We start from the raw sequence: 144,179 nt of genomic DNA, 5'->3' as shown, positions 1-144,179 counted from the left end.
AACATCACTTATGAGCATATACTAACACAATGAAGCACATGAAGCATTAAAAACATGAGAAATGTCTTAGTTCTTTATAGATAATTAAATTCAAAGCATGAAGTTGACCAATGATATGATTATGAAGTACCTTAGTTCATGGGCCACATAGATTGTGCAAGAATCCTTTAATACTAGCGAACGATTCCTATTTTTTATTTGACACAATAAATTCCATAAACAAGTGGTTGCAATATTTTTTCCACGCAAGCTTTTATCTTGAAAATTCCTAGTGCGTGCAACTTTCCCAAAGTGATGATAAAGTATTGAAGTTATCAAGAGAAATTACATGAGCTAACTTATGAAACATTCTAACTTCCCATACATGACATTCTCCAAACAAACTTATAAATGCAAAGATCTTTCATGGGTTAAAAAATTTGAATGAATTAAAAGATTTGAATGAATGCAAGCTTATCCTACACAAGTGTATCCTAAGATTGTGAATCATTTGTTACAATCAATTTATTGTCACTGAGAAATTACACGAGTTAACTTAGGAAACATTTTCACTTCCCATACATGACATTCTCCAAACAAGCTTACAAATGCAAGGATCTTTCATGGGTTAAAAGAGTTGAATGAAGGCAAGGTTATCCCACACAAGTGTACCATAAGATTGTGAATCATTTATTACAATCAATTTATTATGCCTCATTAGTAGTGGCATCAATCATTGCATTGTTCACCAAGGAGAAAGTTTCTTCCAACTAACACTAAGATAAAAGAGTTGAATGAAGGCAAGGTTATCCCACACAAGTGTACCCTAAGATTGTGAATCATTTGTTACAATAAATTTATTGTGCCTCATTAGTAGTGGCTTCAATCATTGCATTGTTCACCAAGGAGAAATTTTCTTCCAACTAACACTAAGATAAAAGACAAAGTCTCGCAGAAAATTAAACATTGTTCATATTTGTAATCTTCTTTTTCATTTTCATTTATTCAAAGTAATAGGCTATTTTTCCCTACCAAATGTACATTTGACTAGTTTTTGTGTGTTCTAATTGAATTGAAGAGTTATACTACCTTATTTGATAGTTTTGAGAAATATATAATGTTAATAATTTGGTTTCTTTGTGTGCAAATTATCAATGGTGTTACTTTCACTTGGATACACTTTCTCTTACTCCACATGAGCAACCAATTCTTGGAAGGGCTTTTTCAAATGCTTGTTTCTCTAAATTTCTCTAATTTACTTCTTAAGGAAAGCAATTTACTTAGCATTGCTCATTTATACCTTTGCACTTATATATATATATGGAATTGATAAAAAAATATGGAATTTGATGCCTCGCACATATAAAAGTAAGAAATGAGGGCTTGGAATATGCCCTAAAACTGTTTTTTCATGGCTAAGAGTTTGTATCCATAGGACGTAAAGAAACATGTTAATGGCCTAAGACCCAGAGGCATCTAACAGGGGTGAAAATCTACCCCTTATGGACCATAAGCAGTGTATTCTAGGTGGCGTGGTTTTCCTTGAATAACGGTGATGAATCAGCCTGCATTCGTGGATAACAACCAGAGATGGTTGTCCTCACTAGCAATTTGACAACTGAGTTAAGATAAGTTTTCCCACCAGTGAAAAAAAAAATCAAGAAATAACTGAGAAGATGTCCCACAGCTGGTAGTCTATTCGACATAGTGTTTGATTGTGCATGGTCGGCCGAGAATTCGCCATTTGTAGAAGATAGGGGCTACAATCGATGCAATGACTCTGATATCACATCTCTTTGGATTTTACAAAGTTGCATTTTCAGAACTCAATCGGATTTGAAGAAAAAAATAGCTCATTCCTTGCATCTGCATCTTGAATCAAATGGTGGTAGTTCGAACTCACAAGAAGCACACTTAATGAACGTAACTACCAGAACTCGCACCTTCTCAGTGGACGACCCATTATCGCAATCAATCTTGAATGGAGAAAACTTATCCTCCGCAGTCGAGGAAATCAAGGGTGCATAATTGGGGGTCGATCCAGTGCCCATTGGAGAGGAGCTTGAATTTATGGCTAGTACTAAACCAACAACAAAGATGTGTGATTCGAGTGCGCTGAGTCTTGATTTTCCTTACGTGGGGCAGGATTATGGACTCCTACTGGAGGATAGCCCATCGAATCTCAATACTCTTGATTCTAATCAACAATTGACGAATGTTCAAAGTCCAACCTTGACAGCAGAGGCTAAGGCCGCTCCCTTGCGGTTAATGATAAGACTGGTAAAGAGAAGGTGCCTCAATTCAACCCAAAAGGGGATTTAAATCTTTGGATGAACAACAAAAAAGAAGACAAAGATTTTTCAATGAATTTTTTCTAGAGAGATACACTTTCAGCCATTCATGTCTAGAGAGGGTAATTTTTGTTCTCGTTGTGACTGATCATGGACCATCATGGACCATTTCCCCAGAGTTTTGTGACTGATCATGGACCATACCCCAATAATAGATGTGTATGGATTACTTATGCTGAAGGACAAGCTTGTAGGTTTGTGTTATGTTTATGCTCCTAAATTCAGTGTCAATAAGTCTCTCTTATAAGATCAAAGGAGGGTTTGTTAATTGCTAGACGTGGAATGGATTTTGCAAAGAAACTTCAATGGTTCTATGAGGTGAAGACAAGGAGGGTAGTGTAGGTGCCATCATTTCTACTTTTGAAAAGAAAGCTTGGTATAGGCCTAGGGCCTAAATTAAATTGGGAAATGAAGAGTCGATTATGGTGGTTGATTTATATGGGGCAATCTGCAACATGGTAAAGATAAAATGCAAGGGAGGTTAGATTAGCTTTATGATTCCTAAGATGGTTTTTTATTTACTAGGAAGTTGAGTGTTATAGATGTAGTTATGAATGCAACAGGGTTTGGCCACCTTCCCATCTATACCTTCATAATTATTGAGCAAGTTTCAAAGGACGCATAGCTTTATTTTTCAAGCTAAATTATTCTCACCATGATTTCATTGATTTCAAGAACTTGGTGCTAGAGTTTTGAACCTTCGCAAGGCCACAGGGGGAAAGGGGTTGGCTCATCTAGTTGCTACATGGTGTTGATATTTGCATAATATTGAAGTTTATGAAACATTGGGGTACATTGATGGCACTAGCGTGAACAAGAGAGCTGAAATCCTCAAAGAATAAACTTGAGGAGGTTAAAATTTACTTAGAGGAAGATTTTCTTGTGAAAATTCCTAGACTCAAAGAACCCCTATCGCAGCAAATCTGAATCTACTTCACTTACTTGATTTTTAATATACATTAACCAAGTTATTCTTCTGAATACTGAAGCAAATTACTTCTGCAACCTACACTAATTAAATATTTGATCTCACGAAACAAAAAACAAAGCAAAGAACAAGATACATATGACACACTTATTTTTGGACACAATGGTCCCCGGAAAAACTCAATTCAGGAAAACTGGTGCAGCAACTTTGAGGGTTTATTATTATGCTGGAGAAATATCTGAATACCAATCTAGGATGTTCATCTAGTAATCCTTTAAAGAGAAAATACATGCGGAAAATCTGAGTGAATTTTACCTCACTTCACCCGACAGAATTCTGGCTGATTCGCCATAAGACTAGCTAACCCCGGTTATTTCTTTGTTGGCTTTGCATCAGCCCTACAACACCTTCTCTACCCTCTGTGTCATCTCTCCTAGTTGTTCTGACAGTTCCCTACAGTTTCGGTTGTTCCGACAGTTCTGGATTCTGCATGGCAGGAAGCTTTTCTGCGTCGGCTCTCCCAGTCGTTCCAATAATTCTCGGAAGTTCCGGCATTTCATGCAGTTCCCAACAGTTCTGTATTTTGCATGACATGCAACTTTTCTACTCTGTGTTGGCCCTTCTGGCTCTGCGTCAGCTCTCCTAACTATTCCAGCAATTCCTGGCAGTTCCGGTAGTTCCCATCAGTTCAGGCAGTTCCTGACAGTTCCGGTTGTTCTGATAGTTCTGTATTTTGCATGACAAACAACTTTTATGTTCTACACTCGCCCTTTTGCCTCTACATCAGGACTGCGTGAGACTAGACTGGCCCGACGTCAGCTCTCCCTGCTACTGTGCTACCTCTCTACAAGCTCTCTCCACCTCTCTGTCTATATTCTACGTAAAGTCCTTCTTCCATATTCTCACTGCCCCTCAACTGCAAGATCTCCCCAATCGATTTTCCTCCTGAGAACTTCTCACCTCAGAAAATCGAGGAAATGTGTGTGTTTTCAAATGAACCCCAAGCCTCCATTTTATACTTTTCCTGTTGAGTCTTCAACGGTCGAGATTAAGTATTTAATCAACAACTAAGATTAAAACATGACTTGATCCACCTTCTAGATCAATCTCACCCATATTTTGATTAATACCCGTTAATATTTTAATTTTCCTAAGTTTAGACTTAAGAACTGCATTAAAAATATTAATTATTTTAATAAAATACAATCCGGGTGGAATTTCACCAAACGATTTATGGGTTCTTTAGAACTCATGTGCCTTAGCCTCTCCACCAATTTTCAAGGCTAGAGGACTTCTGATGCTACCAAAAACTAGAATTTCTTAGCCTTACCCTACAAGAGGAAGCAATGAAGCTTAAGGCTTGTATTAGGCAAGAGGGGATCTATGTGGCTAGAGACAAATATGTTTGGGTGATTTCATAGTGGATTCAAGAAGGAGATGAAACTTCAAATTTTACTTTCACTTCCTCCTAAGAAAGAATTCCACTGCTAAGCTTATTGGTTTACATAAGCCAAGTGGTTCATTGGAAACTCCTCATATCAAAAACTTGTTCAAGTTACATTTTCAAAATATCTGTTCTCTTTATGTATGCCTTGATCATTAATGTATTGGAAGCTAGGTATTGTATGATTTCCTCTTTGGATAGGGACAAATTAGATAGTGACTTCTCTAAGGATGAACATTTTACAACTCTCAAGTACATGAGTCTCTCAAACTAGATAGCCTATCGTGTGAATTTTTAAAATCAAGACACAATTGGTGACCATGACCTCTTTCACATGGCCAAGGAAACATTTTCCTCAAATCACCTAATCAATTTCTTAATTCAAGATCTAATTAAACTTACTCTAAATAATTCAACTAGATATATAAGCAGAGGTTGTAGACCTATAACTTTACTCAATGTTTCATACAAAATTTTCATCAAAGTTGGTTAAAAAAAAATCACCAAAATTGTTTCTTTACATATTTGAAAATTGCTCTATGAGTTGTCAACACATGAATCTAGAGAGTTTGTGCAAGAAATATTATCTTGAATATAATGATCTCATTTTTGGGAAGCAATGGGTGTGCAAGGAAATCAAACCAAACCAAAAAATCTCTCTTCCTCAAAATTGATTTTGAGGAATTTATGATAAAATTGGTTAGTCCCTTGTTATAGTGTTGTTGGTATGCCTCAAGTAACACTATTTTTGCATGCCTCTATCATAGTTTCAATGAAAGATCTACTAGGGAATGCTTAGATTATCTATGCTTTATCACAGATGTAACTATTAGTGATACAACATTGATTTTTGGCTTTTGGGTCTTGATGACCTATCAAATTAGATTCCTTTTTCATGGAATTTTATAAACCTAATGTTAATGCCCATTATTTAGGGATTATTTTTGGCACTAGCCAATAATCGACTATGTGTAATGGTGTCTGCAAAAGATCTAAAGTAAAGCTTCAGTTTTCAAAATGCAAGGATAATTTTAGAGTTATTTGCAAGCTTCCAATGGTTTGGGACATTTACATTCTTCAAGAAAGTGGTCTTGGCGTGATTGACATTGTTTCTTACGGAAATGTTCTTACAATTAATAGGTTGCAAAGTGTTTGGAGGGTTTAGTTCCTTGGTAGGTGCTTTCGAGACACATTTATGATGAATCAACATGTCCCTCAGATCCATGGCCCCTTTGGTCGTCAAATATTAACAACAAGTCACTAAGCCAATGATTGGCTTAGTGCTTGCCATAGTTATAGATGGGCATAGATGGTAGTACAAGCACGCTGACACACCTGGAATATTTCTCGACAAGCGCTTTCCAGTTAAAGGTTTTACGAGTGACTTTCATCATCCATGGCATGGCTGATGGTACATGGATCCACGATGGTTCGGATATGGTTCATACATATGGTGATAAGATAGTGACCAGTTGTATACATTCAATGTTTCTCGTTTGAAACTGAGCCGCGAATCCAGATTTTGCACACTATTGGATTCATGTGATGATGTGGTCGAAATTTGAAATAATGCAGGCTTCCCGGATGGAAATTTAAATGGGATAAATTTTAAGGTCACATTATAATGAACGAGACTCTGAGACTATGTTTAGGATTAGCAGGCAAGCGTTCACAGGAAAACAAATGAAAACATGTGGCTGCCTTCGATATGAATTCCATGGCGCGCTAAAGATCATGTAGATGGCGCAAATTATTACTGGTTTTTACGAGTAATTATTAATGTTACATTGTTTTTATCTGCTTATGAATTATCATTTTAGACACTCTGAGTGGTTCTTAAATTGGTGATGACAATTTTGTGCCAATTGAAAATGCACAACATCCTTGGCATGGCTTAAAAATCATTGCAGAAACTGAGAACAAGCGTAACAAAATTAAGACAGAGGCGATGTGATATGGTTGAGCTAGAGTGGTACAAGGAGGTTTGTGAAAATGGACAACACACATCATAATTCAAGAGCCAAAATGACATGAAATATAAGTCTACCATAGGTGTACCATTACCATTAATGACAGAGAATCCAAAAATGATATTTCATTTTCTTGTGATACGGAACACTCAAAGACACGAGTGAAGTTGCAAGCCATTTGCAGGCATGGTTCGTAATATCTTATCAAAATTCAAACTACCAATCGTAGAAAAATGCCCTCTAGCTCTTCAATTCATTGAAGCGTTTGCGTGGGAGTATCCCGGAACGGTACCCACCTACTGCCTTTAATTAGGAAGAATCCAGAATCAAGATCAGTGAGGATCTGTGGGACCTCACCTTGATACACAAGATCTCATCAGCGGTTCTATCTCAGATCCGTTCTTGGGAGACATACTAGGTCCTCCAACATTCAGCAGCGTGTGAACCCCCCAGGACACGATTTAGTGGACAGTCTGCACTTTCCATTGGCTCTTCATCAGGCCAATAGATATTATTGAGTTTCTTCGGTGTTATTCATTCAGCCTCAGATGTTAGGAGAGATGGGTCTGATCCTAAAACCTATTAGGTCCTGGATCTTCTCCGCTAGAGCTAGATGTTGATTTACTTCATGCATTGCATCTTTGATTTACTTCATGCATTGTATCTTTTATAGGAGACCGTTTGGTTCTCCCGCTTTGTATATACATCAGTGTACTCAACAGTCCCTTTGACCTAATTTGTGGTCATTAGTTGGACATAAATACAATTATCTTATCTTATCTTATTTATTCAATAATTTTGTGGAAGAGGGCTTTTCTCATGTGAGCTGACTTTGAATTAAAATAAACCACCATATTCTTTAAGAGTATTGAATCTTTGAAATATGTATTCATATTCTTCCCCGAGTATTAAGAGTATTGAATATTTCAAATATGTATTCATATTCTTCTCTTCCTATAACATTTCAGGGTCTCTCTCTGACTCACAGGACTTCTTTCATGTTTTAATACTTTGCCATGGAATAGTCGCAGTGACTTTTTTTTATAACAAGGTGTTTATCTTCAACTTATGTTTGACAACATTTTAGAAACAAATTATAGATAATGGCTTGCACTTGGTTGATTCCTTATTTTATATTTCTCACATCGCCCCATCCTCACCAACAACTTGGTTTAGAGGATAGGTGTGTGAGTTCTTGATTTCAAGTCATTAAATAATTTCTTTATCTTGAATATTAAGATTATTTTATTTTTACTAAATTATTTTTCATAATTTTGAATGTTATTAGTGTATTTTTAAATTTCATCATAATTTAAGTTTAATTTATAAGTTTGTGAGGTCTTGATTTCAAGTCATTAAATAATTTCTTTATCTTTAATATTAAGATTATTTTATTTTTACAATATTATTTTTCACAACTTTAAATATTATTAGTGTTATTTTAAATTTCATCATAATCTAAGTTTAATTCATAGGTTTGTGAGGTCTTGATTTCAAGTCATTAAATAATTTCTTTATCTTGAATATTAAGATTATTTTATTTTTACAAAATTATTTTTCACAACTTCAAATATTATTAGTGTTATTTTAAATTTCATCATAATCTAAGTTTAATTCATGGTAAAATGATGTATTTATAAGTTTTTGTAATTTTTAAATATATTTAAATTTTGAAAATTTTATGAATTGAGATTTTGTTGATCATTGACAAGGTATAGAATTATGTTTGGACTCCTTGAATGATTTATTATATTGTATTTTAATGATTTGTTTATATAGTTAAAGGGTGGGTGCATAAAGTTGCTTTAGGATATAATTGCAATGGGATTTGAAAATTTTAAGAATGCATATGCATTCTTGTTTGAAATGCTTCATCCCTTGCATAATATCCATGCATGTTTCCACACTTCCCTCTAGGTACTATGTTGTAAATTGCACATTTATTCCTAAAAGTTCACACTCATTCCCAAAATCATGCATGAGTTGTTCTACATAAAAGAAAATAAATCTTAAGGCCTAAACAAGGTGGTGCGCAGGGGGTGGGGCTAGTGGGGTGGTGAGGGGAGGGAATTGAGTCATAATTAGACCTTGTTAAGTTCAACCACCATGGCTAAGGGAGGATAACATGTTGGTATTTGTCCCTAAATGTAGCTTACTAGGCTCGATCACCATGCACAACACTTACAAATTGTAATGTAGGCCCTCTGTAAAGCATTTTTATCATCATACTTGGATACAAATGCTTTTATGACGATATGTGCACCGAGGATCGTTCACAAGGCCTTAACTATGCTTGAGGAAGGAAAAACATTCCTTGGGATATTGCTGAATCTTCTTAACCTAAAGAACTTTGAATGAGTCCTTGAAACAACACACAAGTTTTTTGTATGGGTTCTTTACAGGCTTTTGAGTGAAATACATGTATAATGAATAGTTCTTGTGCACAAGAAATGGATGTTGATGTATAAACATGGTTGGGGGGAAATAACCACATCAATACCTAATTGAACTCTTTTAAGCTCTGAGAACCATGAATAACACCTAAAAACCACAACATGAGCTCTCTCTAAATACTTAACATCTAAGTTGAATATAGGTTCCATTATGAAGCTTATAAGCCTTGGGTCCTTGAACATAGTTTAGAGAGGGAAACAAAAGCCTTTAGTTCTAGGACTTGTGTTTCAATATCAAACACCATGGATGAGTAATAATACCAACACATATCACCTCTTTACAGTATCAGTCACCTCTAAGTGGGATATTGTAACCATGGCTCAATTAGTTGTGCACCAAGGACTACATGGTCTAACAATTCTTATGGGAGGAAAACAAAAATTGTGTGCCCTAAATTGAGCTTCCTGGGTTAAAGCACCATGAACAACATCTATATACCACATGGCTTCTGAGGCCATATAATTTGATGAGTAAATCCTCGAACCAACACATAAAACCTTTGTAGGGTATCTCTAGCTTAATAGGTGGATATGGGTGCATTGACTAAACCATAACAAAATACATAAATGGGAATGTTTATTAGGCCCGCATCAAGAATGGTACTCAAGTCCATGGTAAAGGTTCATTAACATCCAACAGGGATATGAGTGCCATGAGTAATTTCTATGTAATGGAAATGGATCTTGAGACCAAAACACCTACAAACCATAACGCATGCACTCTTTATGGGGTATTTGGCATTAGAATTTGATATTGACGCCATTAGGAGACTTTGCGCACCAAGAATGGCTCATGAGGCCTAGACCATGGTCATTGAATCTTCTTAGGTTTAAGAGATTTGAATAAGTCCTTGAACCAAGACATGGGTTATTTACAAAGGTTCTTTACAAGCCTTCGAGTGGGATACACATGCCATCCATCCACTCAAACAGTCTATCATATCATCCATTCATGGCAGTGGAAATCTATATCTAATCGTGATCTTGTTAATTACTCTGGAATTTGTACACATCCTCTACTCTCCATCCAATTTTGGACTTAGTACGGTAGGCACAACACATGGACTCAAGCTCTCCCTTATCAACCATTTGTCTAACATCTCTTGAACTTGCTTCCTTATTTCTTCATTTTCCTTGCGTGTCATTCGATACACAACCTTATTTGGAAGGCTTGCTCATGGTATCAAATCTATATGATGGTTGATGCTTCTTTTGGGTGGTAACTCGCTTTGCAAATCATCTTCTACAATATAATTAAATTCATGCAACATCTCCTGAATTTCAAAAGGTAAATCTGCAATTTCAGTGTGCAGAAGTATTACCTTTGGTTTGTAGATTATCACATAGATCACCTCCTCTTTCTCCATTTGTTGCAGAAATTCTTTACCACTTAACAACATTTCTTTTGGGATACTTTTTTTAGCTACACTCTCTTCCTTCAATGGTACAAGAGTATGTTTGATGCCATCCTTTTCAAACTTGTAGCAATTTCTCTCTCCGTCATGTATCACTTTCCTATCAAGTTGCCACGGTCGACCCAAAAGGATGTGGCAGACATTCATTGGAATTATATCACATATTACCTTGTTATTATATCTGCCTATCTAGAACTCAACTTCAGTTTGTTCATTCACTAACAATTGCTGTCCATTTTCCAACCATGATACATCGTATGGTGTTGGATGTTTAATCCTCTCCAGCCCTAGTTTTTCCACCATTTCTAATGAAACGAGATTGTCATTGCTTGCGTTGTCAATCACTACCTTGCAGCACTTCCCTTTCACTTTTCACATAGTCTTAAAAAAGGACCTTCTTTGGGATGGTTCAACAGTTTCTTTGGCTAGCTTCAATAAGAATTTATTCATCATCAATGTCTCTCTAGTTTTTGACATATTTTATGCTTCAGGTACTTGTGCTTATGGATGAACTAAGTGTGCACAACATTTTCCTGTATTCTCATTCTCTAGAAACTCAAAAGATTTGTGACCCATTTTTCCACATTTGTAGCATTGGTAAAAAGTCTCTCTGCCTCTTCCTCTACCTCTCTGGTAAGGTCTTCCTCCTCTATTGCCACCTTCTTTCTCTGGCTTCCCTTTCTATCTTTTGTTGCATGCATCATTCTTTTGAGCTGGAATCTTTCCTCTTCTAGTTGACTGTCCTTTTCCTTTGGAAAAACCATGCCCTCTACTTGAGTTCTGCTTTCTTGTTATATTTTATTATTCCTTCTAGGCATACTGGTATGTGTCTTCCATGGTCCTTGGAGAAAGCATGTTGATCTCATCCTGAATATCCATTCTTAAGCAATTAATATACCTTGTTGTCTTTTCTAGGGTATCTTCCACATAACCTCCTCTCAAGTTAACTTTGTAAAATTCTTCGGTATATTCTTTTACTATTAATGACCTTTGTTTGAGGTTTTTCCTCTGCCTATAAAGAGTTAACTGGTAATATTTTGGTAATAATTTACTCTTAATCTTTTCCACCATCTTGTCCCAACTTTTGATCAATGGCTTATTCTTCTTCCTCCTTTCAGCCTACACATTTTCACACCATAGTGCAATGTGGCCCTTCAACCTTATTACTACAAAATTCACCCTTTTTCATCGCCCATCTCTTCATATTCAAAATACTTCTATAACTCACTGATCCAATCAAACAAATGTTCAGCTGCCAGGCTGCCATCACAGGGAGATAGTTTAGGCTTTGGTCTTGAACTTGAGCCTAACAATGATCTCAATAACTTGATTTCTGGAGGTTCCTTAGCAGGTGATTCTTCTTCTTCCTCAACTTCTTCTTTAGTTTCAATGATATCTCTAGCCTTAGGATCTCATTATCTTCCTACCTCCATGGCCTCTAAGCAAGCTTGCAACCTACTCATCTCTTCTCTAAGCTTTGCATTACCCATGGGCCGACCTCATGCTATTCTTTCTCTCATAGCCATATTCTTGATCTGATACCATAAATTGGTGCAACAGATAAGCTAAAAGGATATTTTAGACTGAACCCATAGTCCTCCAAAAAAAAATATTAGTCACTACGAAATGATTTGGTAGCGCTTGTTTCTAATTCACTGTCTAGTAGGTACATAATAAATTTGTAGCATCGTTCACTACAGGATAATTTCATAGTGCTCATTCAAAATTTTGTGCAATGATTTCTAGGAAGAAGAAACAACTCAAATATTTTCCAAACTGACTCTCCACGACCCTTGGCTTGCTCCTCAACACAATATATGATTTTCTTTGCCTTCCTTCACCTAAGTTTGCAACAATATTACAAAATTTCCAATCAAACAACCAGTCTAAGAGTTTTTGCATAATTTCGAACATGGTACTCTGTTTCTATTATTGGCACTCAAATCACAGGAAAACCATGCATTCACTACTCCAAAACATAGTGTCACATTCCTTCATGGGGTTTTAAAATCGATACACAATAATACAAAAGATAAATAGCTTTTCACACAACAACAAGAGCTCAATTTCGTAATATAAATCGGTTCACAAGCTATAGGTTTTCAAAATGATTAAATGCACAAGAATAAAATTGCAAGTAATGACAGTTCATAAGAATAAATAAATTTTCTTCAACCACAAGGTTTCAATTCAATCTAAATCCACACCAACTTACAGTCCCATTTTGTTTTTCATTCATGCCATTCACACATAAATACCTTCATGTTCTCCCTGATCGGGGTGTGTGCGAGACCCTCGGCGCAATCAAGGAAACTAATGGGGGGTGCCTCGAAAGAGCAACCCACCACCCTCCACATGCGTGACATGGCTGGCAGGGTCACCTCAAGCAGATGGGAGAGTAATATGTACGCAGGTGGCGACAGGGGAAATCAGTCGCAGTGTAAGTTATCGGGTGATTGCATGCATGGGTTGGAGACACTGGACCTGACTCAAAGGAAGGTGGTGGACAAAGGTACGAGCTGTGGAGAAAGGCAAGAACTGGTGCGCACTCGTTTGCCAATATCTCTATGTATTTGGTATGTATTTTGTTCCCTTCCCCTTTTCTCCATGACGAGAGTCTATTGGACACGCGGTTTGGGTTGGTATGAGACTGTGGGGTTTTGAGGGTCCAGGTCCTGCTTTGTTAGTGCTTGCGACGGGTCGAGGGTTAAATTATAGGTATTGGCCTGGAATCATCAATGTTTCAGTGTAGTTTGGTATTTGGCTGTCCCAACGGGGGATAATCATAGTTCATCAACTTTACTCTTCCAGTAGGAATAAAGGCAACGGGATGCATGAAGTGCGTAGGGTGGATCTGTAGGGTTGGGGATTAGAAGGCATGCATCCCACCTGGCTATTGTATGAATGGATTAATGAATTTATACATGATAATGGGTGAAATATTCTATGTTCATAATGCTTGGCATGCTCATAAAAATTGAGCTTGTGGCTCCACATCTGAGAGGGGTTGACCCGACTGGGAATTGGGAAAGTTTAGCAAAGTATTGGACTGTTGGTCACTGGAATCCTGAGTGGAATTGGGATGAGGGGGTGCAGGGAAATTGGGGGCAAGGGGATTATTCTTTGGTTGTGACTTCTTGGAATTTTTGGGAGGACAATCCTTTGAGTCACACCCACACGAAATGGTTTGTGTGGTGTCAAACCCATAATTTTGAATATTGGTTAGAACCCATGTTTGTTTCTGGAAATCATGTTAAACTTTGTTATGAAACTAGGGAGGCCGACATGAACCATTTTTAGTTTTAAGCATGTCTGTTGGTCTTTGGATAGGTGAACAGGAAGGCAACATAATTCGCCATTCGAGTGGCTGGGGACTTATACTACCTGTGAGCACCCAGTGTTACATCTCATCAAGCAGTGAGATGGGCACCATGGTTCGTGCGACGACTTGAACTCGAAGCCCTACCCCCCGTGGCCGTAGCCAAAAAAAAAGGAAGATAGGAAGAAGGGAAATCTGGAAACCTTGGGGGAAAGCCAAGGGGCCACAAATTGACTATCATCATCATCAATGAGGCTGCATAAGCTTATCACGAGGGCATAGACAAAGAAATTAATAAATTGATAGAGGAGTGGGAGGCGGACCTGAACCGTTAGGCATGATTCATGGAGATGGAAGGAGACAATTGAAGGGTCTTGGTGCCTGAACCAGGGCATACCTGAGGCCGAGTGACCGAATTCAAACATACGTTGTTCCTCTACTCATCAATGAAAGGAATTATGGGCAAGACCCTGGAACAAATTACTCTGAATATGGTCACCAAAGTGCGGGCATTCCCAGACTATAAGCAAGACTTCCAGAAGCTCATGTTTCATATGCAGAAGCAGGATGGGCACCTCCAGTGCATTGAAAATCACTTGCCTTGCATTCTGTCATCGACAAAACTCCCGAGGTCGAATGCAAAAGACACGGCTCCAGTGGAATATGCTTCAGCTGAGGAAGCAGAAGAGTGAAAATGATGTATTTTTTTGTAGTTTTGATGCGGATAAATTTTACTTTTACTTGTAATTATAGAGGATTTCATAGAGAAAAATACAATGTATTGCAATGAAACATTCACTCCTACAATGAAATGGAAATTGGTGTATTTTTCATTCTTATTGAAAATCTTACCAAATGATGTAAGAAGCACTCTTCTACATGGTGATTTGGAGGATTTGCACATATATCAACATGGATTCCAATAAACAGATATGGAAGAATATTTTCACAAATATCAACATGGATATGATGGATGAAAATTTGAAGAATGTCTTAGGCTTTCATTTCTAGGGCTAGGGTTGAACATTATGCATGTGTGATTTCCGTATATGCACACTTCCATACCTATGTGCATATACAGAAACCATCATTAATATATGTACACTCCATGTCTATGTGCATATATTGAAAATGTGCATACACAGAAGTTATGCATAGACGGAAGTCATCTTCCATATATGCACACTTCCATATATATGTGCATATACAAAAGTTCCACATATACAAAAGCCATCTTTTGTGCATGTGCAACTTTTGTATATTATCATATATATGGAAGTGATGACTTTTGTATATGCTTAGCTTTTGTATGTGCACGTATATATGGAATATGGCTTCTATATATTTGTCACTTTTTTATATACACAACTTCTATACATGCACATAGATATGGAAGTGTGCATATACAAACGAGGGCTGCCATATATATGTGCATATATAGAATTTGCGCATATACAAAATATGACTTCCATATATATGTGCTTATACAAAAGCTGCACAGATACGAAATTCATCTTCCATATATGAACACTTCCAAATATATATGTATGTGTGTGTGTGTATAAAATATGCACATATACGAAAGCCATCTTATGTATATGCGCAACTTCTGCATCTGAACATAGATATGGAAGTGTGCATCTACAAAATGTGGCTTTCATATCTATATAGAAACTATATTCCATGTGTGGACCTATGTATATGGATATAGATATGCAAGTAAATATATAGAAGTCAAATTTAATAAATGCACTTGTATTTCTGCATATGTGTGATTTTCATATATGAACACTTCCATATCTATGTGCATATACAGAAGTTGCACATATATGGAAGCCATCTTCCATATATGTACACTTCCATATCTATGTGCATATATGGAAAATGTGCATATACATAAGTTACACATATACGGAAGTCATATACATAATATGCGCATATATGGAATCCATCTTATGTATATGTGCAACTTCTTTATATGAACACAGATATGGGAGTGTACATATATGAAAGATGACTTCCATATCTATATAGAAACCATATTCCATGTGTGGACCTCTGTATATGTATATAAATATGTAATTACAAATACAAAAGTCAACTTTCATAAATTCACTTGCATTTATGCATATGTGTGATTTTTGTATATGCATGCTTCTATATCTATGTGCATATACAAAAGTTACACATATACGAAAACCATCTTCCGTATATGTACACTTCCATATCTATGTGCATATACAAAAAGTTACAAACATATGGAAGCAATCTTTTGTCCATGCACACTTCCATATATATGTGCATATATAGAAACCATCTTTTGTATATGCACAACTTCTATATATTCTCAAATATATATATATATATATACATATGCAAGCGATGACTTTTGTATATTCCCATATATATGGAAGCGACGACTTCTGTATATGCACATAGATATGGAAGCGTACATATATGGAAGATGAATTCTGTATACATGTGCATATACCGAAGTTGTGTATATACAGAAGATGACTTCAATATATATGTGAATATACATAAATTTTAGATATATGGAAGCTATCTTCCATATATATATATACACACTGAATATGCACATATACGGAAGCCATCTTCTATATATGCACAACTTATGTATATGCACATAGATATGGAAGCATGCATATAGGAAATATGTCTTCCATTTCTCTATAGAAACCATATTCCATGCGTGGACCTCTTTGTATTCATATGGATAGGTAAGTACATATATGGAAGTCAACTTTCATAAATTTCATAAGTTATGCAACATCAGATCATGACTATTGCTTTATAATTGAATGTTTTTAGTCATTATCTTTTAGTTGATAATAATTTTTAGTCATTACCTTTTCCAGATATGTGGGAAAAATATTATTGGAAGTTTCCACATTCTAATAAAGACACCAACAATGCAATTGAGTCCTACCATATGTATCTAAAATATAGGTACTTATATAAGGAAAATAATGTTTTCCACAAATGTGTGGACTTCCTAGTATTTCTGTTGTTGACAAAAGTTGAACTATATTATATTCTCAATCAACATTTAAAAGATGCAGGAATTATAAGGCCTGAAAAATGTAAGAAAAAAGAGACTTTCTCAAATTCTAGAGCAATTCATATATGAGATGAAGATTGTGTGCATGACCCTAAGAGTATAAATGAATTTACGGTTCATAGCCAAAATAAAGATACTCGTTAAACCTGGTATAATGTCCTATACACAAGGTCTGAGTTTAATTTCTCTAAGAAACCCTAGAATAGAATCCTTCTTTCCCATTATTACTTCATTTAATATATTTTATTTTTCTTTAGATAAAAGTGAATTCCCACCTTGACCCTATTCCTTTCCATCATTACCATAATTCATATATAGTCCCCCCTTCAATTTCTCCTCTAGCAAACCCAAAAAGTTCCTTTATGTTCCGAATATTATTATAACGTATCAAAATAATCACTCCAAAATTTCTCTTTTTTGAGAAGAAACCTCCCCCAATAAATATCTTTCCACTAAATTAAAATCCCTACTATTAAAACCATCCCTTTCCCATGCTTTGAGTGGAGGGAGAGTAGAGTTGTTAGTGGGTTCCTAAGTATTATGTACACATTTTTAGAACACCGCAATAAGGTTACATTAGAATTGAAATCGTTGGGAAAAATCATAAAAATAGTTTCAAACTTTTTGTCCTTTATAGTCCCAATTATTTATGAAATGAAATGGAGGATTAAGTCTTAACTCCTATAAAATGGAAAACTACTAAGTACCTACAAAGGAATTTAAGAACCTAGTTGTGAACTAGGAAATAGTCATGATCATATCAAGGTGGAAAATAATCTTAAAAAAGTAATATGCCATTTTCCTATTTTAGTGTGCTTTTAGTTATGAAAGAATCACAAAGAATGATGTAATGGAAATGTACTAGCCATCCTTGGTGTTTTGAAAGGGCGTTAAATAATAAAATAAGTTAGAATAGTTTGATATAAAATTTACAAAATGTCATATGGATTGAATCTATAATTTTCATCATTAAACTAATTAAATTGTTAAATGTAATGCTTTTATGAAATGAAAAATAATAGAAATATATAATAAGAATTATAGAGAATAATTCCATACAATTGACTTTATAAACAATAATTTATAATATAGAAAAATAGAAAAATATAAGGATTGCATTCCCACTATAGAGTATAAGCTTTGGGTACCATCAATCAATGATGATTATCCATTATGACTCTTAACCGAGGTTACGTATTAATGCCAATGAATTTGTTATAAATAAAATTTGAAGGAGAATATAATTAACCATAAGAAATTCATGTTGGAGATGAGCATCTAATGATTAATAACCATACTCCACTAATATAGAACATATAAATAGGAGACCAATTGATATAGTAGAATGGGAGAAAATTCAAGATAAAGAAATTCTCTACTAGTCACATTGATAGAGTCATGATAGGTTCCAAGCACATTGTGATACTCAACACAATACATGTAGTAAAACAATGTAAATGATAGATACATAGCCACTTCTCATTTAAATGTATGGTACTCTACCACAGTCAACAATACATTAATATTTTCTTCAAATTTCAAAGAGTGAATAGGCTAAGATTACATTATACAAACTATAAAAGAGTGAATATCAAATTAATACAAGAGTGAATATTAAGAGTCCCACATTATACAAACTATAGGCTAAGGTCACATAAATAACATAAAAGAGTGAATATTAAATTAATTGGAAGGTGGATAGGAGTCATAGGTAACTAGGCTTATAACATTACCTCATACCCCCTTAACTTTTTCCTTTTGTGGTAGCATAATATTTGTAGGTGCTCCTGTCTTAGTTATCCCTAGTCATTTTAATATTGAAAAATAACACTATTAGGAACCCCTTCTCCAATTTCCCCCTTATTATTAGAGAAGTAAAAACATGTTTTGGTAATCATCACTAAAATCTACTAACAAAAATATAATTTCAATGGGTTCAATACCCTCAAAACCCCCTATTTCACCTAGATTGTGTATTTCTTGCAATTCTTCAAAAACTTTAGCCAAATTTTGGGAAAAAATATGAGAAAATATGATCAAGAAAGGGTTCAAATTGTAGCATGTTTAGACTATAGACTTATTATCTATTGGGATTGAATAAGTATTGATGTCCCTTCACTTATTCTCACACCATCTAAAATTAAAACTAAGGCTTTCCCCTCTAGAATATAATGAATGCAAGGTAAAACATTTTATTTTGAATTTTTAACTCCATTGAAAAGAACTCATAAACTCAACATAATCCAAACATTTAAAATCCATCCTAGATATACTTCTTGTATCCTTTATACTTCAATTTAAAAGTATTCCTTTGATCTTTGAGTTGGGCCATAATATAGAGTCTTAAAAAAATTCCCATCGAGCTAGTCTTTGCAGAAATTAATAAAGAACCCCACTCAAAGCCTTAAAACAAAGATAATCCACTAGATAATGTGAAAGCCTTACTAACCTCACTTGGTGATTTATTATAGGATTCCTATAAGGAATTCCCTTTACCTAGATCCTCTATACCTAATATGATGCCCCCACATGAAATAATTTCCAAAACATAGTCCATCTCAGCCCCATTTTTGGACATTTTCATTAAAAGTATGGACCATTTTTGACACATTGAAATTTTCTTCTAAACTAATCATTTTTTCTTGGAAAACATTTCATTGTTTTGTAGTGAAGTTCACCCTGAACAAATCATAAACCTTCCCCCAAGGGATTTAGAAGGGATTTGGTCCCCTTCCACATCCATGGTGTGAGTCCTTCCCACCAATGAGGAGATGAATATGTCATCTTCCTTAAAAAAATATACAATAATATAGTCTGAATTCTCCTTAAACCTATCCATAATGTTCAACCTTAGCCCTAGAAATGAAACCCTAAGACATTCTTCTAAGCTTCATCCACCATATCTAGGTTGATATTTGTGAAAATATTCTTCCATATTTGTTTATTGGAATCCATGTTGATATATGTGAAAATCCTTCAAATCACCATGTAGAAGAGTGCTTCTTACATCATTTGGTAAGCTTTTCAATAATAATGAAAAATACACCATTTTCCATTATATTGTAGGAGTGAATGTTTCATTACAATGCATTGTCTTTTTCTATATGAAATCCTCTATAACCAATATTGCCTTATGTTTTCCTAATGAACCATCTACATTATGTTTTGTTTTGCACCAAGATAAGTGAGGGGTATTCTACATTAAGATCCATATAGTATGTCTATAATGTAGACTTGGTTTATGTCAACCCAATATAATATGCTATTCAAAAATAACAATACAGTAATAATAATATAATGTGGGTTAAATAATAATTATTTCACAAGGTAATATATCTTAGGGGAAACCACCTAGGCATGACACTTAGGTAAACCCTATATTTTCAGGGAACAAGGCTAAGTCAACAACTTATTAATAGATTATATATATCTCATCAAAAATTGGCCCACTAAGAGAAAACATGTCACAAAGTGACATTTGAACTTGGGTGGGGAGGGTAACAACCTTTTTCTCACGACCACTTGAACTACCTCCAACTGATAGTGGTATTATCTACTTAAAATAGAAGTCAAGTAGATCATTTCCCCTTGATATGGGTAGGTAAGTTGGTCCGTAAATGGAATTTCATTTATCCTACATCAAACCAAATCTTTGAAAGCAGGGCCTTATGTGTATGTTGCATAAATTTAACCCAAATAAGTAGTTCACAAATGAGTTAAGGAATTAACTGTGTAATCATTGATAGAAAAACATAAATATCATATTTTTTTTAATAATGAATAATTTAAAATCAGATCAAGAACTAGAATACACAAATGTTGCTCTACTATATGTCCATTTCTATATAAAAATAAAATGACATTATAAAAAATAATTGTGTTTTAAGTTGTAAGAGCATTGTGTAGAGTTGAATATTATGAAAAGAACAATGACAACTCAAAAACTATATATATATATATATATATATATATATATATATATATATATATATATATATATATATATGCTAAAATGATCAAATGTAATTAATGAGTTCATTTCAAAGTTAACCTTATTCACAACAAATGAGGAAACTAAATCCCATTATTCCTATAAATCAACCAATTAAGTGTATTGATGATGATGTTGACTTCATTAGCTTTTATTCCCTGGAATGAATGATGAGCATGTCAATTTTGACAACAAGAATATTATTCCCACATGGATGTAAAAATTGAAACTAAAATGTTATGGGTAGTTGAATGTTAATTTATCAGAAACACAATGTGGATTAGATGTTTATGAAAGAATGAAGGCACATTGTAAATCAAGTGCAAGTTGTAGTCCCGTAGGAAGGTGCAATAGTGACAATATGTAAATTAATTACATGTGAGGAGTATATGAAAAGTGAATTTGGAGTTCGTGATAGCAATAGTGACAATATGTAAATTAATTACATGTGAGGAGTATATGAAAAGTGAATTTGGAGTTCGTGATACTTAAAAATTCATTTATTTATTTAATATAAAAACATCTTAGTTATTTATTATATATAAAAACATATTTTTAATCAAGATTACAGAAAAACATGAACTTTCTTGATAGATCTCTTACTTTTACATATCACAACTGTTTTACATTTTCATATAAATATTAATGTAAATCAAAACATCTTTTTAATCAAAGTTAAAAAAAAACATGAACTTTCTTGATAGATCTCTTACTTTTTCATATCCATAATAATAATAATAGTATCCATTTTTAAGGTCACAACGAAGCTAGACACCAAATTGGTGTATGAGACCCCCTTGTTTGTGGGACAAGGGACCCACCTCCACGCAGCGATTTGACTGCTAAGTCTACGAAGGCATACATACTCTACCCCCCTCTCGTTTTGAACCTATGACCTCTTAGGAGGAAACACATGCTCTTAACAATTAGGAATCACAACTGTTTTACATTTTCATATATAAATATTAATGTAAAGATTTACATATAATTTATTTTTAGTATATCTTCAAAATAAATTTAATTTATTTAAATTTAAATTTAATAAAAATAAAATTAATTTATAAAATTGAATATATATATATATATAAAATTAAAGAAGACAAAGGTTTTTCAATTTAAACTTATTGTTTTGGAAAAACATGCTAATATTTAAAGTTATAAAGAAATGTGTGATAAAGCTAAGCTTAATGTACCTAATATATTATTTGGAAAATTATTAAAAAAAAATAATTATTTAGAGAATTAATATTTAATAAAAAAAACTGAAAGTAAATGGTAATCAATCTCATACATGTTGATTTGTAAAATTAACTTTACTTTTACTAAATTATTAAAAAAAAATCTTATAAATTATAAATGTTTCATAAACTATAAATATTTTAAGAAAATTAAGTAAATAGAAAACCCCTACCCAACAAAGAGAACGTGAAAAAATAAAATGATCTTTCACACTAAAGCTCCATAGGCTGTTCTATCAAAAAAATTAAGTGTAAATAAATGATGAAGATGTATTATAAAAAGATTGTAAAGAGGTTGGGTCATTGAACTCAAAGTGTTTGTATAGATCTTTTTTTTATTTATTGAATTATATGATTTTTTTTTTAAAACATGATTATGATTATATTTATGATGATTTTTTTTAATTTGAAAATTAAAAATATATTTTTATTTTAATTGAAATAGATAAAAATTAATATAGTTAAAATAAAATAAAATTTAATATTGAATTTCTAAAACAATATGAAATGAAAACATCTATTGTTCAAGGGGTTTTGGATTGACATGAGTGTTGGGCAACTTAATTGTTTAAATTGATTTCATTAAATTATCAACCAGGGATACTCGTAAACTTGTGATGATGCCAACAAAATATATGCAGGAGTAGGCAACTAACTCTATGTCTAACTAAATGATTTATGATTCAATATAATATGCAAGGGAAGAGGCTCCTAGTTGAGGAGGTCCTGGTTGTCCTTCCCTACAGTATTATAGATTGAAAAGAAATCATTGATTACATAAAACCAGAAACTTGAAATAAAGGCAAGAGAATGAATTTTGATTGTAGTTTAGATTCAAATAGAGAGAGAGACTAACTTAGTCCCTTGATTGTCCCCTCGTATACTGATCCAAACTAAACTAAGATTCATTCATAAGCATAAGAAATGAAATAACTTGAATCTTAAAAGCAAAAGAATGAATTTCAATTATCATGCAAATCAAATAGAGAGAGCCTAACTTAGACCCTTGGTTGTCCCCTCATATGATGATAAGATTTTAATTTAAAACTCATTCATCAATCACAAACAAATCCTCAAACATCTAAGAAATTAAATGAAATAAGATCTATTATGAAATAAAATGTTTCTTTGATCCTTTTAGAGTGAGCTCAATTCTCTTAAGAACAAAGTGACAAATTATTCCATATACTACATTAAGACAACTTATATCTAAAACTATAGAATGGAAATTTATGTAAAATGAAGCTTTATTCTATTCCATCATAAGTTGGATACATGCTCCAAGAGTCCCTCCCTTTGGAATGGAGGAGGTACTCCTATTTATACAATGGGATGAGATAGCAAACTCATAATGGTGATCCACTAATCTCTCTTTAGTTCCATACATCTCTCAACCATTTAGACACATAACCCTCTTTTGTCCTTGATCTTCTCCATAAGATCATGATCTTTTCCATGAGGCTTATCCTATCAAATTCGAATTTGATCATTAAAGGCCACATAAAGATGCCTTGGAAGCTTCCTTTTTACCTACACATGTCAACAAACTTATTCTAATTGTTAGGTTTAAGTATAAGCATATTATTTTCTAAAGTTTAACCATAAAACCACTTTAAAATGTTAAGAATTAATAAACTTTGGAAAATCATAGTTATAACCCAATGATGAGGTAAATGTAATGATGTGGAGGTGGAATGGAGGTGACATGAAGGTAATATGGAAGTAATGTGAAGGTATTGGTGAATAATGGGGTGAGAATAAGGACTATTTTGAGGCCCAACATACCCCCAAACTGAAGGTATTGCACGTCCTCATGCAATCTATTACATTACTTTTTGATACTTGAGCTTTGGCTTAAACTTTGCATGATATCATTTACTTAACTTTTGCAAAGTGTTTTTGATGAACTGCAACTTGGTTGGTTCTTGTGTTTCAACCATATTTTGTTTGTTGCTTTCAATTTTAATGTATGATCTTTGCATATTGATAATGTGATTTCTATTGCAGAGTATTTTTGTTGGAATGCATCATGGTTGGTTCTTGTATAACAACCATGATTGTGTTGGCATCCAATTAACTTTTAAATACTTTTGACAAAGCCATTTGTATGCTCATGTAATAGTGAATATATTTTGAAGGTAAGTGGGTTTTAGAATGTGATATATGAATATGGATGTTATATGAATGTAATAAAGTATGTATGTAAATGTATTCCTCCCCTTAAACAGATGGTTTTGGCAGTTATGTGAAATGAGGAAAGGAAGTGAAGTTTTTCCAAAAATTATTATTCTAGTTTTTGAAAGAATTAAATGGTTAAAAGTTAGAAAATATCATACCTTAACTTACCCTTCCAAAAATGGATGAGAGTTGTGCACGTGTGGCTGCAAAAATGTTGTTCATAATCCTCTTTACTTGGTTGTGAAAATTTTGGATGAAATCGAAAAAGTGAATCTTTTATTGTTGTTGCATTTGCTGCTAAATCTGCTATTGGCTCTTTTGCTGAATGTTCGGAATCTGCTGCTAAATGCGGCTGAAAATGTATAAGGCTTGGAAGTATACAAAATATAGTAGTTACATTCCCCCCCCAGCCTTATTTATTGACTTGTCCTCAAGTCATGACAAATTGAAAAACAATGAAAGGAAATCGGCTTCATCTGCTACAAACTATGGGTCTTCAAGTCTTCAACGCTCAATGGCACAAATCTTACTATGTGATTAAATGTGTCGATGTCGAACATAGCAAGAAGTTGTCGACTTAGTGGCCGTTAATGAATGCCCCTAGCCAACACAAGAGCTCCCACCATTGATTCCAATGGGAGTCAGGATGCCTAACACATCTTTGTAGGTACGAATAAATTTGTCGTGGTCGAGTCACCTACAAGATCCAACGAACAAGGGATATTAATGTACTCCCATTGTTCATTGGCAAGAGTACTTGCCATCAAGGCATGCAAGCCTCTAGGTGTTTTTTTACAAAGATAATTAGACTCTAGGACTTTGACTCTAGGAACCAGAAGCAGGGTTTTATTGCAGAAATGAAGGGGAATGATAATGACAAGGAAAATGGCAATAAGCTTGTAAGGAATGGATGTAAGGAAATGCTTGGTGAAGGAATAAGAACTCTTGCTGTGAAAAATGGATATGGAAATGTCATGCTTACAATTAGTGGAATTCAAAATCTTTTTCAAAAAGGGAGGTGCAAGGTAGTGGTTGTGGACATGGATTTGTCTTCAGAATTTAGTCTTTGGAAGACTAATTGTCGTCACAATGCAATCTCCTTAATGATCACTTTATTATCCTGTAACCTGTAAAAAACTTGGCAGAAAAAAAACATAAGTGTGTTCAAGAAGAATTGCGCATTTCCTTCATGATTACGCAAAAATTTCATACCAAATAAAACAGATTTAAGAAAAATCAGAGTGTTGAAATTAACTCAATTCATGATATTAGTATCACTCCATTCTTAAAAATAACCATGAAAAGTAATACTCCCTATTTGTGTCAGATAACTCATGAAATGTGCTCGACAAAAAGATTGAAATTAGAAAGATCTGTTGTGTTCTGCATATTAGTGTGTCACATAAAAACATTCAAGAGAAAGATGTTATGAGTTTAATGCCAACTTGAAGCTATCGAAACATGATAATGATCATCTATAGAATCCTCCAAATGTTTGATAAATCGATTTTCGAAATTTGTTTCCAAGTATTCCATTTTATTATTTTCAAATCTACCTGAGTTGTGTGAATTTTTTTTTAAATAACAAAAATAAAAACAATTTTTTTTTTAATAAAGAAATACATAAACTCAACAAACTTATTTTCTAAGAAAAAAAAAACTAACACTAAAATGAAATTTTTTATTTTCTTGCAAACTAATCAGCGTTTAAAAAAAAAATGAATTTGGATTGAGCAGTGTCAACCACTGATTTATGCAATTTGAGCAATTCTCATTTATGCAGTCTCAATTTGGTGGATGAAGCAGAATTTCTGAATTGAACAGCGATAAGTTGTGAGAGATGGAAGTTTATTGAGAGTCCCAGTAACTCTGGACTCCATCCACACATTTAATGCATCAACTACTTTGACCAGCCTTTCCAATTCCGTGAGAAATATCCTATCTACCTAAATTTAGAAACATCTCTAATATACAAGTTGTGCCGTTTGAGAATTTCTAAATTTAGAAGGTAAAATAACGCCAATAATAAATTGCTTAAAAAGGAAAAAATACTCTTTGGTTTTAGTAGACCCTGTTTTCAATCACCATCCTTATCTGTGAGTAGTCACCAGGGTTTCGATAAAGCGTAGCCCATCGAACCTTGGTACGAAAGCCTCCTTGACGCTTTTAGAAGTCGAATTCTGAGAAACAAACATGTCATCATTCTTTGATTTGGCCGTCGTAGAGGATGCCATGACTCTGATCTCGTGGTCGCTGAGAGCAGTGAGTGCAGCAGAAGTTGTAAATGAACTCTGATTCCCTCCATACACTGATATAGAATCTATAGGTGTGCTGGAAGAGCTAGGGCCTGCGCTCGACACAAATCCTGGACAATCTAAGTCAAAGCAATCGGTGTCTTCATTGCTATCCCTCGTCCCACTTGTTATCGGTGCAGGGCTTGAGCCATGTTGGGGGCGAGGCCGGCACTGAGGCGAACATAAATCGCGGTGCCTTCGATCAACCCCACCCACGCAACACCTTGGTCATTCCACTGCCACACGTGCATTTCCTTGTGGTAGAAAAGGCCAATGATCTCACTCTTCACATCGCCGACGACGTATTTGGCAACGTAGTTACTGTTCAAGTAGATATCGTTGGCGAATTCATAGGCAATCTCGTTCAAGTTTTGCACGTACAGAGAAAAAAAAATTCCAACAATGGATATTATTTGCATTAGCACATAAAACCCCTTGTTTGCATGGTATCTTGATTTCACAATCAACTGGTTGTTTTGCATTGAATTGATGTGGAGCAAAAATGGCAAAGAGGGTAGCGAACGGCCCTCAAACTCCACCAACTTCACCGATATGTTTGGAAATATATGGCAAGGAGGAAGAATCTAATCTTCATCATTGATTGAGCCAGCAACAAAATTCTAATCTCTCAAAATCCGCTTTACTTCCAGCAAAACCCATAATTCTCTGCACATTAATTGTAAAAACCGTTTACCGTTTTTATTCACGTAGTTACCAAAATAGGGTCCCGAAGAACCACGATTTCCTCTTAGACCGTTAGGAATTTAAGCAAACGATTTCAGGGTTGTATAATTCATTCTATTATGGAAAAAACCCATGTCTTCATTTTTCCAAATTTGTCTTGGTTCGACCACAAACCGCTTTTGAAAACTGACGTTTTTAAGGGGTTGCGTTCTGAGGATGTTGGCATCCACTATGAGGCTTCTTAACAAAGACTTGCACAAAAGAATGATAGCTGCACAGGCCCTTACACATCCATGGCTTCGAGGTCAGCATGCAATCCCGTTGGATATTTTGATTTTCAGATTAGTCAAAGGCAGCTTTGAAGGCACTGTCAAAATCATTGACAGAAAATGAATTATTTTACCTCAGATCACAGTTTAAACTTCTTGAACCCAACAAAGATGGAAGGATTTAATGAAGAATGCGATTGATGCGATGAAGGAATCTAAGGTTCCTGATATTCTCAATTCGATGGAACATCTTGCTTCAAGAAGAACGGACTTCGAAGAGTTCTGCGCTTCTGCAATAAGTATATATCAGCTGGAAGCCCTAGAGTGGTGGGAGTAATTGGGAATTTGGTTCATTCATAGTCATCCAAATTTAATTTTCCCAGTCTTCATGTTGGTGAGATGAATATTGTAGGCTTTTTGTGATAGGCGTGGCAAAGATCCAACAAATTGGTTTTTTTGTTTAAAAACAGTTTTGAATTACAGAAAATGGCGGGCTTTTGTCCCGAAAATGGCATCCTTTTTTGTGCATTTCAACAGTTCATCTTTCATTTATACATATACAAAATTTTTGGATATCATATATTCATATCATCATAGCTATTTTAAAAAACTATCCGGTATATGTAGAATACCTGTAGATCTGAGATATTTCCAGAAAATATGGCTCTTATAGCATACCTGATATTGTTGACTTTATATGTCAGGCATAGAGAAGGGTTGTATGACATATGTATAGGGGTCAATAGTGATGCACATGTGCCACTTACCGAATGGAGTATGCATTCCTTTCTTTGACAGTACATCTGCTTGCTCATTTTGATTGCGCTTTATATGTGAGATAGGGAAAGTCGTAGGCTTCCATAGAGATGCAATCCTGTCTAGCCAACCTGTAAGGCTGTCATTTTGTATTTCATGTTTTCCTTTCACATGTTCTATGATTATTTTCGAGTCACCATATACATTTATAGGTCTAATATCCATGAAAGTACAGAATAAAAGCAAACCATGCAGGGCTATGGCCTCTACCTTGTTATTTGACCCTTTGCCACCATTCTAGTATATGAAGTATTGGAGATCATTTGAAATACCAATGAAAACACCACAAGCGCAAATGCCATCTTTTGTCGCACCATCAAAGTGAGCCCTTGGGAAGAAGAGTTGCTGGTCGTCAGAGGCAGCCATCTGATGATTTTTCTGTTGGGGCATGATTTGTAGAATGGAGAAGTAATAAGGAATAACCTTATCCATAATACGACCAAAAGACTCCTTGTTGTTTTGGAAGATTCTTTTGTTTCTCCACTTCCATATGAACCAGATAACGATTAATGGAATGGGACGCCAGATAGATTTTTGTGAACCCCACCATTCATATGCTTCTGTTATGGAAGGATGTGAAATTGCAGGAAAGCCAAAATATGAAGCTAATTGCATCCACAAACACTGAGATTGAGGGCAATTTAAAAAAATGTGCAAGTTATCTTCAGAGTTGGCAAGACAGATCATGCATATGGCTGGTCCCTGCCAGCACCTTTTCTGTAAATTTGTCCAAGTGAGATTTTTATTATGAAATACTAGCCACGAAAACATAATGATTTTTAGCGGGCAGCTTACCTTCCATAGAGAGAGTGGAAAGATTTTCCGGGAGGTTCCTCTTTGCAGTTCTATCAATGAGAGATATATGTCTCTTACTAATATAAGGGACCTGCCTTTCTTAGCCTGCCATTCAATGCAGTCTCTGTCCTCAGTTTTGTAAAAACCTGCATTCCTCATATTGCAAATAATTCTATTCCATTGAGCAGCCATTTCTCCTTCTAGGCCCAGTTCTCTGAATGTTTTCCATTGTGGAATGGCATTCTTCCATCCTTCTATTACCTGTGCCCAGTAGAAAAGACCTTTCCGGTGGAGGAGCGAAAGAAGATGTGGGGTGATTATTGGTTCCATTTCAACTCCCTTGATGGCATCAACACCTATAAGGATGTTGTTACCAGTTTGAAATTTCCATATGAAGTTCCTGCAGAAAAAAAAGGAAGAATCCTTTGAAAACTTCTCCAGATCACCGAACCTTGAGAGGGCCATTTAAAACTGTTCCTGTACCAATAGTAAATATCATTATTCCCAAGGTATTTCATTTTAATAGCTTAACTCCATAAGCTTTTTCCAAAAACCGCCCGCCACAATGATTTGCACAGTAGAGCCCTGCCAAAGAGGTGCAGATTCATGATGCCTCAGCCTCCCTTCTTTTTTGAGAGGGAGATGTTTTCCAATTTAGTAAGATGGAATTTTCTCTTTTCCTTGTTTCCACCCCAGATGAAGGTTGCCATTAAGCTGTTCAATTTATTAACTATAGCCGATGGAATGTAAAACAGATGCGCCAATATACACTGATTTGAGCAAGAACCGACTGTGTTAATATCATTTTGCCAGAAAGCGATAATCATTTAAATTCCCACCCTGATATTCTCTTATAAAATCTGTCAGTTATCCATGACCAGTGCAAAATATTATATCCCAAGGGTTTAAGATGATACCCCAAATATTTTAGCCCCTCTTTTATGGAAACAGCCTGAATGTTAAATAGTTGTGTGATATATTCCATCTCCTCTTCTTTAACCTTACCAAAATGGAAAGTGGATTTACCTTCATTGACGTATAGGCCAGTCGCCTTTTGAAATAAATTTATTATCTCATGCATTATCTGCCAAGTATGTTTGCAAAGCCTAGCAAATAGAAGAACGTCATCCACAAAGAAGTTGTGCGTAAGAAAGTTACCTCTCGAGATGGAAAGGGGGCCAGTTTTTCCGGCCGCAACCGTTCTTTTGATGTGAAGACTGAGGGTATCCATGGCCAAGATGAATAAAATTGGAGATAATGAGCACCCTTGACGGAGACCCTTTTCAGCCCGAAAAAAAGTTGTAGGAAATCCATTAATGAGGATCGCGTAATTGACTCCTTCCACGCACACCATGATCCATTTTGTGCACAAGTCATTCAGCGCGATTTTGATAGGTAAACATCTGAGGTAGCTCCAGTCTAGGCTGTCGAAGGCTTTTTTAAATCAATTTTGAGAATAGCAGCCCCAATATTTTTTGTTTGCATAGAATGCAAAGCTTCCTGAGCTATGGCCACAACATCTAGAATGTTTCTGCCACTTAGGAACCCATGCTATTCTTTTGTGATATGTACTGATAAATTGCCTCGGATTCTCTCAGCTATAATTTTAGAAATGATTTTATAGATGACATTGCATAAAGAAATCGGCCTGTAGTCTGCAAAAGAAAAGGAGTCCTTTCTTTTTGGAATCAGTGCTATATAGGTGGAAGAAATATTTTGATTTATTCTCCCTTGGATTCTGGTCTCTTCCACCATCCCCAAGATGTCTTTTTTCATAATATCAAAGAAATGGATGAAGATGTCTATGGTCCAGCCATCTGGGCCAGGACATTTGTCCTTCTTGAATGATCTCATTACAGAGAGTAATTCCTCCTCCGTTACAGCAACAAATATTCTTTCATTATCTTCATCATTGAACATTCTTGGAAAATGATCTATGCCCCATAAGATATCATTTATCTCCCTGTTAGTCTCTCGTTTATAAGCTTTTTTAAAATGATTGACAACTTCTTTGGATATGTCTTCTTGGGAGAATAACATATCTCCTTCTTCATTTTTGATTTGCCAAATAGAATTTGAAGCTCTTCTTTTGCTTGCAAATCAGTGAAAGAACTTTGTGTTTTTATCACCCTCCATCAGCCAAGTTGCTCGGCTTTTGAGCCGCCATGAGATCTCTTCAATCTTTAGAATACTCTGTTTCTTATTTCTAAGTTCCCATATCCGTGCCGGAGTGCTCCATGGAATGGAATGGGAAGTCATAGCATCTGCTATATCAGCTAGTTCTTTTTCTATCTTCTTCAGTTCAGCACAATTTGATCGTTTCTCCTGAATTTGCCATTCCTTCACTTTGGTTTTAAGAAAGCCCATTTTTCCAATCAAATACTCCAATGGACAGGCTTCTGTTGTAAAACTGTTTGCCATCCAAAATTCCCGAACCATGTTGTTAAATGCTTCGTCTTCTAGCCAATACCTGTTGCACTTGAATGGGTAACTTTTCCGTGCTTTTGAGCTCATCCATTGTAGGGAGACTGGCCTATGGTCCGAAATAAAAACAGGGAGAGTGTGAGAGGTCGGGATACCATGTTTCTCCATCAGCTATTCATGCATGATAAATCTGTCCAGCGTTTTAGCAATATAGGCTTCACCTAAGTGACCATTATCCCAAGTGGGGGACAAAGATTTCGGATAGATGTCTACATAGTTGTATTGCAACATTGCTTCCTTACTTTTTTCCCCAATAGAGTCAGTTTTTCCCCTTCCCCCAAACTTCATCTGGGCCCATTGTGCAATTAATATCTCCCGCGATGAGGAGAGCTTCATTCTCCAAGATACCAGAGGCAATGAAATATTCCCAATAGGAAGCACGGTCCTTGCAAGGTGCATAGACATTTAATATATGAATCCTGTCAGCACATCCTCTAAATTTAGCAGCAATCAAGATTCCCCCAAGGCATCTGTATGTTCTAGCAGAGATCCATCTCGGATCCCAAATCACCGCTAGTCCTCCAGAGAGTCTCGACGCCTCCGTTGCCGCTATATACCAGGAAGGAAACATTCTCTTGAAGAATGAGATAGTGTCCTGACTGTTATGCATTGTCTCCTGAATTAATATCAACCTTCTAACAGAGTGAGAGCCGAGGGAGATATAGCGCCGCGATAGTGCCCAGAAGACTCGAGCCCGTGAGAAGTGCAAGGAACATTCGCTAAAATTAACTGCCCCGGAAGTAGGAAAATAAACCAGGGTTTCTAGAAAAACTAAGGGAAGTTCAGAGCTGGTAGGAGATACAGACTCCCCGCACCAGAGTGCTCGGGGGCGTTAAGCTTGCAAACCAAAAAGCTTGCAAAACAGACAAAGCGAGAGTGTATAGTCCTTAGCTGCCACCTGTAGAATGAGGAGCAAGCAAAACACTCGGAATGGAGGCAGTTGTCTGGGAAGGTACGTGGCGAGCGAATGTAGAAAGGGCCATGCAGACTGGAGAAAGTGGAGAGGCTCGAAAATGGAAAGCTCTATAATCTGCTAAGATTATGATTGGTTACGCACCTACAAGCGATTGGTTGGTCCTCCATGGGGGGAAAGTGATAACTGGTCGCTATCGCAACGCGTCTCCGCTCGGTCTCACATTCAAAAGGCAGTCTCACATTCGATCTACTATGGGAATGTGTTGAGAGAGTTGATTTTGCTGGTAGTTTGTCACTATGGTGCTCGCGGTGACAAATCCATATTGCGCATGGCCAAAACCTACAAACATTTCCTATACATTTACTATCAGAAGTATCCAGTGGCTCGCCCTGTGACAGAATATGGTATTGGGTTATTCAATTAATGAAGACAAACCGATCAAGATCTCAAAAGGCAAAGAATGTAGTTTGAATTGTTATTTTTCATATATATATATATATATATATATTTTTTATTTTATTTTATTTTTAAGTTAAAAAAAAATAAAAATAAATAAAATAATGAAATTGAACCTATCTCTAAAAAATGGTTAGTTTTCAAAAGTAATTTTTTTTATAATCTATATATATATATATATATATATATAGATATATGATATATATTATTATTATGTGGGAATTTTTTTTTATTTTCGTTATTTATTTTTGTTATTTTTTAAACTAAGATTCAAAGAAAAAAAAAACTAGATTTTATCTAAATTATTTTAGGATGATCTTTTGCTAATTCACAATTTTATTTTTTTTTGTCATATCACAGATCAATTTTTCAGCAAGAGTATGTTTAATTGAAATAAATCAATAGATTTTCTGATCTTCCTGATCGCACGAAACGCGGGAAGAGAGCATACTAATCGCTTGATTTGTTTTTATTTATGCAGGGGGGTTTTAAAAACACTGAATTTAAATCTGGATAAATACTAAAACATCAGAAAACTCAAACTTGAACTCCTTTATGAAGATCCTGCTGTCACCAAGTTTCACAATTAGTTTTTCTAAAGAAAAATACTAGTACTGAATTAAATTCTTAATGCCTAAAAATTGCAAATAAAATTATCGATGCGCTGCTGCAACCCTAGCCGCGTCGTCTGAAGCTACTCTCCCTCACGCGATCTCCCCCATGGAGCCTAGAGGTGGCCCTGCGGCTCCTCCTCCCTTACCTCCAGAGCTCGAAGCTTTTAAAACTATAGTTGCTGCTACAAGGAAACGCCAGCCCACAGGCCCGCAACAAAAGTTTGTTAAAAAACTGGACAACATCCCCACGGTGACCTTGCCAGTGGAGGAAACCTGTAGATCAGCGCTGAATCTCGTAGAAAGAGGCCTCATTGGTCAGTTTACCGGACTGTGGCCATCCCCAAGAACAGTAGAAGAATGGGTTAAAAGAAATTGGTTACCACTGGTTAACGAAGGAATAAAGAGTCACTTCGTAGGCAAAGGGTTCTTCGTCTTCTTGTTTGAAAATGCAGAGGACAGAAGCCTAATCTTCAGAAATGGGCCATACTTCATGGGCCCTCAAGGCCTCTACTTGAACAAATGGTCTCCAGATTTCGACCCAGCACAAGATGTGCCCAAGGCTGTTCCTGTCTGGGTGCGCCTCCCGCATCTTCCCCTTCATTGCTAGAGTCAAAACTCACTGCAATCCATCGGCAATGCACTAGGGAGATACATAGATCAGGCCCCAAGGAAAGATCAATTCTCTTGCGCTCGGATCTGCGTGGAGGTTGACCCGGAAATAGGATTACCCGAAGCAATACAGCTATCGGTGGCAGACTGGACACATATCCAAGAGCTCGACTACGAACAACTACCTTTCAAGTGCCGACACTGTCATGAGTACGGGCACTTCGCAAGATACTGCAAAAAGAGAAACGAGGAGACAACAGAGAAGGAAAAGGGAGAACAATGGAAACAGACAAAGAAACCTACAAGCAGCAGACAGAGCAACAAAAATAAGGGCAAAGAGACAGAGAATAAAGTAGGTAATGGAAGTACAAGCAATCAAAACATCGGAAGCAGAGACACAAACAGCAATGAGGGGGACAAAAACCCCTTTGAAATTCTCACGCCGCCTCCAGATCCTTCAGAGGCAGAGAAAGAAGACCCACCTCAGCTGGAGAATAACGACACCATAGATCCAGGTAATAACCCAATCCCTACCCCAAGCAATATTTCCTCCCCTTCCTATGCAGATATCATCAAACAAAAGAAGAAAACCACAGAGAACATGGGCTCATCAGATGATGAAACATTTGAAAGGCTAGCAAAAAAGGCTGGATGAAGAACAAACAGGGAAACTAGAGAAGAGGAGTCAGAAAGACAAAAAACCCTCGGCAGTCAAGCCACCATAGAAATGACACTTGGGAGGAATACCAGGCCTAGGGCCTCCAAAGGAGGAGGGCCTACCCCTATAAGTGGTAAATGATGCAGCTGATCTCTTGGAACTGTAGGGGTTTGGGGAATCCCACAAAAGCAGAAGCCATAAAAGACCTTTTGAAAATGGAACCCACAGACATCCTCATGCTCCAAGAAACAAAAGTAGAAGGGGAGATCCTTCTAAGCACCTGTAACACCAAATGGAAATTCGAATCTGGAAAGGTTGTGAGTGCAAGAGGCACGGCTGGAGGAATAGGAACATTCTGGGCAAAAAATTCCTTCTCCCTAGAAAGATCATTCGAGACCCAACATTGGATATTTACAGAACTACGGCATATAGCAAGCAATCTCAGCATAGCCTTGTTTAATATGTATGTTCCTGTTCACTACGAGGAAAAGAGAGAGTGCTGGAAGACACTATCAGAGTTTCTAGATCACAACAATCCCAGGAACATAATTATAGGAGGTGACCTGAATATAATTCTTGACCCTAAAGAGAAGAGAGGAGGGACTTACTCAAGAGACCCTTTTCTTACCATAGTGGAGAACATAATATTACAGAGGGATTTAGTAGACTTCAAGCCAGTTAAAGGAAAATACACATGGACCAATAACAGAACAGGAGAAAATCATATTGCAGCAAGGTTGGATAGATTCCTCGTCAGTAGCTCTATAATGATGGGAAAAAGAATAGTCATCAATAAGATCCTTCCAAAGCTCAGCTCGGATCACAAACCTGTCCTCCTCTGCCTGAAAGATGAAGAGGATCTAGGACCCCTCCCCTTTCGCTTCAGTCCTCTCTGGGCGGAAAGAGAAGGATTCATGGAAACAGTCCAAGCAGCATGGAGCACAGAAGTCTCAGGTTCCCCAAGCTATGTTTGGGAGCAAAAAATAAAAAATACAAAGAAGGCTCTTAAAGAGTGGATAAAGAAACCTATGAAAACTCCCATCAGTCAGAGGAAAGAGGCTGTCACACAGCTGGAAGAAATTCAATTTGATTTGGAAGAGAAAGACATCCATTCCACGGACTTAGATCAAGAAAAAATTGCACAAAGGAAAACATATTGTTCTTTTAGAAATGAGGAAGAGTACTGGCGCCTAAAGTCTCGTAGCCTGTGGCTTAAAGCTGGGGACAGAAATACCACATATTTCCATAAACAGTTTAGGGCTCGACTCAGCCGAAACCATATAGCAGAAATCATCTTATCTAATGGACAGGTTTGCAAAGGATTCGCCCAAATCAAGGAAGCTGCTGTAAATCACTTCCAAACTCTACTTACAGCAGAAAAAGAGGGGAGTGAGGAAGATACACTAGAGTTCCTCGCTAACATTCCAAAGCTAATCAGTACGGAGGATAATGAAAACCTCATGAGCTCAGTAACGGAAGAAGAAGTATCCAACATTGTGTGGTCTATGGAGCCTGACAAAGCGCCAGGACCCGATGGTTTTACAATCCATTTCTATAGAATCTGCTGGGCATTAGTCAAACCAGACCTCCTCAGAATGATACGTGGATTCATGAGAAAGGCAAGGATTGGGGGCGGAATCAACTCAACCTTTCTTGCCTTAATTCCTAAGGAGACAAATCCAAGATCTTTTGACAGGTACAGGTTGATATCTCTATGCAATGCGTCCTACAAGATAGTGTCCAAACTTCTGGCGAGCAGAATCAAGCCTCTCTTGCAAAAGCTCATTTCTCCAGCTCAGGGGGGATTTGTGAAAGGAAGACACATTCTAGATAATGTTATCCAAGTCCAAGAAGCTTTGCACTCGAGCCATTCACGCAAGGAACAAGGTATGCTTATAAAACTGGACATGTGTAATGCTTTTGATAGAGTTAATCGCTCCTTTTTGTACAGGGTCCTTACAGCCTTCGGTTTCAATCAAGAGTTTATAAATCTAATCAAAGCATGTCTAGAAAAGATCTGGATAGCCCCAATGGTAAACGGCAGACCAGCAAATTTCTTCTTAGCCACCAGGGGACTGAGGCAGGGCTGCCCTTTGTCACCATTTCTTTACATACTGATGGCAGACTCTCTGAGCAGAAAATTAACTTTGGAAAAACAAAATGGTAATCTCCCTAGAATCAGGATTGTGAAGGAAATCGACCCAATGAACCACGCGTTGTTTGCTGACGACTCACTGTTGCTTGGGGGCGCATCACCACGAATTGCGAACTCCTTCAAGACCATTCTCAAAAAGTTCTGCAGCATCTCTGGAGCGCTAATCAGCGAAAGGAAAAGTGTTGTCTATGGGTGGAACACAGAGCAACAGAATATCAACAGAATTTCCAGCGACCTGGGCTTCAATGGATACGTAGATTGGGACAAATTCAAATACTTGGGTCTTCCAATAACAAAGGGATCCAACAGGAATCAACTGTGGGAAGAGGTGATTTCCAAATTTAAGAAAAAGATCGCAGGATGGGGGGGTTATTGGCTCACCACAGGAGGTAAACTCACGCTCATTAGAGCTGTGCTCTCGGCACTACCAACGTTCCAGGCCTCCTTAATGCTAGCTCCAAAGCAAATCTCAGATCAGATCTCCAGTCTTATGCGAAATTTCCTGTGGAATGGAGGGCGAGGAAATGACAATAGATTTCATCTGATAAAATGGGAAACAACGAAAAGACCTATGGAGGAAGGAGGACTCCAAATACGAGACCCTCTTCTTGCAAATGTAGTGCTGGGATGCAAATTACTGTGGCAACTGCTTGATGAGCCTAGTCACCCTGTCAGCCTGATATTAAAACACAAATATTTCAAACAACAGCCAATCAGAACCTTCACTCCGGAGAAAGCCCCTAAAGGAACGCAAGCCTGGAAGTTATGCAGCAAAGGTATCGAATTCTTCAAGACTCAACTGTACAAAATTCCCGGGAACGGCAAAAACACTCTGTTATGGAAAGATAGAGTCATGGGACACCCTCCCCTCAAAGAAAACTGTGAAATCGCAAAGATAAGATTATGGCTATAGTCAAAAGGAATCCGCAAGATCGAAGACATCGCTGACTGGGATAACAGAGGAGAGTGGCAACGCTGGAAATTCCCCAAGGCGCCAACACAACTCACCACACAGCTTCACGCCCTTAAAAAGGTGATTATAGACTTCGCTCCAGTCCATAGAGAGGAAGAAGACACCTGGGGATGGGGGAAGACGGGTGTGTACACAGTAAGGCAAGGATATTTACAAATACAAAGCAAAAAGAATTCGCCTCATCCGAAAGAAGTATGGAAGCAGGTATGGGACAGTTTTAGCATTCCTAAGATCAACTTTTTCTTTTGGACTCTGTTCCATAACAAAATCTTGACTGGAGAAAACCTGTGCAAGAGAAACATAGCAGGCCCCCACCGATGTGTTCTATGCAAAAATGCTCTGGAAACCACAGATCACTTGTTTATCAATTGTGAGTATGCCAAGAAGGCGTGGAATATTTTTCTAACTGGACTAAATGTGAGACCCTCAGCTCACTGTACGATAGCAGAAATGTTCACCACTTGGAAAGCCAGTTACCCACATAATATTGCTGGCAAATCTCTATGGTACAAGATATGGATTGCTGCTCCAAAATACGTATGCTGGAAGCTCTGGCTTGCCCGGAACGAAATTATCTTCAGTCAAAATGAAATATTAGCAGAAAAAGTGGCAGAACAGGCAAAGAAACTCCTTCTTGAAACCCTGAATTATTCGTCAGTCAAAGATGACAATTCCCTTCGAATAGAGGAAAAGGCCTGGCTGGACGATTACTTCATTACCAGGCCTTCAGCAATCACTAGGCCAACCCACAAGGAAAGGTGGCAGATCTGAGAACCCAAGGATAGATTTCAAAAGTGGTGGAAATCCCAGGGCAAGTGCACTATCTTCTTTGACGGCGCTTCAAAAGGCAATCCAGGTACATCAGGAGCAGGAGGGGTAATTTAATATCCGAGTGGAGAAAAAAAGATTTCAGTTGGGGAATAGGAACGAAAACCAACAATCAGGCAGAAGTTCTTGGTCTCTTAAAAGCCTGTCAATTAGCCAGAAAAGAAAGCCAAAGAGAAATCACCATTTTTGGGGACTCAGAACTGATGATAAAGACATTAAGAAGCAAGGAATGGTTAAAAGACCCTCTGTTAAATAAACAGCTTTCAAGAGTGAACAGAATTCTGAAGGACTTCTCCTCGGTGCAAACATTTCATATCCTCAGAGATTTAAATAAGGAGGCGGACAGATTGGCAAACACAGGCTGCGCTCAGCAAAGTGGAATGATCAGCATAAACGCAGGAGCTTTGAAAACGACAATCATCCCTTAACTAGGGAGAGGTGCTCATGTAAACCCAGAAATTGTAATTTGGTTGATTAGGCTTTGCCCAACCTGGAATTCTCAATAAAACACAACCGTTTCAATTACAAAAAAAAAATTCTTAATGCCTGATCCCTTAGCACCATCCCCGACAATGGCGCCAAAATGTTGGGCAACTTAATTGCTTCAATTGCTTTCATTAAATTATCAACCAGGGATACTCGTAAGCTTGTGATGATGCCAACAAAATATATGCAGGAGTAAGTAACTAACTCTATGTCTAACTAAATGATTTATGATTCAATATAATATGCAAGGGAAGAGGCTCCTAATTGAGGAGGTCCTGGTTGTCCTTTCCTACAGTATTATAGTTTGAAAAGAAATCATTGATTACATAAAACAAGAAACTTGAAATAAAGACAAGAGAATAAATTTTGATTGTTGTTTAGATTCAAATAGAGAGAGAGAGACTAACTTAGTCCCTTGATTGTCCCCTCGTACACTGATCCAAACTAAACTAAGATTCATTCATAAGCATAAGAAATTAAATAACTTGAATCTTAAAAGCAAAAGAATGAATTTCAATTATTATGCAAATCATATAGAGAGAGAGCCTAACTTAGACCCTTGGTTGTTCCCTCATATGCTGATAAGATTTTAATTTAAAACTCATTCATCAATCACAAACAAATCCTCAAACATCTAAGCAATTAAATGAAATAAGATCTATTATGAAATAAAATGTTTCTTTGATTCTTTTAGAGTGAGTTCAATTCTCTTAAGAACAAAGTGACAAATTATTCCATATACTACATTAAGACAACTTATATCTAAAACTATAGAATGGAAATTCATGTAAAATGAAGCTTTATTCTATTCCATCATAAGTTGGATACATGCTCCAAGAGTCCCTCTCTTTGGAATGGAGGAGGTACTCCTATTTATACAATGGGATGAAATAAAAAACTCATAATGATGATCCAATAATCTCTCTTTAGTTTCATACATCTCTCAACCATGTAGACACATAACCCCCTTTTGTCCTTGATCTTCTCCATGAGATCATGATCTTTTCCATGAGGGTTATCTTATCAAATTCGAATTTGATCATTCAAGGCCACATAAAGATGCCTTGGAAGCTTCCTTTGTACCTACACATGTCAACAAACTCATTCTAATTGTTAGGTATAAGTATAAGCATATTATTTTCTAAAGTTTAACCATAAATCCACTTTAAAATGTTAAGAATTAATAAACTTTGGAAAATCATAGTTATAACCCAATGATGAGGTAAATGTAATGATGTGGAGGTGGAAAGGAGGTGACATGAAGGTAATATGGAAGTAATGTGAAGGTATTGGTGAATAATGGAGTGAGAATAAGGACTATTTTGAGGCCCCTTTCACACTAAAGCTTCATAGGCCGTTCTATTAAAAAAATTAAGTGTAAATAGATGATCTAGAGGTATTATAAAATGATTGTAAAGAGTTTGGGTCATTGAACTCAAAGCGTTTGTATAGATCATTTTTTTATTTATTGAATTATATGATTTTTTTAAAAACATGATTATGATTATAATTAAGATGATTTTTTCTTAATTTGAAAATTAAAAATATATTTTTATTTTAATTGAAATAAATAAAAATTAATATAGTTAAAATAAAATAAAATTTAATATTGAATTTCTAAAACAATATGAAATGAAAACATCTATTGTTCAAGGGGCTTTGGATTGACGTGAGTGACCAAACAAGCAACGCCTAATCCCAAGGCATCCAAGCAGGGCCTAATCCTAAAAGAAAGAAAGAAAGAAAGAAATTATTTTAACGTTCACGAGGCTAAAGATAGTCTATGGGACAGATTGCTTCTTCATCTGCTTGATGTATTCGGCTCTTTTTCTGTGAAGCTTCACAATAAATGCTTCCAGCTTCTCGACAAACCCCTTGCTAAATAAATTATTCCAAGAGCTAGCTGCCAGCATATCTGCATAACTTTCTTTGTTGTCTTTGAAGGCCTCACATTCTAAAATGAAATGTTTTTTTGTTTCCACTTTTCTGGAAGAACAAAAAATGCATACCCTTTCCTTCCACACTTCCTTTGGCCTTTTCCAGCGCCCTGTTTCACAACGGAGTTGAAGAGAATTAGTCCTTAACTGAGCAATAAGAATTTTGGCTCTCCAAGAGATATTTCCTCTATGTATGCTTTTGGTTGATGATTATGAGTGGGATTAAACACTTCAATATAGTAATTTTTCTTTCTTCCTAGCTCCTTATCCCAAGTACGTTTGTGGAACTTTTCCATAACAAAAGCTTTTATCTCTTTGTTGTTTATGGGACACGCGTTCAAGCAAATACCCCATTTACTAAACCATTTGTTATTTCGCTGCATCCAAGTTTTTTTGCTCTTGCACAATCTATCATTAAAGACAACCTTAGGCCATCTACCCTCTTCCATTTGCTCAATTTTTTTTAAATACCTTATGACTCGCACCATAGCAATTGCTTCAATAGGAGCAGTGCCTGTTTCATTTAACAAGATATCATAAGGAACTGCACTTTTAATCTTAAATTTGTTTGTAATCAAACGCTTCTGAATTTTCTCAATTTGTCTCCACTGCATGTCGGAGGTACTACTAGCCTACAATTCACAACCATAGAGAATCACCGGAATCACTAGAAGCCCAAAAAGAGTTTGAGTGGTCTTCCAATCCCATAACTCTGCCTCCCTGCACCTATTTTGAAAAGCATAAAATGCTTTCCAACCCCCCAAAGTTCTTTTCTTTCTACAACCATTCCAGCTTATATTTTTGTTGAAGTCAATTCCGAGGTACTTGTAATCCGCAACTTCTTCCATAATGTTGCTTTCAAAGTAGAACTTATGCTGACTATGTTTTCTTTTCTTAAAGAAGACCACTACTTTTGTTTTGCTGATATTGACTTGCATCCCCACACTTCTACAAAAATGCTTAAGGGATAGTAAGTGCTCTTGCAAACCAAGAGCCAATTTAGCAATTAGAATAAGGTCATCTGCATACAAAAGAAGTCTTATAACAAACTTGCACAAATAGATACCATCACCCCCTTGTGAATTTAACCACTCCTCAAGCTTGTCGATATATAAACCAAAATGGGTAGGAGACAGTGGGTAACCTTGCTTGACCCCGATATCGCTTCTAAAACTTTCAGAAATGTCTGCTAAAGTTTTAATTTTGATTTTCACCTCTTCATATAGCATATGCACAACTGCTCTCAAATGCTTAAGAACCCCAAGTTCCTCCATTCTCTGTTAAAGTTTATCCCTAGGAACCGAGTCAAACGCTTTTTTGAAATCAACAAAGCAACAAAGACTTCTTCCTTTTTCTCTCAAACTTTTTCAATGATGTGCCTTAAAGTTATGCAAAGATCAACAATGGAATGTTTAGGTCTAAAACCTACTTGCCCTTTAGCACGCTTATCTTTTTCTTCTGCCCACTTGCTAATTTTGTTTTCTAGCATGCTTCCAAATAGCTTTGCAAACAAAGGGTTTATCCCGATGGTCCTATAATTGGAGGGATTATTGACGTCACCGCTCTTGAAAAGAGGTATTGCCGGACTAGTTGTCCAATCTGTGGGGAGCCCTTGTTGTATGATGTTGTTGAATATTTTTGTAATGTGAGGTGCAAGAAACTTTGAGCCCCATTTTAAATATTCTGCTTGGAGTTCAGCCAAGTCTTTTGCTTTTCCAACACCCAACTTCTTGATACCCATCTCTACCTCTTGTACCGTGAAGAGTTCATTATCACTGTCGACCAAGGGGGGAGGGTCAACCTTGTGAACCTGCTCATAGAGTTGTCTTGCATAGTCAAACCATTTAGAAGTTGTAATATTATTTCCAATTTGTAGCTTTTTTAGTTGGAGCTCCTTCCAAAATAATTTGTGATTATTTTTCCCAAGGAAGATTAGTTCTTCTCACCTTGAAACCATGAAATCAGCCTTTTTCTTGCTTAATAATTGCTTGAAAGATTTGAGCTTTATGTTATTCTTGTTTGACTCTTTCCACATTCTCCTTGCCTTTTTGCATTCCTTGCCAAACCAAGCATTAATTGGAAAACAATTTGTTTCAGACTTCTTAATTTTTGTTCTTTTGCACTTTGCAAGTGTGCATTGAATTAAATGTGTTAATTCATGACTATGAAGGTTGTGAATTGTAATTTTCTCCTTCTCAAAGAGCCTCTCTAACGTCATTTTGAAGGTATTACAATTTTCTGGGGTCAAAAGAATTCTGCCCTGTGGGAAATTTTGTTGGACATGCTGAATTTTTTACTCTAATTGTTTCTTTCCAATCCAAGAGAAACATAAATAAATTAGTTTGTGATCTAATTTCAAATCCCACAACTGATCTCCAACCAAAACTTCTTCCATTTTCTCACACAAACCATGCGAGCAAATTACATAATCTACCACACTTGCTCCATTGTAAGTATTGCAAGTGAAATTACCGGACTTTGCCCATCTAGTCAAGCCATTATAAATGACTAAATCAAAGGCCCCACATAGAGTAAGCAATTGTTCACCAAAGAGATTGCAGCCCTTGTCCTCTGAAATTATTTCCCACTAATGATTACTTTCTTCTGTAAGCCAAATAGGGTCACAATCATCTTTACAACAAAGAATGCTAACTTGCTCACTTGCAGTCCTAGCATTGAAATCGCTCATTATAAGGACTTCACCTAGCTGCGAATATGTTGCAATATCCGCTTTTAAAGCTGCAAATGGATCTTTGTGGTCAAGCCCTCTACTTTTGTAGATTTTTGAAACTTGTGGCGCAAAATAGCATGCTATAAATCTGATGTGGTTTCCATTTTCTGATATTTTAAACCAAATGAATTGCTTATTTGAGTCTTCTTTTTCTAACTGAATGAGACGACCTTCTTTCTCCCTTACTAAAACCATGATACATGTGCTCTTTGTCATTCCCTGTTGCCTTGTTCCACACTGCCATCTTCCAATGTCCTTCAAACAAAGGTGTCTTGCATCCTTCATGCTCATGTGTTTCTGAGGCAAATTATTACTCTATTTTCCGCAATAGGCCCTAACCTGGGTCCTCGTCTCCATGGGTAACCTCTGCGATTCCAACAAAGTAATCTTAAGGAAACCTGAGTATGACTTGATTGCTATTTATTTTGATATGCAAGACTCACATTTGAGTCTTTGTCCCTGTTTTCCATACCGACCTTGCTTTCTGATTTCCTGTTGAAGAGTTTGTTGCCTCTTCTTTATTACCATCTAGCTGCTCTGTTCTGGAAGGAGGTCCAAATTGCGCTATCACACCTTTGCCTTTATAAATCCATGCTCTCTTTCATTCATCTCTTGCTGCCCTAACCTTTAAAATTTCCTCCCTTCTTTCCTTCTGTTGTTTTACAATTAAATCTTCTTCTAAAAAAAACAAGAACCTCTCAAGAGATATTTCTTGCTTAGAATAATATATATTATCACGTAAGCTAGGCATAATGACTTTTATGGGCCTGGCTCTCTCCCTGTTAAACTTACCCACCCTCCATGTGTGACATATTTGTCCTTGCCATAGCAACTTGTCTTTCAAAAAGTCTCTTGCAAGGTCAAGAGTACATTCATTTTTCCCATAGTCTTTCACCCCTTTAATAATTATGTTTGCTGCCCTATTTTGTCTTTCCTTGCCTTCACTATCTTGCATGTTGTCAACCTGAATATTTGTTTCTCCTTCCTTATTAGCAAAATTGTTAATAACTTGAGCCCAAGTTTTGGAAACTTTGGTGGAATCTCCTTTCGTTTCTTCTCGTCTCCTCTTCGTGGTTGTTTATTTGGGCAATCATTTTCCTTTTATCCTGGGATGACTTCACATTCACCGCCTCTGTACTTTCCACTACACATTTCTTTATGTTTTGCACATCCACCTTCATGCGTTGCCATTTTGTTTTCCCTATGAGGAGAGCTTCCTGTAGCAATGCCACTTGTTCTTTTAAAATTTTATTGCTTTCTGCTAAAGCCTTGTTCTCAGCCGTTATTATATGAATTTTATGATCTCTTTCCTGCGCTTTAACTTCTAAAACCTCCAACTTTTGTTTTGCATTTAACAATTCTTTCACATAAAGATCAAATGACCAAGTGAGAAGTATGGATGTGGGACTATATAAGACAAAATCATCAATGACTTTTCCTTTGGACTTCTTGTTGCCACGTGTTTGTGGAGGAGACTTGTTTGAGTGCTTTTTGCGAAGGGCTCGATTACTTTTCTTTTAGAGCATTGAGGAGAATTGACCATGTGTGACCTCCTAATCGGCAATATACTTACCAACAAGAATTCGACGACTTAACTAACCCTTGAGGCTTAAAAGAAAATATCTATTATATTAAAAATTAGAAATTAAAAAATAATTTTTTATTTTATTTTTAATATTTCACACATTTTAAGTTTAAATGTTAAAATATTTAAATGTAAGTGATTTTCGTAACAATTTTATTAATAATTACTATACAAATTTAAAAATAATTTTTCATTTTATTAATTTAAAAAAATAAACAATTTAATTTATTCTTTATTATTAAAAATACGTAACCTTAAACCCCATATATTAATAATAATCATTTATATAGATAGATTTGGAGTAGCCTATTTTTCCTATATAAACTTGGAAGCCAAAAAATATCCCTGTTATACAAATTGGGAAGGCAAAAATAAAAGGCTCAGGAAAAGCTTTAGAGCACGGTTAACATGGTTGCATCGGGGAAAAGCAAATCGAAAGTTCACCGAATCAAAATTTAACAGATTCATGCAATTCCGCTGTACTTCTAGGCAAATTCGATTTGACACTGACTACTTCAGCCAGGAGTATCGCTACTCCCAAATGGTGACATGTGCCCACGTCTCCCAATTCTATAGAATGTGATGTTATACTGAGATAATTCAGGTCTTTCACGACCTCTTCTACATATGCAACACCGGGTCTTTCATGGCCTCTTCTACATATGCAGCATCCTTGAGTTCTTTAAATCTCTTCAATCCATTTCTTAAGAATTTTATGACGATCGGGTTTTTCATCTGGAAGATAGTTGATGCTACCCTCAATGCGATAATGATATGCAATATCCAGAGGATCTAAAAGTCTTCCATATATAGTGTCAGCATTTATCCACTGGTTTTGGGATTGGAAATCACTTGGTGACTCATGACTCTTCCATTTTCAATAAACACATCCCAAAACTCTACGAGCTTTAACCTCCGACCACTAGCCTTGATATATTTCCTATCACAAACCTCTTTGTACCACACGAGCTTAACCATATCTTATCGCCTCTATCGAAGGCAACCACTTGTTTCCATTTGTTTTCCGGTGAACCGCTTCCCCGCTGATCCTAAACATAGTTTCGGAGTCTCGTTCATTATAATGTGACCTTAAAATTTATCCCATTTAAATTTCCACGCAGGAAGCCTGCCTCATTTCAAATTTCAAAATTTAAAATTTTGACAACGTCATTACATGAATCCAATAGTGTGCAAAATCCCGATTCACGGCTCAGTTTCAAACGAGAAACATTGAATGTATACAACTGGCCACTGTCTTATCACCATATGTATGAACCATATCCGAACCATCGTGGATCCATGTACCATCTCTAACTATGACAAGCACTAAGCCAATCATTGGCTTAGTGACTTCTTGTTAATATTTTCCCATATGGTCTACGTGACATAGCGTTTTCATTTTACTTCTTCCAAATCTAAGGTTTCCTTATTATCAAAAGCAGGTGGAATACATAGAAATAAATTCATATTCCTAGTTTGGCACACAAGAACTTTTCAAGGATCAAGTGTCTTCGGAATCTTGCTTGGTACCCCATTGGGATGTTAGAACTAAAGCAAGGGTGGAGTGGAGAAGTTTACCTGGGCAAAACTTCTGCGCAGGGTTATATATATATATTTTTTAATCTAGGATAATCGGTAATTGGTGAGAGTTACCCTGAACAGACCTAGGATAAAATCTAACTAGCTGCCACTATAAACCTAGGCTACGTGCAACAGCTTGCAAGCCACACAATAGCAGGAAACTTATGCCTCAACAAGAGCCGATACGTCCGCTATGGGGTCGCCTACTCTTCTAGCCAAGACACAACAGGTCATATATATACTCGTGGATCCATGTACCATCTCTAACTATGACAAGCACTAAGCCAATCATTGGCTTAGTGACTTCTTGTTAATATTTTCCCATATGGTCTACGTGACATAACGTTTTCATTTTACTTCTTCCAAATCTAAGGTTTCCTTATTATCAAAAGCAGGTGGAATACATAGAACTAAATTCATATTCCTAGTTTGGCACACAAGAACTTTTCAAGGATCAAGTGTCTTCGGAATCTTGCTTGGTACCCCATTGGGATGTTAGCACTAAAGCAAGGGTGGAGTGGAGAAGTTTACCTGGGCAAAACTTCTGCGCAGGTTTATATATATATATATATATATATATAATCTAGGATAATCGGTAATTGGTGAAAGTTACCCTGAACAGACCCAGGATAAAATCTAACTAGCTGCCACTATAAACCTAGGCAACAGCGTGCAAGCCGCACAATAGCAAGAAACTTATGCCTCAACAAGAGCCGATACGTCCGCTATGGGGTCACCTACTCTTCTAGCGAAGACACAACAGGTCATATATATACTCAATGAGATTTGAACCCTCATCTCGTGGGTTTCACCCAGCGAAACTTACCCTTAAATCCGTCCGCTATGGGGTCACCTACTCTTCTAGCAAGACACAACAGGTCATATATATACTCAATGAGATTTGAACCCTCATCTCGTCGGTTTCACCCAGCGAAACTTACCCTTAAACCTCAAGTTTATATTTTTATTTTTGGAAAAATCAATTCAGTGCAGAGTAGCCTAAAATTAATTCGGCCGGTTTTTTGTCCCCCCCAAATGTCTGCAACGTATTTGCATTAATACGATAAGCATTGTTTAGATTTATGAAAAAAATTGGGCAGATCCATCCGCGAGTTCGATGCAGAATTGCCCATTTTTGAAGCTTGCTTCATGATTCTTTGAAAATGGACTTATTTCCATAGCCATGTGGCATTGAAATCCCACTCTTGCAGCAAATTCTGGTTCAATTTAAAGGCAATTTGGTGGTTGTTGATTCATTTTGAGATCAATCTATATGTTTAGCCTCAAGAACCCCGTGGTTATCGAGTGAAAACCGTCCTGTCAAGAGGTTGAACGTTGAAATTCATTGCCCAATGAACAAATCGAAACCATTCAATGAAATTAAGGTTCCGTTCCCTGCGGGAAAAACTAGTTTAAATTTGGTCACCATGGCGATGATGGAAATAGAACATGAGACATCTACTTGAGCTTTCAGAATTTTGGTTTAGTCGATAAAGCCCTTTTCGGGGGAATTTTTATGTGCTTTCATGTACTGAAAAGACAGGGAAGCGTGAAAAAGAAAATGCTAATTGTTCGATAAATTTATCTAAGCAAGGGGTAATTCATCAGACTGTCAATTCTGAAAGATATGTTTAAAGGAATAAACTTATAAGTGGCTAGTTGAAATTCTCCCTAAAGTCATTAGAAATTTCATCAAACGTCATAGTTCGGTCATAGTTCTGTCTGATCGATGAAAATTTACACCATGAAATTTTATCATTTATGAAAATTTAGACCGGAAATCTTGTCTTTAAAATTAAAAAAAAAAAATGATTAGATAAAAAGGAACAATTTTACAACGCTTCAAAAAAAGCTTACCAGAAAAAAAATGGCCTATTACACAAAGCTTCTAAACTATTTGATGAATCCAAGGGGACTTGTGTGAAGCCAAATCACATCACCATTGCCATTATTCGCAGCCCATGTACCCGAAATTTGCACTTCTTAGTAAATGCTTAAAGCTGATTTAGATATGGAGTGGGGTCCAATTCCCTCGTGGATTCGAAATTCACATTAGGAAACCCAAATTTCTCATACTATTTCTTCAGTGGTACTATTCCTCCAGATCTGTTAAATTGCACTAATTTATGCGCTGTCTTTTGACAACGAGTCATCAGAAGCTTTGTTATCATGGATATGAAATTGTTTGCTCTCAATGTGATGAGCATGTAAAACAGCCAACTTAACAGGAACGATACTCTCTTCAATAAATGACTGTCAAAAGTTTTATGGACGCTGGGCATTCACATAATTCTTTTTCAGAACAGGTTCCGATGGAAATTGGACTGCTTGCAAATCTTCCTTTTTTTCTAGGGAAGGTACTTTGAGTAATGATAAGTTCTCTGGAAAACTTCTTGTTACACTTGATGATCTGGTGAAGCTAGAAATGGTGCATCTCTAAAAGAATGAACTTGTTCATCAAGTCCCAGCAGAGCTTGGAGATATTTGCTTTGCCAGATATGGAAGCAGCAAGACATCCAGAATGATTCTTTCAATGTTTATGCTTCCCTTTTGACTGTCTTACGGCTCCCAGTCCCCACTTTACAATGGTGATCTTGTTTGACATATAGATGATATTAATAAGTAGATTATTCATAACTTTACACATGTCTATTGAATGTGAATTGTCACAAGACATCAAGGCATTCTCTGTGATCATCCATTTTTTAAAATTGCAGTTCCCTTTTTTTGGGATATTAGATAATGTTTTACACCCATGTTCTCACTTGGCTTTGCATTATTTGCACCATATGCTTACAAATTTTCGAAAACCATGATCTATTCATTTATCATTACAATTTTGTTTAAATTGTTCCTATAACCCAGGCTGCCCTCTAAATCACCCTGCCAAAGGATCCAATAGAGTTGTTCAAAAGAGGAGAGGTGAATGGTCAATTCCCATCCAAGATCAGAGAATAGTTCAAAAAAGGGGGGAAATGTTTTTAGAATTCAAAATATCTTTGATGTACCTAGTAAAACTACGGGCCCTAATCTTTCCAAGAGTCTAGAATGGATAATTGCTCTCTTTTAGCTGATAAAACTTACAGCCCCTTACTAAGATAAATTTTGATGAATCTTCCACAAAAATAATGTTGTCGTGTCTTCGCTATTTTCTTCTGTCGCTAAACTCAATGGAATTTCCAATACGATATTGTGTTTCAACATTCAAGTATTTACAGTAGTAACAGTCTGAAACAAGATCAGGCAAATAAGATGTCTGATCTTAAGAAGTAGTTTAGAAAAGGATATGCAGACATTTTTTAGTTGAAAAAAGAAACTCAAAATTCTACCTGGAAACTTGGACTCTGATGGGGTTGATGAAAGTCATTTCTTTATAGCTCAGCCTCGCAGTAGGAGACAACGTCCTTGGTAAGAGTCTAAGACTATCTAAAACAAATTATTTGATTCTATGATGAATAAGATTTTTGGTTTCTATACACAGGTGCTTCAACCAAACATTGTTAACAAAGATTCCTCATCTCTTTGTTAAAGTAATATATGGATCCATCTTGTATTCCATTTACCTGGTGGATTAAATGTGTTTGGTATAAATTAAATGCATGCTCTTGAAAATATTATACATTTATACAACAGTGCCTCTTTGATGCAGGAGAATCCCTTGCTGGTAAGCTATCCTGCATGATTTTGAATTCACAGATAAGTGTGGGAGACTTGGAAGAACTTTGAGTTCAAATTTCAGGACCTGGGCATGCCTATTTTTCCCTAGGCTTGCATTTTAAATTTCTAGGCATGCATTTTCCTGAATTGTGGAAATAGGGACAACTTTCCTTGAAGCATTGTGAAATTGAGATATATGACTCATGGCACAAAATGAACAAAGTTTTCATAGCATCTTTCAAAACTTTATTGAAATCTTTAACCGGGCCTCAGCATGCATTTTCTAGAAATGTCAAAAGCAATGTCAGAGGGTAGTTTTGAAAAGAAACTACATGCATTTGGAGATGAATCAAAGAAATCTAAGAGACGGGTTTTTTGGCCAGCAAGGTAGACTACAGATCAACACATACAATTTCCTTATATCTTGCATGAGGAAGATTTGGCATTCATTTTGGTAAGGCATTGCAGATTTTTTGCACGTTGCGTAAAAAGAAAACAGAATTTGAATATTTTTACACAGCAGCAATTTTTAAGGTTCAAATAAAAAATATGGAAATGTAGAAAAGTGAGGAATGAGAAATGAATCACTAAATTGCTAAGAAATGAACCATGGGTGTGCATTTTAGTGAAGCCAGGCAATTTTGGCCAATTTCAGCAAAAATTGCAGAAATTGCTGAATTGGCAGATTCGATGCAGGCAAATGGAGTTGAATTTGAACATTCTGAGATATGAATTTTGTTGTAAACATGAAAATATACAAGCATTAAGTCCCACTTGCTCAAAAGGACGCCTGCACGAATTTTGGCAAGCATTTTCTGAACTCTGTCACACAAATTTGTACCCTGTTTTTCACAATAGACTTGAAAGTTTGCAAAATTAATGCAGAGTCGACATCCTTAATGAATTTTTAATAACCCTTGGCATATGAAACATTGATCTTGCATAGTTGGATAGTTGGAAGGCCAAGAACAAATGAACACAAACATAAATATGAAGTTTATGAATGAATGAAGGGCCTTCGACTCTCTATCGATTTGAATTTTTCTAGTGTTTGTTGTTGTGGGATTCAGAGACCTGTCCATAGGCTCTGTGAATGTCATGAGGCCCAATAGCATTGGTCAATGACTCAATAATGCTGCAAAGAATGTTGTTGAAAGTATTTGCTGTAAATTTGCATGTGAATTTTATAATGGTAGCAGACTGTGTCAAAAGTATGTTATTGTTTAATTCATTTGTAGTTTTCTTGCATGTTCTGTTAGTTCTGCTGTGTGACTTTGATCGCAGACCCTTAGGCACTGCATCACTCTTAACAGCTAAATATACAAGCAAAACGTAAATGATCTAATTTGCATCCGAAGAACTTTCCCATTGTCCAAGCAAAAAACTATATACAAAACTAGATTAAGGCCAAAGAAGAAAGCACTGTAGTCCATTTAAAATATTGTAAACTTTGTATGCCAGAAAGCTGAGACAATAGTCTAGATAAATGTATTAGTAACTGGAGTCTAAAACAATCTTGAGGTCAAAGGTTCCCATTTCTGCTGTAATCAGGTCCAAGACAGCTTTTGCCACATGTCCTTTGGAATCTGCTTCCAGGGCTTTCCTCCTTTGCCAGGAAGGCCTTTGGCCTTTGTAAAATCTACATCGAATTTTATGTACAGAATTTATGTTACACGTCGGTTGTGTATTACCCTCCCAATCTCATTCATCAAGCCTTGGGAGTCAGGACCAATTGTCCAGTAGCCAGTCACCTATAATGGACTTCCCTGATTCCATTATGTGGCAGTTCCCTGAGCTAAAGCATTGAACTACTATCAGTCATGCCCATGTTGACTGTAACGAATAGATTGTCACCTTGAAGTCTAGTGTCCAGATTTGAAATCTAGAAACACAGAGAAGTGGCAGAGTATCTTCCTTGTGGCCTTCTTTACAATCTAGCTGCAGATGCTGTCTACTTAAGCTTTGGCCATAGACAAGCCATTGACTGTTACAGTGTTAGGTCATCAAGATGCAAATATTTTGTTTCCAAGACTAGGATATCCACTTTATGAAGCATTGTTGGGTGTACAATGGCAGTGAAGCCACGTATCATAATTCCGTTCCAAAACAAGGATTCACACTAACAAAGTTGATTGAATCATGTTCAATGGTCAACTTGAATATAGTAATATACCTGAGAACATCTGTAGGAAAATGCCACAAATAAAATTAGTTATCCAATTCGATCAAATTGTTACCAAAGGAAATAAAGAGAGAGATCTAGTAGAATTAAGTCTAACTGATCTGTGCACAGCATAAAGAGCAATGTGCAAACTTTAGTTTGGTTAAAGAAAGTCAAATTGGTCCTTAGTTCCCATATAAAGCATGCACCAGCCACCACACTAAGATAATCTAGACGTCTGAATGTAGACAAAGATGAAAAAAACAATTTATGTTTTTCAACTTGAAGTGGCCTGCATCTTAGCCTCATTGGAGTCACATACCTCTTGTGTTATTTTGTCAAGCCATACTCTCAAAATCATCCCAGATGGCCTCCTATGTGCATCTCACCTTCTTTTGAGCATACATGTTTGCATTCTTGTATGCCTTAAAGCTCGATGCTCTAATATAGGTCCAATGAACCACAAAGTTAAAATACAAAAAAATACTGTTTATAAACCAACAAACTTTTCCCTTTTGTAACTTTTATTATAATTGATTGCACACTTTGACAAATATCTTTATTAAACACTAAATTGTTAAAGAACAAATGGTGCTTTAAATTGGTCAAAGAAAATATAGATACTCTAGTCCTGTACTCTGGAATCATTCTGTGGCATTAAAAGATCCATAATTTCAGTGCTTATAAGCTATCCAGAAAATCATGTGAATATACTGTTAAGAGATAGATAAGAATATATCTTTCTTTCTGCACAAATCTCAATCGATTTCACCGAAGATGCAATCTTGGAGACTCTTGCAAATGGCAAAGCAGACCCATCAGAGGAGCTACTCTATCAATGGGCAGTCAAATTGCGAGAAACAGAAAACCAAAAAATTCCAAATTGCTCTATGGCAAGCAATTTTCAATTGTTACTTCACAATTGCAGATACAAATATTTTCTTCGAGATATGTTGTGCCATTTTTATATAGAATTAAGGTATCACAAAACACATTTACATCCAGAAAACAAAAGAGAATCCATCCTAAATTCATTACAGTGCAAAAAATGAATTCTTCGGAGTGAGGTTGGACCACTATTATAGTAAGATTCATAGTGTTCTTAGTAATATCGATAATAATTTATGACTAATCAATATTGGCAATAAAATGCCATACACTAAGGGCATACTCAACAGTCAAAACAAGAACAATACAAGCAAGGCATTCTTAGTTCATGGAGGACCACCTACATCTGTTCATAATGGATTGGATTGCATTCTGTGAGCATTCCTTAGGTATAGATGGTATGCTGTCATCTGATTGGAAATATGTAAGGCTTTTGAAACCCTTGAAAATGGGAAAAATTCGTATGTATCATCATATTCAGTTGGCAACACAGACGCATTTCAGTATGTATGTCAAGTGTCAACCCAATGTTTATTATTATATATTATTATTATTATCTAGTAGACACATTAATGACTTTTGTCTTTGTGACATTTATGAGTTATATTAATGTCATGGGTGGAAAATGTACTTCAAAATGTTGTATCATGTACTTTTTCTAATATTAAAGTCACTTGTACTTTATAAAGTGACTTTATGTGTAAAGTAGATAGTGTACTTTTTAAATATTAAAGTGAGGTGAAAAATCACTTTATGAGAAAAATAGAAAAAAGTACACAACTTGAAAAAGGTACTAAAAGGCTTTTAAGTAATAGGGCCAATGTGTGAGGGGGGTCAATTGAAAGAGTTAATATCAACCACACATCTTGAGATTTGGAGATTAAATCTCATCCATTGGATCCTACAATTAGGGTTTCAATCTTTTCTAAGAGACAAAACGAGAAAAGGGAGGCTCATTTTTCACTTCACACTTGAGAGAGCAAAAGGAGAAGAGAAGAAAACAAACTTTAAGAAGAACTTCCAACAAGAGGAGGGCTTGAATTTCTAGGAGGAAGGCAACCATAGGAGGCACGATTTCCAAGGAGAGGCGTGAAAATCAAGGAGTCAACACGTTTTTCGAGGCAAACAACAGCACATATATTGAGGGAAGAAACACAATTTTCGAGGTTGTTGGGCACGAATTTCGAGGGCTATTCCTACGTTGACTTGGCATGAAAATCGAGGCGGAATTTTTGGGTTTGCTACTACCAGCAGTGTGATTTTTTAGGAGTGTTCCTGCTATCACTTGGCACAAATTTTGAGGTCCTGCAGTCACTTCCAGTGTAGAAACCGAGGCAGCATTTGGCACAGAATTTTGGGCACAAAAATAGAGTTGAGCTGTGAGAAAGTGCAGAAAATTCTCGACAAGAGATTTTGTGAAATTCTAAAAAATATCAGTGGGCACAAATTTCCAGATTTGCATTTAATGCTTCAACTACTAAAGGAGATAAGTACTATGATTATTTTATGTACTTAAACTAATTTTCTCAAGCAATAAAATCCTCCTTTGAAGACCAATTTTCCCCAAGAGGTTGTGGGGTTTTTCCGGTTCAACTTGACTAAAATTAAGTGTCTCACTTGTGTGAATGCTTGCTAAAATTATGTGTTAATTTCAGCGGATAGAAAACTGAAAAATAGTAGAAGTACTCTTTGAATGTTTACAATAAATGCATATTGAAATTTATATCAACATGACAAAACATGTGGGTTGGGCCTAAACAACCATGCAAACTTGTAAATTGGGTTAAGGGTGCAGATCATAATTTTTTTACATGGTATCGGAGCAAAGTTGAGCCAAGTTGAGGCTTAAATCTTCATTTTCAGTCAGCTGATAAAGAGGGCAACAAGCTACTAAAGTCTTCAAACAGTGAACCATACCTTTGAAACTTTGCCAAAAACCCAAAGACTTTAGTAGTTCAGAGGGAGGAAGGTTCTAGCTTCTAGATTTGCTTCATTTTGTTGGTTGTGGGGTCATGGCTGGTTGAGAGTAGAGGACAGATTGATGGGGGCTAAAAACTTTGGCCCATGGAAAGAGAGGATTATGCTTTTAATGTAAGAGGTGGGAATGTGGGATGTTGTTGAAGCAATTGTGCAAGCACCCACTGATCCAACTCAATTGGTGGAGTTCAACAAGAAGAATGTGAAGGCAAAGAGGATCCTTCTAGATGCCATCAAGGACCATTTATTCCCTCATGTTTCAGGGATGAGATATGCATATCAGATGTGGGAGTCCTTGGTCTCTTTGCACCAAAGTTCTAATGAGAACAAGAAGATGGTGTTGAGACAAATGTCAAAAACTACGCAACATCAAGATTACCAAGACCGACAGTGTGACATCTTTCCTCACCAGAGTCTCACAAGTGAAGGATAAGTTAACTGTTGTTGGAGAGGTTGTTCCAAAGGAGCAATTGGTTCGGATTGCCTTAGACGGGTTCACCAAGAAGTGGGATGGCTTTATCCATGGCTTGGTGGCTAGAGAGCACTTTCTTGGTTGGAGGAGGATGTGGGACGATTTCATCAAGGAGGAGATCAAGAGGAGTGTGAGAGGTGGCAGCAAGAGTGGTGGGGGAGGTGAAGAGGAAAATGTTGTTCTTGCGACAAAGGGGAAGAAGGGCAAGAAGATCAAGAAGGGGTCTTCTAGTGGAGCAAAGCAAGAGAAGGGGAAGCAGAATGGTAAGGAGAAGGACATGAGCAAAGTGAAATGCTTTTCTTGTGGGAATATGGGTCACTATGCTATTCAGTGTCCCCGCAAAAATGGTAAGAAGAAACAGGGAGTTGCAGCTTCAGCAGATGTAAATTATTTTGCAGCTATGTTTGATTCAGAGTGTCCATTTGTGGTGAGTTTAGCCACTCATGTCACTTCTTCCCATGCATGGTTCATAGACAATGGAGCATCCTGCCATATGACCGGAGTTAGAGAGCACTTCACGAGCCTTTTGGAGGATGACATTGACTTGGAGGTTGTGCTTGGCAACAACTCCAAAGTCAAGGCGACAGGTATGGGGACAGTTTTATTTCAGAGGGAGTCATCACCTCCTCTGAAGGTGACAGATGTTCTTTATGTTCCAGGGTTGAAGAAGAGTTTGATATCAGTCTCTATCTTGGAGGACAGGGGGTATGAGGTATTGTTTCAAAAGGGGAAAGTGTTGATATATCCTATAGGAGCCAGTATCGAGTCTACTCGTGTGATTGGAGCTCGCAGTGGGAGACTCTACAAACTTATGTTTCAACCTCTTAGAGCTATGGTAGTGCAAACCTATAGCAGTGAGTTATGTGAGTTGTAGCACAAGAGGATGTCCCACTTGCACCATGGAGCTTTCATGATGTTGAGGGAGATGGTTACAGGGTTGCTTGACTTCAGCACAGAGCATCATGATGTGTACAAGGGGTGTGCTTTGGGAAAGTACATCAAGATACCTTTGCAGAGCAGTGACAACAGAGATGTGGGTATCCTTGATTTGATTCATTCTGACGTATGTGGTCTTATGTCCCATGTTTCATTGAGTGGATATGAGTATTATGTGGTATTCATTGATGACCACTCCAGGAGGACCTGGATTTACTTCCTGAAGACCAAGGATGAGGTCTTCTGGTGATTCCTAGATTTTAAGGCTCTTGTGGAGAACCAGACAGGGAGGCAGATCAGGGTGTTGAGATCAGACAATGGCGGTGATTACACTTCTGTGGAGATGAGGGATTTTTATGGGAGTGTTGGCATCAATAGGGAGATCATTGTGCCTTATAACCCTCAGCAGATTGGAGTGGCAGAGAGGAAGAACAGGACTATTGTTAGTGCAGCTAGAGCCATGTTGCATGATCAGAGTTTACCTTTCTTCTTGTGGGCCGAGGCATGTAACACTATTGTTTATTTGCAAAACAGGAGCCCACATAGAGTCTTAGGGAGAAAGACTCCTGAGGAGATATAAACCAACAAGAAGCCGGAAGTTGGGCACATCAGGATATTTGGGTGCCTTACATATTCACACGTCCCTGAGGAGAGGACGAAGCTGGAACCCACTGTAGAGAGGGGTATCCTAATGGGTTACAATGAGACTAGCAGAGCCTACTGCATATATCTTCCTGCACAGAGGAAGATTGTCCTGAGGAGGGATGTGACATTTGAGGAGGTATTAGGAGGTTGATCAGGTAGAGCAACAGGCTCCTCAGTAGGGGACCACATCACAGGTTTCAAGTGCATCAACTGGTACATCAGGATCAAGAGGTTCACCTTCTTTAGGGGTGACAGGTTCACAGGGCAGATTTTTGCCTGGTACCAGTTCACTTGGTGCAGGTTCATCAGGCACAGTATCTCAGAGTTCAGAATCTCCCTTGGTTATTTTAGAGCCTTCCTCGCCAGGAGGAGAGGCACCAGTTGAGGATTTTCCCATACCACCACAGGAGACTATTGCAAGGAAGAGGAAGCCAAGATGGCTTCAGGAGACCCTGAAGGAGGCTCAAGAGGCAGTGGGGAGACCCAAGTGGTCAATGAGGGAGAGTAGACTGCCAAAGAGGTTGGGTGTCTTTGTGGCAGATGTTGTGGAGACATTGCCAGCTAGTTTTACGGAGCCGCTAGACAACAGATCTAGAGGGATGCCATGGTGGAGTATACCTCTATCATGAAGAATGATGTCTAGGAGGAAGTGCCACGTCCTGATGGGAAGTCAGTTGTGACTTCCAAGTGACTCTACAGGGTCAAACATGTTGCAGGTGGCAACATTGAGAAGTTCAAATCTCAATTTGTAGCGCGGGGGTTCTCACAGGTAGAGGGAGTTGACTATGATGAGACCTTTGCACCGATTACTCGCTATACTTCCATTAGAGCAGGTGATATCTATAGCAATTGAGATGGGATGGGGGATTCACTAGATGGATGTGAAGACCACCTTTCTCAATGGTGTTATACAAGAGGAGGTGTACATTGAGCAGCCTGAGGGATTTGAGTTGCATGGGAGGGAGTCTCATGTGTGTAGGCTGAAGAAATCCTTGTATGGACTGAAGCAGGCATCGAGGGCATGGTACGAGAGGATAGATGCCTACTTGCAATAGATGGGTTTCCAAAAGAGTGATGCAGATCCGAACCTATACTTTATCTTGGTAGGTGATGATCCACTCATTTTGGTACTGTATGTGGATGACTTGTTTATTACAGGGGAGGATAGTCTCATCCAACACTGCAAGAGAGATCTTGCTTCAGAGTTTGATATGACTGATATGGGGCTGATGCATTACTTTTTGGGGTTGGAGGTCTAGCAAGAGGATGGGCACATCTTTGTGGGCCAGGGCAGGTATGCAGGAGATATCTTGAGGAGATTTCGTATGGATGGTTGCAAGCCTATGGCTACTCCTATGATCACCAACTGGAAGAAGCTTCATGATGTTGATTCCGAGTTGGTGGATCCCACTTTGTATCATCAACTGATTGGTTCATTGATGTATCTGGTCAACACTAGACCGGATATTTGTTTTGCAGTCAATACATTGAGTCAGTTTATGATGGAGCCCAGGAGAGTACACTGGGTGGCTGCAAAACATGTGTTGAGGTACTTATAGGGCACAGTGGATTATGGTTTGGACTACGTCAGATGTGATGGGGTCAGATTGATTGGTTGCATAGACTCAAATTGGGCTAGCAGTGTGAGTGACCGGAAGAGCACTTCCAGATGTTGTTTCTCATTGAGCTTGGCAAGTTGTGTCATGGTTCAGCAGGAAACAAAAGCCAGTGGCATTGAGCAACGCAGAGGCAAGTATATGGCAACTAGTCAAGCAAGGTGCGAGGCATTATGGCTTCGCAAGATGCTTCATGGATTATTTGGTCAATGTTGAGACCAACTAAAATTTACTGTGACAATCAGAGTTGTATTAAACTCTCTGAGAATTCAATGTTTCACGACCAGTCAAAGCATATAGAGATCAAATACCACTTCATCAAGACTGGGTTCAACAAGGGGCAGTGAAGCTTGAGTATATATCCACTGATGAACAGGTAGCAGACATTCAAACCAAGTCTTTGCCAAGAGGCAAACAAGTTTTCTTTAGAGACAGGTGTGAAAATTTCTAAACTAAAATTCTACTACTGCAGCAATTGATTTATTTCACCTACTTATTATTCACAATAAGTTATTTATGAAATCCCTTCAGCGAATATTAAAATAAATTCTATTGCAGTTATCACACAATTACCCAGAGAAAAAAATACATGCACCAGAACTAATCACATCAACACAATTATTTTTGGACAATTGTCCCTGGAAAAACCCAATGTGGGAAAACCTGTGCAGCAGATGAGCGCTTTATTAATCTTCAGTAGCAATTGCTTTTACAAGGAATGATTTTATAAAGAAACTGAAAGAAAGCACCTGAGACTTTCCATTTGAGACCTTTTAACACTTTGGAGACCCTGCTCCCACTTCTGCGTGGCCCAGCGTGGCTCTAAGTGCCTTTGCATCCCTTTGCATCACCCTGTGTAAGCTCTACGTCTGTCCTCTATACTGCATCTCTCTGCGTTTTCTCCCATTGTCCCTACATCACCTCCTCCTCAATCACTGCCTACTGCTGATGCCCTCCTCTTCCTCCACCTTGCAACTCTCCCTCTAAAACTAGCTCCTCTACTTGAAAATGATTTTCCTTAAGATACTGAGCATCTGTCGGTGTGTCTCCAAATGATCCTCAAGTCTTCTCTTATACTTATTTTGTTGACGAATCAACGGCCGAGATTAAGTCCCTAATCAACGACTAAGATTAAAACAAACTTGATCCTCGTTTCTTAGAAGCTTCTCACCCTTATCTTTATTAATACCCATTCATATTTTTATTTTCCTAAGTTTAGAATTAGGAACCCATTAAAAATATTAATTATTTTAATAACTCCTCATCCGGGTGGAATTTCTCAAAACGATTTCTGGGCCTTGGAGCTCTCATGTGCCTTAGCCTCTCCTCCAAATTTCAAGGCTAGAGCACATCCGATGCTACCAAAAATCAACACTCCCTCTTAGCGAGGAATGTGTTCTAGCAATGTTTCATTATAGAAACATCACACTGATCTTCCGCATCGGTACCTATGCTGATGCTCGGCCTGCTACCTCACAACCCCTGCACTGCTACTTCCTTGTACTGCTACCCATGACACTACCACTGCCACTGTTGCCCCTGTACTGCAGCTCCCTCTCAACATGTTGCACATGCTGCCCATAGCACTGCCACTGCTAACTGCTGTCTACCACCTGTTCTCCTGAGGAGTGTATCTCAACTGTATTGCTCCTCGTTGGACACAGTCTCTGACAAAGTGATACCTGATATCAATGTGCTTCGACCGATCATGAAATACTGGATTCTCAGAAAGCTTGATGCAACTCTGATTATCACACATGATCCTGGTCGCTTCCATCCTTCTCCTGAATAGATTCACAAGCAATTTCCTAAGCCATATGGCTTCGCACAAAGCTGTGCTAGCTACCATATATTCTGCTTCAGCTAAGCTCAGAGCCACGAATTTCTGTTTCCTACTGCACCAGGAGGTCATTCCTAATCCAATGTTGAAACAGTACCCAGTTGTACTTTTCCGATCTACTGAACTTCCAGCCCAATCTGCATCAGTGAACCCACTCAACCTGATGTCATTGCCTCTGGTGTACAATAGTCCATGCTCGACTGTTCCTTGTATATACCTGAGAACATGTTTGGTTGTTTTCCAGTGCGCCCTCTTAGGTTCCACCATGAACTCACTAAGGGTGTTGACAACGTAACAAATGTCTGGCCTGCTATTGACCAAATACATTAGGGACCCTATAAGCTGCCTATAGAAGGTGGGATCAACGTCTTTATCTTATGATGCATCAATCTTCTTCCAGTTGGTGATCATTGGAGTAGCCATAGGTCTACAGTCCTGCATCCTGAATCTCTTCAAGATTTTTGTAGCATATCTCCCTTGTCCAAGGAAGATCTCACCCTTCTGCTGCCAAAATTCCAACCCCAGAAAATAATGCATCTGTCCCAAATCCTTCATGTCGAATTCTATGGCTAAGTTCTTGCAATCTTTGATGAGCTTGGATGATCCTGTCAGGAAGAGATCATCCACATATAACACTAGGATTAGAGGCTCATTCTCTACGACCAGATAGTAGAGATTAGGGTCTGCGTCACTCTTGACGAACCCCATCTTCTGCAAGTAGCCATCAATTCGACTGTACCATGCCCTAGGTGCCTGTTTAAGCCCATACAAGGCTTTATTTAATATGCATACATGAGATTACTTCTCATGTGTCTCAAAACCTTCTGGGTGTTCAATGTATACTTCCTCTTCTATTACCATGTTCAATAATTTCGTCTTGACATCCATCTAATGAATCTCCCACCCCATGTGTGCTGCAAGAGATATCATGGTTCTAATAGAAGTATACCTGGCTATTGGGGCGAAGGTTTCTTCGTAGTCTATCCCTTCCTTTTATGCATACCCATTAGCCACAAACCTGGTTTTGTATTTCTCCACACTGTCGTCTACAACATATTTGACCTTGTAGATCCATCTCGAACCTACCACTGATCTGTCCTGAGGCCTAGGTACCACTTCCCAGACATCATTGACCATTATAGAGTTGTATTCCTCTGCCATAGCATCCACCCATACTTGATGTTGAATGGCCTCTTGAAAACTAAAGGTTCCCCAACTTGAGCTACTAAGACCTGGTATTTGTCTGGCTATCTTCGCTCCCTTTTACTATTCTTAGGTGCACAAATGAAGTCTTTTGCATCCTGTAGAATCTGTCGGAGTTCTCGGCTCGTTCTTCCACTGGTAGTAGGCACATATATCAATTCTTCCTCTTCCTGAGATTCCTCCTGTTCTGAAGCTTTGTCTTCAAGAGAACTTCTGGTACTAGTTTCCACTGGTTGAAGTCGTTTGAAGAACGACTCGTCTTTCGACTACTCCTCGGAAGGCATTTCTAGGGATTTCATGAATGCTCTATCCTCCATGAACTTTACATCTCGCCGAACTACTACCTTCCTACTCCCTGGAAGATAGACTCTTTATGCCTTAGCATTCTCGCTATATCCCACAAGATATCCTTTCTCAGTAGTTTGATCTAATTTCTTCCTCTTCTCTTCAAGTATATGGCAATACATTAAACTCCCAAATATCCTGAAATCACTGACTTCAGGTGTCTTCTCGATGAAGACCTTCTCCGGAGTGATTTTGCCCAATGCCCTGTGAGGAGTCCTGCTCTGGACATAAACTGTCATGCTGCATGCTTCTGCCCATAGGAATTTAGGCATATCCTGATCATACAGCATTGCCCTAGCTGCTTCCACAATAGTCCTGTTTTTTCTTTCTGCTCCGGATTGTAGGGAGTTGTCCACTCCCTTATGATGCCTTCCTTAGCGCAAAAGTCGGTGAAGTCCTTGTCAACATACTCTCCACCATTGTCTAAGTGCAACACTTTTATCTTCTTTCTTGTCAAATTCTCCACTAGAGCCTTGAACTCTTTGAATTGACCAAAAACCTCATCCTTGGTTTTTAGAAAGTAGATCCAAGTCTTCGTGGAATGGTCATCGATGAAAGTGACGAAGTATTTGGCACCACTAAGAGCTTTTGTGGACATCAGTCCGCAGATGTCTGAGTGTATCAATAGTAGATAACTCTTAGCCCTATTGTTACTTTTGGAAAACGTTGCTTTGGCATACTTGCCCAGAGTGCACCCTCTGCATACATCATCTTGTTCAGTACTTAGATCTGGAACTCCTGATACTGTTTTCCTGAGAATTCTCAGAGCCCCATGGTGTAAGTGTCCCATCCTCCTGTGCCATAGTTCATTCAAATCTTTGTCCCCATTAATGCCTATCAATGCCATTGGTGATTCTAGTTGCAACATGTACAACCTGTTATTTCTGATTCCAATCTGCGCCTTCTTTTTCCAACTTAGGTGTTTGACATATACTTTCTCCTTAATGAAGAAAATGTCATAGCCCTTGTTTTGAAGTTGAGATATGGAAAGTAAGTTCATCCTCAATCCTGGCACATGCCACACATTGGTTGCACGAAGGCGCTCTCCTGTTTCAGTTTGAAAAACTATAGTACCTCTTCCTACTGTGGAGTACACTTTGCCTTATTCCCCATGGTGATCTGAAAATTCATTCTTTCTTCCTTATAATCTGAAAAACCTTCTCGGATTCCCATCATATGCCAGGAAGCTCCACTGTCTATATACCAAACCTCCGAGGAGGCAAAGCTTATTAAGCAAGCAACTTCTTCTTCCAATCTGGAAGTAACATAGAATAATCGTAATTTATGTCCCTTGTGCATTCTTCTGGAAATCTGCGTGAGTCCCCTTGAGTGGATGCCTCTACATCATGCTCTTAACCCATAATCGATTTTCCTCTCGTGTTGCCAGATCTCTACTCTGATACCATGTGAAACATTCTAAACTGAAATTCTACTACTACAACAACTGATTTATTTCACCTACTTATTATTCACAATAAGTTATTTACGAAATCCCTTCAACAAATATTAAAATAAATTCTACTGCAGTTATCACACAATTACCCAGAGAAAAAAATACATGCACAAGAACCAATCACATCAACAGAGTTATTTTTGGGCAATTGTCCCCGGAATAACCCAATGTGGGAAAACCGGTGTAGCAGATGAGGGCTTTATTAATCTTCAGCAACAATTTATTTTACAAGGAATGATTTTACAGAGAAACTAAAAGAAAACACCTAGGACTTTCCCTTTGAGACCTTCTGACACTTTGGAGACCCTGCTCCCACTTTTGCGTCACCCTTGTGTCACTCTGCGTGGCCCAACGTGGCTCTGAGTGGCTCTGCGTCCCTCTGTGTCAGCCTGCGTAAGCTCTGCGTCTCTCCTCTGGACTATGTCTCTCTCTGCGTTGTCTCCCATTGTCCCTGCGTCACCTCCTCCTCAGTCATTGCCTGTTGCTGATACCCTCCTCTTCCTCCACCCTGCAACTCTCCCTCTAAAATCGATCTCCTCTAGTTGAGAATCGATTTTCCTTGAGATACTGAGTATCTGCCGGTGTGTCTCCAAATGGTCCTCAAGTTTTCTCTTATACTTTTTTTGTTGACGAATCAACGGCCGAGATTAAGTCCCTAATCAACGACTGAGATTAAAACAGACTTGATCCTCGTCTCTTAGAAGCTTCTCGCCCTTATCTTTATTAATATCTATTAATATTTTTATTTTCCTAAGTTTAGACTTAGGAACCCATTAAAAATATTAATTATTTTAATAACTCCTCATCCGGGTGGAATTTCTGAAAACGATTTATGGGTCTTGGAGATCTCATTTGCTTTGGCCTCTCCTCCAAATTTCAAGGCTAGAGCACATTCAATGCTACCAAAAATCAATAATAGGATGGGAGTGGTGAGCACACCTTCCTTGGTAAGAGAGAGCATTGGAAATAGTTCCAAGGAAAGGTTTTAATAGGCATTTTCCCTTTTAGCCTAGTAGACACATTAATGACTTTTGTCTTAGTGACATTTATGAATTATATTAATGTCGTGGGTGGAAAAAGTACTTAAAAGTGTTGTACCATGTACTTTTTCTAATATTAAAGTCACTTGTACTTTATAAAGTGACTTTATGTGTAAAATACATAGTGTACTTTTCTAATATTAAAGTGAGGTGAAAAATCACTTTATGAGAAAAATAGAAAAGGGTACACAACTTGAAAAAGGTACTATGAGGCTTTTCAGTGATGGGGCCAATGTGCGAGGGGGGTCAATTGAGAGAGTTAATCTCAACCACACATCTTGAGATTTGGAGATTAAATCTCATCCATTGGATCCTAAGTTTAGGGATTCAATCTTTTCTAAGAGACAAAAGGAGAAAAGGGAGGCTCATTCTTCACTTCACACTTGAGAGAGCATGAGAAGAAGAGATGAAGACAAACTTCAAGGAGAATTTGCAGCAAGAGAAGGGCACAAATTTCTAGGAGGAAGGCAGCCATAGGAGACACGATTTCCAAGGAGAGAGGCATGAAAATCAAGGAGATAGTCAACATGTTTTCGAAGCAAACAACATCACTAAAATTGAGCGCAGCAGAGGATTTTCAACGCTGCTAGGCACGAATTTCGAGGGTTGTTCATGCATTGACCTAGCCCGAAAATCGATGCAGAATTTTCAGATTTGCTACTACCGGTAGTGTGATTTTCGATGAGGGTTCCTGCTGTCACTTGGCACGAATTTTGAGGTTCAGCAGTCACTTCCAGCACAGGGATCGAGGCAACATTTGGCACAAAAATCGAGGCAAAATTCTGGGCATAAAAATTGAGGAGCTGAGCTATGAGAAAGTGCATAAAATTTTGGGCAAGAGATTTTGTGAAAATCTGAAAAATATCAGTGGGTACAAATTTCCAAATTTGCACTTAATGCTTCAAATATTAAGGGAGATAAGTACGGTGATTAGTTTATGTAGTTAGACTAATTTTCTCAAGCAATAAAATCCTCCTTTGAAGATCGACTTTCCCCAAGAGACTGTGGGGTTTTTCCAGGGTCAACTTGATCAAAAATAAGTGTCTCACTTGTGCAAATGCTTGCTAAATTTGTGTGTTAATTTTCCACTGATAGGAAAATGAAAAATAGTAGAAGTACTCTTTGAATGTTTACAATAAATGCACACTGAAATTTATATCAACATGACAAAACATGTGGGTTGGGCATAAATAACACATGAAAACTTGTAAACTGGGTTAAAGGTGCATATCATATTTTTTCTACAATTCAAATTACAATGCAATTAATTAGTCTTCCCCATTCAATCTAGCTATTATATTACTTCCAGTGGAAGGCATAGTTCAAACCACAGTGTTATTAATTAGTCTTGTTTGTTCATTAGTTAACCTTTATTGATTATTCTATTTGAAGCACAACCATTCTCTCTGAGATTAAATGCATGTTCAGTCATAACTGCCATCTTTGGCAAATTGTAAATACTTCTAACGTTTGTGTCTAACCCTTACACATATTCATATTACACTAGATAGGAGCAATCACACAATGGTATAGACACTTTATCAGCTTGTTGTTATGAACATTATAATAATATAATAATAAATAATGATAAGTTAATTAGTTAACGAAAAGAGGCGACTTATTAGAAAGAAGACATGTCTATTAGTGAAAACTGAAAATGCATTAGGGTTAGGTATTTATAATGGGAGCCCTGATTGTAATATTCATCATTCCTATTCATTCTATCAATTATTTATATGTCAATACATTTATGCAATTACAAAAATATTGTCTACACACATACAAACACGAATTGTTGTTACATTGGTATCAGAGCCAAGTTTTGGCTAGCATTATGTTTTTAGATCGTGAAATTAGGGAAACCATGACACTTTTCAATGAATTAAGGGAGATCAATGAATCACAAAAAAAATTGTTACAAGAAATCAAATAATTAATTACAAAATGGCCAAAGGATCTTAAAATGTTGGATCCTGCACCTGAAATTGCCATCAAAGAAAGGCAGTATTCAAGGAATATTCAAGGTAAAGATGTGGTAAGTGCAGGTTCGAATGTTGTTAGCAAGGGCCATGCAGACCACTTTACCAAAGATTGGGTTGCAACAATGAGTAGTTAAGATCAAAATCAAAGCTCCAACGATAAACAATTTAACGATGGAGATAATTTGTTTAAGACTATGCCAGTAATCACTGAAACCATGGAAGGTTTCAATTTTATGAACAATGTTCTTATAAGTGATCAAATTATTCCTATGCTTCACAATTGTCTATGGACCCTTATTCCCAATGCCAGGCCCAGACTTATTGCAAATAGAATTCAAAATTTGGTTGATTCAGTGCCTCCGTCTCTAAGAAAATGCAATCCCCTGATTCATGTGATCTTGCAAGTTGGAGTCTTCAACAACATGAGTGAAATTAAAATTTTCCACTATGACATCCGAGACAAGAAGTTGTCATTGTTCCCTCATTATGAATTCAAGGTGTTGACTATGCCACACTTGACACTCAGATAATTTCATGACAGACTCCCTGATGGACAATCCTTTGTGGAAGCAATACAAAATAAAGATATTTTCCGGTATCACTTTGATCAGTGGCATCCCTCTTTTTACATAAATACAAGGTTCATAAAAATGTTCGATGACACTCAAAAGCGAAAACGAAGAGGAAGCGGGAGCCAAAGCCCAAATATTGATGAATATCAGATTTGTGAAAAAATACTCGAAAAGTTTTTATGTCCGGTTTCCAATAGCTTCATGTCGAAACCAGTTAGAATCTTTGCGGTTTGTCTTACCTATAATCGAAATATAGTAAAAGTTCTATATATGCCACTAGATTTGCAACCTGATTTGAGAATGTGCGTGAAAATGGAGGGATACCTCTTACACTATGACGTTGACCTGCCCTTCAACTTCATCTCAAAGGAAGAGGATCTCATGTTGGCGATCAATTTTGCTTTCGAGTGACATAATGATGCCCATGAATTAAAGGGAGTGATTTTACAAAAACCATGGTTGTTGAGGAATAGAGGTAGCATCTGTTGCATGGCTAGGTTCTTATATTGCCCACATCTCTCTATCTTCTGGGTAGTCACCGTGGTCCCTATCATTGCTTATCTCCATAATGAGGACAAATCACTTGTCCTTGCAAACATAGACCCTAAATATTCTCTCCTCTAGCCAATCTGCATAGCATGTAGCTCTGAGATTGGGGAATTTGTAGTGATATTAATAAACCTAATGCATACACCCCTCATGAGCAGCCTTGATATGTTTGTGATGGCATGAAAGTTGGGACAAATTAGATAAGTGTAGCTCTCTTATCCATGGCCTATCCAATATGATCTCCCATGCAACTACCCAAAGTTATTGATCGCCTTAGAATGTCCATCCAATAATGAGGAATTTTGTGAATGAATAGTAGTTATTCACTCTATTGGATTTCTTGATTCCTTCCGACAAACATGGATTAGATAAAATGGATTTTCGAGATGCTTTATGCATACTCGAAATTTTGATCAATGACCCTGAACATAGAACACTTTAATCTAGTTTGAAATTTGTAACACACTGAGCCAACATTTCAAACAAGCACGTGCACGGATGTAGCAACTGTTAGTTTTTATAGCATTGGATTTATTCTAGCAACGAAATTTAGTGGAGAGGCTAGAATACATGAGACCTCCAAGACCAGAAATCGTTTCTAGAAATTCCCCCTAGAAATGACCAAATTAGATTATTAACCAATTTTTTAATGTTTCCTAAGTCTAAACTTAAGAAAATTGGTTAATTAATCAGTATTAATTAAGTTAAGGTGAGAATCATCTAGAAACTCACACGGATTGATTCCAAAATAATCCTAGCCATCGATTAAGTTTTAATATTGGTCGTTGGTGCTCCAACAATGGATTATAAGAGGAAGTCAATGGGCACTTGGAGAATACACTTGAGATCACCAAAAATTCGATTTCCTTGGCAGATCGACTTCCATATTAGCAACAGTCAGTTGTTGCATAGCCAAAGATCGAAGCAGTGAGTGAGGGGCAGGGACAGTTAGTTTGGAGGAATTTTTCCAGATCCGAAGAGGCAGCTGCAAGAGGGCTGAGTTATTCCCAGTGAGGCAGTGTAGAGGACTAAATAGTTGCTTCAGATTGGCAGTTCGATTTGTTGGAGAGAAATTCGTTCTCAAATCCAGAGACCGGGCTAAAGTTCTAGAGTGTCAGAGAGATTATTTCCTCAACAGAGGCAGGCATAATGACTTCATTCTTAAAACCCCTTCTAGGAAAAGGATTATAAGGGTCATTTCATATCCATTGGTCGATTTATCCTTGTCAAGTGACCTATTGTATATATCAGGTCTCCCCTCATCGGTGAAAGTCCGTAAAGAGTAGGGAGTCTTAGGTGAGGTGACAGTGGGCTAATCCTCCATGGTTGCCCTTTGATCTAGCAATTACCCTTTAGGAATCCCTTTTATGACCCCTGCTAGTTCGAGCAGTAGCAAGGCCCCAAAACTCACTCTTCTCTCCTCATATAAAGTTCTAAAAATTTCTTCAACAATTCTTGGTTCTATTTATATAAGTTTTGTTACCCACCACCTGTGAGTGACACCCATAGGAGAAATTTTTCTCCTACATTTTCTTTAGCTAGCAGCCACCCGATAGCTCGATGTGCCATCATCTACGCCGCCTGAGCCAACCATTATGCACCCTCACCCATTTGTCATGATCATATGTTTGAAGGTGGGCAACCTTGAAAGTATGGCTTTCATTATGTAATTGGATATTTTTGCTTACTTATCATCGACACTTTTGGGCATGGATTAGTGGGGGATTCAACAGAAAGAATGGTCTTGGTCTGTACTCTTGTCCCCTCGTCCAACTTGGTGGTTAACCTTGTATCCTAGTCTCGTGGGATCTACTCTATTGGCCACTAGCTTTAGGAGTGGCATTACATGGGAAACCCCGATTTTGGTTGTGTGGTCCCGCTTCCTGACATCACATACATCACTCTCCTCTGCTCATTATAACCCCTTTTCACATATTTCCCATTCGGGTCCACATTTGTCCATTAGGTCCACAAGGAGTTACCTCCCCCTCCCCTTGACCGCACATTGGGTCGAACCTGGAACATTGCCTCAGAGGTCCTTGTCATGGGCACTTTTGGGCATGGATTGGTGGGGGGATTCAGCGGAAAGAGTGGGCTAGGTTTGTACTGTTGTCTCCATTGCCCGATTTTGTGGTTAGCCTTGTATCCTAGTCTCCTTGGATCTCCTTTACTAGCCATTAACTTTAGGGTTGGCACTACATGAGAAAATATTGATTTTGGTTGCGTGGTCTCGCTTCTCGACACCATATACATAACTACCTTCCACTTATTTTAGCCCCATTCATCTCTTTTCCCATCTGGGTCCACATAGGGTTAGCCTCCCCCTCCCCTTGTCCACACCTTGGGTCGGGCCTGGAACGATGCCCCAGAGGTTGATGCAGCTAAAAAGAAAAGAAAAGCATAATTTGGCCACTCTCAACAAGAAATGTACCACAAAATGCAAAAGATGGTCGAGACATACACATTTAGCACTTGGGCAAAAGCCAAATGTGAGCTCTACCCCTTATCCATATCCATCACCTTGGTTCCTATGGGCCCTAGATGAGTCCCCTCCATCATTAAGGAACCCATGATTGTCCCAACCCCTGGTGGGCGATGAACTGCCCCACCTTAAGGGGGTATCCACTGCTATATATTACACATCATGCTCTCATCCCCTGGAGCCTCAAGCAGTTATGAAGAAAAATCAATCAAAGGCAAAAGACATATGAAGAAGGGTGGAAAAACAAAAGTCGGGGTAACTCATGTACCACGATTTTCTCCCTCCTACACTCATATACCCAGGTGTGGGTTTCCCTTATTATAGCTACCCTTGTACCATGACATGTGGTCTGGATGTTTCCCCTGATCCCCACTCTGTTCCATTACTATATCATTTGCCACCTACCACTTGGAGGATGTACCATGGACATGTCACCCCCTTTAGAGGTTGAAACCACCTAATAGGGTCCTTGATTAACCCCCTTATTGAGCTTGGAGACATTTGTACATGCCAAAGCCCACTATGGAAGGGCATGCCACCATGAAGTGCCCCATTGGGTACATGGCTTGTAAGCTCTTTTACTTGATTATTCAAATGATTTGTTGTATTGGAGGGCATAGGGACGCATTGGATCTTATGCAGGATTGCAAGTGGGTCTCCATTTGGGGTTTGTTCTCCCTATACAAGGTCCTAGCCCTCTAGAGGGCCACATTGGCACTTGTAGGGTGAGCATTGAGAGTCATGGGCCTCAACCATAGTAGAGAGCACTTCATGGATCCCCAATGCCTTTCAAATATTTCTCGTGTTCCACCTTTTGGATGAAGATGATGCACCTAGATCCCTATGCCTAACCGACTCCACACTTGCACCACACACTTGGCATAGGTTCCAAGGTCCAAATGAGGATTTGTCTCACTATGGGAGATAGAAGGAGCACTTATGTCATCATCCTAGCCCTTACAGATTGTTTACAGGCATTTTTGATCCACTTGGAGACCCATGAGGATGTCATTGTGCGCCCATACCCACTTAGGAGCACCACAGCGACTTTCTTGGAAAAACAAGGGTCCAACCCCTTGTCCACTATGTTTGGAGTCCATTCTCTCACCATGGCACACTTTGGACTTCATTAGGCCTTCTCAATGGCCTAATGACTAATTATGTTGATTATTCTGCCCTCTTGAGAGGCTTATTTTTATGTTATGGAGCTATTTGGTGGGCTTATCACCAAAAGTATTGTTATTATGCACATTATTTTATTTTAGAGGGCAGTATTAGTCCAAATTAGGCCATTTGAATGCCTTGGAGGATTGTATAAATAGAAGAGAGGCATTCTCTCTCATTCATCATCACTTGGATTAGATTAGTATCTCTTATGAGATTTTCACACTTTTTGCTGGGATGAATTTGTGGAGCTTTTCTTGATGCACTATGATGTTTGGATTTCGCTATTGTATTTGGAGCTTCTCGAATACGAAGTTGATAAATGGATATACTCTCTCTCATGTAAGTCAAAATTTTGATGTTATTCTTGTTATCTTACTGGTTAACTGCATGTATGTTGTTATCTTTATTCTTGTATGGGTTAAATGTAATGCAAAATTTTTCTAGGACCTTGAATAAGTGATTAAATGCATGCGTTGACCTTTGAGGGATTGTGTGAATGTTTCTAGAGGCACCTCTTAGGTTAAAGGCCTCGAAACTGTCTCCTTGCAAATTTGAAGTAGAAATCTCTATTGATTTAGTTGTTGCCCTTGCAAAGGCTAGCAAAGATCAATTAGGGCTCCCTAGCTTACGAAATTTCATGATCTATGTGTATATTGACTCCATTAAGCCCAATCAATAATGCATTGATCCTCGTATCCCTTTGGTGGTCAAAATAACATTTCTTTCTTTATTTCTTCCAATTATAGGCCTAACCCCAGAAGGTCTTCTAGGGCATCACACGAAATCATTTGTAGCCATCCAAAATGCTTGAAAATTGGTCCATTACTGCGTTGTAGTATGCTCAAGAAGTCGTCCAAATTTCAAGCAATTCCGACAGTGGAATCCCAAAATATAGCAAGCCCTAGCCACAATACCATTTCTTGCCCTAGGTTGACTTTGGGTTAGTGACCGCATTAGGATCATTGCATCCAAATCTCAATTGAAAATTTGTCCTTTGATCCTCCTCTCTTCCCTAATTAAGTCAAGCCCCTCCTCAGTTGATCAACTCCATATCCTTGACCTAATTTTGGGTCCACTTGGTCTTGGACTCCTGTGTGGTCCCGCAAATTTACAACTCTAATTCCACAAAGATCATGTAAAGGCCAATTCTCCATAAGGATTTTCGGGTCTAAGAAACCTCTTGACAAGATATATTCCCAAGCCCTAGCCTCAAGAATCCTCTTAGCCCTTCCTAGAGAGCAGATCACCTTGCTTTTCAAGCAAGAAAGCCATATAATTGAGTCTTTCTTGTGAATAGGCCTTCGGAATCACTACTTATCCTCTTAAATTATCCATTTATCTAGTGATTCCGCTTATACCAAGTCTCCTCCCATCGGTGAAAGTCCGTAAAGAGCAGGGAGCCTTAGCTGAGGTGATAGTGGGCTATCACTCCATTGTTGCCCTTCACCTAGTAGTTTCCCTATAGGATCCCCTCCTAGGACCCCTACTAGTTTGAGCAATAACAGTTCCTAGGGCCCCTATGTGAGTCCCCTTATCATTAAGAACCCATGATTGTCCCAACCCCTAATGGGCGATGAATTGCCCAACCTTAAGGGTGTATTCACTGCTATATCATTTACATCATGCTCTCGTTCCCTAGAGCTCCGAGCAGTTATAAAAGAAAAATCAATAAAAGGCATATGAATAAGGGTGGAAAAACAAAGGCTGGGGTATCTCATGTACTACGATTGCTCCTCCTACATCTATACACCCATGTGTGGGCTTCCCTTGTTATAGCTACCCTTGTACCATGGCATGTGGCTTGGAGCCTTCCCTGTTGCCCCACTCCATTCCATCATTATTTCATGTGACACCTGGCATCTAACAGACGTACCATGGACCTGTCATTCCCTTGAGTTGGAAACCACTTAATAGGGTCCTTGATTAACCTCCCTCTTGAACCTAGGGACACTTGTACATTTTAAAGCCCATTATGGAAGGGCATGCCACTATGAAGTGCCAACTTGGTTCCATCATTTGTAAACTCATTTGCTCAATTGCACTGATGAATTGTTGTACTAGAAGGCGAGGAGATGCATTGGATCTTACACAATATTGCAAATGGGTTTGCATCTTGGGGTTTGGTCTCCCTATACAGGATCCAAGCCCTCAAGAGTCTTAATGGCATTTATAGGGTGAGCGTTGAGAGCCATGGGCCTCCACTATAGTAGAGAGCAGATAGCGACACCAAGTGATCCCTCAGCACTATTTATTACTTGCTCTTGTACCACTTGTTCGATGATGATGACGCACCTGGACCACCTAGCCCAGTCAGCTACACACTCGGTAGTTGATCCAGGGCCCAGATGGGGTTTTGTCCCTCATAGGGAGACAAGAGAGAGCTTGCATCATTATTCTAGCCCTTACAGATGGAGCACATGCTTGATCGATTCAGTTGGAGACCCATGAGGATGTTTTTTGTGCCACCACAGCCACTTGAGAGCACCACAGGACATTCGCTTGGAGATCAAGGGGCCACCCCCTTCATCACTGTTATTGGAGCCCTCCTACTCATTTTGGCACATGAGGGACCTCATTTTCCCTTCCAATGGCCCTTCTAGCTATCTTTCTATCATTTTTGTCCTATTGAGAGGCTAATTATTCTTATTATGTAGCTATTTGGTGGGCTTGTCAACAAAAGTATGGTTATTTTGCACATTATTTTATTATAGGGGCATCTTTAGGCTAAATTAGGTTATTCGAACCCCTTAGAGGATTGTATAAATATAAGAGAGGCGTTCTCTCTCACTCATCATCACTTGAATTTGGGGTATATCTTTCTAAAGATTTCAGACCTGCAATTTGTGGAATGATTTCGATGATTAAATGCATTTTGATGTGTGGAATGGTTTGGATGATTAAATGCATTTTGATGTGTGGAATATTTTTGCTATCTCTCTTGGAGCTTTTATTTTGCAAATGTGATGGATGGATATACTCCCTTGTCATGTAAGTGCTCTTTTCATGCGAATTTCTTGATAATTTTTGTCTAATGTATGGAACATTATGCTTTGATTTTGCTTGTGCCCTAAAAATTAATGTGAATTTATGAAACACTTGTAATCTTGGCTCGTTGCATATGTTATTCATCTTGGCAAGAAGAATGAATTTTCCTAGGGGTAGGTTGTGCACCTTTTACCTTGAAACTCCATCAAATATTGCATATTGAAGTATAAAAGTCTAAAGTTGTTGTGAAGTTGCATCCACAAAGAGCGTAGTTGCTTCTTTAGGCCTCCTTGAAGAGCGAAGTTCCTAAATCTTGATCATTTTGACTCCAATCTTCCCAATAGCCAAGCACTGGTCCTAGATCCTTGGTGATCACATTAACTTAACGAAATATCATTCTTTCACCTCTTTCCTTCTTCTCTTTTTCGTCCCCTAATGATAAGGAGATTTTCTAGGGCTTGATGCGAAATTTTAGGAAGGAGGAATTTTAGGATTCTATCCTGACATGTTTCTTCATTTATGTCTCCTCTAGGCATCCTCCAGTTTTGAAAGAATTTTGACAATGGAATTTCAAATAAATTGATGCCCTAGATATCACACCAAGAGGGAACCCTTGAAGTTGCTTTGACTTGGGGGTTTCTTAAAGGTTTTCACTTTGTAGTTCATTATTCAAAACCTTTTCTCTTAACTACAGGTGATCATTGGATGAGCCTTTACCACGATATATCTCTCAACAATTGGTATCTTATAATATTTCTCTCAAGGAGTTTTTCATGGAAAGTCACCCTAGCTTCTCCCAAAGCTCACACTTTAATTGAATCTTTCCATTGAATAGGTCATATCTGCCTCACTTTGAACCCTAGTATATACTATAAACACATCAATCACAAGTGAGGGATCTTGAAAGTTTTGATCTTAGGCATTCATCAATAAATTATTGAACATTCCTTGGCCCGAGGTCATCCTTCATAGGTCTTTCTTGGGGAGCCTTTCAGCTTTTCTTTAAGTATTTGAACCATTAATTGAGCCTCTCCTTTGAATGGGCCTTGGAAATCACATTATACCTTGCCATTAATCCTATCATTCAAGTGATTTCCTCCATACCTGGACTCCTCCCATTGGTAAAAGTTTGTAAAGAACAGAGGGCATCGACTAAGGTGACAGTGGGTCCTTTTCACATTGTTTCCATTTGGTGTAGTAGTTGTCCATTAGGTACTCCTCCTAGGGGCCTTACTAGATAGAGCGATAACAAGTTTCATTGATAAATCTAGCGTTGAAGGCTTCTTATTTGCTATTGTCCTATCACAATAAGATCAACTAAGAAAAAGCCAAGTTATATTGGCTTTTCCTTAGTTGTTTAGTATAGGAACTTGTACATTTTAATCGAGATTTTACTTAGAATATTTTTGGTTTTTGTACTAACAAAATTTTATGTGTTCCAAAGTGATTTTGGGCACTTTTCACTTGGATTCGTTTGTTGGTTTTTAGCGGGTCAACGATCTTACAAGGGGATATGTTTACAAAATTTCACCAATTTGAAGATATAAAGCACCCGAAGGAGACCTATAACCATAACATCGCAAAATTTCACCAAATTTGAAGATCTAAAGCACCCAAAGGAGACATATAACTATCTACTTTGTAAAGCAAGCATTTCTTACAGCATTGTAACTTCACAAAATCATTTTTCTCCCTTTATTCACAAGGGACCCCATCACTGCTAAGCTTTGTAATCTTGAGGGAGCTAAGAGAGTCTCTTAGGCATCCCAATCCCCCTTACCCAACAGGGGGAGCCTCTTTAGCCTCATTTCATGGTGTGTTCATTGGGCTAAAATTTACCTAACATCGCAAAACATTAGAGTACATTTCAATTTCATAGATTAGATTTTATTTTATGCTTTAGATTAGATTTCAATCTTGCAAAGAGTAACGAACCCCATCAAGCTCTCTTATGCTCTCCATCATTGCAAGCCTAGCTTCATCCTTGCACAGTACCCAGAAAGAGCTTGTTGGTTGATCTAGTTTCGTAGGGGAAACCACTTTGACTTTATTGTAAGATCGGGGTAAAAGTAAAGATTGACCTATGAAATCAGCATGAGGGCTAGTTTCCCCTATTGTTGGATCTCTTGGCAAATCACTAACTTGTGAAATCAGGGGAGTACTCATTGAAGTGAAACTTCCTCCCGCTAGATATCCTTGCATCCCTCTCTACCTCATTCGAAGGATAAAATTAAGGGGAAACACACCTTAGATTTAGATTTACTTTTCTTTCAATTACACATATCAATCATGCACTCATATTGGTAGGTCCCTATAATACTAGTGTAACCTCATATTAATATTGTTGTGCCCCATAGAAGCCCACTATTGTTATTGTTGTGCCCTTACATTATTATTCTTATGTATGCTAGTTTTTGTAGCATCAAATAAGTGTTCTAGTCTCAACTTTGGTCAGATAGGCTAAGAAAAACTAGAGATGGCTTAATTAAGTTAATTAGTCAATAATTAGTTATTTCCTTAGAGTCTAACTTGGGAAAAGTGATTAACTAACAAGAATTAATTGAGACAGGTGAGATTTCTCTAGAAACTCACATGGATCGACTCAGAGATGATCTTAGTCGTTGATGAGGATTTAATCATGGTCGTTGTTGAGCCAATGAGAGATTATAAGAGGAGGTCAATGGGGTTGGAGATAGATACACTTGGAGATCGAGTTTCCTTGGCAGATCGAGCTATCCAACAACAACAGTTAAGCAAGCAAGAGGAGTTTGAGCCATAGGGGAAGCAGAATCAGTGAAGGGCGGAGACAGTGATTCCGGAGGAGATTCTAGTTCTAGAGAGGCAGCAGCAAGTGACAGAAGTATTCCACAGTGAAGTTGCACAAATGCTTCAGTGAGCAGTTCGATTTAGCTCAAAGGGAGGTCAATTCAGCTTCAAGAGTCCGAAAAAAATTTCCAAAGGGTCGGAGAGTCACTTCTAGCAGTAGAGACAAGCAGGACAGCTTGATCAGAGGCTGAATTGAGCCATGCGTGTGAGGATTTGCGCTAAGGCAGTACAAAAGGCTTATGCAAGGGTTTGGATAGCCAGTTTTTCTGAGGTAGCTAGTGTCGAGATTACTTGTGGAGAGAGAAAATTTTCTCTAATTTTTTTGTCAAATATTTGTTGGTTGGATAGCCAGTTGGGCATTCATAGTGTTAGGCCAGGAGGTAACTCCACGAATCTAAATTGTATTTTGCATTAAGATGTAACATGAATATATACATGGAGAGGGAGACTATTGGGTTTCATCTCCCAATGTCTCTTCGTCTTCCAATTCTCTTTATTTTCCTATTTACAATATTTACATGGATTTACCTAATCCCAAAGATTAGGTGTCAACATTCCCCCCTTAATCTGAAGGGATGTTGGTGAGTCCAAGCATCATTTTGAATCTTTCAAACTTTTCTCTTCCAAGTGCTTTGGTGAAGATGTCTGTGATCTGCTCATTTGTGGAACAATGGCGTAGGTGGATTGTCTTGGCCTCAACATGATGTCGAATCAGATGGTATTTTGTATTGATGTGCTTCGTTCAATCATGGAACTTTGGGTTCTTGGCCAACTTTATTGCAGAAGTGTTGTCAATCAAGAGAGGAGTTGAATGCACTTGTTTCTCTTGCAAATCTTCCAGAATTTTCTTGAGCCACACAATTTCCTTTATTGCTTCAGCTGCTACCACATATTCTGCCTCAGTTGTGGAATCTGCTGGAACTGATTGTTTGTGTGACCTCCAGGAGACAACTCCTAATCCAAGACTCATAACATAACCTGAAGTAGATACCCCAATTTCTTTATCTCCATCGAAGTCTGAATCAGAGTATCCAATCAAGCTGAAGTCGCCCACCTGTGTATACTTAAGTCCAAAGTCTTGAGTTCCCTTCAAGTACTTTAGAACTCTTTTTGCAACAGATCAATGTCCCTCACAAGGCTTTTGCATAAACCTGGAGAGGATTCCAACAACAAATGAAATGTCTGGTCTGCTAGTAGTCAGGTAGTTGAGACTTCCTACAAGCTGTCTATACTTTGTTTCATCCTCAAGTTCTTTTTCTTCATTGGATGTGAGCTTTATCTTCTGTTCCATTGGAGTAGTCAAAGGATTGCACTCAACCATGCCAAACCTGTTCAAAAAATCTCCCAATGTACTTCTTCTAAGAGAGGAATATAAACTTTGGATGTTGAGTTACTCTAATACCAAGATAGTGAACATAGCCCAAATCTGTCATTTCAAAACTTTTCCTCAATTCTTTCTTTATGGATGCAATGTAGCTCTCATTGTTCCCTGTCATCAAAAGATTATCTACATACACCACAAGATATTCAATTGTTTTGCCAACTTTCTTGACAAACAAAGTTGCATCATCAAGTTCATAATGTTTGAAGTTGAGTTTCAGAAGATGCTCAATTAAGTTCTCGTACCAGGCTCGTGATGCTTGCTTGAGGCCATACAAGAATTTTACAAGCTTGCATATTTTATGTTCTTGACTCTTCACAACAAATCCTTCTGGTTGGGACATAAAAACATCCTCTTTCAAATCTCCATTCAAGAAAGCAATTTTTACATCTATTTGATGGATTTTCCAACCGTTTTGTGCTGCCAAGGCAAAGAGTGCCTGGATGGTAGCTGTGAAGTTTTGTAGATGTTCTATGCTAAGAGCAATTTCACTTTTCTCACAGCAATCATACAAGTAGATAAGCAAAATGCAGATAGAACATATAAGCAGATCTTACAGAAGACAAATCAGAAACAAGAAAAATGTATGTGTTTGTTTCGGCGGTCAACAGGATGCTTCAACCAGCAAAGTCTCCTTTGGTCAGCCAGCCCAGCATGTGTCACAACAACCCTCCAACCAGTAGATGAGTCAACCCAAGTCAGTTCTACAAAAGTCAACGCTGTCCTGAAAAGTCAACGCAGGGGCAGCAAGCTAAAAGTCAACGCAGCAGCAAAATGGTCAACCCTTTGACCTCGATTTTTGTGCCAGGTAGTATGGCCTTCAAAAATCGAACCTCCCACAAGTTTTCAGCTTGTTTGGACCAAGCGTTGACCAAAGTCAACGCTGGTCAAACTTCTGCGAAACCCTAGCAGCAGAAACCCTAGCAGCAGAAAAATCCTCTTCGTCCTTCCCACGTGTGGCTGAAATTCGTCCTCCAGGTAGCTCGTACTTTTTAGGATGAGAGAGGAAGATGTGAGTTGTGTTGTGTTCTAATTCTCTCCAACTTTTCCTGTATATATATATCCATCAATGAGGGTGTGTGACACATCTGTTGGGCATGTGAGCCTACATTACAAAACTGGCTGACCTTTGCACATATAATTTATTAAGAATAATAAATTCAAAATATAAGTTCTGCTCATCGGATTAAGACTATTTTTATATGGATTTTACACCTCTCAGAAAGAGGAATCCAACAAAAATATTAGCCTCTTAATCTGAGCATCAGAACATGGAGTTTGGACCTAGTTGTCCAAATTTAACAGTAGCCCATTTTGTTGTGGGGCCAACAGTCTCCTCATAATCAACCCCTTCCTTCTGTGCAAAACTTTTTGCCACAAGTCTGGCTTTATGCTTGTCAAGTGAGCCATCTACTTTATACTTGTTCTTGAAGACCCACTTGCAGCCTATTGGTTTGGTTCCCAATGGAGGATCAACCAGCTTCCAGGTGCCATTCTTTATCAAGGCATCATATTCTTTCTGCATCGCTTCTTTCCATTCATCATGAGAAGCGACTTCTTTGAAGGAAGTTGGTTCGAAATCTATAGACAAATTCAGTTCACAATCATAAGAAACATCCATATCAACAGGTGAATCAGAATCGTCTACATCACCTCCATTCTGTCTGGTTGAGCTTCTTGTTCTTGTCTTTCCAACCTCATCAGGACGAACACTTTCAAGTGTCTTTGTCAACCATTTTAGAGGACCTTTTTGAGATGACCCAGGCTACTCAGTTGACTAAGATGGGGTTGAATCAAGATTTAGTCTCCCAATTCTGTCAATCACATCACTCAAAGTGTCATCAGTGGTTGGAGCTTCATGTGGGGGAGAGAGTGTTTCAGAAGAAGATTCCACAGATTGATCCAGTATAGGAATCCCCCCTTCAAGATGTGGAATCTCATTATCAAATTCTTGAAAAGACTTTGCATGTCTGAATCTATCCAAGCGATCAAGCTACCACTCAACAACATTGTTAGTCTTGGAATATTCAAGAAAGATCACATCTCTAGATATTATAAACTTATTGTTTACTTCATCATAGAGACAATATGCTTTGGAGGTATTTGAGTACCCCAAGAAAATAAACTTGTGACTCCTTGCACCAAGTTTGTTTCTTTATTCCTTAGGTATCAAGGCATAATAGGTGGAACCAAAAACCATGAGATGCCTCACCAAAGGAATGTGGCCATACCACATTTCATAGGGAGTCTTGTTTTTTAAAGAATAGATGGATACCTATTCTTTATATACACAACACATAGAATTGCATCAGCCCAAAATATCATTTTAACATTCTTGAAAAACATCATGGGACGTACCATATTTAAGATTGTCCTGTTCATTCTTTCAACTACTCCATTCTGTTGGGGATTATAAGGCACAGTGTTTTGATGTTTGATCCCATGCTGGCGAAGATAGTTTTCAAATTCATTTGAAGTATATTCTTTTCCATTATATTGCAAATAGAGCCAATATGAGATTGTGCATCATTTTCAATCCATGCATGAAAGTTCTTGAATGTTTCAAAAGCATCAGATTTGTTCTTCAATAAATAAACTCAACACATTTTGGTGTAGTCATCAATAAATGTCATCATATATTTATTATCATTTGCAGAAGGAACAAGCATTGGGCCACATAAATCTGAATGAATGAGTTCAAGTTTTCTATGTGCTTTGAATGAGAATCATGAAAAGAATGTTTGTTGTGCTTTCCTAGAATACAAGCATCACATTGCTTAAGTTTCCTAGGAATTGTAGGAAAACTAGTAACACCATTTTTTTCAACAAATAAAGGTTGTCATAGTTCAAGTGTCCAAATCTAACATGCCATAAAAGACTTGATGGAAATGTACCTTCATAATAGTGAGAACTGTATGAAAAGTTTTGTGCACAAGCAGAGGTACCTTTCTTCTTCTATCCCTATCACAAGCAGCGAGTGATATGATGATTTTCTGACCTCAACTTTGCCATCGAATATGTGAATGGAGTGTCCTTGCTGGCAGATGTGGACCAAAGACAACAAGTTTCTCCTCAACTCCAGGAGGTATAGAACATCATGTAGAAGAAAGTATGGAAGACCAAGTAGTTTGAGCCTAATGGTGCCAAGCCCTAATGGCTTGAGTTTTGACTTGTCTGCAAAGTATACTGCTCCATCAAAATTATTAGTGAATTCTTCAAAGAAATCTCTCTTGAAAGTCATGTGGCAAGTTGCTCCTGAATCAAGCAACCAATCATATTTCCATGAAGCAAGTGAAGCATTGAATAAGTCTTCAATTACTCCAATGTTGTAATGTGCCACAACATAATGAGCGAACTCGGGTGCTTTACCTTTCCCTTTGTCAATTGCTTTACCTTTCCCTTCATTTCTTGCGTGCTCAATTCAGTTCCAAGGCAACTTACAAGTGGAAGCATCATGTCCATCTCTATTGCATCGTATGTAATGAAAATCAGACTTTTCTCCTTGGAACTGTCTGCCCCACCACCTCTAAAATTCCTCCTTCCTCTCCATCTTCAGCCACCTCTTCCTCTAGAAGAATCTTGTGAATGAATCTTCTCTTTTGTGCAAGGCATACAACTTCTCCAGTAGAATGAGGAGTTGTCTTCTTCGCAGAATCATTCTCTCTCTCAGCAAACTTCTTCTCAAGGGAGTCAAAGGTAATCTCCTTACGGTTTTCACATTGTTTGCAATGACTCAAGATAAATAAGTGGGATATAGTGCCTTGACATAAACTATGATAGGAATATCTATCTCAACAATAGTGGACTTTATATCATGCATAATGGATCTTACTTTTGATGCTAAGGAAAGAGGGTCATCAATTTTCAATTCAACACTGAACAACTTAGTCATCAATTGAACAACTTCAAATTCAGAGTGTGAGTCATACAATTCCTTCAACTTCTTTAAGGTTTCAAAGGCATTTGAAAATGGAGAAATATGGTGAATCACATTTTCATTTACTGACGTTGCAATCAAGGCATAGACCTTGTTGTTCTTGTTTTCCAAAATGGCAAGCTCCTTGTCTGAAGTGGGCTCCTCCAATGCATTGTCTCCTTCTCCTTCACAATTCCATTTCCACAACTCATTGAACATGAGAGTGTGTTTTATCTTCCTGGACCACTCATGATAGTTCTCTTTGCTAGAGAAAACCACTCCCACAATGGAAATTAGTGAATGCATCATAAAAATTGATTTGGCCTCAAAATTTTCAAAAAAAAGTTAATATATTTGTAATAAAATTCAGTGGCTATGTCTTCAAAACTTCATCAATATACCTTCATACACCATGCTTCAAATAATCTGACTTTTCAAATATGTGTATATAAACCAATGCCCCAATATAATATATGAAGCCACAAATATATATTAACCAACCTTTCATATAATCTTAGCTGCTAATTAGAGACTTAATCTCGGTCGTTGACGACTAAACAGGAAAAGTATAAAATGGAGGCTTAGGGTTCATTTGGAAACACAGAGAGAGATTGAGGAAATAAATTTTATGAGGTGAGAAGTTCTTAGGAGGAAAATCGATTGGGAAGATCTTGCAGCTAAGTGGCAAAGAGAATCTGGGAGAAGGACTTTCTGGAAAATACAGAATAGAGAGGCGGAGAGATCTTGCAAAGAGGCAGCGCAATAGCCGAGAGAGTTGACATTGGGCCAATCTCGACTCACGCAGTCCTGACGCAGAGCCAAAAGGGCCAGTGCAAAGCAAAAAAGTTGCCCGTCAAGTAGAATCCAGAACTGTCGAAACAACCGGAATGGTCGGGAACTACCAGAACTGTCGAGAATTGCCAGAACTATCGGAAAATGCCAGAACAACTAAGAAAGTTGACGCAGAGGGCAAATAAGGTGACGTAAGGCTGACGCAGAGCCAGCGCAGAATAGATGAGGTTAGCCAGTCTTGTGCCGGATCAGCTGGAATTCTACCAGCTGAAGTGAGGTAAAACTCGCTCAGATTTTCCGCTAGTGTTTTCTCTGTAAAGGATTGCTAGATGAGCATCCTAGATTGTATTCAGATATTTACTGCCAATAATAAGAATCCTCAGATTTGTTGCATCGGTTTTCCCACATTGGGTTTTTCCAGGGACAATTGTCCAAAAACAAGCGTGTCAATGTGATTGTTCATATGTTGATGTTTCTCTAGCCGTTTAATTTTTAGTTCTAGTTTGTGAAGTCTGCAACTGAGTTTATTTTGGTATTTACTGAAGTATTGGTAAATAACTTATCATAAATAAGTAGGAGAAATAAATCAATTATTGCAGCAAATTTTCACCACTTAAACAAAAGGTTATTTTGGAATTGCATACCTCTCCTATAGGAGGGCACTCAAGATTTTTTTTTTTAAATACCATAGAGTCAAGAAGGAATTTTTTTGGGATGGACTTAAATATGATATTCAGAAGTTTGTGGTGGAATGTTTGGTTTGCCAACAAAATAAAGTTGAAACAATTAAGAGCCCAAGTCTTTTACAACCATTAGTCATTCCAAGTTAGCGTTGGGAAGAAGTCTCAATGGATTTTATCACAAGTTTACCCAAGTATAAAGGAAAGAGTGACATAATGGTGGTATTTGATAGATTTACTAAGTATGCACACTTTTGTGCACTATGTCATCTTTTCAAAAGCTAGTACAGTCACTACTGCATTTATGGAAACAATTCAAAAGCTACATGGAAACCCAAAGATTAGCTCATCTTATCAACCTCAATCTAATTGGAAAACTGAGATAGTGAACAAATGTTTGGAAGGATATTTTTGTTGCTTTGTATCTGATAAACAAACACAATGGATCAAGTGGTTACCCCCTAGCAAAATGGTGGTATAACACGTCCTTCCATACCGCAACAAAAATGAACCCATTTATGGCGCTTTATGGATATCATCCATCGTCCATCACATCATATTTAAGAGACAATTCTAAGGTTCAAGCAATGGAAGGTCACATCGAGCATCAATAAGAAGTTCTCCAACTTTTAATGGATAACCTGACTTTGGTGTAGAATCAAATGAAACAACAAAAAAATCAACATCGCAATGAAATAAGTTTTGATGTGGGCGATTAGGTATTTTTATGACTACAACCATACAAACAAGTGTCCCTCAAGCAAGCTACAGGCCTTACAAGGTGTTGCAAAAGATTGGTACTATGGCATACAAATTGGAGCTTCCTATATCTTTGCGAGTACACCCAGTTTTCCATGTTTCATGCTTAAAGAAGGTTATAAGTGACAAGCTTCCAGTTCAAACTATATTGCCAAAACTTGACGAGGAAGGAAAAATCATATTGGAGCCTGAAGCAATCACAGAAACAAGAATCTGGCAGCTACGGAACAAATTGTTGAAATTTCTAAGTCTGACACATCAAAAATCCCTACTGCATTATCTGGTTTATTATCTCCTACTTGTTCTTTCCATTAACAAGTTATTTATAAATATAAATACTGAAATAAACACAAATGCAGCCTTAACACATATACAAATCAACAACTGAAATAACTGAGACAATCACACAAGGGACATCGTTATTTTTGGACAATCGTCCCTGGAAAAACCCAATGCGGGAAAACCGGTGCAACAAATATGAGGGTTTTATTATTATGCAATTTCTGAATACAACTAGGGTGCCAAAAATGGATCACCCTTCAGAGATTTTCCTTGGCAGAAGTACCTCTCCTCGGAGACAGATATTTCGGTTGATCAACAACCGGATGATTGATCCCACAGCAACTTCGACAGTTCCTTAGCTGGACAGTGAAAGCTGCTCCAAGCTTCTCTCTGGAACTGCGTCACCCTCCAGGGACTGTGTCACCCTCTATGGCTATGTGTCTACCTCTCAGCTTCCAGTTTGACCCAGGAAAATTCCTCAGTGCTGCCTCTTCAGCCCAACATCAGCGCTGCTAGCCTCTGTTGCCTCTGTGTCAGCCTCTTGGCCCTTTGCGTCTTTTGCGCTGGCCTCCTTAGCCTTTGCGCCAGTCCGGCTGCCTCTGCATCAGCCTTCCTAGGCTTTGCATTGTCTCTTCGGCACTTTCTCTACCTCTCTGATATGTATTCTCGGCCTTCTACCGAACTGCCCCTCGCTGCAACAAATCACTAGTTCTATTTCTCAGCAAACCCCTACCCCAGAAAATCGAATTGACTGATCAACTTGGTGTATTTCCAACTGACCCTCAAGCCTCTTCTTATACTTTTCCTGTTGATGATTCAACGATCGAGATTAAGTCCCTAATCAACGACTAATATTAGATTTGGCTTGATCCTCTTTATTTAGAACTTTCTCACCCATATTATATTAATACACATTAATTTTTTATTTTCCTACGTTTAGACTTGAGAACCCCATTAAAAATATTAATTATTTTAATATCTATCCATCCGGGTGGAATTTCCCCAAACGATTTCTGGGTCTTGGAGACCTCATGTTTTTTAGCCTCTCCACCAATTTTCATGGCCAGAGCACATCCGATGCTGCCAAAAATCAACACTCCCTCTTAGCGAGGAATGTGCTCTAGTAATGCTTCACCATAGAAACATCACACTAATCGTCCACATCGGTACCTATGTTGATGCTTGGCCTGCTACCTCACATCCCCTGCACTGCTGCCCATGACACTGCCACTGCCACTGCTACATTTGTACTGCAACTCCCTCTCAACATGTTGCCCCTAGCACTACTTGCACTGCAACTCAGTTACCGAGAAGTAGGTAACTAACTCCCCCAAATACTGACATCCCAGTTGGTCTGGAAGCCTCGTGATGCTGAAGCTGCCTCTGTTGCTAACCCGTGCCACCTCTGCTGCCACTGCGCTGCTGCAAACACCTCTGTGCCTCTTGCACTGTTGCAACCTTTGTTGCGCTGCTATAGACTTCTGCACTCTAGCCTTGCCTTTCTGCTCCACCACACTTTGCTCCACCCGACATATGTTATCATGCTACTGTCGTTAAGGGCTCCCGTAGCCCGATGTGATCCAAGAGTTTGGGCACCTCAAGGATCCTGCCCCTAGCATGTATTCCTCCTAACTACAACTCGATGTCTCCCTACCTCTCCTCTAGAGGCGCATGAGCACTCATGGCACAATCGTCATCAGTATCGACCTCTTTCGCCGCTTTAGCTGAAGATGCCTTTGAAACAGAAGCCTCTCCCTTGTTTTTCTTCCTGGGACACTGGGATGCATAATGTCCCAGCTCCCCACAATGGAAGCACTTAACCTTGGAGATGTCCTTCTTGTTCCTCTTCCCTTGTTGTCCCGCAGATGTTAGAGCCGCATCCTCCTCCTCCTCTTTCTTGATTCGACCTCCCTTGCCACTACTCCCCGCCTTGGTCATCCTCCTGATCTCTTCCTGGTGAAGAGTTGCCCACATCTACTCCCAATTGGGAAGAGTAGCCCTGCCAAAATATTTTGGACAAATGTCTCCCACTCCTCGGAGACTGCATTCAGGGCAGTCCTGACCATAAACTCTGGATCCAGTGTAGAACCCACGAAAGTAAGCTAGTCGCGAATTTCCTACAACTTGAAAAAGAATGGATCTATCTGCTCTCCCTTTTGCATCTAATATGACCGCAGTTGATTCTCCAATAGCATCTTCCTCTGCACGGAAGAGCCCTAGTATAAGGTGGCCAACACCTCCCACATCTCCCTTGTTGTGTTCTTCTCAGCAATATGTGGTATGACATGATCTTTGACCCCGTCCAGGATCAAACATTTTGTCTTTGCTTCAGCCTCCTCATACTTCTCATTAGAATTCAAATCAACTGGGACAACTACGGTTTTCAAGGTGAAGTCCTTGATGCGATGTCGGTCCAGGATTGCCAGGATCTTGGCCTTCCAGATGACAAAAGTTGGAAGCCCCGTCCAACATGTCATAATCCCTCAATCCATTCATTTCCATTTCATATCCTCTTTTGGACTCCCTCTGAGTCTCAACTCCCCTCCTGGAAATCTCCCTCTAAGTCCTGATTTCCCTCCTAGAAATCCTCTGGCCAATTGTCGAACCGCTCCTATCCAATCCTCCTTTGCTGTTGCAACAAGGATCTGGATTCCTTGGCTAGAAATCTGTCGAGGTAGTGATTCCCTCTACCTTGGCTCTGTCTCCTTAGACATTGTTCTGCTTCAACAGAAACAGCGTCCCACCAGCTCCTCAAATCACAATCTGCACACAGCTCCCCAAGCCCTGACAACTGAAGAAACTGAGCCTTTCAGGCTCTGCGCAATCCCGGCAAAGGCTGAATCTGCTCCTCCTGGCCACAGCGTCGATCCTTCCTGGCTGAGAAAGATGATTGGGCACTGCGTAGGTCTGATCTGCCCCTCTACCTCTGCGTTGACCCTCCTCCTGGCTTGAAATGCTGACACAAGCTCTGCATCACTTCTTCTCTAGCTACTTCTACTCTGGAACAACGTTGTCTCTTGGGACAGCTGCTACTGCTGCAAATTTCAAATTTCTGCTAGTGCCTTCAGTGTTCCTGCGATCTGCAATGCTCTGATACCATGTTGAAATTTCTAAGTATGACACATCAAAAATCCCTATTGCATTATCTAGTTTATTATCTCCTACTTGTTTTTCCATTAACAAGCTATTTATAAATATAAATAGCGAAATAAACACAAATGCAGCCTTAACACATATACAAATCAGCGACTGAAATAACTGAGACAATCACACAAGGGACACCGTTATTTTTGGACAATCGTCCCCGGAAAAACTCAATGCGTGAAAACCAATGCAGTAGATATGAGGGTTTTATTATTATGCAGTTTTTGAATACAACTAGGGTGCCAGCAATGGCTCACCCTTCAGAGATTTTCCTTGGCAGAGGTACCTCTCCTCGAAGACAGATATTCCGACTGATCAGCAGCCGGATGATTGATCCCACAACAACTTTGACAATTCCTTAGCTAGACAGCGAAAGCTGCTCCAAGCTTCTCTCTGGAATTGCGTCACCCTCTACTTCTCTGCATCTGCCTCTCAGCTCACGATCTTCCCCACGAAAATTCCTTAGCACTACCTCTTTAGCCCAGCGTCAACTCTGCTAGCCTCTATTGCCTCTGCATCAGCCTCTTGACCCTTTGCGTTTCTACACTGGCCTCCTTAACCTCTGCGTCAGTCCTGGTTGCCTCTGCGTCAACCTTCCTAGGCTTTGCGTTGTCTCTCCGGCACTTTCTCTACCTCTCTGATATGTATTCTCGACCTTTTGTCGAACTGTCCCTTGCTGCAACAGATCACTAGTTCTATTTCTCAACAAACAGTGCCCCAGAAAATCGAATTGACTGATCAACTTGGTGTATCTCCAACTGACCCTCAAGCCTCCTCTTCTACTTTTCCTGTTGACGATTCAACGGATAAGATTAGATTTGGCTTGATCCTCATTATTTAAACTTTCTCACCCATATTATATCAATACACATTAATATTTTAATTTTCCTAAGTTTAGCCTTAGAAACCCCATTAAAAATATTAATTATTTTAATATCTCTCCATTCAAGTGGAATTTCACCAAACGATTTCTAGGTCTTGGAGATCTCATGTGCCTTAGTCTCTCAACTAATTTTCATGGCTAGAGCACATCCGATGTTACCAAAAATCAACACAAATCAATTTCAAAGTATCTCATTAAGTGGAAGAACGTACCAGTTGAAGACTCCAGATGGGAGGATGAGTATTTTATTCGGAAGCATCAAGAACTACACAAGCGTTGAGGACAACACTTTTTTGAAGGAGAGGGACATGTTAGGTCCTTATATACTAGTGTAGCTTCCATATTATTATTGTTGTGCCCCATAGAAGCCCAATATTGTTAGTGTTGTGCCCTTATATTATTATTGTTATGTAGGCCCTAATTATATTTTGACCCCTTAGACTCCTATATATACCAAGGACGTCTTGTCATTTGAATCATTCAAAAAATGTGCATTTATGAGATGTAAAAAGAGGTTGCCCCATCGAAGAGGCTTATTTTCAAGTCATTGATCTATTTTTTCTTCTGTTTTGTGATCTGGTTACGTAACACATACAGATCACCACATATTCGTCATCTCACCTCATTAATTAATCTAAATCCCAGTGAAATCTAACTTAATAAAATTTACCAAAAACATTTTCCATAAAATTTACTTTTAAAGCATTGGGTTGATATTTCATTTGTCAGATTTATATTTTAGCAACAAGCAACTTTTTTGGGCATTTCATTTACAAGAATAAGCATTTACTTTAGGCACCGGTCTAATCACTCTTCATTTCTGTCATTTGATCATTTGCTTATCGATTTTTCTCATCTTGTATATTGATGGTGAATGTGATTATCTGCTCATCCATATTTCATATTAATTGTTGATGGTTGAATGTATTCTTGTGTTATTCAATTAACTCCTAGAATATTTCTTATCTTGCTATAGCCTAATTGAGCCTTAGTTATTTTCTTAGGGACTACTCCCCTTGGCTTCGCTAGTAGTTAGCCTAGACGAAGGAGTTGAGAATTGAGTGATAGCTACTCAACTCGAGACTTTCCCCAAGGCCACACCAAGTGGATTGAATATTTTATCCACGTTAGCCCAGGTGTGGAATAGGTTGCAACACCACTTCCATCATTCCCTCTATTTCACATCCATTTTTCAAGTAGTTGGTCATTTGTCATGGGGATTGGCACTCTCTCATTCTCATCCTCGGATTTGGGCCAAAAAACATTGCTTTGGAGGTTGATGCAACTAAAAGAATGATAAAAGGAAAGAAAGCCACAATGAAAGAAAAAGGAAAAACACAAAAGATGGTTGGGACTAAACTTAGCATGTGGAAAAAAGCCTAGCATGAGCTCTAACCCCCTCATTAGCCATCACTTGGTTCCTAGAGCACCTAATGCTCTACACATAAAAAGGAACCATTGTAATATCACAACCCTGACAAAAAGTAAACAACCATATCTTGAGGGGTAATCAATGCTAAATCTCTCAAATGCAAGCTTGGGCTCTTGAGTTGTGCACCATATCAACGCATTATCGTAAAGAAGTAAAAGGCACACTACAGGAGTGGAAAAAGCAGGCCAAGGAAAGGGGTAGCTCATGTCTCCACAATTGTTCCCTCCTTGCATCTATACACTGGGGATGTTGAACAAACATTACCTAGTCATTTGGCTATGGCACTTGGCCCTGAAGTTTTGCACACTCCATTAACACCATATCGACTTGCACCTACGAACTAATGGGTTGACCTAGGACTTGGTACTTCCCCTTGGGGGTTGGAAACACCTAATAGCATTGATCACCTAGCCATCCCAAACATAAGAGAGGCAACACCTATACGAGACTTGGTCTGGTGAGATATTTGATGGTAATCTTTGTGTGAAGTATTGGTTGTGCCCCTAACTTTAAATATGGTCCACTACGATGCATCTATGGTCTTGGTTACCTAATGATTGATTAATTTACACTTCATCTTGAGAAGGTTTTTTCATGCAGTACACATCATAGTAGCGGAGGCTTCTAGAGGTGATTGCCCCACCACCTCAACAGAGCAGTAGAAGCCATATCATTCAGTGCAAAATGAGATTGACTTTAATGATGCAAAGTTGCCTACCTAGAGTAGAGCGTTGGGCCATTTGTTACTTCCACATGATGCTTGACACCCAGAGGAACCCTAGATGCTGGAACACTAAGCCCATGATGTGAAAATTCCTACACTCTAAAGGAACCCCTACTGCAGCAAATCTGAATCTACTTCACCTACTTGACTTTTAAATTACATTCATTAAGTTATTCTTCTGAACACTGAAGCAAATTACCTCTGCCACCTACACTAATTAAATATTTGATCTCATGAAACATAAAACAGAGCAAAAAACAAGATACATAGGACACACTTATTTTTGGACACAGTAGTACCCAGAAAAACCCAATGCGGGAAAACCGGTGCAACGGCCCTGAGGGTTTATTATTATGCAAGAGAAATATTTGAATACAAATCTAGGATGCTCATCCAACAATCATTTATAGAGAAAATACTGGCGGAAAATCTGAGTGAGTTTTACCTCACTTCACCCGACAGAATTTGGTTGATCCAGCATAAGACTGGCTAACCCCGACTATTTCTATGTCAGCCCTGCGTCACCTTCTCTGCCCGCTATGTCAACTCTCCCGGCTGTTCCGGCAGTTCTGGATTCTACGTGACAAATAGCTTTTCTGCGCCAGCTCTCCTGGCTATTTCTGTGTTGCCTCTCTGCAAGCTCTCTCCGCCTCTCTGTCAGTGTTCTCCGGAAAGTCCTTCCGAATTCTCACTACCCCTATACTGTAGAATAATCACTTAGTTAGAATTTCTCAGCTTCCTAGCCCCAAAAATCGAACTCTAGATCAATTCTCTCCCTCTGTGTGTGTTTCCAAATGAACCCCAAGCCTCCATTTTATATTTTTCATGTGGAGTCTTCAACGACCGAGATTAAGTCTCTAATCAACAGTTAAGATTAAAACATGACTTGATCCGCCTTCTAGATCATTCTCACCCATATTTTGATTAATACCCATTAATATTTTAATTTCCCTAAGTTTAGACTTAGGAACTCCATTAAAACTATTAATTATTTTAATAAAATACAATCTGGTGGGAATTTCACCAAACGGTTTTTGAGTTCTTTAGAACTCATGTGCCTTAGCCTCTCCACCAATTTTCATGGCTAGAGAACATCCGATGCTACCAAAAACTAAAACATGATGCTTAGTGTTGGATATTTTGATCATGTGCCCATTGGACCCATGATGCCCCCAGGCTGGCCTTGACACTATTAGATGGGCATCACTTGATCCAGAGCCTAGATGATGATGTTCATCCTTGAGATGACCAGGGAGGACTTGTATATCACCTTGGAGCCACAATGCTTGAGAGATATGATGCCACATCATCCCTTTCCTCTTGGGAGGGTGGTGTAGGGCACCTTTTGGGCAAGACGTCTTACCATGGAAATACTTTTGATGACTTGTACATGATCCTTGAGCATTTCTTCGAGTATGGAACACCTTTTCGCCCTTGCCTCACATTTTAAGTACTTATTGAGCTCATTTGGAGGGTGACATCACACTATTGGAGCATTTATTGCCACATGTGTGGGCTTCTACAGCATATTTGTCTTGTTTTTGAGCTATGAGGTTGGCTTGTAACCTCTTTCTTGTGTAACACTCAAAAGTGAATGTCTTTAGGGATTTTAGTTAATTTTATCATCACACGTGAATTCAACCCCTCTTAGAGGAGTGCGAGTTAGTTGTCTTTTTGACTACTTGGGCATAATATGAATCTTTTGTGGATGAAATTTGTCTTGGATGTGATTTTTGGCTTGGAGATACTATTATGAGATTGAAAGAAGATCTATTATGGGAGAATCTTGTAATTTTATTGCTGATTTTTAATATTTTGCATGCTTTAAATGTCTTAAGTAGGGTTTCTATTGCTCCATTAGTAAATGCTCAGTATCGATGGAACTTGGCTTCATCATTGCATGTTGAGTTATCTTCTTCATAGTCTATAAGGAAAATCTTAACATGTAAACCTTATAATTAATTTCTCCCCTCACAACAATATTAGCTAGGGTTTTACAAGTGGATTCTCTAGTGCATCCCCCCTTACTCCAACAATGTCCTTCCTTGGCAATTCATTCCCTTGAGACTCCATTCGTCCTTTGTAGGTTAAAGCACTGGTTTCTCAAGTGTGTTGATCACCTTAAAATCAAATAAAATTTCCCTTAACCCTATTTTTCCTAGACAACTAGGGCATCCGCTAGGGTTTTAAAGGAAAATTCATGTGTAAATGTGACTTTATTGCATAGGAGTGGCTCTTTATTATAGGATAATTTGTGTAAACCATAACAAAGCAAAATTTAGCATCATAAATTGTCTTGCATGCCTTAATAGGGCTGACATCATCCCTAATTATTGATGTTGCACATATTTAACAACCCTAAAAGCCTATTGTTTGCACTAACCCTAGTCTCTATTGGAAATCTTTGGTTCCCTTCTTGTTGAAGATCATTTCAAGGATTTTTCTAATGCTTCTATATGACATTGCATGCCTTAATAAAGAACATCAATCAAACCCTAACTTATACCAACCTTGTCATGGGTCTAACTTTAGACAGCTTGAACCTTGGTTTAGAATATCGTGGTATTCTTAGGCCTTACCCAGCTCTCTACTTATCTTAGGACCTCCAAAATAAGTCACCTTGAGCCATAGTATTAGAATACCTTGTAGGTGGCATAGGGAAGCCTCCCCTGTTGAAACTCCACTAAACAACAAGAGGAAGGTTGCTAAGGTGACAATGGAAACCCTTCCTCATCGTTGCCATAGGATCTGGCTTATTCTAGGTGAGTCCTCTCACTGGACTTGCTATATTTTGCAATATATTTGGCACCGTTGCAAAGGAGGAATTGAGTCAACCTTCTCATAATTTGAAGGCTAAGCTTCAACAAAATCTTGTTGAGAATAACCTAAAGACAAGAACATAGATTCTCATCAGGCGACTCCAAAATCAGAAACTTCCATTTCCCCTAATAGTTCATTTGATGAAACCATAGCTCCAAAAAAGAAAAGAAATAATTGCAAGACGACTAGGGGCGGGCTTGGAAACGTTGCCTCGGAGGTTGATGCAGCTAAAAGAAAGTTAAAAGCATATCATGGCCACAAGCAAGAAATAGAAGAAAAAAAATCATAAAATGCAAAAGATGGTCGAGATATTAATAATAGCATGTGTGTAAAAGCCAAGCATGAGCTCTACCCCTTATCATTATGACCATCACCTTGGTTCCTAGGGCTCGTTTCCCCAATCACATCATTAAAGGAACTCATGCATGTCCCAACCTATGGTGGGCGATGAACTGCGCCACTTTTAAAAGGGTAATAACTATTTACATCATTCACAACATGCTCTTATTTCCTAGAGCTCCAAGCAGTAATACAAAGAAAAAATCAAGAAAAAGCAAAAAGTAAATAAAGAGGGGTGGAAAAACAAAGGCTGGGGTAACTCATGCAACTATGATTGCTACCTTCTCACATATGTACATCCAATATGTGGACTTCCTTATTATTGTTACCCCTTTTCCCATGGCATTTGGCCCTAAGACCCCTTCATCCCCATTCCATTCCATCATTATTCACATGTCACCTATTGATTGAAGGATGTACCAGGGACCTGTATTTCCCCTTAGGGGTTGGGAACACCTAATAGGGTTGTCTATTAGCCACTCCTACCTAGGGAGGTAACACTATTACGTGATCAAAGCCCCAAATTTGGAAGAGAAGCCCCATATGAAGTGTCAATTTGCCCTTGATTAACAAGCTTGGTTCACTTAGATGCACTAATGATTAATTGTACTTGATGGTGAGAATGCAATACTTGACATTATGTGTGATTGGCAGGTGGTTTCCATCATGGGATGGGCAGCTTAACTGGGGCCTCGGTCCACTAGAGGAGCATTATGACAACCTACAGGTGAAGCGTTGATAGCCATGGGACTCCTATCACTTTCAAAGCATCATTCATTCCATGGGCACCTACAACACCCCAACAGTCTATGCTTTGCCCCACATTATTCATGAGATGATGCACTTGGACCAGCATGCCCCCAGCCGACTTAGCAGTGTATACACGGTTTGGCAGCTGATCTGAGGCCCAAATGAGGTTTGTCTCACCCCTTGAGACATGGGAGGGCTAGCACCATTCTCTAAGCCCTCAATGTTGGAGCAGAACCAACCTATTCTATCACCAAGAGACCCATGAGACCCATTTTGTGCCCCAAACACAAAACTGGGGTCCATAGGATGATTTGCATGGAGATTTAGGGGCCAACCCCTAGATCCAGATTTTTGGAGCCCTCTACACTCAACTTGGCATTGGAGGAGCCCAACGCATGCCCTAGAAGGGCCTACGCATGCATGAAATCAGCAATTCGACCTCTTTTGGGGGGTTAATTCTTATGTTTTACATTCGCTATGAGGTTTGCTTGTAACCTCACTTAGTTTTGCCCATCATGTTACAACTTGAGGGATTTTAGGCTAAATTAGACATCATTAGATATGTATAAATTGGAGAGAGATCATTTCATTCTCTCATCATCATCACTTGGAGAATTCGGACCTCATAAGAGAACTCGCACTTGTTCTTTCTTGGCTATTGGAGATTCTTGGAATACATTTTGATGTTTGGAAGCTATTTTGGATTGTCTTTGGAGCTATTTATTTGGTGAATGGATGGATATACTACATGTTATCTTGTAAGTGCCTATTGTTGAAGATTATCATTTTGAATTTGTTTGATGTATGGAAGTGTTGCTTCTAGATTATGAGTTATTGTGCCCTAATTTGTTGAAAAAAAAAATTAAATGGCCATCTAGCTGAGAATTGCATATGTTACTCATTGTATAACATATAATAAATGTTCCTAGAGGAGGAATTTTTATAACTCTCCATCAAGCTCCATTTATCATTGAATGGCTAAATGCTAGAATTTTGATACCTAGGGCATCAAATTTCGGCCTCCCTAGCAACAAATTTGGCTTATCTATCACATCCTTGACTCCATATGCCTAAAGGACAAGGCACTAGTCCAAGTCTTTGGTGAGCATCTCAAAAATTTTTCCATAATTTTCTCCTTAAATTCGATCCTTTTATGGCTACAGAGAAAAACTACGGCTTGGTTCGAAATTTTAGGGAGGAGGCTTTTTGGTGGTTTGATAGCATAAACATCAAGAGCTAGGTCTTGGATACGTTACCTATCATTTTGGTGGGCATCCACTCAAATCTCATCCAAAAAAATTCTTGCCCTAGGTGTTGCCCTAAGAGGGAAACGCTAGTTTCTTCTCCCTCAACTTAAGGACTTTCTTGAGGGTTTCATGAGCCTTGAAATAGCTAATTATATTTGCAAGAAGCCCTTTCTCTTTGTCCTTGACTTTGTGAATACTTATCACCATCGAAAAACCTCAAAACCCTAGGTCTTGAACCTTGATTTCTAAAGCTTTTCTTAGAGAGCGTTTTGATTCCTTGAAGCCTTGAGCCATTATTGAGTCTCTTTCTTGAATGAGCTCTAGCTTGATCACTTTTTGCTTTATACCTAGCATATCCATTTTAAGTGATCTCCCACCTATCAAAACTCCTCCCATTGGTGATAGTTCGTAAATAGCAGGGGGTTTGGCTGAGATGACATTGGTCCTCTACCCCATTGTTAGCACTTTTTCTAGATTTTGTCTTATAGGGTTTTCCTCTTCAAGGCCTGCTAGATTTTGTGGTAATGGGCCTCTAGAAAAGGCCCTCCTAACTTACTACCTTCAAGCTTTCAAAGGAACCTTTTCTTTTAATCTAAATCTCAAGAAATTGGACACCATTAGTGTTGCTAAAACTAACGCAGAAAACATAGATGACAGTTGGACTCTAGAAAATAAGTTTTACATGCTAGCACTTTCATAACCTAGTGCCAGAATGCAAACCAATGCATTTGGGACTAAGTTGCACAAAACGCCGAAACGTTTCAGAGTTTCTGAAACGGGTATGTTTATAAACGTCACCTCCTAAAAATGGAAATGTTAGTTGAAACGTCATATATGTATATATATAAAATATATATAAATAAACAAGTGAATAACACATTATCTTACAAGAAAAAAGGGAATAAGACCCATAGATGACATTTTAGAAGGAAAAACAAGTCTATATTAACTCTCATATATGACTACATGATGGTCGAGTTTTAGCTGAGTTTAGACCAAGTTTCAGAGTTTCAGGTATGCACGACCTGAAACGTCGGGTTCCTAGAAGTTTCGTGCAACATAGATGTTGAAGTTTCTAAGTTTACTTAGTTTAGAAACCCTTCATGCACTTTTTCTGATTTATTCCTACCTACTTGTTATTTTTCTTTAACAAGTTATTTACAAAGTAAACACTGAAAATAAACACCAATGCATGCTCAACATATTACAGATCAACAACTAAAAGAAACAAGAACAAACACACCACATGACATCATTATTTTTGGACCAATGTCCCTGGAAAAAACCCAATGTGGGAAAACCAGTGCAGTTATCTGAGGGTTTTCTTATTAAGCAATATCAGAGTACAATATGGGTGCCGAAACTGGCCTACCCAACAGAGAATTTCCTTAGCAGCTATACCTCACAGTTTGAGAGAAATCTCCTGGCTGAAACCCCAGAAAACCCTTCCAGCAGCTCCTCAGCACAAAACTACTCTGCAACCCCAGCGTCTGCCCAAACTGGACTGCGTCAACCCCTCTCTGTCTCACACTGGCCCTGCGTCAGCCTTTCTAGGCCTGCGTCAACTCTGGGGGCATCTGCGTCAGTTGCGCTGGCCCCTCTGGTGCTCTGCGCAGCACTTGGCTGCCTCTACGTGGCCCTGTGTGAGCCCTTGTTGGCTCTGCGTCACCCTCCTTGGCTGCTGCGCTGCTCTCCCGGCACAATCTCTACCTTCTCTGTTTCTTTGTACTCAATGCCCCTCAGCTGCTCTCCCGATCACTGATTCTATCTATCTTAGCAAACCCCACTCTAGAGAATAGAATGACTGATCTTCTGGTGTGCTCTCCAAGTGACCCTGAAGCTTCCTCTTATACTTTTCCTGTTGACATCTCAACGACCGAGATTAAGTCCCTAATCAACGGCTAAGATTAGATCTGGCTTGATCCATGTCTTTTGGACCACTCTAACACAGATTCATATTAATACACATTAATATTTTATTTTCCCTAAGTTTAGACTTAGGGACTACATTAAAAATATTAATTATTTTAATATCTCTTGATCTGTTTAGAATGTGCCCAAACCATTTCTGGGTATTGGAGATCTCATGTGCCCAAACCTCTCCACCAAATTTCGTGGCTAGAGCACATCCAATGCCACCGCAAATCAACAATAGATCTAGGAGTAAAGATAAGGCTTCAACTTCTAACTAAGATGATTATATGTCACGAACAACTCACCAACTTAAAGAATTGCAGTTGACCATGAATTAAATGATGCAAAGCCATCAAGTCATGCAAAACAAAGTGGTTCAAATGGAACATGATCAATAGTCCTTCCAACACAATAATAATTTCCTTTCTAAAACTATTCTTAAACCTCAATACCAGGGTCATAAACCGCCTAATTATTTGGAGTCTAACAACACCCTTGAGCAGTTTAGTCTGATTTTCTGTAGGGAGTGTGACGCCTTCAACTCTGATTTCATTTGCCAAACTTTTGCAAAGGCACACAATGCAAGCAAGTCTGAAGGGCCTAGTTTTCAAGTCACGTGCACTCTATCTTCTTTTGAAGGTATCGGTGGATTGTTTGACGGACCCAAGCCAAGAGGAACTGAGCCTTAAGTGGATAAATCTACTAGCTTGTTCAATAGGATACCTTCCAATGATGAGCTTAAACAGATGTATGTTGAATGTTATAAAGGGAAGACTTATCACATAAATCTAAAGAAACATCCTCTCCTGACCCAAACCATGCTCAAACTCATGGTTAAACATCTTGTCAAACATCCTCTTCTTCTAGGAGGGTAGTGGACCCTCCTAAGTGTTAGAATTCCATGCACCCCAGGTTTGGTCTATGCTTTAGCTAGAAAACACAAACACACTGAAAATGCATAACTTTAAAACTTTTGCACAACAAAAATTACACCAGCAATTAGATCAATATATAGTACACAAGAATAAATTCCCAAATCTGAATTCTTACAATTTCAGTAATAAAAAAAATCCCCAAGGCTCCTATACCGGGGATAGTGGCCATTTACATCCCTATACAATGCCAAATATCAAGTTTGATCCTTTAGACCAAACTCCTAGGGCTAAGGCTTTGTCCTCTAAGCTTGTCTTCCCAAATATAGACACCTACAACGCCCTATCTACACTGTTGAAGCAAACTACGACATTACCAACCCTCCTTAAATTACCCAAATAGCAGTCTGCTTACCTGGGAGTCCTTGTATAGCCTTCTTGTAGCAGACAACTCACCTTTTCTCTCCACGGTCATCTTGTTATTCCTTTCACTAGCCTATTGTCCCTTAGGCATGTTACCCACCATTTTGTGGGTGATATCCATAGGAGAATTTTTTTTCCAAGATGATCCTCAGCCGACAGCCAGCAGCCCCTTACAACCACTAGCTAGCTCATTGTGCCATTTCTCCGCTACCTGAGTCAACCATGTGGTCCCTTGCCCATCTGCCATGATCGTATGTTTGAAGGTATGCCTCCCGAACCTAAAGGTATGCCTTGTCATTTGGTAATTGAGTATTGTATTTTGCTTATCATGGACACTTTTGGGCATGGATTAATGGGGAGATTTGCAGAAAGAATGGGTTAGGTTTGTGCCCTTGTCCCTAGACCCCTTTTGGATAGTAACCTTGCATTCTAGTCCTGTGTGATCTCTTTTACTGGCCATTTGGCTTTAGGGATGCTATTTCATGGGAATCCCTGATTTTGGTTGCATGATCCCGCTCCCTTATCTGCTTATATTACCCCCCTTCAACTCATTATTACCCCGTTCATCATTTCTCCCGCCTAGGATTCCTCTACTAGGTCCACATAGGGTTTTCTCGCCCCTTCCCCTTGCCCACACCTTGGGTTAGGCTTGGAATGATGCCCCAGAGGTTGATGCAGCTAAAAAGAAAGATAAAAGCATATTTGGCCATATTCAATAGGAAAATGTCCCACAAAATGCAAAAGATGGGCGGGACAAACACATTTAGCACATGAGCAAAAGCTTATACATGAGCTCTACCCCATCATCGTGGCCATCACCCTGGTTCCTACAGGTTCTATGAAGCTCCTTCATCATATAGGAACCCATGATTGTCCCAACCCCTAGTGGGCAATAAACTGCCCTGGTAATTAATCAAAGAAAATCATAAAAAGGAAAAAGGCATATAAAGAAAGGTGGAAAACTCAAGGCCAGGGCACCTCATATTCCACGATTGCTCCCTCCTATGCATTATAAACCCAAGTGTGAGCTTCCCTTTTATTAGCTACCCTTGTACCCCATCACCTAGGGCTGCCCCTTCTCATCCCCTACTTCATTCACCTATCTATCACATACCACCACCTTTTGAAGGATGTACCTTGAATATATTATCCCCTTTAGAAGTAAAAACCACCTAATAGGACTCTTGGTTAACCCCATTTGGAGTTTAGGAGACACTGGCACATCCCGAAGCCCATTATGGAAGGGCATGCCATTATGAAGTCCCCAACTGTGGTCCATGATTGGTAAGCTTATTTACTCGATTTCTCTAATGATTTTTTGTACTGGAAGGCTAGGGGACGCATTGGATCTTACGCAGGATTGCAGATGGTCTCCATCTTGGGTTTGGTCTCCCTATGTGGGGTCCTAATCCTACAGAGGGCTACATTGGCACATGTAGGGTGTGCGTTAAGAGCAATGGGCCTCCACAGCAACAAAAAACACTCCATGGATCCCCACAGCCATTTAGAGATTGCTCGTGGTTCACTTATTGGACAAGGAAGATGCACCTGATCCATCATGCCTTGTTGACACCAGATTTGCAACATACACATGGCACATGATCCAGGACTTGCACGATGATGTGGCATCACCTACACCATCATCCTAACCCTTACAAGCGATCTACAAGCATCTTTGATTTGTTTGGAGACCCATGACGACACTTGTGTGCCCCCACATGTCATTTCGAGCACCACAAGTTATTACAAGGGGCCAACCCCTTGTCCACTACTTTTGAGGGTCCTATTCTTCATTATGTCCCCCATGGACCTCATTAGGCCTCTTAGAGGGCCCTACGACATGCATAGATTATTATTTGACCTCTTGAGAGGCTTATTCTTTCATTTATGAGCTAGTTTGGTAGGCTTGTCACCAAAAGTTGAATTATTAAAACATTATTTTATTTTTGGGACTTATGTAGGCCAAGGAGGCTAATTCGAACTTCTCATTAGTGTATAAATACAAGTGAGATGATTTCATTTGCTCATCATCACTTTGGATTGGATATTTTATCTCTCTTGAGAATTTCACACTTTTTCTAGAGGATGAATTGGAGCTTTATGGATGAATTTTGATGTGTGGATATTGGTCTATTTTGTCTTGGAGCTTCTTTCTTGTCAATTGTGGGTGGTTGGATATATTCTTGTTAATTTTGGCAACTGCGGAAAAATTCCACCTTGGACAGCTCAAATGATCGAGATAATGATTGCATTGGATTCCGCTTTTCAAGAGGACCAAAATCGACCTAAAGATCACCCAATTTGGTTAAGCGAAAGTTGAGTTATGAATTAGTTTATTCATACATGTATTATGGAATGGGTCGGCCCTAACCACTGGGGTAACTGCATGGGTTAACCTCAACCCTAAGTAAACCCTCAAGAAAGCCTATAAAAGGAAGCAACCTCAAGTTCATTTGAACACACTTGATCAAGACATGTTTCTATTCTTCTATTTTGTTTTGGCTCGCACAGGTTCATCGGCAGAAGTTCGCACAGGGTCCGAAATTACAGGCGAAAGGTTCGCTCTGGGTTAGGGTTTTCTGGATCTCGGTCGCTGGAACAGAACAAAGGTTTTTTGTCCTCGGTCGCAGGCACAGAGTGGGCAAGAGAGCGACTCTGGCTCTCTGGTCGCTCTAAGACAGTTCAGTGAAAACAACTTTGGGTTCAGAGGCAGATCGGAAGGTTTTGGCCCCCAGTCGCTCGCATAAGGTAGCCTTGGGAGCGACCCTATCATCTCAGTCACTCGCCAAGGGTGTGACTTTGGTTTGTCAGTCGCTTGCGCAACTCATGAAGGGTGTGACTTTGGTTTGTCGGTTGCTCGCACAGCTCAGCAAGAGTGTGACTTTGGGTTTTGGCAGTGCAATGCCACAATTGCTTGCATACAGTGATAGAGAGAGTGAACCTGCAGTTACAGTCGCTCGTATACAGTGATAGGGAGAGCGACCATGGAGTTTTCAGTCGCACAGAGATGGTTTGATGAGAGTGACTAGGGTTTGACATCTTGGCTTCAGTTGACTTCAGTGATTTGGTAGATCTGGGTTTCTCTCTTATGTAATACAAATTTGTGGATTTGTAGATCTGATTTGTTAGTTTCCGCTACAAACATATATATTGGGTTGATTGACAATGACAACAGTGCTTAGCAGTGTTCGACACAGTGACAACAATATACACCAGTTGACATCAGTTTGTGATAGCACATTACAACCATCAGTATGAGGGTTCTGATTCCTAGCATGATTAGATTTGTTTTATATATTATTGTTTTGTTGCATAGATAAAGTTATGGATCATTGTACTCCCGTCTGCTGCATCATTCGATGACGATATAAGAAGAAGAAGATTTACAAGGGTTTCCCCATAGTGGGTTTTGCCTTGGTCTCGAACCACTCCCGATGTCTCTATGTGTGTGCATGCTTTCTTCTATTGTTCCTTTTATGTTCCTCTGCATTGATGATGATGGCAATGTTGTTTCTTTCTATATAATTGCATATGTTGATGTATAATGGTGTAGATCTGAATAATGCAATGATGATATGGGGTGAACATAATGTATTAATGATGAAATGCAACTATCATAGCAAAGAACAATGTGGCCCTATGAAAAATTAACAATTCTACTACATGTGAGTATATGCCTTTAATGTTATTCTTGTTTTACTTTTTCATATACATTGGACTAGGATTTTCACTATTCTCAGGGCTAATTGTTGCACGCATTTATTGCTTAAGTTGTGGAATTTTGTCTCTAATATAGCATCTCTCAATAAATGGACCATGTAATGTGAACAAAATCTCCTAGAGGTAATTCTATCAACGAATTGACCTTGATAAGCCATATCCCTTGCACATCGAAGTATAAAAATTGCAAGATCGCTTCTCTTTGACCTAGAAGGTTAGCGAGGCAGTCTTGAGGCCTCCTTGAACAAGAACCAAAGGTCCCCACTCATATTCATCATAGACTCCATTCTCCCAAGACCAAGGCACTGATCTACCAAAAGGTGGTCACCTTAAACCAACTTATTTCACCTTTTCCCATGTCTAGCCAAGTTGGGTCACATAAGGCATCATTTTCCCGACAAACAATCCCTCCAAAAAGTTTGATCTCCTAGGTTCTCTTGCACTGGTGTCTCCTCAAGGCCTCCTCCAATTTTGAAGCCATTACGACGGTGGAATTGGGAGCAAAGCCAAGCCCTAGCTCTGAGATCAAACTTTGCCCTAGCATCCCCAAGGCTAGTGCCTCATAGGATCAATTCAACACCTTCAAGTGAAAATTACTATTTGATCCTTTCCCCCACCTTGTCTAGGGTAAGAACATCATTGGTTGCCATACTCTTTCCCCAATCCTAGACTGGGTTTGCTCGGTCCCATGTGGTCCCATTCCTTTGAAAAGACAAATCTTCAAGAACCATCAAGGGTACCAATTTCAACAAGGATTTTAGGGATTGGGAAACTCCTTCACAAGTCATATCCCATAAATCTAACCCTCAAATCCTCTCTTCCTTTCCCTAGAATACATTGTACCTTGCTTAGAAAGCAAGTAAGCTCCATCCTTCAAGCTCTTTGGAGAAAGGAATTGTTTGGGTCACTCCACATTCTTTCATTGATTTAACTTTCGTTGGTGACTCCATAATATACCGCATCCCCTCCCATCAGTGAAAGTCCATAAATAGAAGGGAGCCTTAGCTGAGGTGACAGTGGGCTAAGTCTCCATTTGTTGCCCTTGACCTAGCATTTTCCCTTTAGGGATCCCCTTTAGGTCCCCTGCTAGTTTGAGCGGTAACATTTTGGTGTCATTGTCGGGGACACAAAACGTGTGTTTGGTTCCCCATACGACATATTGACATAACATTATTAGCGACTCCATTGGAAGAACGAAGCCCTAGTTCTTCATTGAACTTCAAAGTCAATGCTTGTAGGGTGAAGCAAGCATTTGTTAAGGCAATTTCATTCACCCTGGCGACTCCCATGTCATTAAGGACCCAACAACATGTTGACCACATATTTTCCCGCCATAGATATGACAGGGACCCCAAGATATCCTTCATCGAAATCCATAAAGAATATGCCAATGTTCGATGGGGATACACATTCTGCAGCCAACCACGTGGTAAGGTTCATAAGGTACCTTTAAAAACAACGTATAACTCAACCTTGTGACCAAATGGAATTGTTTGTCCTATCCATTGCCCCAAGTACTGATTGGCTTGAGTCATGTAAACCTAAAAGCATTCCTTCTCTTCCAATGTTGACTACGCACTTCTTGTTGCATGAAGGGTTGAGTTTCCAATCTCATGAAGACATATCCCAAATGTTAGATATGGCCCTTCGAGAGGAGGAAGTTATTGAATATGGTTTTATGCTTGAGGAAGAGCCTCTTATTGATGCATACTTTAATGATGGTGCCAAAGGAGAGACTCATGAATTGGAAAGCATGTCCTCTAAGGATAATGAGGAAGATCTCAACCCTAAGAGCCCTCAGACATTGCAAGAATGGATGATGGAATATGAAAAGTCTTGCAAGAAACTGATGGCCACATATAACTCCCAAGAGATTTTCTCCCACTATTGTGAGCAATCGAAAAGGCTCTATAACACGAAGAGTGAATATAAAGAGAGTCCTACCGATGACCTTCTTCTTGAGGCATTTTATCAAAATCATGTAGTAAATACCTTGGAGATCATTCTTCGGGAACGAATGAAGGAGGAAAAGTCCTCCCTATCTAAAGAAGAGAATGAATGGCATCCTAACCAACACCAAATATATAGTGAAGAATGGGAGGATTCTGAGGAAGATCATGATAATCGAATAAACGAAGAATCTACGAGTGACTTTTGGGTTGTTGATTGGGGAATTGGGTATGATTATAGAAATGAAGACCCCATGGTTTCTCAAGTCCATAAGAATGAGCTCAGGGAAGAAGAAAATGCTCCACCCCTTCTGAATAACAATGTTGGTCCTTATGAAGCCCTTCCTAGTGATTGGAAAGGTCTCTTCTTTATGTTCCAAGATGATTCAATCAAAGAAGAGCCTTCCAAGATTGTGGGAAATTTTGATGACTCTAATATAGAAGAAATTGAGGAAGATGCTTCCTTAGGCCATGCCCCTGATAAAGGGTTTTTCTTCATGTTTGAGCATTCCTCCCCTGCCCTGGAAATAGAGGTTTTTGATGATGTTCATTCCCCTAGTCTTGATGAAGAGTTGCTTTCCCCTATGAAGAACTAGGAATCATGGTTTTTCCCCAAATACAATGATGAGTCCATTTCCTGTTTTCCCAATGACCAAAATAATATCATCCTAAATATGTTCGAGACATTCAATCCTTCTTACCTAGAGGGTGATAGGCCTGAGATAGCTCTTCATCAAAGATTCATGTACTTGATCATTGACATTTCTATCTCTGGTTAGAAGACCAAATTCAATCTTCTCAGTTGATGTCTTTCCCTTCTTCTAGGGTTCCTTTCTATATAATATGGGTCTCTTGTTTTCCCACCTCCCACCCCCGTAACTCCTCGCATCATTATTCCCATTTATATTGTCGAGTCCATTGCAAAAATAATCATGGAAGCATGCATTCTTGTATTGATCAATTGACATGTTGGTTGCATTGGGTCTATGATTATACCTAGCACTTGACATTGTATCATATGCATGGTAGAGTAGGGTGCATCGCATGCTAAGTTGCACGAAATGGGGAAACGGGTACAAGTTTCCGGAACGGGAAGCGATACGAAACGCGACCTCCCCAAATTTTGGAAACAGGGAAACACGATATATATATATATATATATATATATATATATTTTGGAAACAGGGAAACACGAATATATATATATATATATATATATTTTGGAAACAGGGATATATATATATATATATATATATATATATATTTTGGAAACAGGGAAACACGAATATATATATATATATATATTCGTGTTTCCCTGTTTCCAAAATTTGGGGAGGTCGCGTTTCGTATATATATATATATATTGAAAATATTTAAATATATATATATATATATATATATATATATATATGTGCAATCATAAAGCATAAAAGATACATTATAATCTATTACACTTAAACATTAAGATTTAATTTACATCACATTTACTCATGAATGATCACATAATGAAAATAAAAATATCGGAATATCCAAAAGCAACCTTTATTATATATCCAAATCCCAAAATCAGCCTTTATTTATATTAATATATGAGGCTGCAAGTACAATAAAGACTATAAGGCTGCAAGAGAGAGATCCAAATCAAGATTTTCTGCATCCACATCCCATTCTTTAGAAGGACCACTGTTGTATTGGGAGTCTCCTCCTACATAGTCGAACGACCTTAGTGCTCTTGATTAAATACACGTTTCATACCCTAGTGCCCTACATGATCTTGATTATTGGGAGTTTCCCCTGCATAGAGGGCTCGGTTCTCTTGATTAAATACAAGTTCCATACCCTAGTACATGATAAAATCCAATGGAAACGTTGCAATCCCTCCAATCCTGAAATCCTGAAAAACAAATAAGTCTGCTGGATTTTGAGTGAGATCTAAAATTCTACTTTCTCCATATGATATCCAATGAGGGCGAAACCACTCTCAAACATCCTGAGTCATTTCATGGTAATGTTAAAAATTTAAGTAAAAGGATGAAAATGAAAAATAAAGGAGAATATCACTTTTACTTTAAGAATTTAACATTACCATGAACTGCATATCCCTCAAACTTCCTGATGAACTGCATATCAACACTAGGGCAAAAATTCACTTTTATAACTTTAGACACGCATCTAGAAGCAACAAGAAGTCACTAACATACCCTAAAAGTAAATTAAAAAAAAAAAAACACACACACACACACAAGTTAATGAGGAAATGTGGGTCGTACAGCCCTGAAACACGTTTCCGGCCGTACTAGCCACGTTTCCGTTTCGGGAAACGTCGCAGTACGGCCGGAAACGCGTTTCACGGCCGTACCAAATGCGTTTCCGCGTTTCGTACCCGTTTCCGTACGGAAACGGACCTCTATACCACGTTTCCTGCAACATAGATCGCATGTTGATTTTGCATTAGGAATAACATGATATGATATTTCTCATGGTAAATAGGTGCATATCTACATATTTTATTTTATGTTGATTTTATGGCCTGACATATAGCTTGCGAGATCATGAGACACCGCAAAAGCATGTTGCCCCGTGTTTTTCCATCTATTATATGTGCAGTTGACAACTTGACAGGTCTACGATAACCAAGAGATTGTTGGAGTTCTTGTGACCTCCCGTTCGAGTAGCTTCGCCCACTTCTTCAAGAGATGACGTCCCAGTTGGAGCCAGATGTTACCACCATTTTGTGGGTGATATCCATAGGAGAATTTTTTTTTTCCGCCATGGTCCTCAGCCAGCAGCCCCTTGTAACCACCAGCTAACTCACTGTGCCATTTCTTCGCCACCTAGCCAGCCATGTGGTCCCTCGCCCATCTGCCATGATTGTATGTTTGAAGGTGGGCCTCCCGAACATAAAGGTATGCCTTGTCATTTGGTAATTGAGTATTGTAGTTTGCTTATCATGGACACTTTTGGGCATGGATTAATGGGTGGATTCGGCGGAAAGAATGGGTTAGGTCTGTGCCCTTGTCCCCTAGACCCATTTTGGATAGTAACCTTGCATTCTAGTTCCCTAGGATTTCTTTTACTAACCATTTGGCTTTAGGGATGGTATTCCATAGGAAACACCGATTTTGGTTGCATTGTCCCACTCCCTTATCTGCTTATAGTACCCCCTTTCCACTCATTATTAACCCAATCATCATTTCTCCCGCCTGGGTCCACATAGGGTTAGCTCGCCCCTTCCCCTTGCCCACACCTTGGGTTAGGCTTGGAATGATGCCCCAGAGGTTGATGCAGCTAAAAAGAAAGATAAAAGCATATTTGGTCACATTCAACAAGAAAATGTACCACAAAATGCAAAAGATGACCGATGGCCGAGACAAACACATTTAGCACATGGGTAAAAGCCTATACATGAGCTCTACCCCATCATCATGGCCATCACCCTGGTTCCTACAGGTTCTATGAACCTCCTTCATCATATAGGAACCCATGATTGTCCCAACCCCTGATGGGAAATAAACCACCCTACTTTAAAAGGGGGTATTCACTGTTATATCTTATACATCATGCTCTTACCCTTTGAGCCCCGAGTAGTTAATCAAAGAAAATCATAAAAAGGCAAAAGGCATATAAAGAAGGGTGGAAAAATCAAAGTCGAGGCACCTCATGTACCACGATTGCTCCCTCCTATACATTATAAACCCAAGTGTGGGATTCCCTCTTATTAGCTACCCTTGTACCCCAGCATGTGACCCAAGGCTGCTCCTTCTCATCCCCTCCTTCATTCACCTCTCTATCACATACCACCACCTTTTGAAGGATGTACCTTGAATATATTATCTATTCCCTTTAGAAGTAGAAACCACCTAATAGGATTCTCGGTTAACCCCATTTGGAGTTTACGAAACACTGGCACATCCTGAAGCCCATTATGGAAAGGCAAGCCATTATGAAGTCCCCACCTGTGGTCCATGATTGGTAAGCTCGTTTACTCGATTTCCCTAATGACTTGTTGTACTAGAAGGCTATGGGACGCATTGGATCTTATGCAGGATTGTAGATGGTCTCCATCTTGGGTATGGTTGTCAACACACATGTAGGGTGCGCGTTGAGAGCCATGGGCCTCCACAATAGCAGACAACACTCCATGGATCCCCATTGCCATTTAGAGATTGCTCGTGATTCACTTATTGGACGAGGAAGATGCACCCGATCCATCATGCCCAACTGGCCACAGATTTGCACCATACACTTGGTAGATGATCCAGGACTTGCATGATGATGTGGCATCACCTACACCATCATCCTAGCTCTTGCAAGCAATCTACAGGCATCTTCAATTTGTTTGGATACCCATGAGGACACTTGTGTGCCCCCACTTGTCATTTGGAGCACCACAGGATATTACAAGGGGCCAACCCCTTGTCCACTTCTTTTGAGGGTCCTACTATTTATTATGGCACCCATGGACCTCATTAGGCCTCTTAAAGGGCCCTCCGACATGCATAAATTATTATTTGACCTCTTGAGAGACTTATTCTTTTATTTATGAGCTAGTTTGGTGGGCTTGTCACCAAAAGTTGAATTATTAGAACATTATTTTATTTTTGGGGCTTATGTAGGCCAAGGAGGCTAATTCGAACTCCTCATTAGTGTATAAATACAAGTGAGATGAGTTCATTTGCTCATCATCACTTTGGATTGGATCTTTTCTCTCTCTTGAGAATTTCACACTTTTTCTAGAGGATGAATTGGAGCTTTATGGATGAATTTTGATGTGTGGATATTGGTCTATCTTGTCTTGGAGCTTCTTTCTTGTCAATTATGGATGGTTGGATATATTCTATTACATGTAAGTACATGATTTTAATGTTATTCTTGTTTTACTTTGTCATATACATTGGATTGGGATTTTCCCTATTCTTGGGGCTAATTGTTGCACGAATTTATTGCTTAAATTGTGGAATTTTGTTTCTATCATAGCATCTCTCAATATATGGGCCATGTAATGTGAATGAAATCTCTTAGGGGTAATTTTATCAATGAATTGACCTTGATAAGCCATCTTCCTTGCACATGGAAGTATAAAAGTTGCAAGATCGCTTCTCTTTGACCTAGAAGGCTAGCAAAGTAGTCTTGAGGCATCCTTGAACAAGAACCAAAGGTCCCCACTCATATTCATCATAGACTCTATTCTCTCAAGACTAAGACACTGATCTACCAAAAGGTGGTCACCTTAAACCAACTTCTTTCACCTTTTCCCAGGTCTAGCCAAGTTGGGTCACCTAGAGCATCATTTTCTCAACAAACTATCCCTCCAAAAAGTTTGATCTCCTAGGGTGTCTTGCATTGGTGTCTCCTCAAGGCCTCCAATTTTGAAGCCATTCCGACGGTGGAATTGAGAGAAAAGCCGAGCCCTAACTCCAAGATCAAACTTTTCCCTAGCATACCCAAGGCTAGTGCCTCATAGGATCAATTCAACACCTTCAAGTGAAAATTCTTTCTTTGATCCTTTCCCCCACCTTGTCTAAGGTAAGAACATCATTGGTTGCCATACTCTTTCCCCAACCCTAGACTGGGTCTGCTCGGTCTCGTGTGGTCCCATTCCTTTGAAAAGACAAATCTTCAAGAACCATCAGGGGTACCAATTTCAACAAGGATTTTAGGGATTGGGAAACTCCTTCACAAGTCATATCCCATAAATCTAACCCTCAAATCCTCCCTTCCTTTCCCTAGAATACATTGTACTTTGCTTAGAAAGCAAGTAAGCTCCATCCTTCAAGCTCTTCGAGGAAAGGAATTATTTGGGTCACTCCACATTCTTTCATTGATTTATCTTTCATCGGTGACTCCATAATATACCAGGTCTCCTCCCATTGGTGAAAGTCTGTAAATAGAAGGGAGCCTTAGCTAAGGTGACAGTGGGCTAAGTCTCCATTTGTTGCCCTTGGCCTAGCATTTCCGCTTTAGGTCCCCTGCTAGTTTGAGTGGTAACAAGGCCTATTGTCCCTTACGGCCATCCTGCCTCTTCAGACTTCCTATAGATTGAATCGCCCTCGGCCTCCTATTCTAGCCCTCAACAAGGTCTTATCTTCTTATTACAACCCTCAGACCTCATGTTCTGATTGCGGCAGGTCTCCACAGTCCATCACAGGCCTGCGACCTAATTTATCCTTGCTGCAAATAGGAAAACTAGCCCTAACACAGGTCTTGACCTATCTTCCTATGTTGTGAGTTCCTTTAGCTCTCCTGCGGTTAGCCTAGGAAGTGTTGCGGCCTGTTTCTTGGGCTTGAGGCCAGCTTCCTCCTAGATGTGTCCTCTTCTCCAGCTTGTGCTTTCCTTTCCTTAGGGATTTAATAACTGCAACCTACACAAAGACACATAATAGAGCACAATCTCTCTCCTGCATCCAGGGCATCCTTCAATCTCTCCTGTGACTCCTTTTACTGCTTGTGGCTAAGTCACTTGAAGCCTCTTCCACCATACAAGAAGAATAGTCCTTGATCTTCTTGTCCTCCAAACTTCTCCATTGGTTTCTTACTTATACTTGTCCTTAGGTCCCTTTGGAAGCCCTCTTGTACTTCAAGTAACCTCCAATCTCAACCTCAATATTAAATTAGAATTATAAATGTTTTATTTTGATTCAAATCCCACTCACTTTGGGTCCAAAACCCCAAACATGGGTGCAAAGCCCACACGTCACATTTTTTGGGTGTTTCTCTCTCATAAACCTAGCACCAAGGACATGTGAGAGTACCTCCCAATGCTACCCAATTTCAAAACTCCCTCTTAGCGAGGGAGGTACTTTTATTCCTTGGAAGTCATTTTGTAACCCACATTGGAACAAAATCATCTTCCACAATTGCTCCCCAACATTCATCCTAAGCTTCATCTTTCATCACATAAGCAAAACCTACTATAAGAACAAAACCCTTCTTGGAAGTTTCCTTGCTACTAGAAGCCTCTTGCCTCTTCTTTTCTCGATAAGCCTTTAATCCAATCCATGGCTCCTTGTCAGATATGGAACTCTCCTTTCTTCTCTCTAACGATGCACTCTTCTAGGGTTGTTGACTCTCCTTCTAAATCAGCGAACTCCCTTTGGAACTTGAATCCATGTAAGTCTTTGTAACCTTCTCCTTTCCTTGGTCAATAGGCTTGCCCCTTAGCCTATACATACCATTCTCTCTTACTCCAAGAACCATTCCTAGGCTAGAGTTAGATCCTCTGGGCTTGAGCATCACTTCTCCATCCCGGAATAGAACATCAAACCCCTTTGCCTCAATTGTTGAGATTGAAAGCATGCTACATCTGAACTCTAGTACCAAAAGTACATCCTAAACTCGCAGCAATCCACCTGACTCCATTCTAAATAGTACAGTTATGGTTCCTCTGACTGTACGCTGACTCTTATCACCAATCTTCACATGTAGATCAGAGTCCCACTTAGCCAAGCTCTCAAACACTTCTCATGTTCCTATCTTATGCTTCAAAGCAACATGCTGCATCTAAACTCTAGTACCAAAAATACATCCTAAACTCGCAGCAATCCACCTGTCTCTATTCTAAACAGTCTTATCACCAACCTTCACATGTAGATCACAGTTCCACTTAGTCAAGCTCTCAAACACTTCTCATGTTCCTATCCTATGCTTCGAAGCCTCGCTATCTAGAAATAACACCCTCACGAATGGTGCTTCCAGAGAAATGGGAGATAATAGAAAATTCCTTGTTGAATCTCCTAGAGAACTCATCCTTGTTGATTGAAGCTGGAGAAACCATCGCTATCTTAGGATTCTTCTTTTTCCCTCCTTTCTTCTTATGCGGACACTTGCTCGCATAATGACCAAACCCTTCACATGCAAAGCATTTCACTTTGCTTAGGTCCTTCTTCTTGATATTGAACTTCCCTTTTTTCAACTTATCAATGAGGGCAACGTTCTCCTCATTAGGACTCTTCTGTTGAAGATCATCGTCCTGAAGCTCCCCCTGGATGAAATCATCCCACAACCTGTTCCAATTTGGAAGTTTCTGCCGTGATACTACTCCTTTGATGAATGGCTTCCACTGTTCTAAGAAGTCGTTTAATGCAGTCCTCACCAACTCTGATTCTTCCACTGTCTCCCCTAAAGCTGCAAGCTGATCACGGACTTGTTGAATCCTAGTAAGACAGGAAGTCACGTTCTGTGAACCTATCATCTTGATTTCCCTGAGCTTCTCTCTCATTGCCATCTTCTGGTTTTCATTCTTGTTCTAAAACAACGCTTTCAAAGCTTCCCACATGTCCCATACAATGTATTTTTCAATAAGATTACGTAAACCACATGAAGCACCCCCAAACATGGTGTAAACCATAGTTTTAAAACCATCTGGTTCCAACCAATAATTGGTCAAACTAGCCGGTCTAATAGGTCTAGGTAATGAACTGATAGAAAAACCTAGTTTCAGGGCCAGTTTGTACCAGTTAGGTAACAAACCGGCCAGATAGGTTTGGGTAATGAACCAATAGAAAGAAACAGTTTGAGGGCCATTTTGTACCTTTAGGTACCAAACCAACCAGTACAAACTGGCCCTAACATGCAAGTTTTGACCCTAACTAGCTAGTTAGATGTCGCATGTGTGAGGGCAGTTCGAGACCCCCAATGGCGTGTTTTTAGGTGTTTCTGGAGGAAACCAGGGTTTTTTACCTCCCAAAATAGTCCCCCGTGGCTCTAAAACCAACCCTCCTCCTCCAAAAACCTAAACCTAAACAAAAAACCTAACTGAACCCTAGGAATGCTAGCAATCGATGGTAATGTTTCAAGATGTTTGAGAGTGGTTCCAACTTTATCCAATTTCATATGGAGAAAGTAGAATTTCATATCCCACTCAAAATTCAGTAGGCTTAATAGTTTCTAGGATTTTAGGATTGGTAGGATAGCAACATTTTCATTGAATTCTATCATGTATAAGGGTGTGGGATTGGAATTTAATCAAGAGCATGAAACCTTATATGTACCTTGATATTGGTGGTATTGATTGTTGAACTCCTCTGATGTTGTTGTTATTCTCTGCCATGGCCTTAACAAAAATGTACCTCTCACTCAAACCAAAATAATTGGTTGGATATGTTAAACTTTTTCTACCATATTGTAAGGTTGAGGAGATGAACCTTTCATTCAAACCAAAATCATTGGTTAGGAATGTTAAGATTTTTCAATTTCTACATTATTATAAGGTTGAGAAATCCGAGTTGGAAGACTTTGAGCCAGATGATTGCCTATGTAGCTCTTTTTGATGATCCCATTTCTAGTAGTGGTGAATTAGTGACAAGTTTGATGAGTGATTGTGTTGATAAATTATTTGTGGTAGGCTAGTGACCTAGTAGCTTGTAGATCAATTATTTTTGGATTCTAGAGGCCATTTAGAGCCCATTGATTATGTATTTTGTTGTTGATATGCTAAGTCATAGGACACGTCCCTCAGGGTCTCGTGTCCCGTATTTCACGTGTCGGACACGAAAACCGCCCTAAAACGTGTCGAAAACGTTTTTCTTCGTGTCCTCCAATCAAGACACTTGTTTTGGACGTGTCGAAAACGTGCCCTAACGTTTTTGGTTCTTAGGACACATGTCCCATGAAAAGTGACATTTAAAACCTGCAACATGGTTTATTTTTGGGGTTTTTTTGTCATTGTTCGCCACCGAAGTTGAGTTTGCTCGTCGCTGGAATCCAATTTGTTGTGCAGTGTGAGGAATTCCTTCAGATTCGAGCGCAATGCTCACAACTTCACATCGACCTGGACCTAGAGATGTAGGAGACGAGCGTTCGCATGCTTTGCTGAGAGTTTGGAGCACTTAAATTTCTTGTAAGTTGTGTTATAGCTTACGGAACTTAACTTAATTATACACAAGTGACCACGTATAGATCGTGTGTTGAAATAAAAATCCCAGCTCCCCATCATGTGCTCATTGCTCACTACACCTTCAAGGTCTAAAGGGAGGGAAAGCTCGATTAACGCTTTGGTCAACAATGAAGTTTGAACACATATAAATTTATAGTTCATAAACTACCTTATGTGAAGTTTGAACATGATCAATCTTGTTTGAAGTTAATAACAAAAATTATAACATGAACAATGAACATTGAACTGTGAACATCATTGATGTAGTAAATTAATAAACTAACTAGTAAATTACTAAATAGTAAATAGTGTATACTAAATACTAAATACATATCATCATGATTCATATCTATATGGATCAAGCACTATATTTCAGTATTTTTTAATATATATATATAAAATGTGTCCCTCGTGCCCTGTTTCCGAGGTCGTTGCATCTCGTGTCAAATACTTGTATTTATGTGTCCTCGTGTCATGTGACTTAGTTGATATGTATTGCACTTGGTGCCATTTTGATATATTTACCGTTACATGGTATATAGATGAGCAAACTTTGCATTTTTTGTCTCTAATGGTTTTTAATCATGGTTTGAAATCTTAAAAATAATTTTTCATTAAAAATTAATCATTTTATGTATTTTTTCCAAATCCGGTTTATTGGATCCAATTCCAGTTCGAAACCCAATTAGATAGGTGGGTCGGTTCAAAACCCAGTTCTGGTTCTTAAACTATGGTGTAAACACTTTTGAAATAACCCCAAAAGCTAACAAGGATTTCAATGTCCAAGAGTGGGTGGTGGGGACAACCATGGACTGCAAGAAACTCCAAGGTTATGAATATGTACATATGAAATGTTATAAAGTGTAGCAACATAACTCAATTGCAAGGCATAGTGCTAAAAATCAAAGAACTATTAAATAACTTTATAAGTGAATTAATAACAACAAGAACACAACTTAAAATTACAAGCATAAGAGACCTAGATATATGCTAATTCAAATACTAAATTCATATCTTGCAGTGCTTCTAAGTAAAGTACATATGCATGCAAAGTATCCTACGACAAGATTATGGAATTGTGAGGGATGCGAAAAGAGAGTCTCCTACAACAAAAGCCATGCATTCAAACATTACAAAATTGTTCTGTAATGGAAAAAGAGCGGATTACAATGCCAAAAGATGGCAAAAGATTGGGTTAAGCTATAAAATTCGATATTTATAGTTTTCCTCAGGAAACTGTCTAAGATAGTTACATAATTAAAGGTAGTTGCTACTTATGTTCATCTTCCACATTGTGTAATCAAGTCAAGTCAGATGCCACATTTTGTATTGATGTCAGGTGTCAAAGTTGGGTCAATGACTGTGACTTCCAACTTCCTAGTCAACGTCAACCAAGGTTGGAGGGGGCCTAGGTTCAGTTGACCTCATAAGGTCATTGTTGAACCTAAACACTAATTGTCTAAGGCTTGTAATCCTATATATTCTATAGGTTACTTTATTTACCTACCTTTCTTGGCTAAGGCATGTTTTCCTGATTATCACTATCTATTAAGAGAAATTCAAAACTACTTTTCAATTACTTTATCAACTTCATTTTTATTCTTTCTTAACCCATTTCTCTGTATGACATTGGACTCCTTTGGATTCCTCATTTACAAACTGTTCAAGGATGTTGGTTAAGGATCATACCTTTGTCGGGTAGCCATACTCAATGTAAATCTTGTATTTGCAGGAGGAAGCATAAGTCTTATGAGTCGGCAATTGAAGTATAAATTCTCTAAGTTCACCTGCACCCAAATCCTTGCACGTGCAGTTAGATGCCTTTCTTTGATAATCCTAGTATCTTTAGACATTTCATCTTTGTGCCACTACACTGGAAAGAAACTAGAGAGATGAATCCAAATAGGTTTTAAAGGAGGAATGCACGTTATGTTAAGGACTTTGTCCTAATACTTCGCGAAGAACCTGCTACTTAAAAATAAATTATGGTCTGATAAATATAATGTTCTCCTTTAATAAATAGCGAGGGAAATTAATGCTATAATAACAAAATAGCCCCTCTCCCAAGATATGCCGTGATTTTTGAACCCAACTTTTGAAGGTCATTTGGGATGAGGTTATTCAAATAAATAACAAAAGACTTTGTATTTAAACCACAACATTTCTAGACCCACCGTAAATACTGGGCTTGATTTGCGCATCACAGTGTTACACGCACATATTTTAGCACTGGAAAAGCACCAGAGCTTATTTCTTGCTTTAAAAAAAAGCCTCTAAACTACCATTCAACTTAGCCTAGGTGAGGTCTTGAGATATTTCACAAGATGACTGAGATTTGGAGGGTAATCTTTCTATTCCAAGCCCTACCACAAGATTTGGTCGAGCATTGAGAATTACAGATACCAGATTCACACTGAACTAATTTTTAGCTCCCAAGTATGCTAATTGAAGTTTTGCTGTAGATTCTTTTAAGGTCAATGTGATGCACACTCCCATCCATTTTTTTCACATTTTGAAAGGCTTATTCACAAATTGGGGCACAACAAATCCTCATTGAAACCTTAATATGAGGAACTGAAACTAGTTGAGAAATGCTCATTTTGTGTTGTAATTAACAAACGATTTGGAAAGATAATGGGCATTTTGAATGACGCTAAATTTTGTATTTTTATGCACTAAATCTTGAGAACTCTTCTTACCACTCAAACAGTGTTTACTAATCCTTTTGAAGTAACTGTGATTTGTATAGTACTTTATCCATGCACATTGTGGTTGGCTGGTAATTTTTATAGTTTTTTCTTAAAATATAAGGTTGTACATTCAAGCTTGAATTTGATTTGGCTACGCATAATCTGCACTGCATAAAAGTGCGAGATAAGGTTGCCCATCCAATCTTGAATTTGATATTGGTATGCATAACTTGTACTATATAAGGTACATATACTCTGATGTTTACCAATGGGGCCTCAGAAATAAACCGAGGCCCTGTCTCTAAATTTAAGAAAAATGAAATTCCTATTATGTGGCGTAGTACTTCTAAACGTAGTTTTAAGAATCACTCCAAAGAGAGATAATTTTGAAGGGAGGTTAGAAGCATGATGAAATAAATGGATGACCAGTCATTGACAACATTTTAAGTTATAGGAGTTAAACATATGCCCCTTTAGGCACTGGGGCTTAAAAGAAGTCTCCTAAACTGTAAGGATCATTTTGATTTTTTGGATACGATTCATTTTTCAAATAGATTAGAGAAATGGTACTGTGCCTTTTGAAGTAGATAAGTAAGATTTTGTTATTACTCATGAGGTGTGGATCAGTTGGTTTGCGTGGGTTTTAGTCTTCTGTATGTCACTCTTTATGTCATTGATGTCATTGGTTCAAATCTCATGGGGAAGGGTTGAGAGTGGCAACCCCTTGTATAAGATAAAAACTATCTTATGGTACGTCAAGCTCAGTTGAACCTCACACAATCTTGGTGACAGCATTCTGCAAATAAGCAAATTGTTCTTCCACCCAACATTAAAATTGATCCTAACCTAAACGCGATCGGAAAAAAATCATTTATAGAAAATTCAGGAAAAAACAAGAGACATCTCAAAAATGCTACAAACGCAGAAGGGCCTTAGAGTAAATCATAATAGTGACAGAGATAATTCTGCCCTATCTAAGCGAACTATGCTCTGATATGCGGGCGCCTTCCTAGTTGATAACCAAAACAAAAGGATGGGGATATAACAATTGGGTAGAGGGGCGTAAAGTAAAATATGTTCTCTCTATATACAGCGAGGGAAGCCAAAGTGCTGTACATAAGGAGATGTCCATGTGTGTGAATATATATAGTTATTATTTTAAATTATTATTATAATATTGAAAATTAATTATTATTTATTTTAGAGGTTATATTCACAGAAATAAGTTAATGTTAAATTTATTTATATTAATTAAAAAAATAAATTGGAAATCATTACATTTATTAAATAATATTAAAAAATTAAAATTTATATTTCAACTATTTTATTTTTCAACACTGCGTAAATTTATATTAAAATAAAATTATGAATTTTTTTATAATCAACAGATATTTTCCCAACAAGAATACTACTCCCATTTCTAGGATTTTTTTTTCAATTTTTCCACTTCGAGACCCGCTTCCCCATGAATCTATTTATCAATTATGCCTCCCGCCTCAGAAATAGCTTCAGGACAGAATTCTACAAAGCGATTGGCGGAGACCACTAATTAGAATTTTGATAAGAAAACCCCTCCTGCTTCAGAAAAAAGCTTCAAGACAGAATTCTACATAGGGATTTGTTGAGATTACTAATTAGAAAATGATATACAAACAATGGTCATTATAATTCTGAACCTCCCTCCTGCTTCAGAAGAAGCTTCAAGACAGAATTCTACATAGGGATTTGTGGAGACTACTGATTAGAATATTGATAAGAAAAATGATATACAAACAATGGTCATTATAATTCCGAACCTCCAATACAACGAGTAATATCCAAGACGGCTTATTTAAAATTTAGCATCCTTGGGATGATGATCTGATCTACATATATTTCAACTATAAAACACATGTTCTTCGAAAAATTTGGAAAAGAGAGTACAAATACATACTTGTTGCTCTTTCTCAACATTCCTTGCTATCTTTTGTGATTATGAGCTGAGGAAATTCGGGGGTCAACTGTAACTCCATGATATCTATATTCTCACTGAGACTTGGAAGGGTTGCACTGGCCATTCACCGTGGTTTGGGAGATCTGGGCTGGCCATATACTGAGTCCTGTTGAGCTGTTCTGCATGAGGTTCTAATGAGTTGTTGTTGGGTGGGTTTAGTAAGTTGAGGAAATACTGGTACAGTAACAGCATGAGCGGCCTTATCTTTCCTACAGGACCCCAAAAGCATTCCAGACCTTACTGGCATGGAGGATTCTGTTGGACTGCCATTGGCAATTGATGTGCTTCTTGTGTTCTCCTCTGATCTTTTGATCATCATATCCAGATTATTCATGCAATTCTTATCGAAGCTTGTACTGCACTCCTTCCTCACATTTACCATGCCAGAGCTCAGTAACTTAGTAACTTGTGAGTGATGATTTTCATGCCAAGGATCAGCAATGGCAGAAGGCTGACAGGAGTAGCTGTGGCTGCAGCCCTTCAATTCAATCCCACCATGGTTGATCGCTGTCTTGTATATTGTATAAGGGACCGATACATCCGTGGAGAGGCTCTCAAGTTCAAACAGATCTGAACTGGAATCACTCTTATCATCCTCAAATGTGTTTGGATTGTTATCCAATTTCATGGCTCTGTAACTGTATCCGTTGTCAAAACCCATGTCTCTGTTATCAAAGCTTTCGCAAGAGCAGAAAGATAGCCGGGGAAAGCTGAAACTGCTCCTGGTTTCACTAGAAGAATTGTCTGCCATGTCCGCAGACAGCATTCTCCTCCTCCTCTGTGTGTTGGTGGGTTGCTTTTCATTACAGTCTGGGGAGGACCCAAAAACTTGAAGGGACAACCTCGGTTTCTCTTCAAGGAAACTAAAAACAGCAGAATGTCTTGAAGGAGAAGGAAGATTCGGAAAGGAGAATCCGTCACCTTGACTCTCTGGTGAATTCTTAATCCCATCTTCTTCTCTGAACTCCATTCGCTTGAATTGCCTGGACATTGCATAAGTCCTGGTGTCCATCTCTTCATCTCTCTGCGGCCTTACAAGACTTCCTGAGCTTGTGGCGGGGACCCGATTTGCAGAGTCTCGATTATTGACACCTGCATTCTTCTCAGGCCTGTTAGATTTTTTAATCTTAAGCTTGTGAAGCTCAGGGCTCAAACTTAAGTCCGTGCTTAAATGGGATGAGTTTGAATGGAGGCCACTGTAATTTGATCTCAGTGGGCTGCTCTGCACAGAGGTTGGGAGAGAGGCAATCTTTCCACTCTGGTCCAACAAGGAATTACTGATTGCAATTGATTTCTTAGAAGCGCATGGGCACCTGCAAGCAATCCTCCATTTGTGTTTGGGTTCACCTGCCCTCTGATTCAATGGAAGCCCATTGAAAATGGAGGTAGTAGCATTGGACAGCAGCTCAGAATGGTTGTTTGACTCTGATATGACTGCCTTGGAGTCTAATGAAGAAACTGCTGAACCGGGTCGACTGGGTTTTTCTTCAATAATAGACGCGTCAGAGGACAGACCTCTGCATGTCCCTTTCATGCCGGGCAACCTTACCGGCTCAATGTCAAGGTGTGGATTGTCACTTCCGACAGGCTTCTCCATCTGATCTGCTAGTTTCTCGTGGTGGGTACTGCTAAAATATTTCTCTGCATCAAAAACATCAATCTCTGAATCTCTCCCATGCCTTCCAACCACAGATGCCCTCTTACTAAACGATGGAGCTCGTGGGCATTGGGCCTTGTTCTTATTCTTATTCGACATATGGGTTTCAATCCCTACAGAATTCTTAGTCCGTTTGCCATTAGCACTATGAAATCTGACTCCATTCAATTCTCTGCTTGGGTTCTCCATTGAAGATCTCCCACAAAATCCCTTATGCCAGACATCCCCATTAGCATCCAATATGTCAGAAGCCGCCTTGTCACAACTCTGCACATTTGGGCTCCTGCCATCAATGCCCATCGCTTCAAACTTGCCGTTAATGGCAGCAAGAGTGCGCAGACTCCTTCCATTACTACCATCTCTTTTCAATTTCTCGTCCATTCTCATTCACAGGACCACCTCAATGCATCTCTGAAGCCATCGATTGCTCTGATACACGTCAATCTCAGCAATGTAAACTGCAATTCTTCTCCCCCTATCTGTCAATGTCATTATTCTTCAAACAGCCTTCTCATAATGACAAACAAACACACTGTCCAGCCTTGAAAATGCCATTTATATTATAGATGTTCAATTGCTTAAAAAGAAAAACATACCGAAAATTCCCAAATCTATAACAGTACTTCCCACAATGTTATCTCCCTACAGAGCTGTGATATATAAGCTCCAATCCCTGCTATTCTGATTCGTGCAGAAAACACCCATGAACTGTCACAAAATACAGATAGAGGAATCCTGTAGCCCATCGTCACCCACAAATTTGGAATAAGGGAGAATTGCCCGAGGAATTCAAGGTTTATCTGTATCTGGAGTTTAGCTTAGTTATTTCTGTGGCTGCCCGGATACGAACAGATTTGAACATAAATTTTTGAAAATTTTGAAAAGAAGTTTGGTGGTTGATCGGCTAAAATTATGGTGGATTAAGCGGTCGCAATTTGGGGAAAGATCCGAAGGATTTTTGAGATTTTAGCGGTAATGGCGGCCATGACGGCGCCTTTTGCCATTGTTTTTTATCTTATGTGATATACATGCTACTCGTTTTTGTTAACGGTAAGCAGTTCCTTGAAAAAAAATTCTATACATACCCTGAACTTTGTTGTTTTAATATTTTTTAATTTACATAATAAAAAAAAAGAGTTCTAAATCTTTGGGATAATTTTTAAGAATGATCGATGGATTTTTATAATTAATGGATTTTTCGGACAAAAGATAACACATAAAACAGTATTCAGGAATCTTATCTAGTGTCGTGAAGAATAAAATTAGGGTTAAATATTAGTTGAAAATTTATTATTTTATTTTTAATATTGGTAATAATGATAGTAGTTTTTAATTGATTTTAATAATAATAGTAAAAATATGATTATTTTTACCCGGATGCGGGTGTTTACATTTGCAATCAATGATCGTGCCTACCACGCAGACACCTGGCCTGACGGATGGCAGGCGGGAGATCAACCGGGTACGCGTCATCGGAGGTTGTTTAAGGTTTAAGGCAGGCGAATTAAAGCCTGTTCAGTCTCGAAGTAAGCTGAATTTCAATGCGCGCATGGCTCCTCTGTCCTTGATTCGGCTCATCAACATGGATCGCCTAAATTCCTCTGCTGCAGTAAATGCCTTTGCTCTATATGAAGCTATGCCGCTTCAGTTTCCTTATCTGGTCTTTCCTGTCGTTTTAGTGGTTCGGCTCCGGAATTGTCTGGACACCAGCAGCATTCCAGCCATTTCGGGTTTCCTCTGTCTCAGTCGATTTCTCAGGTTTTCTGGCTCTGTTGCAATGCCTCGCAGTCGAGGTATTCCGCGTCGGGGGGGTCGGTCTGGTATCAGGGCTAGCCCCTCTCAATCTGAGCCTCAGCAGATTGCCCCAATTGCCTTGGTCCCTCCCTCATCTCCGTTGTCAGACCAAGAGAGATTCATCCCGAATAACTCTTACCAGACCTCCAGATTTGTATTCCAAAGTCGGCTCAACAGGCCGGCGGTGACAGTGAATTTTACAGTTTTTGTTTCAGAGGAGGAGAGCAACCAGCTCAGCTCGACCCCTCCGGCTTCCTCAAATTCTCAGGATGACAGCATTCTACTTGGGGATATGACTGGGTTGGTGTTTCATGTTGACCGCATGAATGAGGACGCCCCTGTCCAGGAAGTGTCTCAGCAACCTGATCCAGCCAAGGATGATGACAATGTTTGCGAGCCATCTCAACGACCAACTGGCTGTTTACATTTGGTCACTGATTCTGGTGGAGCGCCGCTTCTGGACGAAGACGGGTTCGTTACTTGGGTCGCCTCTCCAAGCCAGGCGAAGGAGGATATGCAAGCTTCTCCAAGTCAGGCGGACTGAATTCCACTGGGTGCACATGCTATGCTTTTTTGATCCTGTGTCTTCGATTTTACAGCTAAATTCTCTTGTCTGTTTTAGTCTCATGCTTCAGGTAGCAATTTCAGCCAACTCAGACTTCAATTTTTGTTTTAAAGTCAGCTATGCTAGGCGCTACTGTGTTTTTGAGGTCACTGAAGGGTATGATAACTGTAGTCCGGGTAAATTTTGTCAGTATGTCAGGGACCGAAATCAAATTTTTGAGGTCTGCATTGTAAATCCGGTTGACAGGTTAAACTGTATTGTCCCTGAGTTTTTGGATGAGGAATGGCCTCGGCCTCCTCTGAGGCTCTGACCTCATTGTACATATTTTTTCACTTTTTTAATAGAATTAGTATTTACAGAGAAAAAAAATATGATTATTTTTATTTTATACGTTAGTAAGATGGATGGAAGTTTATATGATTTGGAAGGAAATAAAATAGTTTATTTTGTATGGAGTTTTTGTAATGTTTCCAACAATTTAGTAGTGGTTTATAATGGTAAGGTCTTTTCTTAGTACTAGAAGAAGGTTTGGAATATCTAGTCATGTTAGAGGATTTAATGTTCGTCATTAGAACTATGATAGTCATTAGAGCTATGATAGGAAAGGTTATTTCTAGGGATATAAAACTCAATTCCCTCATAATTAGAATCAAGTCACTTATAAGTCCATTTGATAAAAAATTATTTTTCTACATAAAAAGAGAGCACAATGCTAAAGCTGACCATTGGGTGAAAGTGGGTTCAACAATGAAACAAGGTGACTTAATGGTTAGAGGAGCCATAAGATTATGTTTGATCCCCTAATGAAGTCAAACCACTTCTCTCCTCACACCATCAAGGGTTGCTTTGTTCAAGGTATTTGTTGGGTATTTCAAGGTCCATGTAGAGATGTGTGGTTATCCATCATCACTCGATCGCTTCAACTCAACCTGCAAATGGGTAATTTGAGCGGTGCATCGAGCCTCAAATGCATAATTCAAATGGTGGATGCATTCAACATGATTTGGTTTTACTTTGCAAAAGGGTCTCTTAGGGTTTCATCGAGGGTTTCTTCTTCATTCTTCTTAAGAGCAGCCTCCTTCAATAGGGTAAAAGACCCTCCTACTTGTAGGTCTTGGTATTTAGGGCCTCCATTTGAGTCTATTATGTGAAACTTCTATTTAGCCTGGCCCCTTATGTAAATTCTAGGTATATGCATCACCGTGCATCCTTTGGATTCTTGGCTTTTGCTAGTTATTCAAGTTAATGGTGTTCTGGTGTTTATCTTTCTATGCACCTCTCCTAGCACACTACATCTGTTATGGGGAAGAAGATTTGTCTTCAATATGAGATTAGTCATGTCTAATATTTGTAGGTGTTTCTTATTTAGCCATGTTTTTGTTCAACTTTCATTATCAAGTCGGCTAGCTATGGGCAAACCAGAAGTTAAGAAGCTGAGAAAGGTACTTCATTGTCAAGAAAAGTCATCCATGCCAAAGCACAACACTATCGACATATATATTAGGCTAGTGGAGATGGAACAAAGTATTACAGCACATAATGCCACTATCATGAACCTTCTTCATGTTTAGAACCAATGCACAAATAATATTGAAGCTCGATGTAGTCAACTCATATCCCTTCTCCTTACGTAGTAAATGGATGCCTCATCTCTTGGATCCAACAAAGCAAAGACTAGTGATTCGACTCATGCAAGTCATGGAGAAGAAGATTTAATTCATTAGTGAAAAGATGCAACAAAAATAGAAGACCAAGATCCTCCTTACTCTCATTGGACCAAGAAATAAGGGACAATGCTCTATCTTTGAAATATGATTATATATTTTTTCTTTTAATTAGTATTCTAGGCAATTTTGTAAAGTTGTTAACATGCACAAAAAAAAAAAAACAAAAACAAAAAAAAAACAAAAAAGCAAAAACAAAAACAAAACAAAAAAACTTGAATTCTAGCCTCTCTAAAATGCTAGTTAGCCAATTTGTTTATTTTCCTTTTCAAACTCTTAAATTGTTGTTTTTGCACAATAATATCTACCATTAACTTTGATGTAGCCATTTTGATTGATACAATTATTGTTCTAGTTATATATATATATATTGCATAATTGGCTTAAAAAAAAACTAGAATTTTAGCCTCTCTAAAATTCTGGTTAGCCAATATGTTTATTTTCCTTTTCAAACTCTTGAATTGTTGCTTTTGCATAATAATATGTACTATTAACTTTGATGTAGCCTTTTTGATTGATACAATTATTGTTCTAGTTATATATATATATATATATATATATAATTATATATAATTGGCTAAGAATCCATCTTTCTTATATATAAAGAAATAAGTTAAACCCAAGACCCAAAAATATTTGACATCAATAAAAATTTACTTTTAAATTATCACCAAAAACTAAAATTTATATACACAATAATAAACTAAAACATTAACCCACACATATATAATTAGTTAAGAATCCATCTTTCTTATATATAAAGAAATAGATTAAAACTCAACCCCCAAAAATATTTTGCATTGATAAAAATTTACCTTCATTAAAAACTAGATTTTATATCCACACGATAATAAACTAAAACATTAACTCTTAATATTATAAAATTTAACTCTGGAAAAAAAAAAAAAAAACAAAAAAAAACAACTTATTTAAAGTTCGAAATTTATATTCAATATATAATATTTCTCATAATATATATCCATCCAAATCAAACATTCCTTTTTAATAATGAAAACTCATCATTATTATTTAAAGTGTCTTATTGGTAAGAGATAGACGGGCAAACTCTTAACCAAAATTATTTAGCTTGTCTTTTTGTTATAGTTGAAGGGAGGGATGCCATGAAAAAGACGTATATTTTTCACATGAAGGAAATGACTCCTAGAAGAAATTATGTAATTTGTGGTTTTCTGATTTGAAAATTATTTAATATTTTTTAAAAATATATTATTTATATATATAATACTGTTATAATTTAATAATTTTAAGTTTGATTTTTTTAATAATAATAATATATATTTATATTTAATATAAATGGTATATTTTTATAATTAATAAATATAATGTTTTTAAATTAATATTTATGAGATTTGAATCCATTGTAAAGAGTGTTTTAATAATAAATTTATTTATTATTAATTCAAAACTTGTATTAATTTTAAAATCATTAATATTATTAATTAAAAAAATTATATTAATTTATTAAATTAAAATAAATAAGAAAAAATACAAATAATATAATAAATAAATAACAAGTACAATGACAAAGTTGTGTACTGGCCTAAAGCACTAAGACAAGACTTATTCCTCATCCATAATGCTTATTATTATTTAAAAGTTGTCTGAGTCAAAGATATAACTGGTTGTCCAGCAACAAAGTTTATACTATGTACTTTTTATTGATTTATTACAAGGTTGAGACTTTGATGTCAACCTTTTCTTTAAACATACTTGACCTGAAATAATTTTATCCCATACATGCAAATGATACTTATGGTGAACAATTTATAGATATTGTTGTGATTTATGGTGAACTTATAAATATTGTTGTGATTTGGTGAGATATAAGTGTCTTTTTTTATTGTTGTATTTATTTAAAAAAAAAAAAATCTAAATGGTTAGATAAATATTTTTAGTTTATTTAATTTATGAGATTTGTATCGGAATTCTTTTATAAAAAGTAATAAAAAGAATTTATGATATTTATTGATATTTTTAAAATTATTTTATAAAATATAAAAATTATATATATATATATATATAAAAGATAAGAAATTAAATTATTAGGTGTATGTATTTTTTTTAATATTTTTTGAGTATTAAAAAAATTTGATTCTTATTTTATAATGTAATAGACCTCTCCTCAACGGGGGACAACCCCATCCTCTGCCAAATCAAGAACTTTGTGCCTTCATGAATCTCATATCCTCTCTTGGGCCATCCCACAAATGCTCAAAAATTTCCAAATTTGTCAAGCGCCTGGATTCTATCCCTAAAATAGACCTGCCTCCATTTACAGATTTGTCAAGCGCCTAGATTTTATCCCTCCATTTCCATATTTGTCAATCATTCCTTGTAAACTCTCTCTCTCTCTCTCTCTCTCTCTGAGCAAGGACTAGTTGGAAAATTCATTGGACTCTGGCCTTCGCCAAAAGTGGTGCAAAAATGGATTGAACGCATCTCTCTCTCTCAGTAAGGACTAGTTGGAAAATTCATGGCCTTCACTAAAAGTGGTGCAAAAATGGATTGAATGCAATTGGTCTCCAAAACTCCAAGGGAAAATCTTGACCTACTCTCTCTCTCCCCCCCCCCTCTCTCTCACACACAATGTGTCCAGGGCTTTGCAAACTCGATAAAGAGTAGGGACCAATATCCTTACTAGGCATATTGCTCTTATGAGACTATTTCCCGTTCTACTCCCTCAAGTCGAGCTAGATGTTGATTTATAGGAGTTTCAAATCTCTTAGAGTCAATGGGAATTCAGTTGGATCATCTCCCTCCTTTTCGATATTCCTTAGATGCTCTTGGTCACCTTTTACCTACTAGACAGGAGCTAAACAAGATCTTTCGATATTCTTTAGATGCTCTTGGTCACCTTTTACCTACTAAACAGGAGCTAAACAAGATCATCAGGGAGGACATCTACAGGCAATTCATCCAGGTCACCTTGTTCAATCCTCTGATAGGGTTGCACCCAAAGATGGCATTCTACGTTGAGCGCTTCTTGGAGTTGAGATATGGGCTCATTGTTTGACCCCGAAATACATTTCACCACTGGATGCATGCTCTTCAGATTCCTCTAGGCTAGTTCAGAGTAGGTTCTCATAGACTTCGGGTAGAGGCGGACCACCAGGTGGATAGACTAGACAGAATCTGCCACGTATGTCATTTATAGGTAGTGGAGACTAAGGTGTATTTCATTCTTGGATGCCCTGTCTACTACAAGATCAGAGGAAGGTTTCATTGCTTATTTAGATATTCTCGGACCCTCGCCGACTTTTTCAGGTATCCCGATCATAGATGTTTAGCCCTATATATGCAGGAGGCTCTCAGGTTCCGAGCGCATATTATTCAACCTCCCATCAAACCAGACCCCCCACAGAGGATCACGACATTTTTCAAGGTACTACCTTTAGACAGGGGCACCAAGGGACTGATTGATACTAGTACATATCTAGACTCTAAATCGGTGAGGATCTGAGGGACCTCACCCCACCACACGAGATCTTAGCAGCAAATCCGTCTCAGATTCGTTCCTAGGAGACGGGCTAGGTCCTCCATACCTCAGCAGCGCGTGAACCCTCCCAGACGACGATCTAGTGGACAGTCATCACTTTCCACCGGCGCTTCATCGGGCCAACAGAATTTGTTGAGTTTCTTCAGTGCTCTTTACTCAATCTCTGATGTTAGGAAAGATGGGTCTGATCCTCAGACTTATTAGCTCTTGGATCTTCTCCGCTAGGGTCAGATGTTGATTTACTTCATGCATTGTATCTTTTTTTAGAAGACCATTTGGTTCTCCCGCTTTGTATGGACATCATTGTACTCAACAGTCCCTTTGACCTACTTTATGGTCATTATTTGGACATAAATATAATTATATTATCTTATCTTATCTATTTATATATCTCTCTCTCTCACTCTCTCACACACACAATTGGTCTCCAAAAATGTAGCTTTTGTGGAAGAGGATACTACACCTTCTATTTCAAATCTAAGGAAGATCTCTTTCTAATCTTTAGGAATGGACTGTCTCTATATAAATAGATGGAATCTCTCTCTCTCTCTCTCTCTCTCTCTCTGAAGATGAAGATCGTGATCTAATATTTAGGAATGGACCATATTTCAAGGACTCGCAAGGACTCTATCTAAATACATGGACTCCAAACTTTTACCTTGAGCTTGATATCCCCAGCGCATTCTCAGTCTGGTTTCGTCTCCCCCATCTTCCTCTCCATTATTCGGTAGATGAATCCGTAAAAAAATAGGGAATGCAATCGGAAAATATATTGATCGAATTGAACCAAGGAGAATATGCATGCATGCGCAAGGATCTGCATAGAAGTTGATATAGCCAAAGGACTCCCTAAAGAAGTGAAGATCAAAGTAGAAAATTGGGTGCATATTCAGCAACTTGATTACAAACAACTTCCCTTCAAATGCAAGGTATGTCACGAATATGGCCATTTTGCTAATAGATGTCCAAAGAAAATAACATATGAATCTCCAGAAGCCCAAAATGAACAATGGGAAACTGTTAAGCACTAAAATAATAATCCCAGCAGAGCCACTAAACAACCTAAGCGCTCTCACTCTGAACCCTCTTCCTTTTGTTCCCTCCTCCTCTACTGACATCCCCTTGCCTCAATCTATAACCTATTTGCCCTCTTCCTCTAATTCTTTTGGATCCTTAACTAACTCTAATCCATAACCTGGTCTTCCAGCATCCAACACTGGGCCTGATGAGGTGGAGTCTCCCTCCTCTCTCTCTCCCTCTCTCTCTCACACATGCACACACACACACACACTCACAGTAAGGACTAGTTGGAAAATTCACCGTACTTTGGCCTTCGCCAAATGTGGTGAAAAAGTGGATTGAACACAATTGGTCTCCAAAAATCCATCTTTTGTTGAAGAGGATACGACACCTTATATTTCAAATTTAAGGAAGATCATGATTAAATATTTAGGAATGGACCCCCCGCTCTCTCTGAAGACCGCGATCTAATATTTAGGAATGGGCCATATTTAATGGACTTGCGAGGACTCTATCTAAATACATGGACTCCGGACTTTGACCTTGAGCTTGATATCCCCAGCGCATTCTCGGCATGGGTTTGTCTCCCCCATCTTCTTATCCATTGTTGGGTATATGAATCAATAAAAATAATAGGGAATGCAATCGAAAAATACATTGATCGAAGTGAACCAAAGGAGAATATGCATGCATGGGCAAGGATCTGTGTAGAAGTTGATCTAGCTAGAGGACTCCCTGAAGTAGTGAAGATCAAAGTGGATAATTGGGTAATAGGGAATGCAATCAAAAAATAAATTGATCGAAGTGAACCAGAGGAGAATATGCATGCATGCGCAAGGATTTGCGTAGAAGTTGATCTAGCTAGAGGATTCCCAGAAGTAGTGAAGATCAAAGTAGACAATTGGGTGCATATTTAGCAACTTGATTACAAACAACTCCCTTCAAATGCAAGGTATGTCACGAATATGGCCATTTTTCTAATAAATTTCCAAAGAAAATAGCATATGAATCTCCAGAGGCCCAAAATGAATAACGAGAAATTGTTAAGCACTAAAATAATAATCCCAGCAGAGCCACTAAACAACCTGAGCGCTCTTACATGTAACCAGAGTGAATCAGTAACCGCACTGACAACCTGCTCGGAGCGGAGAGTAAGAAAGGAGCACATCGCGGAAGTGTGGTATCTCCAGGTGAAGTGATCCATGGCTTCTGATCAGGTATCCGAAGGTCCAAGGCCTGTTGGCCCCTGCCCCCGCCCTCAATATTTTGCTGAACGCTCGAATGGCCATCGAAGCGTTTTAAACGGTGTCGCATGGTGGATACCGCATTTTTCGTCCTCGGTCGCCGACTCTTTTGGCCTACAGGCTTACGCAGGCTCGAAGGGGCTTTTGGAGAAAGCCAATGCGGATCAATGCGGGAAACCTTTGATGGAATCTGCCTCATGGAGGTTGAAGAAAGAAGCGGCAGGCGATTCCCTGGGAAGAGACATCACATGCAGAAGGGCAGATCTGCTCTTTCGACACTGCTCAGATTCAACTATTGAAACCCCGGCTGTTGTTGCAACCATCACGGTCCACTGAGAAAGAAGTTGGAGATTGGGGGCTCTTAAGAGCTTGGAAATCCAACACCAGCTTCGACAACCTCTTCACTCCGAAACCACTAAGGTTGCGGGGCAAGTGTTTGACAAAATGCATAGCCTAGATTTGGTTCTAAACAGGGGCCTGGTATCCATCTCAGACCAAAAGGAATGTGCTGGAAAGGTTGAAGGTCTCCGGCATAACTTACAAAGCTCAGTGGCGGAATGGCCTGGGCATGATTTTCCAAATCTAACAACTGTGAGTGGCAGGATTGCTGCTCACCCAAGCAAGACAAAGTCTGAGAGATTTTCTGACTGCTCCTCTGTACAGGAACCAACAGAACTAGTACAGAATGGGCCATATGACACTTATGCATATACCAGTCTTCTCTGCAATCAGGGTCACAACGGCAAGCATAAAACAGAAAGCTCAAAACCATTTCAGATCCTGATCGTACTCCTTTCCGGTAAATCTTTGCTGCAATGGGTGAGATCCTCAGATCCAGTGCAGAACCTCAAGCTATTCCTGGAAAGTAAAATGGGTGTTCCAATAGCCTGTCAGCGTCTCCTTTTTGAAGGTAAACAACTGGAGGATTGTTATCCCCTGTCTTGTTATAATATTCAAAGAAATGCATCCATCACGCTATCCCTTCGTCTGAGAGGGGGAGCTGTTGGTCAGTCTTCTTCTGCTGCTGCTTTTTCCTATAAAGATGCTGTCCATTCTCAGAAACCCAAGGAAAAAGCGCCTCCATTTCAAGCTCCTAAACCTTTCTTAGTGGACAAGTTGGAGGAAACCCCATCCATTGAAATAACACATCCCGTGCTGGAAAGGCAACACCAGATTTTTGCTGAGTATGGCATCATCTGCAGGTTTAATGGTCTCTGGCCTCGTACAGCAGATCTGTACCAATGGATTCACGCTAATTGGACCAACAATTGCAAGGTTCTTCTCTGCTCAAAAGGCTTCTTTATAACAGTGTTTGTTGATAGTGAGGACTACCAAAGAGTCTTAACTGAAGGCCCTTGGTTTTGGAACTCTGCGGGTCTATTCCTCACCCCGTGGTTCCCAGAGTTCGATCCTTCCACAGCAGTCATCACCAAACTCCCCATCTGGGTCAAACTTCCGAACCTTCCAGCGCATTTATGGAACTTTGTTGTTTTTGAAGCTATCGGCAACTCCTTAGGCCGCTACCTCAACACAGACGCCGAAAGAGGGCTAAAAGGAATGTATACCTTCGCCAGAATTTGCGCAGAAATAGACATAAGCAAAGGACTTCCTGATCAGATCATTCTCAAAATAGGAGATTTCCACTGGACTCAGCCCCTGGATTTCGAGAACACAACCTTCCGCTGCCGAAATTGTCATCTTACAGGGCACCTTCAAAGCTCATGTCCTTCAATGCCTTTCCCAAAAAAGAAAGCCAACTCCAAGCCAAAATCCAAAAGTTGGAAACCTCATGATCCTCCCCCAATGGACGTCTTTTCTAGCTCAGATGGAGAGGACGAGGAGGAAGATGAGGAAGTCATGGAGGAAATACCAGAACAGATTACTCCTTTGGTTCGTCACGAAGAAGCAACAGTCCCGCCCATATCCCAGAAACGAACTCATGAGTCTTCTCCTTCGGATTCTGACAAGGAGCTCTCGCCCTCAGCCCAACGCAGTTTACAAATCGTGCAAAATCAACAGTGTCCAAATGTTTGGGTCAAAGTTGGTAACAAGAAAGGGAAAAAAGGTCGACCAAATGATTCCACCCTCGCTGTGTAAAATCTTCGGTTTTGATCGTGGTCCCTCTTCTCTTGGTTTCTTTTAGTTCAGCTCTGTTCTCGTCCTCTCTTCTCGTGGCAGCCGAGGTGGATTTTCTATCCTTTCTGGCGGGCCTTTTTGTCTGCAGGGATCTGTTTCAGATCCTCCCAGTTTTCCAGTGTATTTCTCAAGTCTTTTGGTTCTATGTCGCCCTGTGTGGTGTGCTGTCCATTCTTTTTAGTCTTCGGATGCCTGGCCTGCTGTTCAGCGGCCTGCTGGCTGCTGCCGCAGCTGTTTTGTATCATATTTTCCTTTTAATTTAAAAATCTGACTTACACAAAAAAAAAAAAAAACCTGAGCGCTCTTACTCTAAACCCTCTTCCTTTGTTCCCTCCTCTAATTACATCCTCTTACCTCAATCTAGAACCTCTTTTCCCACGGCCTCTAATTCTTTTGGATCCTTAACTAACCTCCCCTCTTATTTAGACCCTAATGGTCTTCCAGCATCCAACCCCGAGCCTAAAGAGGTGGAGTCTCCCTCTTTGTTGGTTCAGATCATCCCTATTTCCACCTCCCCTTTGGTTGATCCTCCTTCCAATATGCCTTACTGAACCCCTTCCCCTCTCCTTGAACCCCTCCTTAATTCCTTGAACTCCTCGATCCCTTCCTTCGCAAGGATATTGATAATAACCAAAGCTAAAGAAGCCTCGGCTCCACCAAAATCTCTTCAAAAGAAAACTGGAAGAAGGACCAACAAATAAGTTTGAGATGAAGTGGCACAAAAAGATATGGCAATGGACATTCAATGACCAATGGACACATATCTAGGTAAAGGGTCAACATTTAAGGAAATGCATACCCAAGCAAGGAGAGGCAAGGGCTCTGCCACCCTTCACAAGGTAAATGAATATGGTCTCCTAGAACTGCAAAGGCCTTGAGCACATGTAAAAAACAAATGCAATAAAAGACCTAATAAAAGCAGAGAGCCCTACAGTTCTATTAATCCAGGAGACCAAATTAAATGAAGAGGAAATGTCATCTACAACCAAGAAATTCAACAATAATTTTAAAGAAGAAACAATCAGTGCAAGAGGGACATAATGAGGAACATGTACCCTATGGGATCTAACAATTTTAGACATCCAAATATTCCAAAGAGAACAACACTGGATAAAGGTTGACCTTTACAACAAAGCAAGCATGAAAAACTTCTCAATTGACAAAATATACGTCCCTATGCACTATAGGGACAAAGAGATATGTTGGAGTTCTTTAGCAACCAAGATAGAAAATGATGGTGATCAAAACGTTATATTAGGTAGCGACTTAAACCTTGTCATGAGAGTTGAAGAAAAAGAGGTGGTCTCTTTCTTCTAGACCCAAGCAAAGACAAGTTAGAAGCAATCCTCATTGAGCACATCCTTCTAGGTATCAAACCAAAAAATGGCAAATACACCTAGAACAATAGGAAAACAGGACCAATCAATTTGAAAGAAAGGATGGATCAATTTATAATTCATATGAGCCTCATTGTAGGTTTATGAACAACATCTTCTAGAATCCTTTGAGCAGTAAGATCCGATCACAAACACATCAACTTAATCTTAGACGAGAGCATTAATTTAGGCCCTATTCCATTTCGATATAAACCCCTCTAGTCCACCAATAAAGAAGTCAAACAACTGATTAAGAAAACCTGGCACTCCATAATAGATGGCTCCCCTAGCTACGTTTGGGAGACAAAGCTAAAGCTCGTCAAAACAACCTTAAAAGGATGGGAAAAAATGAGCTACAGAGAGCCAACTCAGGAGAAGATAAAACTACAAAAGTAACTGGAAGAGGTGCAAAAAAGATTGGAATATGAGGAGGAGACAACATAGCTCCAAGCAAAAGAAAATGAATTATACTGGAAGTCATACCAAATCAATAGAAAATAAGAGGAGGATTGGAGAATCAAATCTAGAAGTTTATGGATACAATTAGGGGACAAGAACATTGTCTTATTTCATAATCAAGTGAAGGCTAGAAGGAACAAAAATTGAGTAGATTCAATTTATGGAGAAGGGAATGTTCTCATAGAAGGGCCAGAAGCGGTCAAAGAGGAAGCACGCTTGCGTTTCAGCAAACTTCTGACAGCAGATCCCGAAATGACCACCTTCGAGGAAATGCTTAGGGAAATTCCAAAAATGGTAACAAAATAAATCAATGTAAAATTAATAAAGCAAGTGGTTGAAGAAGAATTGCAGCAGGCAATATGGAGCTTGCATCCTGACAATGCACCTAGTCAAGATATATTGACCATTGCCTTCTACCGATCTTACTGGTAACTCATCAGAAAAGACCTTCTCAAGATGACCCATTAGGATCAACATAATCACAAAATTGAGGGAAACACTAATTCAACACTTCTTGCTCTGATTCCCAAAGAAACCAGACCCTCCACCTTCAACAGATTTAGACCCATATCCTTGTGCAATTCCTCTTATAAAATCCGAACCAAAATTCTTATGAATAGTAATAAGAATATTATCCCTCATTTTATCTATGAAAACGAGGGTGGCTTCATCTAGAAAAGACATATCATGGACAACATTCTCATGGTGTAGGAAGCAATTCACTTAAGTCTCTCACGAGTAGAACAAGGCTTCATTCTCAAGCTTGACATGCCAAACACCTTCAATAGAGTAAGGCATTCCTTCCTCTTTGTTCTAATTTTTTTTGGCTTTGTTAATGATTTTATAGATCTTATTAAAGCTTGTATTGACAAGCCATGGATAAATACCCTTGTAAATGAAAGACTCAAATGCTTCTTTGAGATCACAAGGATAATAAGGAAAGGGTGTCCCCTTTTGCCTTTCCTATATGTCACTATGGCAAAAGCTTTTAGTAAAAATTTTGATCATGACAAGCAAAGAGGGTTTATCATTAACATTCACTATAGCAGAGGAGTTAAAAGTTTAAACCATTCCCAGTTTGTCGATGATACATTATTGATAGGAGGAGCATCCCCTACAATGGCTAGAAGAATCAAGCACAATTTGGACGTATTTCTTGAAGAGTCGGGAGAATTACTCAATCAGCTCATGATCAATATATATGTTTGGAACACTCCTTTAAGAATTCTTAGGCGAATCTCTCAAAATTTTGAAGTCCCTTTCAATATTGAAGCAAAATATGAAGGTTGAGGCATGGACAGAGATCATAGACAAGATGAAGAAAAAACTACATTGTTGGGGAACATATTGGTTAATTTTAGCAGGCCAAGTCATTCTAATTTAAAATCTATTTTAATTTCCCTCCCAATATATCAATATGCAATTCTACAAGCCCCAACAAGCATCCAAAAACATATATAACTCCTTTTGAGAAAATTTATATGGAAAGGAGGCAAGATAGACACGAAAAAATTCAACCTTCTCAGATGGAAGAAGGTCATAGCCCCCCATGAAAGAGGGGGAATGGCATAAAACAACTAGAGCTCATGAATATATCTCTAAGAACGAAGATCCTATGGAAACCAATCTCAGAAGGATCATCCTGGTGGAAAATTGTCTAAGAAGGAAAATACTTGGAAAATACTTGAACACCCTTCATTAGCATTTTCTTCAGTCCCAAATTCCCCTCAGATCCTACTCTTAAATTTGGAAATTGTGTAAGGGTGGTCAGAGCGGGAGGGTTGATTCTTGGCTCCGATGGAAAAATTATGTCACAATATGCGTGGGGATTGGGAACATCAACCAATAATCAAGCAGAGTTCCTCACTCTTTGGAAAGGTTTAAATCTAACCATTGAAAAGAAAATTTAGAAAATTATGATATTTGGTGATTCAATTATAGTGATTCGGTGAGTATGGGAGGCTAAACATCACCCTAAATCGATCCATTCTCCCATGGAGCTAAGGATCCTTCTCCAACTTTGGTAGTTTAAGCAGATTGATCTCTTCCATGTTTTAAGGAATTTAAATTCCATGGAGATGACATTAGAAAACAAAGGAACAAGGCTAACTCAAGGGATTATAGAGTCGAAAAATGAACATCAATTAAACACCCCATTGCCATGATGTTTCCACATATCAAAGATGGAATATTAAATCTCATTTATGAAAATTTAATAAGGCGGAAAGCTTAATATTTTGTGGGGCAGGCAAATTGTTAAAGAATTAAAGTATTAGATTTGAGGGCTTCTAAGGTTTGGCGGTCATTATTTACTTACAAGCCTCGATTTTCCCCCATGGTGTACTCTTGTCGATTCAACAATAACACTTGGCTCGAAAATTCATCCTCTTGTTGTCTTTTGTCTCCTTAGTTTAGCGTTAGGTTCTACTTATTAGCCAACCCACAAAGAAGCATTCAATTCACCTCATGCTAGGGTCATTTCCCTATCTTCTATGTAGCAAGTGGTTCTTTTAACAAGGAATTTGAATTTGATTTACCATGGAGATTTTTGTCCCACATTCAATTCATATAGAGCAAAATAGCAAAAGTCATGATGATTTTCATAGTCTAGGCATTAGTCTCCCTCGGGATTGTGTTCGTTGAAAAAATACATATATCTTTCTTCAGGCTCTAAACATTGCATGGTTTGGCTCCAATATCATAGTGTTTGATAAAGCTAGTCCTTACAAATTGGTGTTGACGCTAGATAATTTCATAATGGTGAACGTGGGCTCCTCTTCCCATGACTTAGAATCTGTTGACATCAACGCAATTATGGATCGGTTCCTTGATGTTATGGAAGGCATGCAAATCGCCTTCAAGCAGATACAAAAATATGAGGAAAAGTCCCGCAATTATCTTCATTTTTTAACCAATTCCAAGCTCGAGCTAATTCTCGGGCTAGGTTTGAGTAACTCCATGAACTTTATTTTTCATTAAGAGAAATTATGAATTTTATTGAGAAATGTTTTCGATGAAAATCACATCAAAATTCATTTGTCGACGCGTTTCAAACCAACAAGTGTGGTTCATCGTCAAGACAAGATGAAGAACCAAATCATGGCCACAAGTTAAATAGAGAGAACATATCATTCAATGACTATAAAGAAACAACTACATTTGACCAAGGAAACGGCTACACAGGACTAGGCAACAACTATACTTGACTGGACCAAGAGATAGGGAAAGGAAAATTAATTAGTTAATTAATTAATTAATTAGTTTGTTTGTTAGATAAATTTATTTCCATTTGTAACTAAATATATCTGCTTGTATTTAACTAGAATGAACTTAAACTAAGAACTGAAACCTAATAAATTAATATACTCTTTATTATTTTAAAACTACATAAACTATATAAAGACTTGTATTATTATAGGAATTATTATAGGATATATTAAGAAAAAATTAATAAATGTTTATTAATTAGATAACCTAATTAGTTAGTTAAATATTTGACTTATTTCATAAGTTTATTTATTTAACTATATATATAATTAAATATGTAGTATTTCTCTAACTTAAAACTAAATAAAATATATAAATTGAAAAGAGGTCGAGCAATCTCAATAGGGATGACCACTGGAAGATTAGCAACTATTAGATCCCTGCCCTTTCCTCCTAGGGTCCCTCACCCCTTGTTTCCTTCTTTTTATTGTGTTCTTCTCTGTTTTTCCTCCTCGTCCTCTGGATTGTTTGTTTTTTCCCTTTGTTCCCTTTACTTATGTTCTCTTATATTTCATTTAGCTTTTAGTTAAAAATAAGATGTTTTTAGTTATCAGGTCATATTTCTTAGTTTAAGTTATAAAAATTTTACGCCTTCTTGACTTTATTAAACATAAATGAAATAATTATAAACATATAAACTAATTAATTGATAAACAATTAGGTCTAATCCTTATTTATCCCATTTTACCTTAGTAAATAAATATAAACAAATAAATTTAATAATCAAATTAACTAATTAATTATAAATAGTTATATTTTTATCCCAGTTTTTTCCATAATTCTTCATATCACAAAGTTAACATAAATTTATATATTTTATTTAGTTTTAAGTTAGAAGAAAATACTACATATATATATATATATATATATATATATATATAGTTAAATAATATAAACTTAGGAACTAAGTCAAATATTTAACTAACTAATTAGGTTATGTAATAAATAAACATTTTTTTTTTTTTTTTTTAATATATCCTATAATAATTCCTGTGATAATACAAGTTTTTATATAGTTTATGTAGTTTTAAAATAATAAAGAGTATATTAATTTATTAGGTTTTAGTTCTTAGTTTAGGTTCATTCTAGTCAAATACAAGCAGATATATTTAGTTACAAATGGAAATAAATTTATCTAATAAACTAATTAATTTTCCTTTCCCTATCTCTTGGTCCAGTCAAGTATAGTTTTTGTCGAGTCCTGTGTATCCATTTCCTTGGTCAAATGTAGTTGTTTCTTTATAGTCATTGAATGATCTATTATCTCTATTTAATTTGTAGCCATGATCTGGTTCTTCATTTTGTCATGACAATGAACCACACTTGTTGGTTCGAAACGCGTCGACAAATGAATTTTGATGTGATTTTTGCCCAAAATACTTCTCAGTAAATTTGATATGGATCATAGAAGCCTAAATTCAACAGAAATCATGAATATATACAAGGAAAGTGAGGCTATTAGAATTCATATTCCAATGTTTCTTCGTCTTCTTTATTTTCCTATTTACATTATTTACAAAAAATTCTTAATCCCAAAGATTAGGTGTCAACATTCCCACCCTTAATCTGAAGGGATGTTGGTGAGTCCAAGCATCAGTCTAAACTTTTCAAACTTTTCTCTTCTTAGTGCTTTGGAGAAGATGTCTACAATTTGCTCGCTTGTGGAACAATGGCGTAGATGAATAGTCTTGGCCACAAAATGATGTCGAATTAGATGATACTTTGTATTGATATGCTTGGTTCAATCATGGAATTTTGGGTTCTTAGCCAACTTTATTGTAGAAGTATTGTCAATGAAAAGAGGAGTAGAATGCACTTGTTTATCCTACAAATCTTCAAGAATTTTCCTGAGCCACACAATTTCCTTCACTGCTTCTGCTGGTACCACATATTTTGCCTCAGTTGTGGAATCTGTTGGAACTAACTATATGGGTTACCTCCAGGAGACAACTCATGCTCCAAGACTCATAACATAACATGAAGTAGAAACTCCATTTTCTTTATCTCCATAAAAAATTGAATTAAAGTACACAATCAAGCTGAAGTCATCCATATGTGTATATTTGAGTCCAAAGCCTTGAGTTCCCTTCACGTACCTTAGAACTATTTTTGTAGCAAACCAATAACGCTCACAAGGCTTTTGCATAAACCTGAAGAGAATTCCAACTGCAAATGAAATGTTTGGTCTTGTAGTAGTCATGTAGTTGAGACTTTTTACGAGATGTTTGTACTTTATTGCATCCTTAAGTTCATTTCCTTCAGTGGATGTGAGCTTTAAATTATGTTCCATTGGAGTGGTCAAAGGATTGCACTCGACAATGCCAAACATGTTCAACAAATCTCCAATGTACTTCTTTTGAGAGAGGAATATAAACTTCAAATGTTGAGTTTCATTGTTCCCTATCATCATAATATAATCTACATACACCATACAATATACAACTAATTTCCCAACTTTCTGGACAAACAAGGTTGCATTATTAAGATCATAGTCTTTGAAATTTAGTTTAAGAAGACACTCAGTCAATTTCTCATACCAGGCTCGCGGTGCTTGAGGCCATATAAGAATTTGACAAGCTTACATAATTTGTGCTTCTATCTCTTCACAACAAATCCTTCTAGCCGGGACACAAAAACATTGTCTTTCAGATTACCATTGAAGAAACATTTTTTACATCCATTTGACGGACTTTCCAACTGTTTTGAGCTACCAAGACAAAGAGATTCTGGATGGTAGCCCATTTTTCTATGGGGGAAAAAGTATCCTCATAATCAACCCCTTCCTTCTATTCAAAACCTTTCATCGCGAGCCTAGATTTATGCTTGTCAAGTGAGCCATATGCTTTATACTCGTTCTTGAAGACCCACTTGCAACCAATCGGTTTGGTTCCCAATGGAGGATCCACTAGCTTCCAGGTGCCATTCTTTATCAAACCATCATATTCTTTCTACATTGCTTCTTTCCATTCATCATGAGAAGCAACTTCTTTGAAGGAAGTTGGCTCAAAATTTGTAGAAAAATTTAATTCACAATCATAAGAAACAAATGAATTGAATTGTCTACATCACCTCCACTCTATCTAGCAGAGCTTCTTGTTCTTGTCTTTATAACCTTATCAGGAAGAACACTTTCAAATGTATTTGTGAGCCATTTTGGAGGACCTTTCTGAGATGGCCCAGGTTTTTCAGTTGACTGTGATGGTACTAAATCAAGATTTAGCCTTCCAATTCTCTCAATCAAATCATTGAAAGTATTGTCTTGATCAATGGTTCGAACTTCATGAGGGGGAGAGAGAGTATCAGAAGGAGATTCCAAAGATTGATCCAGGATAGGGATCCCCCTTCAAGATGTGGAATCTCATTATCAAATTCCTGAAAAGACTTTGCATGCCCAAATATGTCCAAGCGATCAAACTATCGCTCAACAACATTGTCAATCTTGGAAGATTCAAGAAAAATTACATCTCTAGATATTATAAACTTCTTATTTACTTCACCATAGAGACAATATGCTCTGGAGGTATTTAAGTACCCCAAGAATATACATTTTCGACTCCTCACACCAAGTTTGTTTCTTTATTCCTTAGGTATGAAGGCATAATAGGTGGAACCAAAAACCCAAAGATGCTTCACTGAAAGAATGTGGCCATACCACATTTCATAGGGAGTCTTGTTTTTGAGAGCATGAGATGGACACCTATTCTTAATATACACATCACATAGAATTGCATCAACCCAAAACATTAGCTTTACATTTTTGAAAAAAATTATTGAATGCACCATATTTAAGACTGTCTTGTTCATTCTTTCAACTGCAATGTTTTGTTGAGGATTATAAGGCACAATTGTTCGATGTTTGATCCCATGTTGGCGAAGATGGTTTCTGTAACAACCCTGGTAAAAAATCTGTGTAATAAAGTTAATAAAGGAAAAATAATAACCGTGGTCATGGGACACGTATTCCAAGCTGAATGTTCAACAAAAGCATAGTGATGGGTATCACTTGTGATTAATTAATGGTTATGGAAATTGACAAAGGCAATGGCAAAGGCTTGGAAAGGCAAAGTGGCATTAATTGACATCTTATTTATGAAAATAATGGAAATTAGGAGAAAGGGAGGTGAAAGGTCATAGGTTGCAGGTGAGGAGGAAAATGAAGAAAATAGTGACCTCATTAATAAAAAGGCTTATGAGGATCGGTTTGTGGCTTTTTTCCAGTTCAGTTTTGGAGCTCTCATTTTATACTCTCTCTCTCTTTCTCATACTCTTGTACACGGATTATTCTTGGAGCACTCTTGGAGGAGTGTGGCATACTTGGAATTTGGAGAAAAAATGCAAAGGAAGAGCAAGAAAGCGCAAGAGGACATCGGGATCAACAACTAAAACGATTTTTTCTTGCAGGTACCAAGTTGCATGTATGATTTGCTTACTAGTTTTAACATGCAAGGCACATGCATGTGGTTTCTTGGTTATGATCTATCATTGGCATGGAAGTATGCCTGGAGTGATGGTGGATTTGCCTAGACTTGTCATTTCTTGGATAGCCATGGTGTTGTGGGAGTCTTTCCTTTTGTTTTCTGGTTGGTTCTCATGTTATTTATGGTTATGGGAATCTTTCCTTTTGTTTTATGGTTGGTTCTCATGTTCTCGTGGCACATGCATGAGGTTTCTTGGTTATGGTTTGTCATTGGCATGGAGGAATGCTTGGATTTATGGTGGATTTGTCCAACCTTGCCATTTCTTGGATAACCATGGTGTTGTGGGAGTCTTTCCTTTTGTTTTAAATTTCAGGAGTTAAAATGGGTGTGCCTTTCATAAATT

At 38.4% G+C, this 144,179-nt stretch overlaps 1 protein-coding gene across 3 annotated transcripts; it reads right to left on the bottom strand.

Annotated features, from left to right (window-relative positions):
- Window positions 1-52,279: 52,279 nt before the first annotated feature.
- LOC149246739 (uncharacterized) lies at window positions 52,280-123,237 on the bottom strand. Of its 3 annotated transcripts, XM_089455742.1 has the most exons (4): window positions 120,540-123,237; window positions 117,606-117,703; window positions 53,360-53,478; window positions 52,280-53,059 (listed from the first exon to the last, which is right to left on the bottom strand). In XM_089455742.1, the coding sequence occupies exon 1, from the start codon at window positions 122,641-122,643 to the stop codon at window positions 120,664-120,666; it is 1,980 nt and encodes a 659-aa protein (XP_089311868.1). In that variant the 5' UTR covers window positions 122,644-123,237; the 3' UTR covers window positions 52,280-53,059; window positions 53,360-53,478; window positions 117,606-117,703; window positions 120,540-120,663. The 3 variants fall into 3 exon arrangements, with proteins under 3 accessions (XP_089311868.1, XP_089311869.1, XP_089311870.1); XM_089455743.1 differs by lacking the exon at window positions 117,606-117,703; XM_089455744.1 differs by lacking the exons at window positions 53,360-53,478; window positions 117,606-117,703.
- Between the last annotated feature and the right edge of the window lie 20,942 nt (window positions 123,238-144,179).

This window comes from Pinus tabuliformis, chromosome 7 (assembly GCF_031772625.1).
Source record: "Pinus tabuliformis cultivar Carrire ecotype Pingquan chromosome 7, CPIR1, whole genome shotgun sequence".
In the NCBI taxonomy this organism is placed as follows: domain Eukaryota; kingdom Viridiplantae; phylum Streptophyta; class Pinopsida; order Pinales; family Pinaceae; genus Pinus; species Pinus tabuliformis.
This window is presented reverse-complemented; position numbering and strand designations above follow the sequence as displayed.

Excerpts from the sequence above, each read along its gene's own strand:
- LOC149246739 (XM_089455742.1), bottom strand. The coding sequence starts at position 122,643 with ATGAGAATGGACGAGAAATTGAAAAGAGATGGTAGTAATGGAAGGAGT.